The following is a 144,179-nucleotide window of genomic DNA, read 5'->3' as shown; positions in this document are numbered from 1 at the left end:
GCCAAGGCAAACAATAGTGCAGAGCTTGGAACAACACTGAGTGGATAAGAGCAGGAGAAAACGACTGGGAGGGCCTGGCGAACTCACTGTCTCGCATTCGTTTTTTTTTTTCTTCTCCTTTTCTTTTTTGCTCTCGACCTATCCCACCCACTCCTGGAACTATGGGACACGTGCTGCTGTTGCTGTTTGTTCACCCACTGAACCGACGAGTGCCACTCCCCTCCCCGTTCCCACTGTTTGCCTGCCACTAGCTAGCACGAGCTCTTAGCGGCCGGCCCCTAATTACAATGTGGAGAGGATCTAAGGAGGATGTGCCACATAGACAGGGAGGGGAGGAGGGCAACGCTTTCCCACCACAAGGTCCTGGAGCGACATTTCATCAGCCAAACAAGTCTTAGCCCTTTAGACGCACACGCAACACCCCACCCACCCATCAAGGGGAGCGAGGGCGGCGACGCCTTGAGAAAGGGCACAAAGTGACTCGCCTTCTGTCCCCTTTTCAAACCAACTCCAAGTTATTAGCAATAAAGCTCAACTCGGTAAGTAGTTGTCAGGTTTAACAACCTGCCATAATGAGGTGGCTGGATTTTTTTTAATGAACTAAAAAAAACAAAAAACAAGCAAAATTAGTTTTTGATTAAAACTTTTAGCACCTATCACAATTGCATCACCGCTTTAAAGGAAGAAGTTCCAAGTGTGGGAAAAAAAAGTTCACACCGAGTTCAACTCATTTACTAAACTGACCTATAATAAAGGCCTTTCCGTCTCCCTCTCTTTCTGCCTTCCTGTACTGGCCAGCATCTCCTCTCATGCCTCACTTAGTCACCAACACTTTCAACTCAGCACTCCCGTCCCAAATTATGTGTCACCTCCATCCAGTGTCGTCTTTCTCCCGAGAACTTCATCTGCTCTCCGGGCACTGGCCACCAGCGCCACCTCCTCCTAATGATTCTCCTCTTCTTCCTCTTCCTCCTCCCCACCTTCTCCTCCTCCACCTCGCTCTTGTCCCGTGTTGCAGCTGTATCATCATTATGCCTAGAGTAGAGTGGCTAACTTGTCCCCAAACCTGACCGCTCAGGCCACAAATCACCAGCTAATGTCCATCTCAAGCCTTGTGACGGGCAGACGCTCATTTGGCCTGTGCGCTCCAACACCCTGTGCCTAGTTTATTCCTGTCAGGCCCGTTCATCCACCTGACCCCCATGCTAAATCACCAGCAGCCAGAGTTTACCCCTGTCACCGACTGCCCATAGCAAACACCTGCGAAACAACTGTCACAGGTGGACAATTGCACAGCCAATAATTTACAGTATTGACAGCCAAAATTCACCCCCCTTATTAAGGGAAGACATTCATTTGACCTGCTGTGTAAACTAGTCCATTATCGCCAGTGAAACAGCAGTGCACCTCGAGGAGACACTTCTCCTTAGTGTTAGTTTTGAGCCTCTAGGCCGCATGAAGGGGGGGCTTATTTTTATATTTTATCTTAATTGCTGTCAATTAGAGAAGGTGAGGAAGGAGAACACAATGCCAGTTAAACTTCATGACTGGGGCTTTATTTTCTCTTTGCAGTAATGGTGAAATGTCAGGATCAAAATTTGAGTATTTAAACAGAAACCGCAGCTTATTTGGAACAGTCAGTGCTTTAGGAATTAGTGTGTGTGTTTTAACAAAAGCACAGAGGTTTTTTTTAAGTATTGTTAGCATTTAGGCTAAAAAAAAACCCAACTAAACAAATAAATTTTGAAGCTGTGCACTTCAAAGTAACTTCAAACTGCAGATTCACAGTCAAATGCATAAAGTGCCATTAAATACAGTGTTATACTGCATTGCTCACTTAATTAATTCAGAAAGTGCAGTTATTTGTACCTTTGGCTAGTGCTCAGCCTTGACTGATTAAAAATGAATGATTCATTTAAAGTTAACACTGGACCTGATCCAAGGTCAGTTCAAATGGCACGGCTCCTTAAAGCGCCTCTTTGCGCTAAATGTCATCTCTCGAGCCTTTCAGGGGGGCCCACAGTTACCCGCCTCTGTCTCAGTCACCCCAAAAGTTTACTTTATTGCCAATAAAACAAGAAAGATTTTTTTTTCAATCACACATATTTAGTTTGAAATAATGGACAGTTTCTAAATCTCATCTGATACTTTCTTCAGTTTGGCCTGAGGAAAGACCCCCAAAAATGAGCAGAGGAAGGTTATATCCAACACCACAAGCGAGGATGGTATACAGTATAAAATGATCATTACAGCATTTTTTTTTAAAAAGTTGTTTTCAGTTTTCCAGTTTGCATTTATTCACATTTATTTGTATTTTTCTGCAATGTAAAAAAAAAAAGTCAGGCTTTTTAAACTTTACATTTAAACAGGATATTATTGAGTGTCTTTACTAAGCTACACACTGGCAGGTAAAGCTTAAAAACTGATTGGATTAATTGAGATATGATTAATAAATCATTAAGCAGACTTTTAACATAGTGTGTAACTGCATGTAGTTTACCACCAACACGTCAGCATTACAGCATTACAGCTTTGCATCTCTAAATGCCGCTGAATAATGCTTTCTAAAATGTGCCACTCATAGTTGTAGGCAACTGTATTTACATTTTGTTCTGTTCAGTTGGCTCCAAGAAAGAATTTGATGTAGAATAAAAAAGAAGACCAGAAACTTTAAAAACAGCGGCGAGGTAAACAGTTACAACAGCACTACGGGTCACTGCTTTTGTAACTTTATGAGCTAAGAGGTCTTATAAGCTGACTTGCTGTAACAATCATTTACAGCTCAGCCTCAAATCCATAACATGTTTTTTTTTCTCTATTTTGTCTGTGCTCTAAAACATGCCCCCTCCCTGCTTTTTTAAAAAAATTACCTGAGTATTTTGGGATTTAACGGAGAGTGTCATATAGATACAGAAACTGTAACGTGTAATTACTTTTGGAGACAAAACACGCACTTAAGTCCACCGAAAACTACTATGTTTGGCATTTCCGAGATGTGTTGTGATGCTATAAATGCCCGCGCTATTTCCAGCATCTTTACGGCACAGTGTTTACACTGTGCAGCCCGAATAATGACACGAGTCGTTAAGTGGTTTTATTGACCTGTTTGCACCTTTTCGGGCCTTTATGGTCTAAAGCGCTCATTTGAACGCTTAAGTGATGCACACAACCCAAAAGTGCAAGCTGATTCACACGGGCGCGCACACACACACATCCTCTGTAATACTCAGAAATGATTACACACACACACACCCATGTGGATGTTCCACAAGTCTGACATCCAAATAAATTTGCACATGTCTTGATACGTTCCCCCAGCATTCCACAGATTTCAGCAGGCATCACCTACCGTACCTTCTCTTTCTCAATTCCTCTCACGTGTCTTTGTATTTCCAGACTACTAAGAAGCTCCGCTGCTCCTCACTTGACCTCTCAGCATAGCTCTCTTTAATTGAAACACAGCTGCCTCGCTCTTTGCCCGTCTGTCAGTCAGTCCATTCACAAGCTCCTCACACTAGATTCAGATACCCATTCACAAAAAAAAAAAAAAAAAAAAAAACACCCCAGGAAGGAAAAAATCCAATGAAGGGAAGCAAAGCAGCGCAGCAGAGGAGAGCAGAGAGCGATTCTTGGGTCTGTCTGTGTAGCCGAGTGGCTGGTGTGGAGTTTAGAGTCAGGCAGGCTCACTGTTGTGTGTGGCTCATGTAGGACGAGCGAGAGAGTGAGAGGAAGAAGGGAGGGAGGGCAGCAGCTCTGCGCTGTGGAGATGTCGCACCACTAGTTTTTATAGCAGGGTGGGTAGCTGGAAGATAATAATACCCCATCCTCCTCCACAACACAAGTTTAAGCGCAGTGTGTAATAAGCCCATGGCGCAGACACCCTCTGATTTAGGTCAGACAAAATGAATTTTTAGTTGTGTTAGAGTGGATTTTGGTAGAAAGGGACCGGGGCAAAAGAAACCCGAAGGGGTTGTTTGGGGAGACTGAGGGAGGGTAAAAATGGAAAGGAGAAAGAGAGGGAGTGAGAGACGGAGAGAAAAGTTGGGAAAGCGTTTTGTGCACCTCTGTTGGTGAGTCTCAGACTGAGATGAGGAGAAGCAGAAATGCAAGTGGAACTTAAATCAGGTTAGTTTTATTCCCACACCTGCTCTTTTCTATTCTATTAAAAATGAAACTTGAAATAAATCTAAAGCGATTTCCTCAGGAAGCCACACACTGACCCCACCTTAGAGAAATACTGATAGCAAGAACTGACTAGTTTCTGGAAAAAGAACCTAATAAATCAACCTATTTTGACCTGAGAGACTTCTGCGTAACCCCGTTAAACTAGCAGATTCAGTCAGTGGCGTTAATTTAAAAGGCTGTATTATTTAAAAGCTGTCTGTATCTGAGACATAATTAGACCACAAACGCGACAAAAGAAAAAAAATACCACAAGCGTCTGTTTACAGACCTTTTATTTTTTCTCTCTTTCTCTTTCTCGCTTTGTCGAACCGTTGTTTCAACTACGTTTCAGAAACCCGGCCGTGAAGAGCAGACGGCCAACGTTAGAGTCCTGTTTTGAGTCAGAAAGCGCCGAGGCAGGGTAACAGTTGGTGAGCACCACCACCTCAGTCTGTGGAGAGGAGGAGGAAGTTCATGCAGAAAAAGGTGTAGAAATAAGCCATTCTGTAAAAGCTCGAGCACAGAGGATGAAACTCGGTTCGGCAGAAGTTTTGAGGAGACGTTAAACTTCAAGACGAGATTGCCTGTTAAGCTCCTTTCTGTGTTGAGTCAGATGTTTGTGATGGCAAGACGGAGGGAAAGAAAAAAGGAGAACAAGTGTTTCCTTTGCCTTTGCTTTCACACACGCGCGCACAAGCCAAATGTTATGACAAAGCACATTCGCAGTGTCGAAAAAGCCATTGGGTTTTCTTGTGTGACATCATTAAACCACACCCTTTGTCATACTTCACTGTTTTTATTCGTATAAGTTTTACCGCCTAAGCAATATGAGAGAGAGCGGCAGTCTTGCTGTTTAAAGGCAGCAAGCGAGATCCGAGCAGATGTTCGTCCACGATGGTAGAGCACGCAGCGAGCCATTGTTTTCCTGGTGGCTGCTGGACCTTCAAATCTACTAAAATATTTCTGACCGATCGTATATCATAACCGACAATCAGACAGTGAAAGGAGTCAAATTGTGTTGAGGTAACCTCCACAAACAAGTACACATCAGAGCGTACATCAGACTATGCTATGCCCACTTCCACTTGGGGAAAAAATGGACCAAAGCAAACCGCAGCCCATGCCCACGGTGGTTTACACTGTTTTGTACAGGGTGAGAGCCCAGGCCAGTTCGCATTGGCATCTAGTATATATAAACAGGGTAAGCCACTAACTGCTAGCAGCCCAGCCAGACGGCCAGAAAAACAGCGTTTGTCTTCCTAAAAAGTCCGACTATCTGTTCTAAACACGCCTGCTGCCGTCACAGCAGCGCTCTGTAAGTGGTACCTGTGCGTATTGCTTTGTTCTAAACTCGGAAGAAAAAAAAGCACAAAAAAAGAAGTGCATGCTTTTGAACTGCAGATTGAAGACAGTCATCTCGTGGCGCTGACATGCAATTTGTTAAACACACAGATTTGCCATGCAGCTCTGTGTTTGGTGGCAAAACTTCACAAACGTCTACGACAAATTAATACGCAGCTTAATTTAAAGGCCTTTAAAACTGCTCGTACAATTTCAGCTCTGCTTTTTTTCTTTTCAGGACAACCTGAACATGTTATATGACTTAAATCAGAAAATCTGGTGAGAAATGTGCATTAAGGCCAAAAAAAGTGCATCTTCATCCCATATGCAGCGATGAGTTTAATTGGCTTAATCACAAAATAACATAAGCTATTTTTAACTGCTGTGCAAATAGCAATCAAAAGTTTTTTCTGTGTCTCTCAGTCTTTTGTGTTTCTCTAAGCTAACAACTCATTCCTCCTCCCCTTTCTCCAGGAAAAAGCGGTGGATCTTGCCGCCTGCTCTGTGCGCGCTCACAGTCATGAGGGCTGAGTAAGAGTCATCTGTTTTGTCTGTCTGTCTCTCTGACTGGTGTGTCAGTGTACCTGTTTACTGCCACCTGCTGCTCCCAGCAAGATACACATACAAGGGCACCAGATTGGCACTTTGGATGGGGGATGGGGTGTGAAGCATCATTACATAAAGTTGATATCATGAAAACTTTGGTGCTATACTCAGCTTGGCCTTCTGTGCAGACCATAAACACGGCAGTCCGATTCTTAACGACTAAAATTGGCTCTTTTTGGCACGTCTGAGAAGATCTCATCAGCATATCTCAGATGGCCTCGTAGCAGCACAGCAGCCACGTATCACAGAATGAATTTTTACATGTGCCACTGGTATGAAATAGTGTGATCCTAGACTGCTGCTTTTTAGTTCGCCTTGTTTGGCAAACAGGGCCCTGCCTCCGCCACCTGCCTCCAGACAATTATTGAAATTTATTAATTTTTATTTCCCCCCTGCCTTTTATAGAGTACTATTGCTTTCCATTTTCAAATATTTACACCATCAGAACCCAAACGGTGCATCTGTTACACTTGTACGAGAAGAAGAAGGAAGTAGAGCTAAAGGTCAGGATTTTCCTCGCCACAGCCACATGTTCCAGCTTATCCTGGGGGACACCAATCCAGCTGAGAGATGTAATTCTCTCCAGTGAGTTCTGGTTCTGCCCCAGGGCCTTTTCTTTGGTAGGACATACTGGAAAAAGCCTCACTTAGGAGGCATCCAGGAGGCACAGTCAGATCTCTCGAACAGCCTCAACTGGCTCCTTTCGATGTGGAGGAGCAACGGCTCTACTCTGAGTCCGTCTCAAATGGCTGAGCTCCTCACACTATTACTGAAGGAGAGCACAGCCAACCTTCAAAGAAAACTCATTTCTGGCACTTGTATCTGCACTGTCATTCTTTAGTCACTACCCAGGGCTTGTGAACATATTTTTCAAAGTTTCTTGGCCTGCTGATATGGATGTCAGATCAGAAAATGCGAACCCAGTTTTGCTGGGCAGACCAACTGAGGATTTAATGGATTGGGGCTCTGTTTAGGTAGACGCTTCTCAAACTAGCTGCAAAGAGGTATTACAAGGATGCCTGCAGAGTGTTGAGGCTGTCTTATGGACGCACTTTGGTTCTGAATATCTGCTGGAATCACTTTTTCTTAAGTGTTCCCAAAAGACATTCATATTGTTTCATCAAGTTGCGAATATCCCAAACTGACAAAAGTAGCTGCATAAATATAGATTTCACCTCCACAAAAGTGACCAACCACTTTCTGATGGGAGAAATGTGAACTCTGACCTGAAGGGGGTCTGTAAAGCAGTTCTGGATTCTGACTTTTCAAGAAGTACTTATAACTGCTAAGAATCAGTGTTAAAATGCAGCAGTATACACATAGCCCACGAGCATGCTAAAACAGTTTCAGGGACAAGCTCAGTTGACTTTCCCAGGATTAATAAAAACTGTAGAGGCAGACAAACACGACCGGCCCAAACTCATACTTTGACTCTGAAGCCAGGTGTGGCCTGGTGTGGGAGAGAAGCAGGAAAAGGAGGCATTCACTACCCCCACTCCTCTTCCATCCAGAGATAGGGCATCGCAGCAGCCTCCCAGGTCTAACATCCCTTGCCTCAAGCGCCAAGGACAGCCAGGCACTTGGAGATGCAATGTTGATTAAACACAAAGGGAGGGTTGAATGTGTTCAAACCCACTGCAAGCTCTGCCTCGCTCACTCGCAGACAAACATTCACAGAGATACACACCCATCTGTCATTGCACTGAGGTCATTAGAACTCACCTTGGAGCATGCCATTTGGGTGAGTGAGACGAGGGCGTTTCCTGTCTGCTGACCTGTCTGTTTTGGGCTTTAACTTTCTCCCATTGGGCCTTCTTTTCAAACAGCCTAATAAATATGGGAAGCTTTGCCAGAAGGGAGGTAAAGAACTGCAAGTACTCAGTGAAAGTCTCACACGGTTGGCTGCACTCCTTTGTATGAATCCACTGAGTGTTTTCTTAAAGGTAAATTTGATCATTCTTCATGTTTGAGGTCGCTTTTTTGAGAAGAATGTATTCAAGGTGTAATAATCCCCCGCTAGCGCAATGCGACTTCAGAATGGGTTGTGTTGTGTTCGCTGGATTGGTTTGGTGTCGGTATTTTTGTGTGAGCGTTGTGTACATGCGTGTTTCGCGAGGGTCGTCAGGTGAATGAAGACAACTCCTTATGGTGATAACGAGAAGGAGGCCAGCCTTGGTGGGACAGCCTCTGTCTGCCCTCAGGTATTGTGTGTACGCTGTACGCATGTTTGTGTGTGTGTGTGCGAGTGTGAGAGAGAGAGCATGTGTACGTGTGTGTGTCAGCAAGAGAGCCCTCGGGCACTCTGGCACCTCCTAATTAAAACCAGTCAGGCTGCAGGGCAGGGGAGACAGATGCCTGTCATGGAACACACACACATGCACACACACACACACATGCACGAGGTGGCGGACCGCTGTGAACCGCATGCACACTGGCAAAATACACAAGCCCAATGCGCAGGTCAGCTATTTTTGGAGGCGAACCCAATTTCATCCCACCCACTCAGGTATCACAGCAGGTAACTAATCTGTGACAAAACACAAGCAGAATTTATAAAACGATCCACACACGGAAAGCAAATATTCTGAGATAAAGAAAGTTGAAATCTGCATGGACGGGGTTAAAATTAATTTGACTAATCTGGTTACAAAACAAAAGACAGTGAGTGATGTCTCAGAGTTATTTCGACCTGAACCCTGCGTGTTTGTGTGTTTGGCAGCTTAAACTCAAACGCTCTCTCTTACGAAGTTGTGAACCACAGTGGCCTCTAGACTGACACATCTCTGTTTCTCCCAAGCACAGAGTGAGGCATAATTGTTCTGTGTGTGTGTGTTACCTGCAAACTCTGTCACATTTTATCTCCCAGTGAAGCACCTCGAGCTGCAGGCGACTACATATAGTACTTAGCAGGCTAACTGCTGTTTGTCTGGGGTAGGTGGGTGGATCAAGGCATGTTGCTCTCCTTTCTCTCCCAGTGATTAGATAGCATAAGCAGGCCAGCTAGCCTAACCCACACACTCATGTCTCTAAAACTGCCATCCAGCCCTGCTTTCTCTCTCACTGCCTCTCACACACAGGTGGGTGGACCCACTTATTCAACCCAGATCTTTCTTTTAGACATTATGAAATCATGCTCTCTTTTTTCCTTCTCCTCCCTTTCTTCTTTTCTTCATCTAACTCCCTGATGCTGAATGACACGCGGCTCTATGCTCTATATGTTTCCCCGCACTGTACGTGCGGCTGTTCTTCGTTTTCTAATTTACCAGCCAGTTTTTTACCCGATTGCCAAACTGCTGAGAGCCAATGCCTTTCTTTGTGCTTGTCACCAGGTTAAAGCTAGGTGGGTTGCTAGTGGTTACAGGGGCCCTATTTTGTATTATCGAGGTAACATTCAGGAAACACCCACAATTTGTATGTGAAATGCTTCACTGCGCAACCACATTACAAATTGCGGCTGCCACTGACATTTCAGATGTTGAAATGTATGACAAAAATATTTCTCTGATGACTATGACCCTGCTTAGGAATGCATAAAAAAACCACTACAAGACACTCTGTGATTTAGTAAATACAAAGCAACTGTTGCATTATTAATAGAAGTTCATAACATGAAACAAGTTTCTGTGTGATCGAGTTTGTTTTTGCAGTTTTGCGAGACCTTTCAGATAAAGCACAGACACACACAGCTCAAAAGTAAAGTGATATATTTATGTAAAGCAGTAATAACTTAAAAGAACCCAAATGCCTTGATTATGTTGTTTTTGAAGAGTTTAGTGTCAGGGTAGGTGGTGAGCAAGAAGTGTGAGGCAAGAGGTGTTCCCAGGAAGTCAAAGTGTGCGAGTATAATCGGTCGGTTCATTATTTTTAAGAAAAATACTGGATGTGGAGATGAAAAGGAGGAGCACTGTAAACGGAAAGATGGGATATAGCTTGAAAAGCAGAGGGTGTGATCGAGCCGACCCCTGGGAGAGAAAGGGCCTACCTCCCTCCCCCCGGCTGCTTCTGTCGTTGGAGCCAGGCGCTGTGTTTCGTGAGGAACGCAAAAGTACACAAATCCCACAGAAGGAGCTTTTTTGGCAGGGCTTGGGCCTCCCACCCACGGCAGCCTCTTCAAGCCTCCTCCCATCCTCTATTCATCTGTGAGGGGTGGCTTACTCACCCAGCCCAACTCCACACACGCACACACACACACACACACACACACACACACACACACACACACACAGAAAAACACACAACACACACAACAAAACCTGGACCTCGATCCTACGGAGGAGGGCGGACACGCACGCGTGCACACAAAAATGGCTCCTCTGCCATTGTAGACATGCAAACACACGCAGCACATTAACCTGAACACAAGTTTTTGCGGGTATGCGTCTAACAGATCAGGTTTTCTTGGAGGGCGTTTTTTTGTCCTCTCCACTTTCTGAGCAGTTTTCTTAAAGAAAAAAAAATCTGATTCAGGACAGCTGCCGTGATGACAGCTGTGTCACAGAAGGTTAGCATCAGATTGTGTATCCCTGTGTGGATGCTGTTACATGGGCATGCCCACATGCTGTCAGGTGGGAAGAAGGCGTGCGGACTCATTCACCGTCAGTCTCACAATGAACACATTGCATAATTCTTCAGATGTGAAGCCGCGTCTTCATTCATTTTGACAAATTGATTCAGGGCTGTTAAAATCTCTTAGTCAAGCACTTTTTGTGCCCTTACACGCCGGATCGCTAAGCTAACCGGCTTGTCATGATCTGCACGGCATACTGTAGGTGAGATTGTACAAACAACCGGCCGAAATCTGTCCTGGGTAATGTTTGTTAAACACAGCGACGTAAGTGAGGCCCTGCAACAAAAGACCAGCGAGGATCAGGTTCAAATCACTAATCCTAGAGAGAGAAAGAAGCAGACATGGAGCTGTAGTCAGACGAGAATAGGTTGTGGTAACGTCTACTTGATTTTATCCCCATCTAACCTCACAGCAACAGGAAAGAAAGCTCTGTAAGGTTTGTTGTTTTTTTAATTAACAATGATGGCTGATAAGCTTTCAAGCTGATATCTTCTGTACATGCTGCTTTATTGTATTTGAAGTTTTGTTTTGCTCACATTCCCTTTATCATCTCACACCGCATTTTGAGGAAGCGGCTCGTTTTCTAATTTTCCATTCATTTTCATACAATCCATCTTGTTCTCTGATAAACGGAAACACACTGCGTATCTAAATTGAGAACCTGGCGATAATAATGTGGTTCGTGAGCTGTGAAGCTGCTTTAGACCACAGCTGCCTGTTTTTAGGTCGGTACTGGAAACTGAGATCATTTGTCATAACCTGTTGATTAAACCACCGCGCGTTTGTACAGTATGAAGCATATAGTGCATAATTGCAAGTTTTTTTGAAATCAGCCGAAGGTTTTGCATTCGCCACTTCAGTTAGGACCATGCCAGCCTTACTAACACGGAAAGCAGGACAGTTGACATCTCGCACAATGATTCGGTCGTGTCGTCTCAAGAACACTTCAGTACCTTGTTACAGTATCGCGTATAACTGCCCTGTAATGATACTCTTGAAGTTATTCGTGGCATTTGATGAGGAGTCACAGGAAGAGTGAAAGAAATGTGAATGTCACACCTCTGCCCCCACATCTGTTGCACAGAAGCTAAGATTGCTCTAAAACGTGAGCGGTGATTAAACGGACTCCTGCCAGACAGATGTTAACCCATGTGTCCGATCGTCTTGTTATTACCTCGTCAGTTAGAGGCATTGTATGCTCAGGCTGCGCTCGGGCCGATCGTACAGTCGCAGATGCGAGATCAAAGTCACGTGCAATCAATCTTCGTGTAGTTCTACAAGCTGCGACTACAACAAAAACAAGTAACGGTAAAAAAAAAAAAATGATATCAGTCTTTCAATCTGTTCCAGCTCTGTCATGCTTTCACTTGCTTCCTCCCTTGGTGTGCGGTTGCTGTTTGAAAGGGGGAGTCTTTTCACTCACTGTGCGCACATCTGTTGCGAGATATGCACAGAGAAAAGTTTCTGCATAGCTGAGCAGTTTTTTTTAAAGATTTTTTTAAACATATATATTCCATCGTGAAAAGTTTGAAACATGGAGCAATTTGCAATTCAAAATGGGTCGCACAGAAGAGCCCGGTTCTGCAAAAGGGTCAGCCATCCGTTAGTTTGATTCTGGTGCGCAGGAGGTAGCCGGCAGCTTGTGTATGCTTTGAACTTTTTTTTTTTTTTTTTTTGCCAGAACAGAGAGAAAAAGCGAACCTCACTTTACGACTTTTTCGATGATGACAAACGATAGCGTGACGGAGAAAAGAGCAGAAAAGTGAACAGAGACAGCGAGATGTTACTGACCTTTTAAGAAGAGACGTTTTGATTTCAGTTCCTCTCTCACTCCCTGTCAGGAAACACAGCACTGTCTCAGCACTGGCAGACTTGTGAAAGTGAGAGCAGGCACGAAACACACTCAAATTTGCTCTGAAGGTGTGTCCGTGATTTGGGGGAGTGAAAAGGTACCGCTCCACGAAGCGGTTATCTAAGAAACACAACTAAACAAAACAAAACAAAAAAAACCCTGCTACACCCACCAGCCTCAGCCAACACCCCTCCCTCCGTCTAAACCAAAACTATTTGGCAATGTTCCCTACAAGTCCACCTGTGCTTAGGGGAGGGGAGTGACACACACTCTAACACTAAAACAAGCCAAGCCTAAAAACCTGCTTGCACATTTGACTGGGGGTGGTATGATTACGGCTGAGAAATGACGGAGCTTAGCTGTGGTGCTGACTAGAGCTGAGAGAGTGCTCTTGGGCCTATAGTCACAGTGAGGCTGATCTGCAGGGAGAAGGGAAAAAAGTGGGTGGGGCCTTTACCTGTGCCAACCAGGAGTTCCAGGGTTCATATCAGGTGTTGAACAAAAGACGTATCGGGGGAGAAATGAAAGGAGTTTGAGAAAGGTACGGGTGGTAAAGAGTTGCTGACAGCGTCTGAATGTACTTGGGCGGGTGCTCCACTGTAACAGCTCGTACCTGGCAAGATGTTGGAACCATTGTGTTGCTCTGAAGCCCGTAATGCAGCATAATGGCAATATAATAAGAGGGTGTAATCGGTGATGTAAATGTTGCTGGGCGATAGAGGGGCAAAAGGCTCTGTGTCTGTCAAACAAGCCCCAGAGAAAAGCTGCTGTTTGCCTTTTCGCTTTAACACGTGGAAATGCTACACTTGGAAAAGCAACCGCATCACTTGATTTAAGTGTCAATGATTCATATTTTTATAGTAAGGCATCAAATGACAAAGTGAAAACAGCGCGGAAATGTGAAAGGATTTCATCATTCTTACAGCGTGAGATAGAAAAAGGTTGTTCAGCCAAACCTGCAGCTCCCGCCTGCTTTATGGAGCCCTGTAGCGAGCTTAATCACGTTTAGCTGTCTGGTTCATAACATTACTGTTTTGGATCACTCTATAGCATTGACTGCCAGTCAGACATACCTGGGACTAGCTGTTGAACACTGTGGGGAATTTAGTTGCTAATGTGCCAGGTGCTTCCCTGAGTGACTGGTACAGACTAAAAGAAAAAAAAAACATCATAAAAGATGAGAATATTGCCTTGTAACATCAGAATGAGCAAATATTTGCTAACACGTTTCCTAAAGAAACCCCAACCTTTGACATCTAACTCCAACGGCCTTCTAAGGGGGAGAGCATAAAACGTGGTGATCTGTCAGTGATATGTTCACAGCTTGCTAGTGTTGTGGCAAAAACAATGATCTCAGTATCAATACATCTTCTGTGAGCCCTTAAAATACACAGTATGGAAGGAAGGAAGGTGGTAAAGGGCAGGTGGTCAGTCCATCATAGTTGCTAGACTCCATATCAAAGATGGACACTAACTCTGGGTGTGCAGATTCTTTATGCTCACCATTGTCTTCTTTTATTAGATTTTTTTTTTTTTGCTTTGTTTTTTGGAAGGGCTTTCCATATTTGGATGAGAAGGTGGTGCTGCAATAGACTGAACAGATGCTTTAGAGACAGCTGGTAGCCACTTGCCATTTAAAGTAGCTGCATCCTCCAAAATCCATGAGATCAAGTCTTAATTTAATATAAATGCATGAGTTATCAGAAAACACCACCTCCTGTGAGGTGTCACAAAAAGTGAAAGCAGCTAAACATGTTTATTACAGCTGGGAAGTTGCACATTTTAAATTGGGGGACTGTGGGAACGGGCTCACTTTGGAGTCAGCCCCAAGTGGCCATTCGAGGAAGTGCAGTTTTCAGCTCTTCTGTGTTTGCTTCATTTTGTTTAAGCCCAGAGGAGGAGCTGCGTGGACTGCTCTTACCTATTTAGCTCTGTCTTGAATAAATCTGTAGCAGGATTTGTTTTACATTAACGTACTATTTTATAATTAATCAGTGTGCAAACAAACAAACTGACAGGCAATTAAAACTGAAGATTCCCAGGCTAGGTTAGGGTTTGAACCAGTGACAATTAGACATAAGACATACCAACGTGATAGCTTCTGGCATCCTCTGGTTATTGTCTTTTGCAGGTTCTTGGTACACACCCAACATGTGTTTGATTATTTTATGTCCTGTCCCTTGCAGTGTGCTTTGGAACAAGGAATCCAGTATTTGCTTTCTCTTTTTTTTTTATTTGGCATAGAGACATCGTACAATAGGACAGAAAAGCAGGTGTAACACAAATAACACTGAGCTCATCTGTCTGTGCAGCGTTTTCTGTTTTTTTCTCTTTTTTTCTCTTTTTTTGGCACTGTTGTTGTTGATAAAACCTAAAAAGTCTAAAAATAATCATTCTTCAAAAGGCTATACTGAAATTTCAAACCCTACACACAAAAGCAAAAATAAAGCTCTCCAGTATCAATTCGTGAAAAGTACAGGTATACTCCGGATTTCAGATGTGGCGTAATTGCAATGCAAATTCAGTGGCGAGAGATAATTAGTGCTGAAATTTGCCTGCAGTGGTGCAAACAAAACTGACGCATTTACACGAGTTAAAAAAACAAAAAACATTTGAGCTTGAGCAAAAAAAAAAAAAAAATCTTGCCTTTCTCCAAACTGTCTCAGAGACAGAACAAAACCAGAAGGAGATGACAGAAAGTTGGAGTTACTGTGTGTGTGCGTTCTGAGATCACCCGCGAGATGTTGAGTTAAACAGAAACACACAGATCGTGATACCTAGCAACAGCTGTTGTCTGAACATGTGGGACATTGTAGGAAAGGTTTGGATTTTTTAATAAACTTCAATTATTAAATCAAAATAAAACAAATATGGGGTTAATGGGCCTATTTTGCCGTATTACATCTACCATCACCAGACCTGCCTAAAAGTGTACCTGGGTCCACTTTTGCCATCAGATCTGCCTCAATTCTTTGAGCTACTTATTCAGCAAAGTGCTGGAAACATTCAGAGATTTTTGGTCCATATTGCAGCATATAGCATCACACAGTTGCTGCAGATTTGCTAGCTGCATGTCCATGATGTAAACGTCCTGTTCCACCACATCCCAAAGGTGCTCTGTTGGGTTGAGATCTGGTGGTTGTGGAGTCCATTGGTGTAGAGTGAACGCCATGTTCAACAAACCAGCTGATCTGAGCTTTTTGGCATGGTGTGTTATCCTGCTGTGAGCAGCCCTCAGAAGATGGGTACACTGTGGTCGTAGAGGGATGGACATGGCCATCAACAGGTAGGCTATGGTATTTACACGATGCTTAATCAGTACTAAGGTGCTAAAAGTGTGCTAAAAAATATCCCCCACCATTATACCTCCACCAGTGGCCTGAACCATTGATATAAGGCAGCATGGATTCATGCTTTCATGTTTCTTAGTGCCTGATTTTGACCATACAATTCAAATGTTGCAGCAGAAATCAGGACTCATTAAACCAGTCAGCATTTTTCCAACCTTCTAATGTCCAGTTTTGGTGAGCCAGTGTGAATTTTAGCCTCCAGGGTCTTCTGCTGCTGCTTCATCTGCTTCAAGATTCAATATATGATGCCTTCAGAGATGCTCTTCTGCATGACTTGGTTGTAACAAGTTGTTATTATTGCCTTCTAGCCGGAAGCAGTATGTCCATTGTCCTCTAACCTCAACAAGGCATATGAGGAGTTTACATGGGTTGCTGTCAGCATTAAGGTGGTCCATATGACAGCTGATACAGGTATAAAGGCACATAACTACTCTGAAGTCCTTAGAGGTGTATGTAGATGATTTTGCTATGTTTGCACAGTGCCATGCTAGCTGTTCGCAAACTTTCTCATCTTTTTCTCCCCATGTTAAGCACATAGATATTAAGGCTGATATCAGTGAATACGTTTCATTCCAGGAAAGTTGAACTATTAAGATTTTGAGTCATATTTTTTTTTCTGTAAATGACAGCTGTACGGTTTCAAAATGATTTGTTCAGTACATCATTATCTCGTACTGTTAAATGCTATGATTGATGCACATAAATATAGCCGGCATTATTTAGCTATGAAAGTTCTATAAAGGCCCTCACACACACACACACACACACACATACATACACACGAATACATTCAAACAAACAAACAAACAAACAAAAATTCTCAACTTTTTTCATAGCTGCTTAAAACAAACATGATGGTTGGTTCACATTCATTAGCATAAATCCGTTGGCAAGGTTTACCACCCTGTTAATTACCGGGGTTTCTGAGAAACTTAAGCAGGACGAGACACATCAAGGGCAGTGCAGCCGAGCAAAAGAGGAGTTCTGAGAATTTTGATTCCTCGCAAGATAAAAGTTGAATAATCTTGTGCAAATGTTATTTTTCTTTTTTTTTTCTCTTTTTTTTTGTATAAACAAGTCTCCTCTACAGCATGCAATAAATATCACCTCCAACATTGATTAAAATCAGGATTTTTAATTATGTTTCCTGCATGCGTCTGCTACCTGCTGTTTTCACGTGCGAGAAGCCGGGGTCCAGGGTACAAAACTTCCCCCTTTGAATACGACAAAGAGAAAAAGGCGTTCGGTACACAGAACATCAACTCGAAGTTACACCCACATGCTGCTGTTGCTTTCATCCTGCCACCTGTGGAGTGGGTGTCACCATCTTATCCACCAAATCTGTCACATAGACCTTTTTCTGCTTACAGGCCATCTTTTGGGTGATGAAATCTGTTTCATGAATAGCATTTGTGTGCGTGTGTGTGTGTATTGTGAGGGTTTTAAAGTATAAGAGCAGTAAATTCAGTTATGTGGACAATCACCAGAGATGGTTAGGTGGAGTGCTCTGTTAGAGATCCATAGAGGAAATGATATATGCAATGTAATGTATGTATTGCTTAGAAATAAAATATACTATGATGCTCAAAATTTCACAGTTTTTTCTGGATAATTCATCAGCAATATGCGGCGATCACTCAGAAGCCAAATCAGTCATTATGAATACAGTGACAACACTGAGAAATGAGTTGTTTTATAAATGATTAAGTTAAATTACAATTAAAGATTATAATATATACAACCCATGACCAACAAAAATTTGAAAGGTTTCCTTAGTATACATATTCTGTCTGTTGTTCTCCGATCTGCCAAATATTTAGCCTCCCTTTTTTCCTCCTGTAAAAGTGAACTTGGTCCATCAAGCTAACAATGGGTTAGAGGTGTGTAGGTGTGTGTGGGAGGCGTCGGCTTGCAACAACATCAACATTTTTGTCAGGTCTGTTTGCTTCCAAAGGTTCAAACATATATGACCCGATGCCTGAGGTACAAACATCAACCACTTCTTTGTCCTCCTCCACTTTTCTGCATGAGCGAGGGGGTGGGGTGAAAAAAAAAACACCAAAAAAAGTCATGTTAAGTCCCTCTTCATGTTACAGCTTGGCAATGTTTTCAAAGCAGAAACTTCATGAGATGTGTCAGTAAAGACACTAGACTTAGGAAGCCATTGCCAGCTGCATGTTAAACGTGTTCTCATCCCACACAGAGTCCTTGGCGAGTTAACGCATTGGCTACGACAATACTTGACATCTTTAATGTTATAGCTTTCAGATTGGACGCCGAGAGGCAACAATCTTCTTTTTTAAGACTGATGAAAATGGACATTTGAAGGTTGGATGGACGGACAGATGGGGAATGTGAAGCTTGTTGTTTGTTGCTGATTTTCTTTTCGCTTCACAGTCATGATTCTGTTCGTAACGTTTATGGTCAGAATATTTAGGTGCAGACTTTCTGCTTTGTTGACCTCGGTACCAGCGCTAAGCTTTTAGCAGATGATGTGATTCTTCTGAGCTCATCGTGTGGCAACCTCCATCTCACTCTGGGGCAGTTTGCAAGCAACTTTGATTAGTTCCTCCAAGTCTAAGGCCCATTATGGGTAGAGAAGGAGTTCCTGCCTTGTGTGTGGAAGTCTAAGTATCTCTGGGTCTTCATGAGTTCATGAGTGAGAGGATAGTGGATCTACGTTCCCACCCTCACCTGTTGTCATAAACTCATGGTAGTGACCAGACAAAAAGGATCACCAATACAAACAGCTGGTCTGAGTTTCCTCTAAAGGGTGTCTGGGATGTTACTTAGAGCTAGGATGAGAAACATTCCAGAGAGACTTAAAGCAAAGATGCTACTCCTCCACATTTAAAAGCAGCCAGACGAGGCGGTTTGGCCATATGACCAAGATGCCTCCTGGAGATCTTCTAGGTGAAATATTCAGGCATGTCTTCCTGGAGGAGACATGTAGGAAACCCACCCAGCAGAAAGAGCTAGAGGACCTACCTGAGGTGATGGGAGGTCTGGACATCTGTGTTTTAGACTGGCATCCCAGCAACCCCAACCCAAAAAAAGCATCAGAAATCGGATGGATAGATGGATGGTCATGTTTGAGAAATGGCTTGCATATAAATATACTCTTTCACAACATTACCAGTTGTCACAGAAACACGATGCACACCAGTGCATTTACATGTGATGTCCTTTGGTCCTTTATAAGAGAGAACTGTTTCACTGTGAAAAATAAAGTAAAAGTGGTCTTTTTTATTTTTAGAGGAAAACACAACCTTTTATGTACATGTAAGTTTAATAAATCCAGAGCAAATATTTCCCCAGTACATCTCTAATCACCAGACATGTTGAGGTTTATCGGTGCTGATTGAAAGGCAAATTTTTACTCTCAGAAATTCCCTCAAATTATGTCAGCTGAGTCAACATCATTGGGTCTGAAGCTTTCAAATGAAAAAGTGTGGGGGTGATTTTGTAGACCTCTGTAATCTGCTACTTAATTCTGCTTAAGGCAAGAGGCTTGAGGGTACTAACAGAACACAACCGAATCTCTGCTGAGTTGCAGTTGCGTTGCATTGTGGGTAATGTGCTCACTGGGTTCTGATGAGGAAGAAGAACGCGTGAATAAAAAAATGTCTCTTGTTCTGTTGCATTGATTTTCTCCCTTTTGAAATTGTCCATTGTGGCGCTGACATGTTTTGTCAGTATCAGTAAATGTATCTTTTAAGGCTCTGATAAAAGCAAGGTAGCTTTTATTGCTCACTGTGTGCTGTCCCTGAAATGACAACAGACTGCATTCAAGACTAATCCGTCTGGATCTCTTTTACACGCTGAAGATAAAAGAAGAGTGTCTGAACATCTTTTCTGGTGTGATATTTGTATGTAGTGTTAAACCAGTGTAAACAGATGGCTTCCTGCTGTATGTCAGCTCAGTGTCAGGGCGGTGCTCCAATGTACTGACCAGCATTCGGAACTCGGGCTTGCAAGTCTGATCTGAGCTATTTTAACTTGAGCTGCTAGTGCTGTTTGAAAGCAACACCCCGACAGAGGCAAAAGTTTTAAAAACAAGGCAAAAGAAGGTTTTGCCTCTGTTAAATTTATTACCGTAGCAGCAGAGTTATGAGGAGTGTTGTTGATGTTAAATTAGAGAATCAGGGTGGCTCTAGGAACAGCCCGTACACATTGTTATTTATAAAATAAATACATGTAACTGGACTCCTGTGAGAAATAAGGCCCTACTCACTGTTAAGCACCTATAGAATAGGACCAGCATGATTAAATGTAACTAAATGAAGCATAACCAATCAAAGGACTTTGACTGGAGACTCTCATGTTTGTCATTTGATATTTATCTCAATTTGTAATCATTGTTGCATGGTAAATTGTGGTCTTTTTGATTACTTGCGTCAGCTGTCATGGTTGGCAGCCCCAGTAACCATGCTTAGCCAATCAAATACCCATTTTTGGTATGAGTGTGTCTGCTCATTGTAGACACAATAAGCAGACACACCCAAAGGTGTGAGTGTTCGTGACAAAGTGGGATCAGGCAAAACTTGGTTCAGGGGCTAAGACTAGTCATCATTCAAAACAAGACACCCTCATGTGGAAGTTGCATTATAACCCCCATAAAACCAGTCTGACGTGCCTAACTAAAGCAGAAATGGGGAGGGAGCCAAAATTACTTGCAGAAAGAGGTGAGGAAAGAAGAAGGGAAAGGCGAGGATGGGAGAGAGGTGGTTTGAGAATTAAGGGCTTAACTGTGTCAACTGTCTTAACAGAGATTGCAGCAGATCCATTTACTCTGACATGTGCAACAATGCAGGCCATTTTTACAGATTCTTCATCTTACTTATTTTTTTGGGAGGAAAAGATAAAAACAAGTATGAATGAAAACTGCATTAGTATGTTGCATGCAGGCTGTGTTTTCTATGTCAGTATTGGGTATTTTCACTCACACACTTCAAGTCTTTCAATCCGTGTTACCATTACACCAACCGTGGTTGGATTTTGTAGCAATCTGGAGTTTGATTTGCTAACCTGCACGCCCCATGGTTTCGGTGGAGAAGTCACAGCAGCTGTCATTTCCTTCTTCTCTGCTCTCCTGAGAGTTTTCTTGCATGGTATTGTGCGCACATAGCTGTCTGCCATTTTGGGCGTGATGCAACCACCAGTGACAAAGGAAAATGTGTATTCCCCTGACTGGTTTGCGAGTGGCTCCTGGAGGTTGTTGACTGCTGCGCTAAAAACCTGATTGCACTTGGTTTGCTTACCTGTACTTTGCATGAAAGCCTTGTGTTTCAAAAAATAAAGCTTTTACTTTAAAGTCAAACAGTGTCTGTTTCTGATTTATGTCATACTTTTTATAGGTTCTCTACTGCTCAGAGAGCAATTGCAAACAAATTGTGTGTTCTGTACAAACAAGAGGCTGTGGAGGGTTTTCAACCAGTAAGTTAGGTAAATGCAGTAACTATACAGTAAATAAGGTAATACAGCAATCTTCAGGAAAATGTGTATCTGTATAATTATATTCTTCTAATTTTGCAGACAGTAAGGAAGACTAAGAGCCAGGGGCGCCTCCAGACTGTGTTGGGAGCCACTAAAATATTGCGGGTGGCGCACCGAAAACAGAATTTCCAGTTTTATTATGTTGTTGTCAAATATAGGTTAAGTTCCTGTTATCAGAGTAGATATCACTGAAAATGGGTGCATATGAAAACAAATTAGATTTTAGAAGTTAAGGTTTCCAACTCATTGACTCATTATAGGGTGTCTTGTGCTCACATATATTAAAGTTATTAACAACATAGGGCAGCCATGCCAGTGGGGGCCACTGGGGGGAGTAGCAAATTTTGGGGGGTGGCCAGTGTCCCCCCCGGTGGTGCCCCTGCTAAGAGCCTATAGCCGTATTATTAACATCTGAATTTAGGAAATACCACCAGGTTTGCCATTTCAGTCTAGGGGGGTTTTTTTGCTAACATTTGTATGTTAGTCTAATGGGATATATTTGAGTTTGATCACTGGCTTGAAATGAGTCTAAATTTTGATCAGATAGTGATGCCAAATAAAACCTTAAGTATCAGAAAATTATTTACAGTTCATCCTGAACGGCAGCTAAATGTCCAAATTTTGTATCAAAAATAATAGCTGTTGCGATCTATCCTGTACCAAAGTGGTAGGCTACAACATGGACAAAAGTACCTAACAACTTACACCTACATGGAAACGTTAAAACCCATACTCTTGGTGCACAGATTGTGTGCTGATGTTAATGCCAGAGAACATTTGAAACTCTGCAGTTAATGAGTCAGCGCATCGTTATTGACTTTTACGCACTATGTACCTCAGCACAACTTGACGTGGTTTAGCAGAGTTGCTGAGGCTCTTAAAAACTTCCACTTTCCAGTAATATATACTGCATTTGAAGTTTCCCATGTTTTTTCTTTTGTTGTCAACTTTATCAAATTTTGCCACATTACCCAAAATACCTTCAACATAATGCAATCTGCCACAGTCTAAGAAATACTTGGTAAATGGTGTGTTTTTTCCACCTGTCAAAATTCTTAAACTTGTGACATACTTCCAAAAGTGTCTCCTTAGTTTAAAGCTTCAAGGAAGCAAAAGAACAACAAAAGAAGAAGACGGAAAAAAACAGGAGACGAGCTCATGTGAACCAGTCTTGCCACTTCAGGGGTGTAACGCTGGTGTACGCTTTAGTGAGAATTGTCGGCACTGCCCATCTCTCAACCCCCTCCACCCGTCTTTCACCAGATCCATTTCTACCTCTCCCTCTTTCTCTCCCTTCTCTTTCTCCCCATCCCTCCCCGTCTCCCAACGAGCCCCACCACAAAACCCCACCCACAGCCTGGGATGCCATGGAGAGAATATGATCTAACCACACACTCAGAGATATTAGCTCAGCGGCCACCCCCACCCCCTACACGCACATGCACACGCAAACATCAACTCTTCCATTCCCCTCTGTCATGCCCATGCCCACCCCCACACACCCTCCACACCCCCAGTGTTCCCTTCCCTCACTCCTCCCCCCCAAATCTCCTCCTCATCCTCCACTCCCTACAACATAGCTGCCAGGCCGTAATGTTTTTCTTAGCCTCTCCTACACAGTGTTCACACAGATTCCCTCTCCCTCTACATACAGCAACATCCCACACACCCTGGGCCCAGCTGACCCACTGAGAGAGGAGGTGGGAGAGCTTTGGTTGGGCAGTAACGCCATCACAGAGGGACACGCAGTGTGACTGTTTCACTAAAAAGACGACAGCAGAAAATGTGAACGTGATTCCTCTATCTGCTGCTTTGCTTTCGGTGAATTGAAAGAAGAAAAAAAAACTTGAGAAAGTATCTTTTCCAGGTTTCGATCCTTCAGCTGGCCCACATTTTTGCTCTCTTTGTTGCGTGCTGATGTTTGCAGCAGCCTTGTCGAGGCCATGATCATGTGGGGTTGACAGGATGTGGTGCAGGATCCACTCCTCTCCACAGAGACAGAGAGAGACACAGCTTTAAAGGTTACAGTGTCTGTTATCAGCAGGCCGATACCTGCGATCAGTCTGCTGTGGTTTTCTCAGCATGACCCTTGAACAGAAACAGCATCCATCTGTGGATCTCAGCAGATTCACTCCCCTGGTGTAGATGTGACAACAACTATTGAGAGTGAGACTAAGGGAAAGTTGATCTGCTCTCTTTCCATTGTCCCATACAAAATATTTGAGTTAGCAGTTACGCAAAAACAAAGAAAAAACAAAAAACACTGAGCCTGTCCCACATACATAATCACCCTAAATACAAGAAAAGTTATGCTAACCCGCAGCTTGCTGCATGCTCAGCAACTAATAGACAGACACAGTTAACAACTAGCTGGTGAATATTTGGAGTATTAAGCACCTGAAGAGCCAGTTGGGAGTTAATGGAAACGAAAACAGAGCTTAAAGACATCATTGGATTAACTTGAGAAGAAATATTTATAAAAGTAAAAAACAAACACAAAAAAAATCTATTTTTTTAAAATAAAATAAAAAATCAGCTATTAGGCCTCTGATTTAAGAGAAACAGTCAAATAAGCCTGTTAAGATGGTGGTAACATTTTGCTGGTGTAGTGTTATACTAACCCTGTTTCAGTTTTGATGCTTCTGTTAGTTCTTGTACTGAGGAGATGCAATCTCAACTGAGGAGTGTAGTTCAAAATCAGACAAGGCAAGTTGTGCACTGATTGGTAATGACGATTGAATCATTTGACTGCGTTTCTTATGCTCGCTGCTGGACTTTACAGTTACATTTTCAGTCCTGACGACACATCTAACTCATGGATGGTGGGTTTAATATGCACAAACTCTACACAACAGCACAATACTGGCAGCCATAATGCCTGATAATTGCTGGTGTTAGCCAGAGTAGCTAATATTTTCATTACCAATGGTGCTGATGACATAGTCTACTCACACTGGATGAAATTTTGTTAGTGGTCCAGGGGCATGTCCAAAGGGAGGGCATGGGGTAGCACTGGCCTTAAACATCACTGGCCCTCTCTGGAGCTCCAGAGGAGCCTCCCACGAATGCCACTGGACTAAGTCACTATTGATCTTACACTACCCAGCACCATATACTTGAATACTGAAGTACAGGTTTGATGCACTTGTGCTATGCTACTTTCTGTTTAAGGTCCATGCCATTTATTTTAAAGCTGTAGTTGCTTATTGCACATTAATTGTATTATTATAGGTCGAGCTAATCAGCAACATATAAGTACTGAAAGTTTTTACTTGAAATATAGTTTGATTGTAAAACTTTTGCACTGTGAAGCTACTTATGTAGGATTATAAATCTACTTACTTTCTGTGAAAGTACATTTGACTTAACAAACAGTTATCACATAAAAATATTAAGTTTAAACTCTTAATAAATTTGCAATAGGACACCAAACTGAACATGAACCTCATAACTGTGCCCAGTGTTTGACTTTATTTCTGATTACATATTTTCCCAGCAGTTCAGCTACATAGCCACAGTGTTGGGAAGGTTACTTTTAAAATGTATTCCATTACAGATTACAGAATACATGCCCCAAAATGTATTCTGTAACGTATTCCGTTACGTTACTCAATGAGAGTAACGTATTCTGAATACTTTGGATTACTTAATATATTATCATTCTGTTTACAACTACATGAATGTACTATTCCTGTGATTTATTACTGTTACTGAAGGTCCGCGGCTCCGAACTGTAGTAAAGGGACCTCTGGCTAATACGTTGGGTTCCGTGTCGGGCTCATAGCTGAAAACTAGCTTTACTTTGATGTCTGGGTCAACTTTGCTTGCGAGAGACAGAGAGAGGCGTTGAAAGGCTGCTCCAACGGAACTTATTGTTTCGGAGGAAAACACGAACACAGCGTACAGTCGAGTCTTAATAGCTTACTTACAACTGGGCTCGTCAGGCTCTCTTCTTGGCTGCAGTGGTTATTATTATATTTACATGCTTCCAGCTCCCGTTTTTGCTCGATGACAGCTCGCACTTTTCCTTTTTCTCCCTCCCTCGCTCACAGACACATAACGGGTATGGCAGTCCATTCTCCCTGCAGCACGGACTACACTGCCTATGATGCTACATTCTTTAGAGCTATACCTGTAGCATTCTGCCTATTAGCTTAGCACAACAACAACAAAAAGGCTTCTCTCACCCAGGAAACACGCAGAGAGAGAGAGTCACCCTGTAACCATGGCAACTGAAACGCTGCCGCCTGGAACAACAGAAAGTAGCTGTCAAACAAAACCCAAACAGTCCTGACCCGCCACAATATGAAACAGGGAAGTACCGCCATGTAATCCATTTATTTCAACAAAGTAACTGTATTCTAAATACCACCTTTTTAAACGGTAACTGTAACGGAATACAGTTACTCATATTTTGTATTTTAAATACGTAACAGCGGTACATGTATTCCGTTACTCCCCAACACTGATAGCCAGGATATCAAACATTGGAAAATATACATCAGTACATGCTTATCTTATTCACCATTATGACTATTATTAAAACGGACCAAAGTATAAAGTGGAAGAATGCATTTTGATAGCTTGTTTATCACAATAGTTTTATTCAGTCTTAAGCTAAAGTCTAAGAAAATACCATATTAAGCTTATAGTAGCAGTCTTGGCATTCATAAAGTCATGTGTGGCTAAAAATACAAGCAAAAATGTATTTTGTACTGACTGAAAAAAGACATAGGGGAGCTCAATGAAAATTATTTTCTTTATCATCTGTCTTTTTTTCCAAACAGTGAAATATGGTATAGTGTCCCATTTGAATAATGTACAAAAAAATGTAAGACATGCATTGATGAAGAATCACATTCTTATTTTTAATTTTACACTTTTACACATCTTACAATTTTTTGCATGCATTTTGGACATTTTCTTATAGGAAAAACATGCATCAATGTAAAAGTATAATAGAATTAAATTACATTTTACAATATTTTCATATTATGCAGCATACAGTGCTGGTTCACAGGAGGTCAGATTCCAACTCATAGCTGTCCAATTAACCCCCAACTACAGCCAAGTGTGCTTGTATTAAAATGGTTTTATTTATACTAAAAAAAATATGTGAATATTGCTCTCCAAACAAAAGTGCATGGTGTTGACCTCAGATCCACAGAGCAGCCAATTTGAGCAGATGATTTTATCAACTCAGATTAAATATTTTACAAAGTATGAGCACACCAAATGTTGTCTCCTGACTTTAGATAACATTTTCATGAATTTAGTGAATTTCAGAAAAAAACTATGTTTATATTTTATGGATTAGTTCAGTTTGCTTTGGACATTTTCTGTGTTTATGATTCTTGGTTATAATCACATATTCTTAAGGTAAAATATGCACGAATGTACGTATTATGGGGCAACCTCAGGTCACAGAGGAAAGAAGCAAAGAAAGAAAAAAAAAACAAAGGCAGAGTGAAAGAAGGATACATGATTGCTTGTTTTCTGCTTTCCAGATTGAGCCAGTCACATGTGGGACGAAATAAAAGCATATTCAGTGAACGATAATAATCCCCCTGGTCTATCAATATCCACATAGTCATTATACCTAGCAGAGAGGAGAGGATGCTGGTCAGTGGAGGATTGTGGGTTTTGCAGTTCGGAACAGCTAAAATAGCTACGCCGCTGGTTGGGCATGTGACTACAGGGTCCGGCAAAACTTGAGAGTGTCCTGGCAGAGTTGGCGAAACCACACGCTGACACAAATGACTGGCCTTTCATGCCTTTCATCTCAACACGGAATCAGAGGCTCTTGTCAGAAACAAGCATGCAGTTATAGGCCACAAAAGCACAAGTTACGGGTGTCAAGCCGCGCTAGTGAGAGGAGAAAAACACACAGTGCTGAAAGGACAGGAAATGTTTTATTTAAACATCTTCATGGTCATTTAATTGAGGAAGACACTGAACTTCTATTGGGTAGGAATGCCTTTATTTGAATGCTATTAGATGTTCTGGGACATCTGGGCCAAAATGTAGATGAGGGGACTGATGCACCGCTTGTGTCAAGCAAAAATATTTAAGCACAAAAATAGCTCTCTTGACTGCCATACACATAGAAGTATCCATAAATATAATACTTATAGTTATCATAGTTAACTAATCATGCAAGTCCCTGTTAAAACTATAACAATGGAGCTTGTTTTATAAGCTTACGTCAAATATAAAATCTCAGTCTTTAAGGTTACTAATACCTGTGGTTCTAAAACAACAAACAAACAAAAACAGATGACCTCATTTAAACCTCTCTTGGAATTATAACTTACACTCATACCTGTATCTGTGTATGAGCATGTGCTTTTGTATGCGCGTGCTGCCTTGCGCTGGAGCCCCCTCATTGGGCGGCAACAGGGCTGAGGTAACATCACACATTTTCTTTTTTTTCCCTTTCTTTTCTCTTTTTTTTTGATAATATATATAGCTGGAAATAAAAAGCTCTCATAACTACTGTGGTTTTAAGTGTTGCCAGGTCAACCTACCCACTCTACACTCAACAGCACTGGGATGGGATGGGTTGAGCAGGGGAAGAGGTAAGAGAGGAGAAGTGGGAATAATCTAAAGAATTTGGGGAGCGAAAGAGTGAGGACAGGCGCATGGTTTCGTGGTAGGGTGGGGGTACGACGAGGAAGGAAGGGGTTGAGCGGAAGAGGAAGGAATGAGGTGAGGGGTGGGGAGAAATGAAAAGCAAAAGCCAATCTGACAAAAGAGTAGAGCTAAAGAGGAGACAGTCGAAGCATTGAGGACATCACGATGATGAAGGGGGAACAGAGGATGATGAAGGCTAAGGTGAGGTGGGTGACGATCGGTGTTTTGGCTCCTTTTGCTCTTTAACCCCAGCACTCCACCCTGTGCTGCAACCATCAGACCCTCTATCCTCTTATTCTACATGAGAGATAAAGTGTGTGTCTGTGTGCAATCGTTCATGCGTATCACTGTGCGTGTGTCTGTGTGTGTTTGCGCTGGCCTGGCCTGCCAGCTGCCAGTGTGTAGCACTCAATCCAGCAAAGGCGAAGCCTAATTACAGACGCACGGCTACAGATTTAGCCGGCATGCTAACCATAACGGAGGAGGCAGCAGGGAGGGGATCACTTGGAAAAGTCACGGCTGGACGGGAGCTTCACAAGAGCGGACCACAGGGACAAGGGAGGGGGGGTACTCTATTTCAGGATCTGGTGCTCTCATTATTTATCATAGCAGAAGTCTCGGCAAGAAGAGGCAACCTACAATTGACTACACGCATGGGAACAAATTGGCACAAACCGAGCGACAACCCAAGCCCCCACCCCGCTCCAAATCCCTCCCACCCAGATCATTTATCCTTCCATCTACAAGCTGTGTCCAAACTGTCCTGCACACAGTTGTATTTCCCTCATCCATATGCACCAATATTGCCTCAACTGTTGCTATAACCAACTTGTCTCCAACAATGTAACATCCAGTGTGAGTGGGGTGGCACTGAAAGCACACGACTCATTACAGGGACAGATTCCTTTCGTGTCTGGCATATGCTAAACGACATAGAAAGTTTTCCAGGTTGTCAAGCTGAAACTCTGCGTGCTGGTGTGTATGCGTGTGCAAGCCAGTATGTATGTACGTGAATGACTGTGTGTGCGCAATGTGTGTGTGTGTGACGGACAGTTTGTGAGACCAGGGATGGTTGGCAGTTAAACTCTGAGCTCACCCACGACTCTACCACTTCCACCCACAGTGTCCTCTATACAGCTGCTCTCACTGAGCCAAACTCACACTTCATCCTCATCCCTCTCTCTTTTTCTCTCTGTGCTTCTATCGCTTTCTAGCTCCCTCCCTCATCCATCATCCATCCATCCATCCACCCATCCATCCAGCTCTTCCTTTTAATGCCTAATCTTCCCTCCCTCCAACATCCTTTCTCCGCACTTGTTACCCTCTACCCACCTCTTTCAGTGTGTTCATTTTTATGCAACCTCTTCACACTGTTAAGTTTTTGCTTACTATTTTAAACTTTTGGACCTTGACACAGCCTACAGATCCCGTATAAGGTCTCGGCATCAGAAAAATGAGTTCACATGTGGACGGATCTCCATTTGACGGTCTTCTTGGGCCTCCTTAAAGATGCCAGCCTTTACTGACATGAGCTGAAGGTTGAGAAGGGTCACGAAACACAGCTGAGTATAGTAAAGGTTTGGCAGTGTATAGAAAGAGGTGACTATACATCCAGAAATGTAAGGTTGCAGTTACATTCTCAAACTACTTGCATGTTACAGTACGTTGAGATAGAATTATCATAATTCATATTTAGCATCCTATTTTTTAAGCTCATATAATTACCGTATAAATAATCTATCAGCCATTAGTACAAAAAGATGACTCACTGATGAAAAGTCATCCACAAGAACAGAGGAGTTGACTCACACAACAACAGCACATACTCAAAACCAAGTCAGTGTTTGTGCTCTGTTTATCAGGGATTAGTTGTCATGCTCACTCTTTCATTGACAAAAAAACAAAAAAACTTGCTCTTACAGTCACATTTTTCAGAGACTCTCCATACTCACTCTGCTGACAAACCTTCAGCACTTCCCGTCAGCTTCATAATAAATGTCCGTGATGTAGCGGCTGTCCTCCTGAAGCTGCCAAACAGAATTGACAAAATTGGCTCTTTTTTGGATATGGCAAGAACAATTGCGCTGCTAGAGGTGGATGCCAATTTTGTTGTGTGCCCTTAAAGCAATTTTCATCATCTAAAAATAGGCTTCATTCCCCTTAAAACTGCACACACGCACACAAAAATAAAAATTCGAACACACAGAGGCAGAATTTCAGGTTTGCATGAGTCAGATGAAACATTTTGCCCAATTTTAAAAAGTGCTTATAGGTTCAATATCAATATCTAATGCAATGTTTGGTGCAATTTGAAACCTTGTTGCGTACACCTTTAAACAACAGTTCAGTCACCCCTAGGCAAATTAGCTTCTGCTGATTTTTGCAGAGAAGAGAGGAAAACACAATAAAAAATAAAATGCATTTGAAAAAAGCAAATTAGTCTTTGTTTGAATGTTAATGAACTGTCACATTTTGTTTCATAAACACATAAAACGGTTCTACTTTTTCTGAACTTTATCACCTGTATCTACTTTTTAAGGATTGTTGAACTGGCTTACCCAATGAGTCTTACAACCCTGTGATAAGCATACAGTTTCCATTGTCTAAAGCGTTTAAGGGGACATGCAGAAATCAAGCAAAGATCAGACAAGAAAACTTTCATATTGAAGCTTGTGCCTGCTAGACAGAAAGGAAACCCCCCCTCCCAACCACCACCACCACCACCTCCTCCTCTGCGCAGAATCAGCGGGATGGTTCAACCACCGCAGGGTGGTGGTGCACATTTCCACTGTGCAGCCCTGATGCACAAACAGGGTCTGAACAGAAGAGTAATACCTGCTAAGTCAGCACAAAAGTCATACCGCAAAAGGCTAAAGTGCACCTCTGGAAAGAGAAAGGACATGTATGGTTAGATCTTAGACATTGTGTGTATGCAAAAAGTCCTAAAAGTACATCTGAAAAGAGGGAATCACAAATAAATAAAAAATTTATATTGGATTGGTGCAAATGGTGATATCTGGAAGGAAAGCGGATTATTAATTACTGGTAAACGGTAAACAGGAGAAAGGTATCCGGTTATATATCTGCTTCTTTGCGACTGTGGATGATGGTTCTCTGGCTTTTTACAGTTTTTCTCCATTGGTTTGGCTCATTTCTTGAAACAGAAATTACATTCTCAAAACTCTAAGATCATTTGGCAAAACACTCTTACAGTTTAGCACAACACTATAGCTCACCTGCAAATGCTCATATCTCTTCCAAAACTGTTCACTCAGGCTTCAATCTAAATCTCTTTCTCATTTAAACAGTCAGTGTCTCCAAAATGGCAAAGATCCTTCTCAATAGCTTTGGCTCATTTCTCAACACAGATCGGACATTCTCATCATTCTTGGTGCTTTTGTCAAAATAAACCTGGATGGTTGATCACAACAACATGGTCCACCTGCAAAAGCTCATATCTCCCCTAAAACAGTTCACTCATGTGTCAAAACTACATTTCTTTCTAATCTGAATAGTCAGTGCCCCCAAAATGCATCATCCCTTTGGCATTGTGTGAGTACTGCCATACAAAATGTTTAGATGTTTTGTCACTATGGCAGAGGACCAACAATATACAACAGAAAAGAGTAGCCTCCAAGGTTTGACATCACAGATTGCACTCACACTACCAAGGAAATTATAACCATTTTTTATTCACACGCAAAGAAAGTTTCATACATATGTAAAAAGAAAATGTACATTACAGTAGTAAATTGTATGAACACAAAATCAAAAAACAAGGACTTATTCAGTGGTTGCTGTACTCATTCTCCCGCTGCACAGTGACTGGAATACTTCTCTAAACTGTATGAATTAGGTAATTCCATAGTTTACAGTAATTTGTTCAATATATTTCTTGTCATATTTAGTATCAAAACATTCCACTAGTCCTCTCCACCTGCTAGTATAGACCTACCACTCTAGGAAGGTGCACACAAAATCTCTACAGTAAGTTATACATTTTTTGCCTCACGCATAGTGCCCTGTCCTATATAACATATAATTCCATCATAGATTACATAGAGTACATACCTGTTTTCCCTGCGAAAGGTTTGGATAATGGAGGAGACTGTAGAGCGAGGCACATTAGGCTGCACTCGACGACCTGCCTCTGACATTGTGAGGCCATGGTTTATGACATGGTCTATAATTGTGGCCTGAATTTCATTCGGGACAGCACAGTGTCTTCGTGCTCCTCGGCCTCCTCTTCCCCCTATTCCTCCACCACGCATTCTTAGTCCTCCTCTTCTTCTTCTTCTTCCTCCTCTTCCTTGAGGAAGAACTTCCCCTTGTCCGTTTGCTTGGCCTTGTCTATCCATGTTCAGAGATCGGACTGGCTCTGGTCAAGCTCTATATATCTGTGTTTGGCAGCACACAATCATGGAACACACCTGTGTGTGACACCTAGTTTCACCTGACTGTCAATGACTGTCATCAGTTTATCAAATATTCAAAGAAATTCATATTTGGTATTCATGGTATTATGTTCTTGACCAATTTTGACAATTGAACAGACGGTTGTGCATGCGAGTACTTATACAATGAAATCATGCTGACATGTTTTGGAGAGAATGATCATTAGACTGAGAATCAACTAATCACTTTAGATCTACAAGATCTATTCATTTGGAAAATGTGCTAAATGTGGACTAACTGTATAACTGTAGGCTACTTGTACTTAATCATTTGCAAAGATGCACTGAGACAATTGAGACATGTACTAAGGCATTTGCCATTTGATAAAATGAATGAGAAATGCCATTCTGTTGTGAACATTTGCCAAGAGGTTTGGAGGTTTGTCCATGTTATTTTGAGAATGTAATTTCTGTTTCAAGAAATGAGCCAAACCAATGGAGAAAAACTGTAACAGTACACATAATGGTAGTGAGCAATCATTCATTTGATTAATTCTACAAGTGCCTCTCCTGACATTTGAAAATGTCTGTTGTGGAAAAAAAAAATAGGTCTGCGCATATATTTAAGTGTTGACACACTTTTAAGTCACACACCACAGTTCTTATAGTAAATGACTTGAGTTGCAAGTGGTGCTATGCAAAATACAAGGTGGGCAAAATTGTGCCCACAAGCACACACATAACCAGAAAAGCTGACAAACATAAAAACACAGAAATGTGTGTTTCGCACACACAAACACAGATAGATAGATAGATAGATAGATAGATAGATAGATCGATCTTAACCCCAAAACTCACCTTAAAAAGCACCGCCTACCATTTTGAGCTTTGCCATGTCAGCAGTGCGGTATGGGAAATGAGGAGTGGGTGGGTGGGTGACCTGACGACCTATCAACAACTTGCTCAGGGCCCACCACACACCATCAGCATCTCCCTGCACTCAGCTCCAGCTCAATCGATCGCCCTCATTTTTGCATGTGCAGAAGGAAAAGCAACTGTTTTACAGTTGTGTTGCAAGACGTCTGTGAACTGGGGGAGGTGGAAAGGAAACTGCATCGCAGATGGTTGTTGTGTTTCTTGAACACTCAGTTTACTCACCTTCTGGGCTTGTTATCAGTCTTATGTGGTAGTTTTAGGAGGGACATGACATGAGCTTATGGCTCAATTAATAGATTTAACCTTATGTCTAACATGATTGACAATTCAAACACAATTTGAATTGTGTTTTGTTTTGTATCCACTGGGCTTCAGATGTGATTTCACTTTGAACATGCACTTCACATGTGTGTGTTTGTCTTGCCAGCATGCTCTCCAAATTAAATGCTAAGAGTATCTCTTAGCTTCATCCACGGCTCCGCATCAGAGCAAACAAGTAGCCTTTGTGAGATTGGACATCTTTGTTGTGCACACTGAACATACATCAGCTATTGTCATCTTTACATTTAGCTCAATGTGTGTAGAGGAAATATAGTATAGTAAGTACAGCTTGTGCTTAACTGTAAGACTGCAACTAGTTATCAAGGTTATGAAACCCTCGAAGAGACGTAGCCAGAGGAGAATCTATCTCTCTTTCTTTCACTGTTCAAGGTCAAAATGAACTTTTTTTTTTACTTTTTTTTTTTTTGCGGTGGACAATGTAAAAGAACCTAGGCAGGTCACAAGTCCATTTTAGGGCTCGAACAGGCATGCAATTGAAATCAATCAAAGTAACCATCTGAGATTCCTGAAGATATCAGCCGGTGATCACAGACGTCATGCCCTGACAGTCAGGTAGCTTGGCAGTTCGACAGATGGTGCTGGTATTTCACTCTTGCTAATCACACAAGTCACACTCAGCGGGGCGGTTCAGTGTTTACAGAGATGATCTGTCAACCAGCGCACTGGAGTTTAGTCTCTTCGAGCCTTTTCTTTGACTGTAACAAGAGCAGAAAAGCATGGTAAGTAAAAAAAGAATAAGGTTCCCATAAGCTTAAATTATGTGCAGTATATTGCGCTGTTATCCCAAGTTTGACCAGTGAATAGGTAGGGCTGAGCAGATTTCTCAGTGTTGCGTGATAATGGAGCCAGATGTGGTTGGGTGCTTGGTCTTAACAAGATTCTTGGTGAGATTGAGCAGATGTGTTTCACCATCCTTAAAACTTAGGCTCGAAATAAACAAGCCTATTACAAACATTATCCCATTTACTTCCAAATAAAATTAAAATGATAAAAGACTACATCCTCAGAGCGAGCACAGGACCACTGCCTTGGCCCACCCAAATGCTATTAATTACACCTGTGTTTACTCAGCAGTGACAAGATATTCTGTTGGGGAACCTTAGTTCCTGGCAGTCATGTGGATGTTACTTTTTGTACCACCCACCTAAACATAAACCAAGCACCGCCTCAGTGGCAACGGTAATCCCCGATGGCAGCAGCCTTCCCCAGTAGAATAATACCCCCTTACACACTACAAAAACTGCTCAGGAACAGCTCAGGGAACACAATAAAGAGCCTAAGGCACTGATTATTCCTCTATGTTTTCCCCCCTTCCACACTGTCCATCTTATTTTGGGAACATGACATGATGAATATCACAGCAGTGCATATATCGTATAAGTGTTTCCTGGATTCTCTGAATGTTTTAGTGATATTATCTACCGCAGATGATGAAATCTGCATACTCTCTACTTTAAAAACAAAATAAAATCGTATTTGCCCCACAGTCCTTCTTAGAGTAGGGTGTCACTTTAATAGTTAGTTAAAAAATTAAAGAATTAGCCTTTAAGGGGCGCTCCTGTTATACCCGATCATATTAGCAGTAAGCCTAATTAGTTGTAATGCTTTCCGCCAAGTGCATTTTTAAAAAAGAAATGATTATTTTTATTATTTTGGCCTTATACAAGTTTTTCCTTCTTTATTATTGCATTCAGATTTAAATTAGGTTTTACAACACATCCAAACTTTTATGAAACTGGGTTTGTTCTTGTGAAATACTCCTACACATTTACTCAATGGGGCACTAAAATAAAGAAAAATGGTCTCCTTCTTATCTATTTGAGATAAACACACACTGAACAAGATTGCGAGAGCTACGCTTGGTAGAAGAAGTGTCAAAGTAAAATCAATACTTCCCCCCCCCACAGTAACTGAGGTCAGGGCTGGCTCGTATCAGGTATGAAAATCTTGAAAAACAACGTGAAAAGCGAGGTTCGTCTTTTTTTCATGACTGTGGCTTCGGACAATTCAGATAATGTTGTTATCTCAGCAAGGCAAACGGTGCTTGTGCACATTTAAGGGGACGAATGCGTGTGAAGTGTTCATTGGTTTTTTTGATTTTCTGATTTTCAGTGCTGAATCTGCAAGACAAAAGGAAGGGAGTATCACTTTTTTTTAGGGTGAACAAGAACCGTTTCTTTCAGAATTATTATTACAAATATTATTGCTATATAAAAAGCATGAAAATGTTTAAGTAAAATGATTTATTCTTGGTTTAGTAACATTTTTTAAAACCACGTGAATAACTTTAACCGCATTAATGACTGAAAATTAAGAGACAAAAGGATGTCCATCTGATGAAAACTGGTGTTGCTTCATTAGATCGGTGAAAATGACTGCACCCGAAAAAATGAGTAGTAGAGAGATATACTGGTTGAATCACGACGTGAGAAAAGCACTTGATCTTTTTATGTGCGTGCGTGTATGAGAAAGTGAAGAAAGCAGAGAACAGGAAGAGGCTGAGGACAAAGGAAGGAAGGAAGGGGCATCATGGGAAAGGGCTGTGGCTGCTGCGTGCAGCTGACTGCTGTACTTTGTCTTGGAGAGTCATGCCAGGGTTAAAAAACGAGGTGGTGATGAGATAATAAGTGATTGGGAAAGTTGAGACTGGGATGCATGACTGCGCCATGTTAAAGACTTTGTCATATATCTACCAGATCAACCAAAGCAGCTGTCTTTACTCTTGCTACCTATGAATTTTGGTGACACGTTATCATATAAACCACTGAACTGGATTATAGGCAAAGGAAGCCTGAAGAAAGTAGGCTTTCACAATTGACAAGTTACATAAACCACACGATACTTCAGCAGTGCAGTTATGTGCAAGATTCACTTTTATTTACTTTATGCAAACATTTGCATTTTTAAACTGCTTTATAGTTCAGGCAAGTACATTTATTTAAAACCATAGTATCAGTTATTGCACAGTTTATTTAGTGTTTTGGAGAGAAAAAAATCGCAATGATGTGTGTCTATCAAATATGATACATTAGGTTGTAGGGGTTAATCTTGGGGATAAAATTAAGAAAACTGTTACCAAATAATAATAATAAACATTATTATTATAGTCTATATAAATGCAATCCGTTTAATATAATATGTTTTTATATGTTCTCAATTAAAATGTCTTTTTTTTAATAATAATATAATAAAATCATAAGCCAACCTTTTTAAAATAAATTTTGCAGATGACATTCTGACAGTTTTATGTATATAATAGTTACTGTGTGGTTAATTGCCAACTCTAAAATGCCCGTAGGTGTAAATGGTTGTCGGCCGAGTCCCTGCTTGGCAATCTATCATGAGTGTACCCCACATTTTGCTCGTTTTCAGCAGGGAGCAGCACCTCTAAATGATAAAGGGGGAGTGATTTTATTGACCGTTAAATCACTGAAATAAACAACATTCATTGGTCATTGTTTTTACTAGTCTATTATTTATGGCTGCAGTATACATAACATACATGCAGGTACCTTGTGTGACATAGAAATTCTCATATCCTTGTCTCCCTCTTCTTATATCTTCACAGCCAGTACATGCCATAAGCGAAAGGGAGCTGCCTATAAGTGACCTTGAAATCAAACAACCTGTAAAGACTATGAGCATGTTGTAATGTAAATACACTTAATTCAAGCAGTTTAAAAAGTTGGCTGTGCAGTTTTGTCCATATGTTTCACTGTAACACACATTTCCTCTTTGCCTGCTGTGACCATTGGTGCTGTATTGTGTGGCGCCAACAAGCACTAATCAGCTTACCTCCTTGGGCATCAGTCTCTGGCCGACGGCACAAAAGGCCACGCTGGGACCACCAAAATCCTTCCTTGGGACTTTCACTACCTTATTAAATACCACAAACACACTCACACGCGTACACACATAAACACACACAAACATCCTGCTTTACCCACACACTCACATTTTGGGATTGCATCAATTGGATCTAAACTCTGGATTTGGGTCATTTTGGTGAATCCCATTTGTCCTCAGCTCACAAAAAAACACTCATAGAGAAAAGGCAATACAAGATCTTCAGATGACTCCAAAGGTTATGAGTGAATGACTTACTAAAAGTCACCTTTTCCCCTCTGCACAGGTGGAAGTGCAAGTATGCACATTGGTTTGCCAGTTTTAGAACATAAAGGAAATTGTCTGATGCACGAGAGACCTCCTTACCTCTTTACCAGACTCGCAGAGTCGTCAGTTTGGGTAATGAAACCACAACATGTTTCACTGCCTCTCCTAAACTTTAACAGTCTAACTGTAAATGTGACAAGATCATTGCACAAACGATAAAGTTAAATGGGCGTATACAAACACAAGCTCTGCTAGTTATGGAGCGATTTAACCTGCATAAAATGCCAAAGCATTCATCAGAAAGTAACCGCTGCAGATTTCTTCTTTGTCTATTTTTTTAAATAAAAAACTAAGATAGTGCTTCTTCCTCTTCCACGAAGATCAGTCTAATAATGTGATTTTTTTTGCAGTGTGTGGCATTTTTCTACATGAATGGAAAGGGCCCAAGTTTTCTGGGTCAGGCCTGTGAGTAGACCATATCAGACCATTATGAAGTGGGCCTTTAGACTTTGCGTCTGAGTCACAAACTGATGGCAAAGATGCATATGCAAATGATGACCCCTTTAGATTAGGAAATCTCTACTGTGCATTGTGTCTGTGAAGATATGTGCATTTCCCTTATTGTTTGATCCTTTAGTGGGGTGTAGTTTTTTAGGTAAACTGAAATTAAATATCAAAGGTATCCAAATGTGACCGTTTCTTTCTTCCTTTCATCAGTTCCACGATGCACAAACAAGACTTACAGCATTCAATTACTTAAAATCACATTACACTATAAATGCAAAAATACTATAAATACACATACTAGAAAAATATAGCGTACAAATAATAACATGAATTAAAATAATTTCTAAAAGTATAAATAATTGTGAAATTAGAGTAAAATTAATAAAAAAAAAATGACTGCACCTTATTTACCTTAAACTAGCTTCTAACCTTGACTGTTAACAACTGTAATTAATTTGATTTGTGTTTGATTTGTTTGATGATCACTGTGCATAATTCATTTTTATATCATTAATGTTGATTTAACCAGAAAGTGAAACTCATTAACCTAGCATGTTTTTTCAATGGGCTGTCTGATCATATTTTAATTTAGGCAGATAAAATACAGCTTTAAAAACACAGGGGATTTTATAGTAATCTACCATTCTTTGTTAACACTTACTGACCTTCTGATTAGTTAATGACCTGCTCTACCTCCTGAGCTAAAGCAACCCCATAGCGATCATTAGTTTACTGCAATAACTAATCAGTCTTCAAACCTATATTGAATTAATGAGTTAGTGAACTTGTAGCTCTATTCCAGTGATTTGGTCAAATTTGTCTGGCACAGAGCAACAAAATAAACACATAAAAAAGCTGCTGTGTTCTGGAGTAGTGGACAACATCATGGAGAATCCCCAGCAACAGCTTATTGCCACAGTTTATGTACACTGCACATCTACGGTAATCTCTTGAATCAGGGAGGCAATTAGCTCAAACCTGCACTGTTCACCTAATAGTTCGGTCAGATCGAGGTTGGATCGCATTCTCGGAACAAATGAACCGTTCTGGAGTTAATCTGGAACCTTTTGTTCTGCACCTGGGTGCGATTACCATGCTAACATCTGCAGAAACCAACTGCGCCAAAGGGGGAAATGAACAAGAGTTTGATTTAAATAAAATAAACAGCACAAGTGTGAAAACACTCTAGCTGCCAGTACCTAAGCGATAACAGGGACATTCAGACAGTGCAGAAGTTGTATCCACACATGTCCAGAAAACAGTTTTATGGAAAACTATTCATTTCACTATTCCTGCTGTTTACAGGGATTCTTATTTAACCATAACTTGGAGATATCGATTAAGATGGTCTTACATGTCTGATGACATTTCACTGGTTGCTATGGTGCACATGAAGCTACAGTGTGATCAGTGTTATTGCCATGGTGACAGCATTTCCCCTTTGTGTCCTGCAGGATCAGACTACATTGTAGGCTGCTGATAAGTGTGTGTGTGTGTGAGAGTCTTCCTGCAGGTGCAGTGCACATGCAGCAGCACACAATTTATCCAGTTTCGCTTTACTGTTTCCATGTTCTCATCCCTCCACCCTGCAGTTCAGCCCTCCCCTTCCAAAGTCTTTCCTGTCCGCCTGAGAAGCAGAGACATGCCCTGGTAGCGCTGACCTCACCCACAGACCCCAAGGAGTTGCTGTCCATTACTGTTTCACAGTCAAGCCAGTTATCCCTGCATGCACTAAAATAGCACTGGCTATTTGCCTTCACATCCACTCCCTATTAGTAGTCACATTAGCTCCCACCACTGTCATTGTTTTATAAGAGGCCTGGGTGTAGAGTGCTGTGCAAAAGGTAAAAAAACAAACAGGAAGATAAAGATTTGATGGCGCTGATCTTTTTGCAGGTTATGACTCTGATTTTTTTCTTTATTTGATATTAAACTAACCTTTAAAAACCACTGAATTATATTTATGTAAGTGAAACCATGTGAGAAGCCTCTGGGAGTCACAGCCCAAACACAGCTAGCTTTTTTTTCCCTGAGTGTATGTTACATTTAATAATCTTCTTTTACTTTTAATCTGAAATGGAAGCAGCAGCTGTCAGATAAATGGAACAAGTAAAATGTAACATAAAACGTTTCTCCGACTCAAAATACTCCGTTGCTGAGGAACAGAATCAACTTTTTGGTATTTCCTTGCCTGGACTATTGCGCACACATAAAGTCATAAACCCTCCAAGGTGATTTTATTACTAAATCCCCTTGGAGGGTTTAGGAGAGCGCAGGTATAGGTTAACTCACAGATTCACAAAAACAATCACTCAGAGCCTTCCAATTTAAAAATGTAATAAAATTGTAAGTAAATATTTCACATTAATTAACCTACTTCAGTAAAAAGACAAGTGTCACTTATATTCATTATCATTCATAAATCATTTAAACAGGTTGCTTAAACAGGTCATTTAAACAATGAACTTTTTCTTAAGAGTGTACAAAAACACATAAATTCTACATGTTCAGTAATGAAGAAACACATGTACGATTGTATAGTATAGGTAAGAGAATGTAGGTTCTTATTTTTTGGAGGGTTTTCCATTTTTGTTCAGCAAAGTGTAGATCGGTATGAGCAAGAGGTACAGCCTGTTTTTGTATAAACATGAAGATTTTCCTCTTAAATTTTCTTGACTGATATATATGAGTCTTATAAGTGAGACTAGATGGTGACTGTCTCGTAAACCCGGTCACTAAAATGTGTTCCCTGACCATTTGACAAGGGGTAGCAGAAGGTTGCTTTATGTTGCTACAGGAAATTGGTCAAAGACAGGTATACAGCACTAGTAGATTGCCAAAGTCACTTGTAGTTTGTATTTGCCAATTTGCCTGCAAATGCTTAGCTTGCTAAGCAGTGAAACTGCAAAGCGTTTGACACAAAATGGAAACAGAGACAATTTGGCTTTAAAGTAAAAGCTGCACATTTTGAAACATATCGGTTTCAGCGGTAAGGCACAACTTTCACTTAGAAGGTAAATGTCCTGCATTTCAGCTTTGCATCTTACTAACATGTTTAAAGACAAACTTCAGGCGACTGCAGCAACCTGCTGGCAACCAACAGGTTTTTGATCCATCTCACCCCTTTGTGACAGATTTCGCACAGGAACAGCCAGCAACTATTTGCCAACTGTTTGAAGAATACGCATGGACACTGTCAGGGCTAAAGGCTCATGTTGATTCTTTACTTGCACAAGTGCAGAGTTATGTACCTCAGTCCAAAATAATACTAGGTCTAAGCGTTTGCGTTGCTTATTGAAGAGTTGAAGCAGAAGGTGACTGGAGTCTGTGCATTTAAAGTAGTAAAGGATCTTAAAAATACCGGCATACAGATATGCAAATAAAGATCCTAGTTTAGTTAATTTGCAATTAGAATTTAAATGAAACCAGCGAGAAAGGTTAGAGGGAAGTGAGATAGGCTGCAATACATAGCATACACATACACATTTTTCTAAGTAGGTGAAAGACAAAAGGATTGAGCTCCAGTGGCTCAGTTTTTAACAGTGTACTGTATTTTAAGTTAATGTAGTGGAGTCAAAAGTTCATATTAAAATGTACTAGAGTGGAGTACCTTTAAATTGTTGCTAAAAGTACAGCAGCTGCTGTAAGTAGACATAACGTGGTTACTGTCACGGTCAAAAAAGAATTGGTTGATGGAAGAGAACAATAGCTGTGGTTCAACGTGTTTTAATGCCGCGAGAATAAAGTTCAGCTTTAGGATAATAACCCACACAGATTCACAAGATGTCTTACTAAATGTGGCATCACATTTTCAGTGCCATGTACACGGAAAGAGCAGGAAAAAAATCAACAGTTTATTTTAAGAGCAAACAAAGAAAGAGCGTAGCAGCGAGAAAGGTCAGGGGAATCAAACAACACAAAGGAGAAAACACCACCTACAGCAACTTCATAAGTGATTGTATTAAACTCTCCTTTCATACCTTTTCGACATGTTTAAAAGATCGTGTCAGGTTAGCAACAGATGTGTCCCATTCTGTTCTCATCATAACAGAGTGAGTCTGATTGATTTATCTGCTGTACTTTTAATACGATTTTTGTATTTTTTAACATAATCTGTTTGTAATAATCTCTGTTGCCACGACTTTTGTCTTCATTATCTTTTAACTTTACTTTTCTTGCTTTGAGCTGTTGTAACAAGTAAATTTCCCCAGCGTGGGATCAATAAAGTCTTATCTCATCTTATCTTAACATAATTTTTGCTACAGCTATGCCAGGCTTTGGATGGCACTTTTGAAACTCACTGATACCCACTTTGCAGTAACTCACTGATAACTGCGTCAACGCGCTGACTGTCTTACTCATGGCAGAAACGTGCCAAACACCTACTGAGACATATATAATGATTTGATACTGAACCATTAGAAGCTGAGTGGGCCTAATGACAAATGCAGGAGGGAAATTTTGCTGCAGTTGGTGGGCCTTCTAAATCATTCATTGTGAGCCCCGCTCCTCAAACCCTACTAAAATCAATTGAACCAAAACTGTTTATGCATTCACTCCTTATACTCAGTGGCACATTACGTTCTGCAATGCAAATAAGGGTGCTGGTAATGAAGCTTATACAGTGTGAAAAGGCCAATTATTCTAGTATGTGGTGGCTGGGACAAGAGTGTGCTTGGGCTCCCTCCAGGCTAAAGACAGAACCTAGTAAACACCTCATCACCTGATGAGACACACACACACACACATATATATATAGTGCAGAAGAGCCTCATGACTATTGTGAAACGTGCAAAGACACCCTGCAATAAAAGGCGCACATAAACGAGGGCAGAGGGATGCATTAAAAAGCATATGTAGATGATTGCATGTAAACATAAACAGAGAAGTACATCCAAGAGGTATAAGAAGGTGCACATGCATCAGCTCAGCATCGAAACACTGTATACAAAAAATAATAATAAGTATCTGCATATTTGCAAGCGCAACCTTGCCAGTGGATGAGATGGGAGGAGAGGACAGGGAGTGGAAAAACGTGAGGTGAAGATCACGGCTTTGTGGGTTTTTTAAAAAATTATTATTTCAAGCATTTGCTGCTCACTTGTTGTTTGTTTTATGCATATGCTTACAAAATGTGTGTTTGTGTGTGTGTGTGGAGCGTAAGAACAACATAGAACTGAGAAAAGTGAAGCATGGCAGAAATAAGATCAAATCGAGGAGACGGAGAAAAGGGGGCAGACGGCAGAGGAGAAAACAGGAGAGGCGTGCAGCAGGAGGCCACTTGTGTCACCAGTTGCAGAGGGTCATGGAGGGGGAGGTGAAAATTAAAACACGCAGGCGGCGTCTTGCACCTCAGCCCATGCCCTCGTTGGTGTCAGTGGCCTGTAGATGAATGTGTGTGTGCAGGATGGGTTCTTGGGGTGGGGGTGGGGGAGTGGGTTAATGGGTGAGGGATATCTCAGAGGTGCAGAAATGCGCAGGTGAGCCGCACGCTGCATATTTCAAGAGTCTCATCACAGTGCAGCAGGGGCACCTGAGCGTGGGGCGCGCCATGTGCCTCCCTGCTCGTCAGACAAATTATTCTGATGTCTCATTGTGTAGAGCAGGGAGTGTGGATTAGAAGAGGCGAGACCTGTTTGTTGGGTTGACAGAAAAGTGTGCGAAGTAAAGTAGTTAGTCATACTCGGAATGGTTTCGGAGAAGAAGCCGCATTCATCTGTTAATGTGCCAGTGCTGTTTTCTTAAAGCAGGGGATGGGATACATGTTTGGAGTTCAAATGACCTATAATATTCAATAGGATGTGCATAATAGTAAATGGTGAGCGGGTGTGTTACTAGATGGATTTGTATAAGCAAGATTGTCACTGTGCTGGTATAGTTTCTATTTTAGGTACATAAGTTCACAGCCAGTGTAGGTACACAGTACATGGTTGGTGTAGTCATGAAGGTAAATAATGTTAGTGCGTAATGCTCTATATTTTCTCACCCTCAGTGGTTACCAACTTGAGTAAGTAGCCAACCAGTTAGCGAAAAATTTTCAGCCCACAGGTGGAGGCTATTCCCTCAGCAGTGATGGCAATGTCTGTGCTATTTAGCTAGCTAACAGGTACACATTTATGCTTTCACGCACGGATGTTAAGTGCAGTGCTGGGGTCTTTAATTTAAAAAAGTAATATACTACATATTACTGGTTACTTTTCTTAAAAGTAATGTAGTACATTACTTAATTACTTGCTGGGTTAAGTTACATTACTTTCTCGTTACTCTATAAAATGACCTGAAACAACTGTCTTATAATTAGTAATAACTAGTTAGCAATACAAACCATCCATCCATCCATTCGCTTATCCTTTTCAGGGTTGCGGGGGAGCCTATCCCAACTATCTTAGGGCAAGAGGCAGGGTACACCCTGGACAGGTCACCAGTCTGTCGCAGGGCTAACACATAGACAAAGACAACCATTCGCACTCACATTTGTTCCCACATTCACACCTATGGGCAATTTAGAGTTTCCAATTAACCTGTCCCCACTACCTGCATGTCTTTGGACTTTGGGAGGAAGCCGGAGGACCCGGAGAGAACCCACGCAAACACGGGGAGAACATGCAAACTCCACACAGAAAGACCGTGCCACAGCGCAGCCCAGCAATACAAACCTTAGGCTATAATCCCAAACACCAACATAAGTCCCTATTTTGATGAGGACACATACATTTTTATATATGACCCGCTCATCACAGCTTTTGTTACCTGAAGAAGTTTGGGCTCTGGCTGCTATGATGAGGTCGGCATTCACTTAGCTTTAAAATCACAACGACATCTTGGCTAGCTTGGTGTTAGCATCCTGTCTATACCGATGCTTTGCAAAGAGTGATAGTTGTGTTAGCAGTACAATCCAGTTGTTGCTGTCCTGGACATTTGCGTTTCACCATCACGTTTGTCCTGCACACAGACTGAAATCAGCTGATTGCAGCGCAATTGCACAAAAACAAAAAAAGCACGTCTCTGTTTGATATTTTTCAGCGTGCAGACAACTGAAGAGGTTTTGTGACGCAAGTGACGACATAATTGTAATTTAAATGTAATTACATAATTTAGTACAGTAATACGTTACTTTATTGCGTTAATGAAAAATGGTTGTGGGGAAAGTTTTAGGAGTTTATTGGTACAAACTTTGTTTTTCTTTCTTTTTTTCACAGAAAGAAAGATCTTTATCATTATTGGTATTGTCATTTCCAAAAAAGTGCAAAACTTGCTGTGTTTGATTTAGGACGCTAACGCTAACCTATCAAAATTCCCACAATAGACAAGAAAGCACATGTGTATAATCTTCAAACGGAAGTATGCAAATTCAGACACAGCACTTCCCTGCACCAGATTAACTACCCACACGCTTTTTGACTCTCACTGGGTTGTGGTGGTGATTTAAATTTTACGTAGCATGTGGATTGTGTTTGTAGCACAGGTCTAGCGCTGCTGGAGTGTACCGGATTGTCTAGCATTCTCCACCACATTTTTTCTCCATGAAAGGAAATAATTTCTTTTTCTTTTGGCCTGTCAAAATGAAATTCACTGCTGAGTCAGAATAACACGCAAGAAAATGGTCCACCTTAAGTGAGTAGCAGTGATTTTTTTTTGTCAATAATTAACTAGAAAAAGAAAAGGCAGCAAAAAAAAGAAAGAAAGAAAGAAAAAAAACTTTATGTATTTGTTTGGGGTTTTCGTCCGGGGATGTGGGTAACACAATAAAAGTTAATTTAAGCTAATATCTTATATACAGTTATTTATGGCTTTGACATCTGGTTAATAATTTAGATTTTACTGAAGCTGGTGAGAAAACCAAATAACTTCATGATCTATTAATGAATCCAGTGTAAATTTTTATCATGCACTTAGTTAATGGAATTACCTCTTGAGTACCTCTAAATCTTGAGTAATAAAAGACAGTGCATTCAGTGCATTAGCTGGGCTAGTGATTGAGATATTTTTGGTCACCTTACCTGTTTTGTTATTAACATACACGACTGTTACACAGCCATTACCCCGGTACTCTTAATATGCAAAACCGACTTGATTGGGTTAAGGTACAAAAACAACAGGTTTATGAAAATGCGGGGTCTTTGTTGTTGTTGCAACAATAATAAACATGCAGCTGAGGTTATGGGAGAGTCATGGGTAAAAGACATGTTGATTACAGGGTTAAAATGGAAAACAAACAGCTGTCTGCATGTTCGCTGTTTTTGAGCCGCTTACCTAACTCAGTCTTCAGTGGCTGTGTGACCTCGTGTCAATATTTGCACAATGAAAGTTAACTATAATAAAATACTTTATAGTTTCAGAAATAAAAATAATAAGGTATTACTGACCAGTATGATCATGATCACAGTGATTTTAGTTAATGATTGTTCTGTTTTAAGAATTGTTTAGTTATTACATAGAATATCTTCATTTTCTACCTAAGACATCAGCAGGGTAAAAAGCTGCTACACATAGCATTTTAAGTTCTTGTTGCAGACAAATCTCAGTACAGCATAAAAATGAAATTTATTTTTGGCAGGTTACAATCTTCCCTTTTAGTGGCTTACATATTTTTGATCATGCATATTTTGTATGATAGTTAGGTATATCCTGTATTTTGGTATATGATGCACAAAAAAATTGCAATGCTGAAATCTGTATACCTGGAATAAGTATAAACAACATAATGGACAAAATGAGAAAATATAAATGAGTGATTTTCAAGTTAAACTCTGAAAGGTTTTATGCTCAAAAAAGCAAGAAAGTAAAACTGTGAAATTCACTTGCACATATAAGAACAATAGAAACCGATTTCTGCCTTCAGTTATGTAAATAATGCAAGAAACTAAAAACATTATGTTATGAAATTATTACTGAGGAAGTTCCTCCCTGTCTCTTTGACTGCGTGCCTGTTTTGTTTTTTTTTCTTTGTGTATCTGTTTCATTCACATCCTATGCTGACCCATGTGACTCAGCATGGGTTTTTGTGGTCGTATAATCGGGATGCCCTAGCACATAAACCATAATCATCTTCCTTTCCATTTCTCAACATTAAAGGCTGCTAGTTTTTTTCTACCATGTAATAATAGGGAGCCTTCAATTCATGCCTTACAACGGCTTGTAACTTTGTACAAATCACATGCCCATCAGAAAGCTGGCGCTTCCCCGCTGGTGTTTATTTCCCTCGGTTTCACAAAAAAATAAAAACGCTTAAACAAATTCTAAAAGATTTTTACCAATTGTTTTTTTTTTCAAAGTCAGTGATGTAAAATAGGCTTAAAAATCAGGTGAAACTGAAACTGCATTAACCTTGAGAACAGCATGAAAGAGAGAAACAAAGACTGTCAAGGTCAGCGTTACAGACAGGGGGAGTGACAGGAGACGAATCTCTGAGAAACTCTCCAAATAAAGCATCGAAATGGGAGGAGGGAGTAATCTCTCTGCCTCACCAGGCACTACACACACACACAGAAATACACACGCATGCACACAGACGCGTATCCATGCAAACAACTTGGCCATGCCGGGCGGTTAGGTGGGAGGATGTAAGGGAGAGGGCTACACCCTTATGCGAAGCTTTGTTGTGTGACACATAGACAGCCCACCCTAGCATTCCCACCCCTATATTTGGCTTTGAATACAATTGCAGGTTTGAGAGTGACAAATCGGATTGGGTCAGGCAGACTCAGCTGAGGAAAAGGACGAAATTACACGAGTAGAAGGGGAAACCACTATAGCGGAGTGGTTGTTTTGCCATAGCATTAAAGATACAAAAGGCACTATTAGTTCAATTTCAGTTTTAATAAATTCAGATTTCAATAAAAGAATTTAAGAAATAGGGATTTGACTCTTGCTCATTGTATGGATAGTTTTCATAAGGTGTAAAGAGGAGCGAGTTTTTCTGTCTTTATTGATCTATAGATTGGCTGTTTTTCCTGACCAGTCCACACACTGCATGCCAGGAACCACATTGCTCATCTGTGGAAAAGGGCAAAGTGTAAACATAAATAACAAGTATTAAAATAAAAGTTTCAGTTTTAACAGCTGTGGGCTTATGGTTGACTTTTCACACAATTTGTCTGAATCATCCCGAGTGCAATTTTCCTCACGTAGCAGTTGTGCAGGTGCTGTTTTTAAAAATGTATTTAATTTGATTTTTGATGCGTACCTTTGACTGTCTGGTTATGCAACCCACCCCCAGCATCACCTTCAAAAAAATTTCCAAATTTCACAACTCTGTTTCTGCCTAAGATTCAAATTATTATAGCCTTTTTCTTTCTCCCATCTTTGCTTCAATCCTTAATAATTTCTCTGATCCTACCTCATTTTTGTCAAGCAAAAATATGAAACTAAACTTCATGTTGTTGTGTGTGCATAAATAGCATCTTCCCATTTATACAAATCAGGGCTGCAAAGGAGGCTGAGGTATATGTGAGTATTAAATACTTAAATTAAACACCAGTAATTGAGGTAGCACGTGAGTTTAAAATAAAATAACTAAAATAACACAAGAGTCGAACACACTTTTGCCATGTACTCAAAAGATAGCAATAATCCTGTTAAAGGGAGTTTTTCCTTCCCACAGTCATCAAGCGCAAGGATTGCATTTATTGTAAGGTCTTTACCTTACAGTATCAAGTGACTTGAGGCAACTGTTGGTGTGATTTGGTGCTATATAAATAAAAATGAATTGATGGAAATGATAAAACACAAACGTAGACCAGAAGAAAATAAAAACCAGCCCTACGAGCTGAAAAGATCCATCAGTGTAACAGCCATGTTTGTCTTATCCATGTGCATATGTACTGTACAGTATGTGTGTGCTTGTGCTATGTGACTGTGTTTGTAATTATGAGTGTGTGTGTGTGTGTGTGTCTGTGTGTGTGTTGGTGTAATTACACAGTAGTGGACTGGTGGTGGGACAGTAAATCAACTGTAGAATGAGTTGGATTGGTCCGCTCTGCCGGCAGCACTCCTCACCCTAACCGGTCATCAGGGAGGGATACACTCTTAGAATAAATACTGTGTGCCTACAGAATGTGTGTGTGCGTGTGTGTGTGCATGTCTATATCCATCTGTGCACACAGCACATTTTCTACTTGTTCCTGTCCACATGTGTGCACATGTTTGCTAGGGATGAAACTGTGTGCACGATGCAGTGCGCGCACGTGCAGCATGGGCGTGTCTGTGTACGAGTGTAAATGCACGCGCACAATTTTTAGGTGGTGTGTCAGCAGAGTTCCTCACCCAAACAGGTCATGAAAAAAAAGGGACTCTTGACTGCTGCCTTTTCACCACAGCAGCCACTCGGCCAGCAGCCACACAGTTAGCTGCTATTAAAAACATTCCCCACAAACCCAGAGTGAAAGAAATATTTCAGTGCGTCACTCACAATCTAAAAACATTTCTCGAATTTTATTAGATGATCCTGCCAAAGGAAGTGGTATTAGTAACGGTGGTGTGTGTGTGTGTGTGTGTGTGTGTGTGTGTGTGTGTGTGTGTGTGTGTGTGTGTGTGTGTGTGTGTGTGTGTGTGTGAGTGTGTAATCTTTAAGTTGGGCAGTTTTAGCTTTTTTGCCCGGGTTCTGAGATGAACAACGTTTAGGTTTAAAGCAGCAACAATACAACACACAACTACTGTTGTGAAAACTCCCTATTCACTTTTGTAATTAAGTAAAAGTTCTTTGAAAGTATCATCAGAAACATGACCTGGAGCTAAAGGTAACAGAAATATTAGACATCCAGGGAAAGAGAAATTAAAAAAAAAAATCTATTAGAAATCATCACCGGTATTTAGTTTGCCAAAACAAACTTCTGGATATATATATGAAAGGCATGAAACTTCCTAGGTAAAGAAAAGAGAACATGGAAGATACAATATGATTACAGATGGCTTTGGATCAAAGACTTCTGGCAGTGTTGTGTAGAGGGGGGAACCATTAGATGATGCACTATTAACTCATTAAGATAACATGTAATGCACTTTATCACCTTTTTCAACTGCAATTATGTCCACAAAGTTAAACTTTGTCAATATCTGTTTTATCCAGTAAGATAAAGCTATCTCATATTGTTTTGCTGCAAAATGAAATTATCAAGTATATCAACACTGTCATTAAAACCTGCCACAAACTTTGTCAAGAGACAGAGTCAGTCTGCTCTCAGTCTGCAATTGATTGGAGTCAAGTTGGCAATTGCATGCAACCTGTTTCTGATAATACAGCAATTAAGTGTAATAAAGGGTCAAAAATCACAAATATGGTGCTGTCTACATCACCAGAAATATACATTTAACAGAAATTTACATTTACCTATTACATTCCTGTTTTATAGGATATAACCAGAATACAACCAGCTGGCAGCCAGTTGAGTTGAGTTCACTCAGGTTATGCACATTAACAGAGACTCATTCAGAAAGGTAGCAACATATTGGTAATCTGTCTGAATTTGTAAATTAGCAGTCCAAAAGTTGCACAAAGTCTCTGAGAGCAATTCCAGACAGGCCAAGTCAGACAATAGCTGTTGGTTGAAAGGCTGCTTCCTATCAGGCAACCTTGCAGCCCTCTAGTATTTTCTAATTGATTTAATAAAACATCGATATTTGGTTACATCGTGCAAAATATCACAATACTTTGGTGTATTGTTTTTTCCCGCCACTCCCAGTGTTTTGGCTGAATTTGGTTTCCACAAAACACATTTTTTTGCGGGATGGTCGAGTGATTGAGCCACACCAAACAGTTTTCTTAGGAACTCTGTCACTCTGAGGAAAACAGTGCTTGGTGACTGAAGTTTTTGCAACTGTTTACATTGAATGAACTTGTGATCTTGTTGCTTTTGAAATGATTACTTTGTGGTCTGAGACCACTCACAGTCAGTTGCTATCTTTAAAGCAACTTTGGCTCTTCAACACAGTGATAAAATGGCAACAAAAAAAACCCCCCAAACAAACAAAACCAAAACCATAATCAGTGAACTTTTGTTTTGCAATAGAAAATTGTCAAGTTAGCGATTACATGCAATCTGTTTGTGATGATACAGGGATTAACTGTGATGAATCAGCAAAAATCACAAATTTGTTGCCATCTGTTGCAAATCTGCTGCTGTCTACGTACATGGAAATTCACACAAATCAAAACTTGCATTCAGAGTCCCCCACAAATAATAACGTAGTCATTTCACTGCAAAATGGCATAGGCATTTAGCCAGAATATAACCAGTTTGCTACCAGTTGAATCAAGTTTCCTACTGTAGAGAGACAAGTTGAGCTTTCAGACAATCAGCATTTATAAATTAGATGGAAATTTACAAACCTTTAAAAACCTGTCTGAGAATGACTGCAGTCAATCTGAGTTGGACTGCAATTGTTTGGAGACAGGTTTCTTTTCCCCAGGTGACCTGTGCATTCACCTTCCAGCTGAAAGTGGTCGCCGAGATGTTGAGAGTGTTGCACCCTCAACCTCTGGGTAGCCACAACTATTTGCAGTTCATGCAATCACTGGGCAATGACTTGGCAACCACAGATTTTTCCCAGGTGCAAGGAGGTTGTCGTCCTATTTTTGCTCTTGTGTGAACGAGGCATCAAATGTATTTTAAATGCTCCATACAGTGAAAAGTCAATGTGGCCTCATTTAAACATGATGACTGAGTTTCTTTATCTATGTGTGCATTCGTGATGATGTTAAAACTGCCAATTCTGCCAGCACACAGAACGTGACTGACTAAAAAACTCAGAAATCTGAGATGCAGGCACGTTCCAACATGAGTCACAACCACACACACACAAACACAGACTGTCCAGATTATTGGAACTAGTGATTATTGGCAATAAACACCAATCAGCTTGCTTGCACGGTATGTCGGTGTATATGTAGATTTTCCTTTACGAAGCATGAATGTGAAACTTGGACACAGCATGCCATTTGTTCATGATGAAAAAAAACCCCCACACACCATTCTTCCTTCACATATGACCCATTAAGCACCATCCTTTGAAGCATGGGGGTGGTTTGCTGAAGATATTTCTACACACAACAAACGTTAGTAGTTCTGATCATATCACATCTTTAGCCATTGCTACAGTGCAAAGCCCCTAACCTCTCCCCACCATGAAGACCACAGGCCAACCACACGTAAAAATACAAACACACATACAGTATACACACACGTACAAAGAGACACCCATACTCTACGTTCTGCCTCTCTAGGCCAGTCATCCGCAAAATATGGCTTCGGTTCGAAAACTGGCTCACAGACCATCTCAGTCAGGCCCTTGGCTGCTATACAACTTACCATTCCACTTATGTGTGCTGACTAACCTTTGCTATCCAGAACTCTACATCACTGTGCGGATTCTGACTGACGGTCTGTCCTCTTTTCTGCATATTTCAACATCAGCGATGATGCCACACTTTGATGATATATATATATATATATATATATATATATATATATATATATATATATATATATGTTGGGTATATATATATGTTGGGTATCGAAGAATCCATAGGTCCCTCATCCTATTCATGTACATCGATTCACTGATCCACACTACCAGGCTATACAGCAATGACATTGGAATGTCGTTCGGGCTGGAGAAGTGTAGTCGGATGGTAACAAAGAGAGGGAAGGTAGTCAGAACTGAGGGGATTGAACTAGCAGAAGGCAACATTGCAGACATAGAGGACAGTTACAAGTACCTGGGGATCCCGCAGGCGAATGGGAACCATGAAGAGGCCGCTAGGAAAGCTGCAACCACCAAGTACCTGCAGAGGGTCAGGCAAGTCCTGAGGAGTCAGTTGAACGGTAAGAAAAAGATCCGGGCCATCAACACGTACGCCCTGCCCGTGATCAGGTACCCTGCTGGGGTAATAGGCTGGCCAAAGGAGGAGATAGAAGCCACTGACATAAAGACAAGAAAGCTCCTTACCATGCATGGAGGGTTTCACCCCAAGTCCAGCACCCTGAGGCTGTACGCTAAGCGGAAGGAAGGGGGCCGGGGACTGGTGAGTGTCAGCACCACAGTCCAGGATGAGACAACGAACATCCAAGAATACATCACGAAGATGGCCCCAACTGACAGCGTGCTCAGTGAATACCTCAGGCAGCAGAAACCCAAGAAAGAGGAGGGAGACGAGGAACCATCATGGAAGGACAGGCCCCTGCACGGTACAGTATGTACCACCGGCAGATAGAGGAGGTGGCTGATATCCAGAAATCCTACCAGTGGCTGGACACGGATGCTAGCAGGCAAGGCATACATGGAACGCCATAACCAAGTGGCCGGCATAGTGTACAGGAACATCTGTGCTGAGTATAACCTGGAAGTCCCGAGGTCAAAATGGGAAATGCCCCCAAGGGTGGTGGAGAATGACCGAGCTAAGATCCTGTGGGACTTCCAGATACAGACGGACAAAATGGTGGTGGCTAACCAACCGGACATAGTGGTGGTAGACAAACAGAAGAAGACGGCCGTAGTGATCGATGTAGCAGTTCCGAATGACAGCAATATCAGGAAGAAGGAACACGAGAAGCTGGAGAAATACCAAGGGCTCAGAGAAGAGCTCGAGAGGATGTGGAGGGTGAAGGTAACGGTGGTCCCCGTGGTAATCGGAGCACTAGGTGCGGTGACTCCCAAGCTAGGCGAGTGGCTCCAGCAGATCCCGGGACTAACATCGGAGATCTCTGTCCAGAAGAGCGCAGTCCTGGGAACAGCTAAGATACTGCGCAGGACCCTCAAGCTCCCAGGCCTCTGGTAGAGGACCCGAGCTTGAAGGATAAACCGCCCGCAGGGGCGTGCTGGGTGTTTATATATATATATATATATATATATATATATATATATATATATATATATATATATATATATATATATATATATAAAATACAAACATATATTAATATTCATAGCTTCTGCAATATTTAACTTATGTTATTAATACAGCCCTAAAACTGTGACTAAATCTTGCCCATGTTTTACAGATGGCTGCAAAACACTCACTGTTGTACCTCTCTCCTGACCTTCATCGTACACATTGATGATCATTTGAGCCAAAACTTTCAAATTTGGATTCATCATAAGACCTGTTGCCACTGGTTTTCAGTGCAGCTCTTCTGTACTTTGGCATACCTCGGCCTTTTCTTACTGCTTACTGCTAGATTTTTTTCTTATTGCCTAATTAATTCTAATTCTAATTCATTCTAATTTGATTCTCCACATTTCCAGTTTCCTCATTTTTTTTAAAAGCACACTGCACACCATGCAGTCAAATTGGAGCATCTAATTATACAGTTTAACACTGGTTCTTTGCTAAGTTGAGAGTTAATGTATAGATGGTCAAAGAAGAACTGGCAGATCTTCAGAAAACCTGGAGAACTACTTAAAAATATTACAAGAACGTGAGAAAATGAGGGGTAGCTCGAGACTTTTGCACATTACTATTTACAACTAAAAGGTCGTGTGTCTTTATTAACCAATCTTGCATATGCTAGCTCTCAGATTACGCTGTTCAAAGGGATTTTATTGCTAGCTGAAACAAAACACTAATCAGTGCACACACTGTAAAGAAAAGAAAATCCCTCAGTGTTAAACTCCTTGACTCATATCTGAATTGAATTGCCTTCTAAAGACACACGTAGGCTTGTATGTGTTGCACTGACGCAGGTAAGGTTTCAAAAATAACTCTCACTTTGGTAACTAATGGCATGCAAACGAATGGCATAGCAACTCTATGATTTAACAGCTCACCTGGCTGAGTTCAACCCGCAAGTGAACCATCTGATGGAAGTGCTTGATCTATAACTTTTATTTCTCTTGTAAATAGAAAATATTCAGCCCACTTCAAGTGTCAAGTGCTATAAAACGCTCCATTTCTGCCCATATAAAGCGAGTGTCAGAACAAATAAAACACAGGTACTGTGAAAGCATAATGTCATGTTTAAGGCAGCGACTGAGTGGGAATCACAGGATCCAACAGCTTTAAAGATGCAAAATTATTGAACAAACACTGATATTTCAATGCTTATATTTTAGCACTGGAATTAAATTTCCTGTCATTCATTTTGTCTGTTATTTGTTAATTATCATAACAGTAATGTTGTCTATACACTCTGGTGAATGGAGTATTAATCAGTATGTATTATGTATTATCTATATTTTATATAGTACTTGTGATCATACACACACACACACACACACACACACACACACACACACACACACACACACACACACACACACACACAGAGAGAGAAAAGTGAGGAGTTTTAATTAAAAAAAAAAAAAAAAAGTCCAGAGGAGCCAGCAGTCTCTAAGCCTTGTGTGGGATGTAGTTTGGCCGGGCATGAACGCAGTATAACCAGACACCCTCCTTTTATTTTCCCCCCTTCCAGACAAGACACACACAAACACACACACACATACACACACACATACACACAGATGTTGTGCTTCATAATTTTAACACCCCTCTCTGACCTGAAGGCATCTCTTGTTATCACTGTGTGTACTGTACAGTTCAGACAAGGTCAGTAAGTGGGCTGAGGTTTCTTTTTTAACACCCCTAGTTGGAGTCCTCCTGCTCAACACACACACACAAGAGGAAAAAGAGTGAATGTCAAACAATGTAGCTACATCATGCAGAGAAATATGCATGGGAAAGTAAGTTACTGTAAAGCTGCTGTTATAAAAGCTACTTTTTTATCAAAATCAGGAGACAGCGTAGCAGACCTCGCTCATATCTGCAAACAAGGGGGAAAGAGAGAGGGTGAGAGAGTCTCAACATTGGCAAAAAGCTCATCCTGATGAGTTTCTACATTTTGGGAAATCTCAAGGTTGAGATTAGGCCAAATCATTAAATACGTCTTGGTCTCAGGAAGTTGTCATGTGCACATTTAAACTGGAGTATTTCAAAACGTGGCTGTAATTGTAATTCGTCGCCTTTTTTTCTCTTTTTTTTAAACTTTCATTTTGTCTTCAAATGGATTCAATTACCCCAGCACTTACTCATGTCCAGACAGCTTAATGCCGCTACATAAACCATAAATGACAGAGACCAGAATAGAATAAAGTGACCTGCATTGACACGAGGGGAGATGGTATAATGAAAAATCCCCCGAAAAGTGACGCAAATGAAGAGAAACGCAGGAAACATGTCATCGGGATCTGTCACGAATGCTCAGCCTAAAAGTTGGATTTAATAGTTTTAAACAAACCCATTACACTGTGCCTGGTAGTGTCTGGTTTTTTTTTTAAGTGGGTACATGAGAATAGGTCTGGGATGTTTTTATGGCTGGAAGTGCTGATATTTTTCCTCTTGAAAGCTAGCACGGAGCAATTATGCTATTCCCCCCTCGCCTCAAGATTTTCTTATTACTTTGATGTTTGCACCTTACAGATTGAGCAACTTTGCACATGTATCTGCATTTATCTGCTCCTCTGAGACTACACAACAACCTTGAGTAAAGAGGATAATGCCCCACCCCACACACACATACATAAACACACACACACAACAAACAAGCTATTTTTGAAGGTCAAAAGTATGTTTCTTCCTCCCTGCCATCTTCTAAAAACAACCCATCCTCTGGTACCCTCCCACATCTCCTTAACACCCCCGTCTAAACTCCTATTCCCCCCCCCCCTTCTATGCAAACCTGTCACTCTCCCTCCAACCCCTGCTGCTTGTTGCATCTCTCACATCCCCTGTTCCCCTCTCCTCCCCATTTTCTCTGCCTGGCTCTTCCACTTTCTCCTTCCACCTGCTACCCTATCCGCCCCATCTCTGCATGCCTGTCCCCTACCTATCGCTGTCCCCGCGGCTCCCTCCGTTCCCCTCCCTCTCCGTCCTTCTCTGCTTTCTGACACTCTATGTGCCGTTGATGAACTTCCTTCTGTGTTCCATCTGCCCCTTTCCCACCTCTCCCACTCCCTTCCAGCAGACCCACCTACTCAACGGGTGCTCACCGTACATGCGGGCGTGTACACACACACACACACTCACGGCCTGTCAACGTGCTCCTCGGACACTCCGAGTTGTACAGCAGATTAACAGCAGGGGGAGTGCCAGGCTTCAGAGGACAGAATAGAGGGGAGTAGAGAGAGCAGAGCTGCCCCCTCTGCTGCTACACCTGCACGAGGCATGATGGAGGGATGATATATATTATATATATATTTGCAGCTTGAATAATCGCTGTTTATAGCTGATGGGTTAACATTTTTGTATTAAAAGCTGTTTTGATTGTTGTTTATATAAAATGCCAAAAAAGAATTCAGTGGTTTTCACCTTGTACTGTAACTAGTAGAAAACAGTGTATTTTGTATGATGCCATGGATTCTTCGGCTCCAGAATGAATTGCATTGTCAAGAAAATAACCAGCAGATAATTAAATCTTCTTCTTCTTTCAGTTGCTGCCTTTAGAAGTCGCCACAGTGGATCCAGATAAATAAAATCAATAATTGCTGATTGCAACTCAGTATTTATGAAATTGGTCTATTGGTCATTAGATCTCTAAAATAAGTATATAGTGAGGTATCAAACTCCTTCTAACCACATGTTTTTAAAGCGCTTTGGAAAAAAATTTAAATTATGTTTATATTATTTTGCCACATAGTTGAGTACATGCCTGCCTGACACAATCTGTGTGTGTGTGTGTGTGTGTGTGTGTGTGTGTGTGTGTGTGTGTGTGTGTGTGTGTGTGTGTGTGTGTGTGTGTGTATCAAAAATACCACAGGATTGTTTATTGCAGGAATCATTTGAGATTTCATTAATATTTTCCATCATTTACTTTCCGCCTCCCTGTATATGTAGGTTACAGTAAATCTGTGACTTACTGCACATTTTAATAGCACTGCTCACACCACGGTCCTATGATCTGTCTGCTGCCCCCACCTGCTGGTTATAACGCTATCGTGTTTTTGTTACTCAACAAATTGAACCCCAGCCAATCTCGTGTGTGTGTGTGTGTGTGTGTGTGTGTGTGTGTGTGTTTTATTTGTCCGAGTATTCATGTGATTTTGTGTTTGCGTGCCCGCGTGTGTGTGTTTTACACAAAGAGATGTTCAGTCACTTCCACCCACTCTCTCCATCTAGTTCACAGTGATCTTTCTCCCACACCTATCTCCTGCAGCCATTCAACCCAACAATAACAGAGCAGAGCTGCAGAAGACCACTGCATCAGGGCCGCTGGCCTGATGAACCTCACAGACTGACAGGCACAAATAATCAGCTGCCCTTTAAAGAAAAAAAAAACATATATACAGTACTAACAGTTTCCTGGCTGGTGTTGTTTATATCACACCGTTGCTCTCAGAAGCCGCAGGAGGGGAGCGTCTGTGACCTTAAGAGATGTGGGGCCTGTACTGTCTAATTCCATGTTTATGGTTTTGCCTTTTATAACACACACAGACGGAGCTGCCCAGGCCACAAGCACACGGAAATATCATCATGCGCCCTCTCTGCTGCTAATTGGTGCCTTGCTACCATCCCTCTGGGGAGGATTCAGCTTTGTGAAGGGCGACCTGAGGAGCAGCTCCAGCTGCAGATTTTGCTTCTCATTCTCCCACTTAGCTAAATGTTCTGCACGACTATCAAACCCGCTTCAAAATACATCTTACGAGAAACGTTCATCACAGTAGAAAGATTTAAAAGATAAACCCAAAATATACCTCCATGGATGGAACGTAACAAAGTAAATAATTAATTCATATTCATTCACTTTTACAGCTACTGATTAATTTAAACCCTTCCAATCTGCTATTTTCAGTGTTAAAGTGATGCAGACAAATTGATACGTGATCATTTTATTATTTTTAATTTAATCTAAATAATTAAATGCATGTGCTTTTGTGCATTGCCATATGTTAACAGGATTTTAAATTTTTATTCTGCACTTTGTAGCATTGCTAGGACTCACTCCACTAGTATGTAATTATACAGTGTTTGAACTGATCTGTACTCACACGCTGTTAGTGCTGCCTAAAAATAAATATAACATTACATGTGTTCAAAAATACATACAAATGATTTATCTCTTCTCTCCGTGTTCAATAAAAACAATGTTCGACTTTTTGTTCATATTGACTTCACTGACTGACTTTCTTTTAGAACTATTACATTATATACCAATTTGACACTATGGTTTCCTTGGGAACAGCGCAAATTACTTTGACCAGCATTAAAAAAAAAAGCCTCACAAAAGCCTTAAATGAAATGTTCAGTATATTCATTGATTTAACACAGACGCGGGGCTGAATTAGGTTAGATGCATAATTGAAAAAGTTTTCTCACATTCTCAGTTAGCAGACTACAGATTTCATGATGCCACTTCAAAGGTTTTGCTTTATTTTTTTCCTGAAGCACACATCTCAACGAGAAAGCTCTGGGTTTTAGCACACGTGAGAAGAAACCAGACAAAATGGTACATGTGCACGAGGGAAGCCTGCTCAATGGCATGGGTGGGAATGGAAGCCTGAATTGGCTGGAGTGCTGTGGCTGATGCTGAGAGGACAACAAAGTAATTATGGGACAGTTAAGGATATGCATAGCACTGAGAGAGTGAGTGAGAAGAAACCAGAGACTAAGAAAAGGAAGCAGCAGAAGAAGAAAGGGTCAGGAGGGGTGTAATGACCTGCTGCAATCTCCATCACGCCAATTAATTAGCCTCTGACTAGCAGCCATCTGGAAAAGAGAGGGCACTTTTTCACTCGGCTGTCTGTCTACCTATCCACACTCAGATTCATACATCCTCATTTTAACACTTTATCTATTTTTGTATTGCTTATTCTTCCATCTGTCTGTTTCCCGTGTGTCTAACTATATGCAGATCTAACTGACAGTCGGACTGTTTTGGCTCTTTCCTCCAACTGTGTACCATATTGACTAAAGACCCTGATGAATCCCTGTTGTACGGGTACATATTCATAAAATGTACACATCTAACGTCACACTCAAACACACACAAAACCCTGACAAAGGAGTAGCCGACTGCTCCAGCTGCACTTTCTTCTTTTTCCACAAGGGGTCAAGATTACACTAAAAAGACTCTTTCCAGTGTTTCTAGCCCTTCTCTGCAGTCATTTGTGTCTGTGTGCAGGTGCAACCAGACTGTGGGATTCTTTTGTATTTGGATGGTTTTTGCCTGGTGGTACAACAAAAGCAGATTCACATAAGATAATCAATTATGATTCTACATTCAAGCTGCATTCACGCCTAAGATCCCCATAAATCAATGCCGATTGCTCAACTAATAGCAACAAACATTCCACTGTAAAAGAGGAGCAAACATTTAGAAAGAGATGAGTAGTTCACTTTTGTTCACACACGTTTTACATCTGAGACTGGAATTTTGAAAAGGTTATGAGCACTGCAACAACAAATACAAGTAGCACAACCAACCCCCAAAAAGCTAAATAAAGACAACTTTTCTATGACAGTCTCTCTGTGTGTCTGTTATTAAATGTGTAAGCTAGAGAGAAGACATTCAAAACAGCTTTAGTTTTTGGGATACACCTTTCAGTGATAGAAGAAAGTACAGCAGTCATTTAAATTCTCTGAAGCCTCCCTTAAATGAAACGGATCCTTGTATAAAAAAAAAAAAACATTTGCACAATATGTGGTTAAATGGAAAGGCTGTAGAACTGCACTGTAGTTCTACAGCCAAGCAAAATAATGCCAAGCTGAGTGGGAAATGCTACATAAGGACTTTAGTGATTTTATAATGGAAGCTCTCATTGTACAATTCAACATTTTTTCTGGGATTATCCCAGAAACATCAACCATGTTTTGTTGGCAAGGTGTAACTGTGTTGAATCCAGAAATATACAACATGTGACTGTATCAAAGGTTTAGTAAAAATGCTACAATGTGTTTCCGAACAAAAAAAAGGTATTAAATGAGTAAATATCCACCTTCTACAATCTCCTTTACTTCTTTATTGAGTAAAATAAATAAAAAGGTGTCAGACACCCTGAAATTGGTACAGAATCTTTAACAGGTAAAGTCACTATATTGGCTATAAGAGATATTCAATAGTAGGGTATTATGATTAACCTCACGCCATCAAAACACATGAAGTTCTAATTTGATCCATTTCTATGAGCCACAATCAACACAACTTCATGAAATGGCCAAAATTATCTTTTGAATATTTTTATAGGATTTGAAAAACTCACAGTTAAGAGCCTGATCAGCTGCTAGCTGCAGTTCTTCGGTTCTGCTTTGGACTTAGGAGCTGATTTATTGACAACCAGAATAACTGCAGTGTTACACTATAATACCTTGCACGCACTGACAATAACTCTCAGGACTATCATACTACTCCTGTTCAGGTAATGAACAAATGATGCCACTCTCTTTTGTGACCCCATAATAATAAATTTCACCAGCTTTTAAAATCACTAACACTAATGCACTAGTTTGTTAAACTGTAATAGAAATGTATCTGCACTGAGTTTATTCAGTTTGTGGTTACATTAAATGTGTATTCTGCTCTCATTTAATTTATTTATGCGCTTCTAACAAGTTGAGAAACAAAAGGGGATTCTTTAGAGTATTATAATGCTTATTTACTCTTCCTGTTTTTTCCCTGTTTTTGTTGGAGGGCTGCAAAGTTTCAAAGTCCACTTCAAATTGAGTAATTCTCTCTGGCCGAAAACCGTGCCGCTCGACAGCCTGAAACACCTTTTTTTGCAGGGCTAGACTTTCTTCAGTGCTTATCTTCCTCACCGTGTGATACATTTGCATGATGCTTACCTAACAACCTAAAAGGAGAAAGCAGCAGCCTAACGGTCCCTTCTTTAACTAAAAGCTGTTCTGTTGCTCGCTGCAAGAGCAAATACAAGAGTCTTCACCCACTTCCTGCAACTGCAGAGCTAAAGTCCCTGTTTATTATATTCATTTAATGGCACCGTCCCCAAAGCAAAAGGAAAACCCTTAGTGAAGACACTATGACGAGCGAATAAGCCTAATGTCACCTTTAGCTTTGATCATTTGCCCCTGGGGCCATTTGGAACTTGTAAGGCTAAAAATCATGTGTTGGTTAAAATCACCCGGCCTTTTTTTAACATTCCCAGAAAATGCGATTATCAGTTTGGGTTTTTTTTGGAGGGCCGTAATTTTAGGTGTCCGCACTGGGCCACACGAACTAATTACAGAACAGAATTTCTTCTGGAACAAGCAAAACAACCCACCACAGAAGAATTCAGCATGCCCAGAACTCATTCAGTGGGTATCCCTTGCTCTTTGATTGAATCCAGCACACAACTATAAAGTACAATAGGTGACCGGGGGTGGGGGGTGGGGGGTTAGCCTAGAAGAGAGTGAAATTTAGTGTTATGTAAAAAAGTAACTGGAATTTATTTTGAACAGTGTGGCATGTAAACCTATTTTAGTGCTAAATAAATAATGATGTGCATAATATGGGCAATTTAAAAGATTTTTTTTGTATTAATAACTAAAAAAACAAATCTGAAAAAAAAACCAGAATGCTATTTGTATTTTTATTAACAGAATTAGGTAGTAGCAGTGATTTACCCCTCTAAGATGTGTGTATATTTTTGGATAATCAATTACCCTGGTTAAAATAATTCTGTAAAAGTAATTATATAATAATTAAAACATTTATAGGACATTTATAGGACATTTGGATTCAGGAGACAGACACTATCTCTACTTTTAAGATTAGGCTTAAAACCTTCCTTTTTGCTAAAGCATATAGTTAGGGCTGGACCAGGTGACCCTGAATCCTCCCTTAGTTATGCTGCAATAGATGTAGGCTGCCGGGGGATTCCCATGATGCATTGAGTTTTTCCTTTCCAGTCACCTTTCTCACTCACTATGTGTTAACAGACCTCTCTGTATTGAATCGTATCTGTTATTAATCTCTGTCTCTCTTCCACAGCATGTCTTTATCCTGTCTTCCTTCTCTCACCCCAACCGGTCGCAGCAGATGGCCGCCCCTCCCTGAGCCTGGTTCTGCCGGAGGTTTCTTCCTGTTAAAAGGGAGTTTTTCCTTCCCACTGTCGCCAAAGTGCTTGCTCATAGGGGGTCATATGATTGTTGGGCTTTTCTCTGTATCTATGAAGCGCCTTGAGGCGACATTTGTTGTGATTTGGCGCTATATAAATAAAATTGAATTGAAAATTGAATTAATGTATGCCACTGGGGGAAAATAAATAAATGAATAAATAAAAATTAAAAATTATACAAATTTGGTCTATTGAAAGTTCATGTTAGTTGTAAATAATTATCTGGAAATTCTGACTTAATGACTCAAAGATTCGAGATGTTATTTCCAGATTTAACATAAGATAACATGACATAACAATTTGAAACTTTGACGTAATAACCCACAATCGTAACTTAGTTGATCTTTAACTTACTTTTTTGCAGTGTTGGAACCAAGCTTCAATTGTTATATCTAAGGGCTGTAATAATTTAAGGTTTATGTTTTCGGTAAGTAGCACAGAGATTAACTGGGTATGAAAATTGTGGATAACGATTAATACGCTAGTAATAAGCCCGTAACAATCTGTTACTTAACTACACTCTATTTCCCACAGTGCTCCGCTCTCGACTGCACGTGTCAATGATGCCAGCAGACCGGACTGAACGTCACATTCCTGCATTCCCTTTTTCCTCTGTGTGGGACGTCGGAGTTACCACTGGATAGCTAACCCTCTCCCCCCCTCGCTTTCTTTTAGAGAAACACACCCATGACACGGCGGATTTAATCTCTGGAGGCGATCCAAGGTTCGCCAGGAGTTCGCATTTCACTTCGGGTGAGGATTTACTTCGTTTTAAGACAACTGAAGGTGTTTTTCGGTTGGAGCGTTTCAACCGTTGTAACGAGATAACAGTTTTAAGAGATGCGCTGGATTTGCTGCGAGTTGTCTCAGTGAGTGACCTGGTTATGCTGGGATTGGTTAAGCCTCCACCAGCAGACCTGTTGATACGACAGAGTTGACGGAGACTTGTTTGAATTTGTAATTTATAGCCTTTCGGTTACTGCTCCTAAGGGCTAACGCTAGCCGGTTGGTTAGCCGCAAAGCTTGCGTCACCATTGTTACCGGCGATACGCGGGCACACGCAGACACACAGACACACACAACAGGGCGTGGAAGTGCCCCCAGATGTGGCTTTGTTACCTTAACAAGATCAATGCTGTGCAGCTGTTTCAAAACCTCTGACATAAACGAACCGTCATGTATCGCTTCACTGACCCTGGTACACACGGTACTAGCATCACAGACAGCACGGGCGTGGTTATAAGTGCTAAATTAAAAAAAAAAAAAAAAAAAGCTTAAGCTATAGTGGCACAGGTTGTTAGTCTTTCTTCGGTTTCTGTAACGTTGCGTCATACTTACTTGACAGGAATTATGGGAACAGTCGCTTAAAGCGTTAAAGTCAATCAGCTGTGCTGAGCTAGCTGCAGCTAGCTGCACACTGTCTCAGCTGTTGACCCTCACAACAAAGAGTGGATCATCACAGCTGCGACTGTGGCAGGACAGAGGCAGATCAACTTTTCTGTCAGATTTGGAACTTCTGTCTAAATATATTTTAACATAAACTTTAGCTCATATTCCAATGATGAATGTGTTACATGTTATTCATTAATCATGCAGTCCTTAATGAGAAAACTTGGCAGACTTAATATTTTGATCACTAGCCGGCCTGACTGCTGCTCTTTAGCTCACACTTCGGTGAAGTTTGCGCATGGCATTCCTGGGATTCCAGCTGTTTAGGGACTGATTGGATCAGAGTGACTTTACTGATTTAAGGAATGTTTGCATGCTGCTACAAGTCAAAAAGCAGAGACCAAGGTAACCTTTTTAATGCAGACCTAGAAGCTAGACCTATTTTGCATGATTGCATTATACGGACTGCCTCGAAGAGATTCTGGCAAACCGTCAGGCGTCTCAGGAGGGGAAAGCGGTGCTCTACCTGCACTGTGTATAGTGCTGGCGGAGCGCTGCTGACGTCGACTGAGAAAATTGTCAGGCGGTGGAAGGAATACTTCGAGGACCTCCTTAATCCCACTGACGCGTCTTCCGAGGAGGAAGCAGAGTCTGGGGATGAGGGGAATGACCCGCCAATTTCTGGGGGCGAGGTCACTGAGGCAGTTAAACAACTCCTTGGTGGCAGAGCCCCTGGTGTTGATGAGGTCCGCCCCGAGTTCCTGAAGGCTCTGGACGTTGTAGGGCTGTCTTGGTTGACACGCCTCTGCAATGTTGCGTGGAGATCAGGGGCAGTACCCCTGGACTGGCAGACCGGGGTGGTGGTCCCCATCTTTAAGAAGGGGGACCGGAGGGTGTGTTCCAACTACAGGGGGATCACACTCCTCAGCCTCCCTGGGAAAGTCTATGCCAGGGTGCTGGAAAGGAGAGTTTGTCCGCTAGTCGAACCTCGGATACAGGAGGAACAATGCGGTTTTCGTCCTGGTCGCGGAACACTGGACCAGCTCTTCATCCTCTCGAGGATACTTGAGGGTGCATGGGAGTTTGCCCAACCAGTCTACATGTGTTTTGTGGACTTGGAGAAGGCATTCGACCGTGTCCCTCGGGGTGTCCTGTGGGAGGTGTTGCGGGAGTATGGGGTGTCTGGCCCATTGCTACGGGCCATTCGATCCCTATACAACCATTCCAAGAGCTTGGTTCGCATTGCCGGCAATAAGTCGGACTCGTTCCCGGTGGGTGATGGGCTCCGCCAGGGCTGCCCTTTGTCACCGGTTCTGTTCATAATTTTTATGGACAGGATTTCTAGGCGCAGCCAAGTGGCGGAGGGCTTTCGCTTTGGTGGCCTCAGAATCTCATCTCTGATTTTCACCTATGGCCACGAGCTGTGGGTAGTGACCGAAAGAACGAGATCGCGGATACAAGCGGCGGAAATGAGCTTCCTCCGAAGGGTGGTTGGCCTCTCCCTTAGAGATAGGGTGAGAAGTTTGGCCATCCGGGAGGGGCTCAGAGTAGAGCCGCTGCTGCTCCACATCGAAAGGAGCCAGCTGAGGTGGTTTGGGCATCTGACAAGGATGCCCCCTGGGCGCCTCCTGGGTGAGGTGTTCCAGGCATGTCCCACCGGGAGGAGGCCCCGGGGCAGACCCAGGACACGCTGGAGAGATTATATCTCTCGGCTGGCCTGGGAACGCCTTGGTGTTCCTCCGGATAAGCTGGAGGAGGTGGCTGGGGAGAGGGAGGTCTGGGCCTCTTTGCTTAGGCTGCTGCCCCCGCGACCCGGCCTCGGATAAAGCGGATGAAGATGGATGGATGCATTATACAGGTGGTATTATTAATAGATAATTAAAAAAAAAAGATTGTCTGCAGTGATGAAAGGATGTCTCTGCAGTGTATTTACCTTGTCACATTACTGTGATCACTCAGGAGACATATGCTATTTGTTGATATGTTTGTTTGTTTTTATTGATTAGCATTCAAATATCTCAGTGAAGACAGAACAAAGATTTACCACAAAGCAAGAAAGCATGAGACAAGGCTAATCAAAAGGTATTGGCTGAAGCATTTGCTTATTACGCCAACCCTTTTAACAAAAGATCTTTTAGCATGCAGCTCCTGTACACAGGGCTCGAAGCAAATAATAAAATTCAATTCAATTAAATTTTATTTATATAGCGCCAAATCACAACAAATGTCGCCTCAAGGCGCTTCATAGATACAGAGAAAAGCCCAACAATCATATGACCCCCTATGAGCAAGCACTTTGGCGACAGTGGGAAGGAAAAACTCCCTTTTAACAGGAAGAAACCTCCGGCAGAACCAGGCTCAGGGAGGGGCGGCCATCTGCTGCGACCGGTTGGGGTGAGAGAAGGCAAACAAAGCAAAAACAAAACAAACAAACAAGAAAAAAACAAAAAAACAGAAAACTTTCCACCTTAGTAAGTAACTACATCAAAGCAAAAGAATCAAGAGGTTTTTTTGTTTTTTGTTTTTGTTTTTTTTCTGCTCTTTTCATTCTTGATATATATATTTTTCTAATACTCTATTTTTAAACATATTTTTAAACAAGGAAAATGAACTACACCTTTTTAAATCACTGTCATAACTATTCCACAGGTTAACTCCTCTAACAGAAACACATCTCTGCTTTATATTTGTCCTTATCTTGTTTTTTTTAAAGAAATCTGTTCCCCTTAAGTCATATTGACTCTCTCTGACTTTGAACAGCTTCTGAGTACTGGGGCAAAGCAAGTTATTTTGTGCTTTATACATTATCTGTGCCATTTTATATTCAACTAAATCATAAAATTTCAGGGTATTCAGATTAATAAACAAAATGTTAGTTGGTTCTATATAGTTTGATTGGTTTATAATTCTTATAGCTCTTTTTTGCAACTTGAAAATAGGAAGAGTGTTCGTTTTATATGCATTACCCCATATCTCCAGACAGTAAGTCATATATGGAAGCAACAGAGTACAATAGAGTGTGTATAATGATTTTTTGTTCAGGACATGCTTTGTTTTATAGAGAATAGCAATGGTTTTTGACATTTTTGTTTTCACATGGTTTATATGAGACTTCCAACTCAGCTTATCATCAATTATCACTCCAAGAAATTTATTTTCGTACACTCTTTCAATTTCAATTCCATTAACCCTGATTTTAGATACATTTTTCATTTGTCTAGTGCCAAAAATAATCAATTTTTGGCACTAGACAAAAATTGGTTATTTCATTAGAATGCCACGTGGTCAGCCAGGTTCAGACACTTTCTCATTCTGTACATGTACATGTAAAGTCCACCCATTTGGTAACATTTAGCTGTTGTGAAGATAGTTCAGTCAGTAATGATTTGCCCGTGATCTGATAGTACATGAGCAAAGGCATACTTGGTTGAGATTTGCCTACAGTTGCAGGCAATTCAAGGATATGTATGAAATTGAACTTTGATAATATGCCTATATTACTATCATCAAATAGCTGATCAAGAAAAAGAAACATCTGATACACTATGTGCCCCACATATGCTCAATAAAGGATACTGTGGATTCTTAATACACATTGCTACAGTTAGGAAATATTAGAAATATCCATCCATTTGTTTTTTCACATTGTGATATGTTGTGTAGTTAGATTGCTCTCACATTAATATAAAACTGAGTTTTGCTGATGTGTAAATGTGGCCTGAAAAAAAGTTTCATTCATACTAATCTAAGAGTCAGTGCACCATCATCACCCCTGTGATCTGCCATCATGGCGCATGTGAATCCTGCATTAACGTGATGAACGATCGTTATTGTGAACTCTGTCCTGGGGGACCATACAGGGACAAAAAAAGAGAAAAGACAATAATGAAAGGCCGATCTCGCCAGTGATGCCAGGGTTAATTTTCATAGCAGCAGGTAACTCTTACCTCTGTGTTGTATGTCAACATAAGCATTAGAAAACGAGCTGGTGTTTAGGTCATGACGTAGACCCGGTTCCCTGTATGTGCGTGTAGCGCTTTGAAGAATGTGGAGGAGGCACAAATATAGCAGCAATCTTACGGAGAGAGTGGGAGCTGCCTGCACAAAACTGGATCATCCTGAGTCAGGCTGTAAAGCAGAAATCTAGCCTTGTTTCAGTGTGGGCTGCTCCTCATCACATTGCTTCTCTGGAACGGATGAGTGAGTGGGAAATGAGAAAGTGAGGATAGAGTGATTACACGGTTGATGAATCAGAGAAACATACAGCAGTTCTGTGAGAGATGACGGAGCTCCAACATGTTATATACGATGGTTTTTGCAGTAAGCCATTGTGTTGCTACTAGGTGTGTTGTTTGTGTGGTTGATCTCTTTCTCAGCAGCTTTGTCATCATCTCAGCCCTGACCAATAATAGCCACAGCTCTGTTGAACACTCACCTTTGTGCCTGTCTTTTGACTTTTGGTTGCTGTTCACCTTTAAGGTCTCAGGACTGTTATCTACCCTCCATACATGTTAGGAAGCCTGTGAGCAGGTCAGCATGCCCTCATTTGTTTGTCACACCTCCACGCTCGTGTGTCCGGACAGAAGAGCATAGCAATGTGGAGCTTCAATCCCAGCAGTTCTGCAGTACTGCACATGCCCAGTCCATTCCCATTTGGTCAGTACAGGGACAAAGAGGGACAAAAGAGGACAATGAGGCTATTGTTTTAAGTATACACACACACCATTGTACCTCCCCTCTCGTGTGACATGTGCACACACTGTTAGTCTCTTCCACTGGATTCAGGTCGTTCTAATCACACACTTTTACACATAAGAGGGAAAAAACTGAATATTTTTATATTTTGTTTTATGTAACTTATATTGCAGTGTCAAAGAATACGTAGTATTTTATGACTTGAATAGCTCTGCTAGGAGAGTTGATCTTTGTATAATGACTGTGTGATTTTGCAGTGGAGCGCATCTTTGTAGAAAGAAAATCTATATTTATAAAGTGCCAAAAAAGAATGACCTCTTAAGCTGATTTACATCAGTTGTTCTTGAGAGAACTTTCATGCGGTCGTTTTCAACACAACAATTTGTGGAGGAGAAACTCTTCCAGCGCTAGGGAGATGAATGAGGGCAGGAAGTCAGACAAATTAACGGCATTGAGCATCCAGTTAATTTTCAGAGTTAACTGTGGGGATTAATTGCTATCAGTGTGCTCTGAAGCCATCAGCAAAGATCATCATCATCAAGTATAACTGAAGCTGAATGTCTAACCTCGAGGCTCCCTATCGCACATAAATTTATGTTTTTATATTGTTATGACTGTAACTTTTAGCTATGTAAAGGGATATTCCCCTTGTTTAGCCCTGACAATTCCCTTGTATCCATGTCATCTTTAGTAGTAACAATAATAGATCTACAAAGGCAGTTTTCTCAATTGTTGCCACCTGTTGCTCTGGTAACAGGATTTCTGCCTCTGTTTTGGTGCTGTACTTCCCGATGCCATGAACGGTAGTAACCAGACCAAAAAGCAGCGCACATTTCAGTGCTTTATTTCGGTGCTTTTTTTCCCTGAGCTGTGATACACTTTAGATTCTAGCCAATCATTTTACGTTTCCGAGGATAGTAGGCGGGCCAAGGTACGTACGTTCTTTTAGAGCAGACTACAGATTAAAAATGCCCAAGGCGAAGCGGTCAAAAGTCTGGCTGTACTTCACAGAAAAATATGCAAACTCAGCAGCCTGCAACAAGTGCTTTAAGCTGATACTGTGATACTGTCAAAGGAGGTAACACCTCAAATCCGATGAAACACCTGGCGACGCATAGCGTTTTTTTTTTAAGCCGAGAAATGCGCCGTATTTGATAGCTTGCTGCGAGACCTCACATCGAGCACATCTACTGCGGGTGTGGTGCCTGTTATCGGACCCGGAGCCCTGCTAGTGTAGCAGAAATGATGATGATGATGGCAGCAGCAGCCGTTCTTCTCTGCGTGAGTAGCTTAGTGTTGTTTGTGTGTAATTTACGTTGAGTAGGCTAACCACGTTATTACATTAATGCATGTAAGGTGAACTAGCAAACATCATCATAGCTACATGCGGCTGTCTTCTTGTTTGATGGCAGATACTCCCTTCACCCTGGCCAAAAAGGCTAAAATGACCAAAGAAAAAGTGGAAAACAGTTAAACATGAGAGGTTTTTGGATAAAGTTTGTGTTTTTTCCATTGTTTAAGCACTGCTTCCAGCCAAGAGTGATACCATATATGCCCTATAGCTGCAGAAAAGGCTAACATTGTTATCTTTTTACAAAAAAAACAGCTGAACATGAGAGTTTTTTGGACAAAGTTTGTGTTCTCCATTCTTTGAGCACCGTTTAAGCACCGGCGCCGTTTCAAAAGTACCGGTTTGGCACCGGTATCGGATAAAACCTAAACGATACCCATCCCTAGTCAGGGGTATCCTGAGGTTGACTACTTACCTACGTTGCAAACTTGACCAACAAGCCACCCCTCTCAGGCTTACAGAGGTTTGAGAATGCCCCTTTTTTGGCTTTGTATGAAAACCATAAGATGGACAAATATAGGGGATGCACTCTCTAAAGTGTGACAAATGTCTGAAAAGAAAATGAAATAGAATTTCCAGTTCACTACCGAGACGCATTATGCAGAAAAAGTGTTACGGGAGAAATTGTGATTGATTAGTGCCAGCCACATAATGCTTATTATTATCCCTCGGCTTTGTCAGAGAGTGGCGCGCAATGTGAACAGTGACACTTTTTCATAGGGCTGGGCGATATGACCCAAAATTCATATCTCGATATTTTTTACCTGGACGGCGATATAAGATATATATCTCGATTTTTTTTTTTTTTTTTTAAAGCCATAAAGTAAGAACAAAAAGAGAGTTCTTAGTCAAAGCTGTGTCCCAGATGTCACACAGGCACTTTTATTAACATAGAGCATAGATGTACATACAATTTACTCAAAAATAAATTATGAGCATTTATTAAATAATCACGCTCCATAAATAAAAGAAAACAATGTTGTTTTTGTGCATAACAAAAAGCTCACAATTGTGCAGTCAAAAATGTAAACTAAAAGACGCAGAGCATAGTAACAAAGACAGATTTCGTAGCTGCTCTGTTCCCAACTTCTACTGTGTGACTCACAGCATTGAGTTTGAAATCCTCTTCGTAACCACGTCTCTTAACAGGTGCCATTTATGGTCCTTATACACAGTAGGGTAATGTTACGTTGAAGCACAGTACGTATCACTCCGCGAGGCTCCTCGGTAGCCGTAATGCTCTGACAATCCATCAACCGGTGCAGCACCGTAGCTTACCAAAGTCGTACTAAAACATTTTTTTGACAGATTGCTGAGCGCTGTGTGCCACATAAAATCTGTTCGCGGCCATCAAGCACAACCAGAATTCATACATAAGGCGCGCTGTCAACTTTTGAGAAAATGAAAGGATTTTAGGCTGTGCAGCGCCTCTGGGCTGCATGGCGTTAGCGTGGTTAGCTCGTTAGCGTGGTTAGCTAGCTAACACGTTGACGGCGTCCAGCCCCACGCACGGGGCGATGCGCAGTAACTCGTTAACGGAGATTTGCCGTGTCCATCTTGTCGCTTCCTGCAGGTGAAGCGATGGGGGAGGAGGGGGAGTTGTGTTCAGTGAAGGAGAGGCGAGGCCGAGTAATGTTGCGTAAAGATAAAAGTGGACGAAAGAGAGGCAAACTTGCGGCTCCACAAGTAACATAGACTATATCGATATAAAGGATATTGTCACGTCTTATATCTCGTATAAAAATATATCGATATTTTTTAAAAACTCGATATATCACCCAGCTCTACTTTTTCATCGGCATTTTGAAGGCGATATATTTAAAGTGTTCATGTTTGCTAGGTAAGAAGACGGGCTCATCCTGGTACTACCGGTTCCAGTGAATGCAAAATAAGATGCAGTATTAAAAGGATTTATTTGTCATTTACTTATAAAATAAATGAAGCACATTTGTCCAAATTGTCCATTTGTCATTACATACTGGCAGAGGTGTAAACAATCTTTGAATCTCTGTGTCTTCAGTGACTGTTAATGTTTCATATGCACACAGGTGTTATTACTACCCTTTGCGGACTGTAAAGTCCTTGATCCTAAGCAAAGAATGTGGTTGCTCCATTTAACCTATTTGCATACATCTATTACAGCAAGTATGTCTGCTGAATGATTAGAGTCAAAGAAGGCACGCAGCTCTTCTGCTCTCAAGAATAGACTACTCCAAATTATATTTAAGCTCAAGTGTAAGTTTCTTAAGCTGCCAGTCAGTAGTAGACCAGATTAGACGTATTACCAGCTCTCACTGCATGGGGTGAGGACATTGACTTGGATTCCCACTGGGTAGACGGGCTCTCATGTTCTGCTCTGTTTGGCTTGTGAGGATTATGGTTCTTACTGATTGGTTGTTGTGTAACCATATCAAAGGTTGCAAATCACCGAATGGTTTAGGCTTGTTTTTCTGTATTCACACAGTACAAGCTGTGTTCTTTCCATTACAGCTGATTTCTTTTTAGTGAGTAAAATCCACGAAGAGAGTGACGCACATCACGTGAAGGAGTCCAAAAAGTCTGTTCCGCACTCTGACGCTTAAATTGAGTTTATGCTTATGTGTTAAATTTTCATTGTAGGTACACTGAAAGCAAAACCCCCCCTCCCCCAGCCACAAAAGCCTACACCGAAACCTGGTGTGGTCCTCGACAGAAATGGAAGACTGGTTGGCCCGTTTAGTACTAATATTTCTTCCTTTTTGTGGATTTTCCATCTTCTTTTTCTGCTGCCAGTTTTAGAATTGACTGGAACAACTCGAAGATAAAAGCTCCATCATGGTGGTAAAGCATGGTACTGGTACAGCATGCACAGGTATAAATGTTGGGAAAGGCATCAGCCACTAGGCTATGTCATAGGCTCAGCATAGATCCACAAGTCATATTTAAGCTTTAGGAACAATAATTCAGTTTGTTCAATATCTCATTCAGTAGGCCTGGCAGTGTGTTAATTCAGCACATCAACAGGCTAACTTCTGCAGCGCATTCTCCAGAAGTTTAAGATAGTTACTAATTATATGTATGCTTTTCCAGAAAAGTTCCACTTTCCCTACAATTTGAAAAAAAAATACAAGCCTGTGCATGTTTTCATTTCATAAAATTAAATTTTTGGATATGCCCATGCTTCAACGTTCCTTTTGGACCACGATTAAGTTCTAAACTAGTTGTGACATTGCTCTTTCATTATTCAGACATTAATTAGACACATTGATTAGAGTGTCTACAGCAAAATCGATTTTTTGTGTGTGTTTATACACCACTCCTGTTGTAATTTTGCATATATTTGTCCATTAGTTGACATATATATGCACTCTGATTTTGGAGATACATCCAATCACGGACATGCATAGTGATGAAAGTATCTCTATCGGTCCTCAAACAAAGACACAGTGTGCAGTCCAGTGCCACGCTGTGTCTGTCTGGCCAGTTTAGTATCAGCCTGAACGCTGCTTCACTTTGGGCATCGATGTCTATGAGGTCAGCTGTGGTACAGTCTGCTTTGCATTTTATAGGGTTAATGTTTCTCTGCTTGCCTGGAGGGTCACTGCCTGAGGTAACCCAGCTTCTCACCGCACATTGTTACTCCACTATTAGTGCTGGAAAGGCTTTGTAATAAGTAATAATGTGTGTATTTTTTGGCTGATAACAAGCTGTGAGACTCTAAAACATTGAGCAGCTCAGGTAAATTGTCCCTAACCCTAACCGGAACCTGCCAGAACCACTCGGCTAATGACAATGGATAGTAATAAATTACGTGGCTTGTCTAGATTCAACTGAAAGGTTAGGAGGAGACTTTGATGTCTGCAATTGTTGTGTACTGATATGCAATTCGACCAAAACAGGTGCAGCTTGATGACATCAACATCAACATGCGCTATCGCGATAGAGCGATATAGTCAAAATCTCTATCGTTGGCCAAATTTATATCGTTTCTATCGTATATCGTTTATATTGCCCTCCCCTACTGGACAGGATGGCAGGCAGTTCTTTGTTGTAACAGCTGTTAGGATTGGGGAAAAAAAGCGAAAAGGTGGAGACAGGAAAGAGCAGAAGAGTTAGAGCATTGTGGGTCAGGGGACTGAAAAATGTAGTTTGAGAAGACAGAAAAGGAGAATAGAGAAAAGAGGAGAGAGTGTGTTATACTGTGATGATTCTACAAGCAAATTAATACTACATAAACAGGTAGTATAGAAAAACTCCACAGTGCAACAATCACTGCAAAAAATTGCTTGAAATCTGGAGACATGGGTCAGGATATTTTATACTTTCTTACATGGTGCACACAGCCGGAATAAGTGGATTCACATGTGTTTGCACTACTGGAGGTACGCTCTGAGGTGCCAGTGAGGGAGTTTGCAGGAGGCAGGACACATGAAGCCTGCTCGCTAGAGGTGAGTGTGCTGGACCGTTAACTGGCGCAATCCAACATTACACAAACTTGTAGTAAAAAGCTGGAAAGTTTTAGACTGGCTAATGCTAAGCTTGATTGTGTTGAACACTTATCTGCTTATATGCACCTCGAATGCTTATGCACGTTTGTCTGCCAACCATTTTATACTACTTATCTTGGTCCAGGTCATATGACCCTGCTAGTCGATGCACATGCTTTTTTGGAATGCAGTCTAAAATTTTCGCCACCCTGTAGTTCTTATCTATTTTAGAATAGCTATAGTAAGTAATTTCAACAAATAGTTGACAATAGGGCAGGGCAATATGGTCAAAAATATATATCACGATATATATTTGGAAAATTTGCGATAACGATTTAACTGACGATATAATTTCTGCAAGACAAAATACAACTCCACAACTTTACTAGCGCAAAAACCCCTGATCCATTCATTTTACTTAAACAAGTAGCTGTTTTTATGTGCATTAAAGCTATATAAACATTTAACAGTGGAAATGCAAATTCCTTGCTGAAAGTTTAACCAAAAGGCATTTCCAGTAGAAATGGGCTGACATATCCTGAGCATAACCATGTATAATATCCACTGAAGTTAAAAAGAGGCGCTTTGCAACATTATACTGCAGTGTGCCAAATAAAAAAGTCAAATACGTATTTCTCGGACCATAAGGTGCATGGGATTATAAGGCACATTAAGCGAAACAAAGCAGTCAGATAAATCAAACTTTATTCAACTCATAATTCTTGCTTCTTCCACTTCTGTACCATTGATTCATTAATGCTGTATTCTATCACAGCTGCTCTATTCACATGTTGTTGCAGTATATTAATGACTAACCTTCTATTGTGGATGGATTGTCTCAGTTGTTCTCCTGACTGAAGTTTGGTCCGTTTACAGCATCCTGCCATGCGATTGCATTTGTCTCTAACCATCAGGAACCTTCACATTAACTTTTATTGAGTGGAAAAATGTTAGCGTTCATCCTCGAGCTTTACTGTTTATGTTATGCTAACACAGCTGTGTCGCTAGCGATCACGTAGCACATCATTATATACCAGCTAGTCCAACTTCAGTAACCTTACAAATGTCACTGCTGTGTAGTTTCCTGTCTTCATTTATGTTGGAAGTGATAGCAGAGCTGTACATTCGAATTTTTTCAGAAATCTCTCACTCAGAACATGCTATATCATGTTTAGGTAACTAGCGAAACTAGCGAGCTAACTTCCGCTAACTTCCTGCTAACTTCTAACTCCGAATTCTGTTTTCATGGATGCCTGGATGTTAAACTTCATAGTTACACCTGGTAAAGCAGCAATGATGATCATTTCATTAAAGGTGAAAGAATTTAGACAGTTTTAAACTCTCAGTGACGTTTGTTTGACTTCGGGACTTTAAAGGACGGAGTTTAGGATCCAGATTACTTCCAGATTTACAAGCACCTTAGTCGACAAATACGGCGGCCTGCTTGCATGTTCTACAAAAAAAAAGTGGTTTGTTGTGTATCTGACGGACAAACACCAAACAGTTAAGCTGCACCATTTTTACAAAACAATTCTGGCCCATCCTTTTCACTCAACAATCTACTTTCCCCATTCACATTCTCCGTTACCGTGCATTCTCCGTGCTTTTTTGGCACTGCGCATGCGCGTTTTACCCATATTCTATCGCGATATGTCATTTTCTTATCGTTGCCTAGCTTTATACCGGTATTACCGTGAACGGTATAATATGGCCCAGCCCTAGTTGACAGTATTTCACAACAGCAAAGTTTTAAAGCTTCGCCTGGTGAACCCTGGGGTTGACGACAACTAGTGTGTTGAGTTTTTATCTAACCAAATTCCCTGCATCAGGAGGGGAAGACATTGTTGCAAATCAGTGACTCATGAGCTGTTTCTGTCTTGCTCTATACTTTTCTCTTCCCATCATTCTTTTACAGGTCAACCTTGGTTTCATCTATACAAAGAATTTCTTTTATCAGAAAGGTCATAGCTCTTTTAGATGTTTTCTGGCAAAATGTAATGTGTCCTTCCTGTTCTTGAGTGTAACCAGTGGTTTGCACCTTGTTGCAAATCCTCTGTTTTTACATTTTTGCATCTCTGACAGTGATACATCTATCTATTTTAGAGCATTCTTGACTTGGCAAGAAGCTGAGAAGTTGTTTTTCTTAGGCAAGGAAAGAATCCTTCAATCATCTGCTGTAATTACCCTCTGTAGCCTTTCAGGCCTATTGGTTTTGCTAAGCTGGCCTGTGTCTTCCCTTCCTCAGGCAATTTACCACATTGTTGATTTGGCTACGTTTTTGCAATCTCTCTGATGGGTTTAGTTAGCTTTTTTTCACTCACTTCAACATTTTTTTAGACGTTCATTGGGAGTTCTAGTGAAAAGGTATGAAACTACCATGGCCATGAAACTGCTTGTCAGTCAATTGTTCAATGGCTAAACAGTCAACACGCTATTTTTGTAAATCTCCTCGAATTAAAGCTAAAAGTCTGCACTTCAATCACATCTTGATTGTTTGGTCCAAAATCCCCTATGAAAAAAGTACAAAAATTATGTCATTGTCCAAAAATTCATACATTAAACAGGGCTCGCAAAATCGCTAGCCCGACGTCCCGGGGCTAGCGATTTTTCCAGTCGGGCTACCAAAATCTATCTCTGCCCTGCCCGTCGGGCTATCATAGGAAGGAAAAATATATGTCAATGCTTTTGCATTCTTTCGGAAATGTAGCTGGGTAATTATGTCATTGGCATCGGTGAGCCAGAATTTGCGCTTGTTTTTTGCTTTCACTTTGCAATCGCGCGAACTGTGTATAGAGAGCGACAGTACTGATTGGTGAGTGACGATAATTTGAGCACCAATTCCTCTGACATCGTCTTATCAATCGTTAGCTTACTATGCAAACATGACAAGTGAAATCTCCCGCAGCAAGCTTAAACATGTGAGAGGTTGATCGCGCAGAGAATCGCTGACCGTTATGTGAGTGCGTGTGTAAAAGCAGCAGGATATATATTTTAGTTCTGCTGAGCCAAATAAGACAGGTCAGGGTGAAGAAGTGACAGCCCAAGAAAAGCTTACCACAAAACGGAAAAGTTATGACAAATCAGACTATAAGGCAAAAAGAAAGAGCAGCTTTTTGGTTTCATGGACAAAATAATTTCTGTGGCTGCAATATGACGAGCTAAATAACCAGAGGTGCACATAAGTGGTCCGCAGGTGCGCATTCGCTGTCAAAATAAAAGACGCGCACCAGATAAGAAGTTGCAACGCGTGTTTGCGTACATAAGATTTTCTGGAGGAGGACAGACATTTGTTTAGAACTCTTAAAAATGTCGAAGAAGCAAGCTCCTTTAAGCAATTACTTTGGTGTTCCTCCACCTCCAAAGAAATGTCAGAAGGAGTCCGAACCACAAAAGAAGCGCGTATTCTCGGAAAAGTGGTTGCAGGAGGTGAGCTGGCTTCAAACAAATGATGAACGCACAGAGATGTGGTGCAGAATGCGCTGTGAAAATCCCACTCTAGCGGACAAAAAGAGTGCTTTTTATATGGACGCAAACGCGCGCTGCAACTTCTTATCTGGTGCGCGTCTTTTATTTTGACAGCGAATGCGCACCTGCGGACCACTTAAATTATGTAAATAACATAATGTTCTGCCGGGTGTGTTGTTGGTTTTCCCTCGATTTCTGAGTCGACAAGCGCCTTTGTTACTGGGACCAGTAATTATATGAAAGGCCCCCATTAGAACCCATGAGAAATGCAAGAAATGCATTATTGCTCAGTCTGTAATATCTTTCCCAGAACAAACACCAATTGCAAATAACATACTAAAAATAAACCTGAAAAATCTGTTTAGAACAGACTATGTTGCAAAGAGTGAACTACCACTGGCAAAATTTAGCAGTCTTTGCAAACTTTAAAAAGCAAATGGCCTCGATCTTGGTTCCACTTGCCTCTTACCCGTGACTTCAGTGGAAATTTCAAATTCAGGATCTGACACAGACTGATTCATGTTCTACACAGTTCTTACAAGTTCATAGAAATTTCTGTTCAATTAGAACCAAGTATTTGAGTTGATGATTGTAATTTTTATTCAATGTTGAAATTTGTGTTTCAACAATTTTTTGATTAATGTTTTGTTTCCGTTACAATATTATACTTACAATATTATACTGTATAATATTGTAAAGGAAACAAAACGGGAAACAAAACATCAATAAAAAAATTGCTCTTTTTTATTCGGGCTACTTAAATTTATTTTGGGCTACCAAAAACTGAAGAGTCCTTGCCCGAAGGGCTACCAGGGATTTTGATATTTTGCGAGCCCTGTTAAATATTTCAGACAAACATGTCAGGATACAAGGATGACGTAAGGAAAAAGTCACATTGGATGTTGTGTTAAAAATAGACATTAGTGCCCACCCTGTAGCTGTACGGATCTTCTCTACTGCCAAGTTGAAGATGTTTGTAAAGTATGCGTGTATCATAGGAGTCAGGATAGGCGTGGATGCAAAATGCAGCTTATTTAAATGTCAGAAATCTCCTCATTTCATGTGAGTGTAGATAGAAAGGCTGGACAATCATTACTAGTAAGTTAAAATGCAAGCAGGACTTCACAATGATTTCATCATTGTCTGCATCTTTTTGTTATTTGAGAGCTCATATCGCTGATTGATCTTAGCGTGTATGGGGAAGATGAGACCTGTGTTTGGTGAATCTGAGCTGCCTTGCAATGCTATTTGTGTCCCTGACCTTGCAGAGTCAGTTCCTCTGTTTAGTCAAAGCTCTAAGATGGGCCACCAGCCTGCAGAGCTTCTTTATTTGTTATTCCTCACATATACACCAAATACAGTAGTATCCTTTTCTTTGTGAAGAGCAGGTCCTTGCTTTAATCTCATATCCTTTTCCCTTTTCCTGCAGCCTATAAGTACAATAATAGTTTGGCTTTTTTTTTACTGTTATACGTGATTGTATTTTATGACTAAACACTTATTTTTCCCGCATGAGAAAAAATTGATTTTGAGTCAATGTAGCCATGAAACAAATCAGAACTGCAGATTTAGAGTGCTGTGTTACAAAACACTGCTGGGTAGACTTGCATCCAATTCCACAGATGCCTCACTCCTGTGATATGCAGAACAAGCTTTATATCCTGAAGTTAATGCCATTGAGATGGACCTGGTGATTCGCTCATCCCCTACAGAAAGCACATAAAGGCTGTAATAGCACTGAAATTGTCATAGATAGCAAGGCAAAAAAACCCCAGAAGCTACGTGTATTTTGCATCAATCAAAGGGTCAATAATTGCTGGCAGCTGTTTACCCTTAGGCAGTAATCCCACACTACATATCAAGGACAACAGTAGGACATCTGACTGGATTGTAGCCACTATCAATATGCATCTATCAACATACTGTTGCATTCACACTATTATTGATTGCGGCTCTACTTATTCAAACTGTGTTAAAAGTATTATAACTCAATATTTTTAACTTCAGAGCTCGAGTGAATAAACGCAGTGCTGTGAAAAAAAGTTTTGATTTCTTTTGTAATTTTTACATGTTTTAGATGATCAAATTTTAATATTAGACAAAGATAAGTGAAAATACTAAATGCAATTTTCCAATTATGATTTTTCTTAATCGAGAGAGAGAAGATATCCAAATCTTCCTCGCTTTGTGTGTGACATAAACCAGCGGTCCCCAACCTTTTTTGCGCCACAGACTTGTTTATGTCAGACAATCTTTACACGGTCCACTCTTCTTTGCAGAAGAGTTTTAATTCGCTCACACTGCTGTTTAAGGCCATGCCATTATCGGATTTAAGCCCAGACTTTGATTAGGCGTCTCTTATATAAGTTTATTATATATAAGTTAATTTACCATTAATTTTTAATGTCTGAAGTGAGTTTGCACTGTCCATGGTTCGTTTACAGTGGGTCCATGTAAAATAGTGGTTTACACATTCGATTAACACAAAATGATTAACCGAAATGAAACAAACACACGGAGCCAGAGACAAAAAATACAGGGAGCAAAAGCCCAAAACAGAACAAAACAACAGCACTGCGGCCCAGCAACAGTCCAAAAGAAAACAGACAAAAAGCCCATGAAAGGCGCAGAGGCCCAGGCAACAGTCTCGAAAAGGTTCAGGAGGCCGGCCCGGAGGCTGACGGCACAACAGTCCAAACCCGGGCAGGTCAGGAGGCCGGCCATGACGGCAATGACGTCCAGTCATCGGCCTGGAAAGTGGCCGGACAGGACGTGCAGGCCGGACAGGACGTGCAGGCCGGACAGGACGTGCAGGCCGGACAGGACCAGACGGCATGGGGACCTCAGGCGCAGACGAAGCTAGATGGAGCGAGGCAGGACCAGGCGACGCCGAAGGCGAAGACACTGAGGCCGGACCAGGCGACGCAGAGGCTGAAGCTGAAGCTGGACCAGGCGACGCAGAAGCTGCAGCTGAAGCTGAACCAGACGAGGGCGAAGACTCGGAGGCCGAACCAGGCGACGGCGAAGACTCGGAGGCCGGACCAGGCGACGCCGAAGACTCGGAGGCCGGACCAGGCGACGCCGAAGACTCGGAGGCCGGACCAGGCGACGCCGAAGACTCGGAGGCCGGACCAGGCGACGCCGAAGACTCGGAGGCCGGACCAGGCGACGCCGAAGACTCGGAGGCCGGACCAGGCGACGCCGAAGACTCGGAGGCCGGACCAGGCGACGCCGAAGACTCGGAGGCCGGACCAGGCGACGCCGAAGACTCGGAGGCCGGACCAGGCGACGCCGAAGACTCGGAGGCCAGACCAGGCGACGCCGAAGACTCGGAGGCCGGACCAGGCGAGGGCGGCGCTGCAGGGAACGGCGTGGGAGCCGCAGGTGGTGGCGCTGCAGGCAACGCAGGTCGCTGGACGGGCCCCTTGGACCCTCCAGCGGGAACAGGAGGCTGGACGGGAACAGGCGGCTGAAGCGGCCCCTCGGACCCTCCAGCGGAGGCAGGAGGCTGGACGGGCCCCTCGAACCCTCCAGCGGGAACAGGCGGCTGAAGCGGCCCCTCGGACCCTCCAGCGGGAACAGGCGGCTGAAGCGGTCCCTCGGACCCTCCAGCGGGAACAGGCGGCTGAAGCGGTCCCTCGGACCCTCCAGCGGAGACAGAAAGCTGAACGGGCCACTCAGCCCCTCCAGTGGAGACTGAAGACGGCTTGAGCGGTTCTCCAGAACCCCCAGTGGGACCAACAGATGAAGGCCGGACGGGCCCCTCGGACCCTCCAGCAGGACCAGGTTGCAGAACAGATGAAGTGGGTGTGATGTCAGAATGTCCAGAGTCAGAATGCTCAAATGGAGCATACAATAAACAGTCACCGTCTCCCCCGAGAGGAGTTTGTGCAACAGTCCTGGAGTGGCGGCGGCCTGAACGCCGTTTCCTTCGGGATGAGGAAACAGGAACCGGTGGAGAAAAGGAGACCTCCTCCTCATCCTCCGACCACATAGCCGCCAGGAAAAAGGCAGGCGAATGAGGATCCGGCTGGTGTGGGGAGGGAGAGGAAGTCCGTGGCAGTGTTGAGACAGGTGGAGAGTGTGTGTTGTCCTGGGGCAGCGGTGGGGAAGATGTAGTGAGTGAGAGAGCAAGCTCACCAGCCCTGACTTGCTCTCTCCAGGCAGTAATGGTGCCATCCAACTTAGTGTCCTTAGCAAACTGAGAGAGCTGAGGGTTATGACGAATGATGGCATCTACTGCACTTAGCCCGACTGCCATAGTCCGTAAATCCTGTGACTGGGCAATGCGGTCGAGCAGACTCACCATCCGCATCATCTCACCGTTGAACTCGGAGGAAAAAGAGTCTGCGGGGTCCATGTTCTGGTTGCGATCTTCTGTTATGTGAAGGCTGTGTGCACGCAGGGGTGGTGATACGAAAGACCCAAAATGCAGACTCACGGAAATCAAAGGTGAACTTAAATACAGCTTTAATGTTAAACTCAAAAAAGCAACAAAACTGAGTATCCAAAATAAACTTACATGAACAGACTGACAGAACACACAGCTAAATAAACAGTAGATCGCGACAATGACAGACTGAAACACAGGGCTTAAATACATAGAGGGAGCAATCAGGGAATGGACAACAGGAGGGAAACACAGCTGGGGCAAATCAGAACTCACGAGACAAGGAAGCGTAAACTGAACACACTGAGATAAGACAGAGACCTTCAAAGTAAAACAGGAAACACATAACACAGACTGAACAAAAGACACAGACTCACATGCCGGCACTACAACAGAGGGAACAGAGATGTGGGACCAGGGCAGACAGCAACTAAGGATTACACAGAGACAAACCATAAGACATGACTCTAATGAAAACCCAAAGACTAGAAATGATAAATAATATAATAAACTCAAAAACCATGGGTCAACGACCCAGGCATCCTAACAATCCCTTTGGGGTTGCATGAGTAAGGGCGTCTGGCATAAAAATCTGCCAGGTCAGATATGCAGAGATACCCGCTGTGGCAACCAACAGGGAGTATCCAAAAGTAGCAGGTTGTTACCGGTTTGGCTGAGGACATAGCGAGGGGCACAACTTGGATTGATTGGATTGTCAGATAAATTTTTCGCCTTTTTGGGCTGCATATGAGTATGAAAAGTGTTAGTTTCAGTCTTAAAATACACCAAATATCATGAAGATAACAAATGTCTCTTGAGTCAGCAATGGCAACAAAAAGGGACAACGCAGGGAAAACTTGTAAACCTCTGTAGAACGTTACTAAAGCCAACAGTGCACCCTTTTATGGTGTGCAAGTTTGCAAACAATCTCATCATAAATGTCACAATATATTTCCAAAGCTGGATTGAACTACTAGAAAAAAGCCCTCCATTGGTCAAAGCCACAGAATTGTTTGTCCTTCCTTAAAATGGGGTCTCAAGTCCATGTACCAAGCATGACTGCGATAGCTGTGACCCTACATCCTGTTAGGCAGCTTTCTCAGTGATTATGATTAGCAATAATTGCAGCAAGTGACATAAGATCCAGTATCGCTAAAAATTAATTAAGGAAGAACTATGCTTGATTAAAGCAAACTAATTTTCCTCAGACATACGGTTTAAAACTTAAAGGCACCAAAATGGACCCCTTTTTAAACCCTTTAGTTGTACTGCACTGCTGGCAAGGCAGACACCATTGTTTAAAAGGTTCTTGCTTTCCATATGCCCCACCTCTCTTCCTATACTCATAAAAAGCATCCTGTCAACTTGTGCATAATCCTGCTAACAGACAAAAAGACAAACCAGAAAGCAGTAGTGAAAACAGAGTTACCTTGGCAGAGGTAACAAGCAGTGAATCACTGCATCTATACGGAGATTGGAAAAAATGTGAAAGCATGCAAACATATATGTAGATATAAGCATTGGTGTGCCAGGGGATGCTTATACTTGTACATGTGTGCATGCATTCATAAACTTGCAGGTCCCGTGTTGCTGAGCGTGAGTGTGCATACTTCTGTAACCTACTAATTGCAAATCACCAGGCTAATCAAAGCCCTGGCATTAATGTATGCTGGATTATATTATTGAGACGTATGGATTACAGTGCTGACTGTGAGTCAGATGTATAACATGTTGACCTGCTAGTGTTTGTGGAGATTCAGGTTACTGTCTCTCAACAACAGTTCAGAACCTGAGGTCTGATCTTCTAGTGGAGGATGTTGATGTTATTTTCTGACTGTTCTAAATTTGTTTAGAGTTGTTGTTATGCTAGCTTAACTTAGAAATGATCCTGCCTTTGTTGTATGTCTGTTTGAAAAACATTGCCCTTCATGCAGTGCAGAAATTAGTAAGATCAAATTTGATCTTGGAAAAAGAGATTGCAGAATATGTTTAGGAAATACCACTCCCCATTACTCTGGCATTAGGCAGCGCTGTTGCATCATAGCCAAAACAAAGCCTTTAGACTTTCTGTAGCTGACTTGTTGGCTGCAAATGCACAGGACTCCCCAGCGAGTCCCAAGGGCTCAGCAGATACCATTCTGCTTGCTCCAGCCATAAATCCTCTTTGCATGGCTGGTGATCAAGCCGTGATGTAAAGGAGCTTAGTAGCAATAGACAGACAGCCAGGAAGCTGCTTCCCTGTTGGCCGGGGGTCAGGTGATCACACAAAAACACTGACAGGAGACAGAGGGAGAGAGACGGCGAGGTAAAGGTGGGAAAACAAACTGACATTGAGAGGTGTGTGAATGGTGACAGCCAACAGGGTTTGTGGAGCAACTTTTCAAAAGTTGGATTGATAAGCTGAGTGCCTGCCTGGGCTTGCTGTAGCTCCACCTGAACACAAGTTTTCTGTCTTGTGTGTTGGACAGTTTGTTGGAAGCAGGCAGTGCGTGTATGTGTGTTTGCTGACAGCAGGGAGGCTGTGTACCTTCTTCAAATGTCAGGGAGTTGAGGTGGAAAAGGTAAGAAAAATGTGTTTAGCTGTTCCTGAGCTGCAAGCAGTGATTATTTTAGGTAAATCTCCCAGGGATATATTTGATCAAGTGACTCAACAGTTTGTCTGTATTGGGTTGTTGGACTGATGTCCACGCACCTCTTTGACAGTCAGTGTCTCGATATTGAAACGTTTCTTATAATGACTATATAATGACTGCAAAAAGTTGAGCTTCACTTACTCTTGTCCATTTCTTAAACTTCCTTTCCCCACAGGTCACTTTCCTTTCTCCCTCCCTCCCCTTCCTCCCCCTCCACCCATCACTGCACCCGTTGCCATGGAGAGCTCTTCGGTGGCGTCTGCGTCGTCCGAGGCTGGGAGCACACGCTCGCAGGAGATAGAAGAGCTGGAGCGCTTTATCGACAGCTATGTGCTGGAATATCAAGTGCAAGGGCTTCTGGGAGACAAGGCAGATGGAGACTTGGACTTGGACAGTAGCTGCAAGGTACCCCAGGTCAGAGCTATATCACATTAACAGTACTGTATTTGATTATTCCAGGCCTTGGTGGTGTCTGTGGATTTTTTTTATCTTCCCAAAAAAGACTGGAAGGTTTCTCTCTGTGTCAGCTGCCATTAGTGTTGTAATGAATACTGTGTAAATAGAGAGAAAGTGGAAGGGCATTCATCAGAGATGTACCACGAAGATAGATTATTGGGTTAGGGTGGTATTTTGAGGTTAATGTCAGAGCGTTCATTGTTACGAAGGTAGCTGTCTTTTTACCTAGTTAGATTACCATGGTAACTAATGCCAAACACATAATATGGCCCGGAGCAGGTTATGTTCTGAGTTTCAGTTGACAAATGACTGTGTGAGAGCCACGTTCTCACAGGCTCTTACATTTTTGGTATGCTCTATGTGCCATATAGATTCTCTGATGAAGAAATATGTTTATTCACAGTTTTCTGCAGGATCACTCTCATTTTTATTTGTATGAACAGTGATTTGGCATTTAATGATTTAGGTTCTTTATAGATCGGTATCATCTAATACTGTCTCTGATTGGCCGGTTTTGCACTGAAGAAAAGTAAAATAACACATCTAATCTCAGACATTTGAAACAGAAATTTAGAAGTTCAACTTCAAATAGTGACTTGACTGATTCAGGACGGTGATTTAACTACAACATGCCATAGAAGCTCAGTAGTCTTGCTCTTATATACGAACACAACAGAATCAACCAGTTGGCATCCAGCTGAATAGAGTTCCCCATTGCAAAGAGACACATCTCAGATGATCTCATTGAAAGAGAAAGATCGATTCCAACATGTTGGCAATCCGTCTGCATTTATGAATTAGATATATTCAATTAGTCAATTATTTGCAAGCCTCGCTTTCCACCAGGGTGACCTGTGCATGTGCCATTTGATCAACCAATGTACGGCCAATCACTGGACAACCACAGATTATTGTTTAATTAGTAGCTGTCCCTATTTTTATTGTAGTGTGACAGAACCGTAATGCAAAGAAAGCATGGCAGTGTTGAACTTACATTGTAGTTCACCTTTAGCTGCTTCAGCTGCCTTGACCTAGTTTATTGGCTGCTACACAAACTATACACCAGGCTTTAAGATTTGGTCAGAAACATAATTTTGAGTCTCTTATAAAAGCAGAACTTCAAAGTAAATTTGAATATGCTTTAATAAGACTTTAAATATGCCGTAATTGTTAACCTACCTACTTTGTTTTCTCTCTTCTTCAGTGGACAGATGACTGCAATGATAAGAAAGATGGTAGCTGGACATCATCACAAGGACGAGGCACATCTAAGCCAGTGAGTGTTTGTCTGTTCACAGCTCTATCTTTGCTAAATAGAGGTGGGGATCACCAGATACCCTGTGATATGAAATTATCACAATATATGACTCACAATATTATTGCAATTTTTAACATTTTGCGAGATGCTGACCATTGCAATAACATATAGTGGGACTTGTCATGTTTTGTCCACCGCAAATGACATTACACTTTGTCAACATCTGTTTTATCCAGTAAGATGAGATAAGTTGCCTCACTTCAATTTTTTTGTTTGCTGGAAAATGAGCATATCGACACTGTCGCTAGCATGTGCTATAACTGTTGCTATAAGATGAAATCAGTTTGCTAACAGTCTGATACGAGTGATTGAATGGGGTCAAGTTGGCAATTACACGCAATCTGTTTCTGTTTACCTAGACACTTACCTATTACAATTGTATTCAGCAACCAGCTGGTTAACAGTTGAGTTGAGTATCCTTAAGTTGTGCTCATTGACAATGACTTATTCAGACTGATGGCAACACATCTGTCTGCATTTGAAAAACCAGATTATTTGCAGACCTTTGACAGTCTCTCTAAGTCTGATTGCACTCAGTCCAATTCAGACTGCAACTGCTTGCAGACAGGTAGCCTCCTATCAGTTGATTGCCTTACCATTATGCTGAACATAATGTAATGCTGCTGTTGTGTTAATATAAAGATGTTAAATCACTAACAACCAAAATAACTTGGATGCCTAAAACAATAATACAAAAGCTTTAGTCATTGTAACACATCTCCTAGGCAAGGTCAGATGTATACCGTTGCACATGGTAGTTGCTGATCTGAAAATAGTCCTAATTTTATCCAGTGCACCCTTTCAGTCTGCTCGAACTGCATATCGACTTACTCTCTGGTCACTGGATCACCACAATGATTAAATCACATGTTTTCCTTCTCTCTGTTCTGTACATGCTCGTCCGTTTTCTGGGCTCTGTCAGCTCTTCGGTGTATGATTGAAAGAGCTCTGTAACACCAACCTTTAGTCATTCATCTACACTTTCTACATTGAAAGCATGTTCATAGTGACTGTCATGGGACACTATGACGCTAGAGCCAGTAATTAAAAAAAAATACTAAGTGAGTTACCAGCTAGTTAGTCTGTTAAATCTGAGTCTGTGTGTGTCGCTCTGGTGCGTTCTCACAATGCAGATTTTGGTGATTTTTTATTGTTGTATTGTTGCTCTCCAGAGTTGACTTTTTAGCAGCATGGATTAGAATGATCTAACAAAATAAAGCAGGATAGAGCTGAAATGTGACTATTTATGGTAACAAAATGAGAAAGCAGCAGAGGTCAATCTTTTTCCATTTTCCATGTTCAGCAGGTTTTGACATTGACTATCTAGAGCAATGGTCTAATATATATACACACAAAGCATGAGCAAAAAGGAGGAAAAATGGAAAACCAAAAACAAAGACCATAATTTCTTTCGTTAACTCTCTCAACTCCACAGGATGAATGGGAACACAGCAGTAATGGCAGCACAGGTTCCAGGCCCAGTTCAGGGTCCAGACCTGGATCTGGCTCACGATCTGGCAGCAGGGGACACAACAACCAGTACAAAGGTTCTGCCAAGGTACAGAAACACATGGGTTTGTCTGCTTTTGAGTTGGATTAACTTTCTGAAAGTGCCTCCCTAACATGACTTTAATCAAGATGAAAGTGGAAAAAAACCCACTGATACCATGGTCATTTGTGCATTCAAGCTGTCAGAACAGATTTAGATGCTTCAGTGCTCCAATTTATCCTCTTTAAGGGCCCCTCCTGAGAAGCCAGGTTTGCTCTCATTTGTCAGCTGGTCTAGCAAAATGCCTTCATTTTGCTGGTCATTAGTTACATTAGCTACTTACAGAGTAGACACCACCTTCAGTGAGTTGTATGCCTACAAAACATTAGACCAGGGGAGCTTTGAACAGAGATCACTGCATTACACAGTACATGATAATGTAATGTCCATGACCATTTGTTTCTCTGCCACAGCAGTTAATTTTTCAGTTCCATCATGGTAGACTGAAAAGGTCCTGAGCCAAATTATGAAACCTTGTAGAGAGATAGAGCATTAAAAAGGCAGGGGCAAAGGAAGAGCCAGTAAAGCTTTGGTTTACCTCAGCAGAGGAAAAGTTTAGAGGCTTCCTCATGTCCTGTTGGTTAATATTAACATAAAATCCAGATAGGCTTAGTTTGTGCCACAGGACAAAGTCGTTTAATGAAAACACGTTAACATTAGGGGTGGGGGAAAAAATCGATACTGTGTAGTATCATGATATTTTGTTTGCTAATAATGTATCGATACAGAGACAGCAGAAATCGATATTTTGTTACAAAAAAGGTTTTTGTGGACTGGAACATGCTCTGACTTCAGAGCATGTTGATCCTTTTTCTGAGCAAGAATCCTGGCATTCCTTCACTGTCCAAATGTGTTTAACTTTTTTTTTTTGCAGCAATAAAAATGACAGTTTACTTATTTTAATTTAAGACATGTTTTATTTTAATTAAGTTTAAAACTTTTTTATTTAATGTAAAATTATATTTTGTTTTAATTTACTTTCAAATTCTTCAGTTGCTGAATGGGCTGCATAGTTTTCATAAATTGCATAATTCAGAATAACTATAATTGTACCAGATGGTTGCGTTCAGTTAAGTTGGACTAGACTGTAATACAAACCGTTCAGTTTGTCAACAATAAAACTGACTGAAATGAGAGAAAGACTGAGTGTGAGACTTTGATATTAGATAAAATAAATATTGATAAAGTTTACCTTTATGTACAGAATCTGAATATCGCAAAATATTTTTAAAAAATTGCAATAATATCGTATCGTGTGTTAAGTATTGTGATAATATCGTATCGTGGGATGTATGGTGATTCCCACCTCTAGTTAACATACATGGATTCCTTTCTTTTCTTTTCTTTTTTTTTACTGATTTCCAATCATTCACTCATTCAAATCACTGATTTCATGTTTCCACAGTTTCTGATTAAATTTTTCTGGCATATTGATATACAGTCACAGCTATTGGTCATGTTAGCCACATTAGCTGCTCAAAATCCTGAGAGAAACAATTTCCCTTTTGTTAGGGATATAACAGTAGTCAACTGGGTCTCAGTTTCAACAGCAGAATGCTTCAGAATCTTAGCCTCTAAACACTGCTAACAATGAGGGAATGTAAAGCAGGAAGCTGCTCATTCTCTACACAAGGCCTTGCTTGTTGAGTATTTTGCTTCTGGTTATGGTTGGTTATGGAGTTAAGTCACAGAAAAGTCTAGGCTACAAATGAAGTCTTTCTAGAATACCTTTGGAGGAACAAATGATTTGGAGGATGCTTGTGAAATGTTACATACAAGTTGAGTAATGTGGACATGGGATTGGTGAGAAGTATTTTGTAGTCATGCTGAAAATATTCTTTCTTCTTTTCCCTTGTGTGTTATCTAGAATGGCAACAGAGAGGGATCCTTTGACATCCTGGGGACAGACATATGGGCTGCTAACACAATGGACTCACATGGGTAGGTACCTTTCTGTTTCACACACCTGTCTGCTGGATATAGCTTTTGGATGGTGTTGTGACAGACAGTAGACAGCACAGTCTCGTAGCAATTGTTTGTTCCTCTCTTTGGTACATTTTGTAATTTTGTTTGGTTACTCTTTTCACTTCTTTAAAATTTCCTCTCCACTTGTGGTCAGCGGTTGCAGTTTAGCATTTGAGCTCCATTAGTGTCCTGTTTTTAATCTGTTTTATCTTTGTAGTCCAAGACAGTAGTTTCAACATTCAGCTTGACCTTTAGCAAATCTGTTCAGCTGTCGTTCCAAACTAAGTATCTCTTTACTAAACCTTAATCATGAGGGAGAAAAAAACCCACATTTAAACTACATCTGAGCTACCGGAGGCTCGACTGTTTAGCCCCAGTGCTCCACTTACTCTTTATAAATGACGTCTCTGTGTGAATCAGCTTCTGTGTGTCCAAGAGGTTTTTCAAACAAGAGCTAGACGTGAGACTTAAGAGCAGAGGGGCGAAAGTCAAAACGTTAGAGAAAGGAAATGAGCGAAACATAAATCAGTTAAAAGTGGAGGCAGTACTGGTTGCCATGGTAACATCTGCACAGCAGCGACTTCCGGCCACGCTGGCACAACGGAGCATGCAGTGAGTGATGCAGCCGGCACAGTGGGATGATGTAAGCAGTTTTTTCCTCACGCAGGTGGAGACGTCTTACAGGGTTAAATGTTTTACTAAAACACACTGATTCATTCAAGTATGCATTCCTGATAAAAGCTGATTGTGTGTGTGTGTGTGCGTGTGTGAAATATGGAAACATAGTATATTATATATTGTATATCAGATGATATAATAAGAAAAACTAAGGGTCTCATTAACAATGGTACCCTGCAAGTAGATTATAAATTATACAGTATAAAACATGCAGAAATGTGTAGATCATTTTATACACATATAGAGCCAGAGATATAGATGCATAAACAATTCACATGTTTATAATTCTGCATTCACACACCAGGCATTAAGAAATTACATACATTACGTTAATTAATGACAACTTGAAATATTAAGAAAAGCAAGCCATTCATTATATAAAATCTCACGTACCCCCCCAAGGGAACTGGTTCTTGAACACCAGTTGCTTTCGTAAGTATAAGCTTGTGAAGTTTTATCTGGATTTAGTGAAAACCTAAGTGTAATTAAGGCCTTTTGAAAAGCCAAAAATAATTTGAAGGATAACTTTAAAGGATGGTGATGTAACAAGAAATCAAGAAATATTACAATGTCTCTCTATATCTTCAAAATAAAAAGGCAAATAAATCATTTCTAAGGGATTTGATAAAAAAGAAAATGTCCCACATCATTTTTAAACTGAGTTTTTGCAACTTTGTAGCAGTTTTCATGCAAGTAATCCAAATAAAGTCCAGGTTATTCCACACAAGACCTGCTAAAGATCTGCATTTCCCCTCATATGCACTTATGCAGAGACTCTCCATGACTCTAAGTGTTACTTTGTCTCCTCCTTGTAGAGGTGCAGGCTGGGACGTGCAGCCAGAGAAGCTGGACTTTAGCCATTTTCACAGAAAACACTTCAGAGGAACACCAAAGCACCTGCCACACATTGACAGAGAAGGGTAAACTACACATTTATTTATGTTCAGTTATTTTGTCTCACTGGTGGAACTCAGAACAGTTTTGATTGCTCTATACCACCTTAATTTATAGCATCATACAACCTCCTGATCTCACCCGTTCCTCTCTTACAGGATAATCAAAAACAAGGTTGAAGAAGATGACGGTATAGACATGAACGACATAGAAAGGTTCCTACCCCATCTTCGCTCAGTAAGTCACTGATTTTTTTCTTGTGTGAAACTAAGCCATCCCAGTTTAGTACTGCAGTGAACAGGTGTGAGAAAGCCATTCACAGGTCACAACTTTAAGAAGCTTTAGCAATACTGTGTGATTTGCTGTTAGAGAGTGACCCCTGGTAGTTAGGTGAAGGAATAATGTGCACCAAATGGAGTTCAGAGTCAAGGGTGCTGGAGTCTGGTTTTTGATTAATTACTAGAATATTAAACATAATTACAGGAATGATCTTTCTTGTACTAAAAGAGCAATTTGTGTTGTTAATTTCTTTTTTTTAAAAGAAAAAAAAAGGAACATAAGAGTGCAAGATGAGTCTGTGTTATATGTACTGTATGTGACTTGTTGATTGAAAAACATTAGTGACACCCGCTGGTCAGATGCAGGAGTGAGCTGTAACTGTGAATAATGATGTTATATCTCCCTCTAGTGGGCAAATGTTTGCATAACATATATGCGTAGATGCCCAAATGATTCACACAGAAGAGATGTGGGTTGTTGGTTTCTGAGGCAGTCGCTGTTTTAGTCAGCGTCTGATTATCTCTAACAGCACTCGTGCAAAACTTAATGAGTAGGTTCACATTCTCTCCAAGTGTGTCTCAAAACAATACTTGTATCGTGATAGAAGTTATAATACTTTCTCATTTATATAGTCTGAAAATGCAAATCTATTAATAGTGACTTCAGTCCACAAAATACACAAATGTATGCCTCAGTATTTCTGTGTACGTGCATTCTTTAGTTTAGCTGAAGTCCCCATGCAGTGTTTTCCCGCTTTGTAATAAGACAAAAAGGCAAATGTTGTACAAACTATACTATCAGGTCAGTGTACAAACAACAACACAAGTTGACCCAGAGTCTTCAAGCAACTTAAAGAAGTCTATACACTTTTCTTTCCAAGCTCCTTAGACTACAATGACCTGGATGGCTGAGAACCTTCACAGACATATTGACCCAGAGTGTTTTCCAGATCACCAAGAACCCAATACTTTGAAAAACAAGAATGAAAAGAATGAAAACATAAATAAAATCTATGAGTGTTCAAAAGAGCCAATAGAATACAATAGAAAACATTTACAGTGAGCTGTAATAAAGCATATAATAGAGCACAAAAAGAGCGTCCTCTAGAGCTGATTTAAGAAATTGCCAGAACCTCCGTGACACAGAGGAAAAATGCAGAGATAAAAGATTTTTTAAAAGAACTTCTTCAATATATTACAGATATATTGTGGACTTTAAAAACAAATAGTAAAATTTTAAAATCTATTTGAAATATCACAGATAGTGATGTGCTATTTTCATTGTACTGGTTAAGCATTGATCAGCTGCATTTTAAATCATCTGCAACTGAGAGAGAGAGAGTGGTTTGAGGTAAAGTTGCAGCAGTCCAGCTGAAATCCTTTAGCTGCAAAACTGGCTTTAACTTGATGGTTCTCAGTTGGTAAAAGCTTTGTCTAACAGCATCCTTGATTTGATCGATAAAAGTCAAAGAACTCTCCATAAAAACACCATGATTTTCAACTGCAGTTTGGAAGATAAGTATCTTATCTGGATGTTTGTGGAGCTTGGGATGCCAAATCAAATAATCTAAGTAAAGTGAAGTCATTTTGTTGAAGTGTTTGTTTTTTTTGCCTGCATAACAGTGATAGTGAATTTTGTATCTATCAACAATAGAGCAAGAGAGGTAGTGTGTACAATTTAAGTAAAAAAGGACCTAAAACGGATCCTTGACGGATGCCGCAGTTAATGGAAGTTAGGAATGGCAAGCAGTTTGGAATCTAAAGGTGCCATCAAATAAGGAAATCCAGTTTAAAAATATTTCGTTTAGATCATTGTCTAAATGCAGTAAAGTCCAGAAGAGCCAAAATCAGCAGATAAAAAGATATCATTATAAACTCTTAACAGGGCAAAATCTGCATCTTTCTTAAATTAGACTGAAATCTCTTAAACATATTAAAATTCAAGTATGAAAAAACTATGAAAAAACTTGAGAAAGGCAACTTTTTCTAAAATCTTGACAGGGAAAGTAACCTTATATATATTATAGGGTTATTCTGAGTTCCTGAACTATTGAGGAGGTTTAGCATCTTCTCTAAATGGGATCTAAGTGCCTCTTACTTGCATTACTTGCAGACTAAAGGGCAACAGCCGTGTTTCTGAACGTGACGTGTCTCGCATCGACAGAATAAAAGTAATTTTACAGCTGGAATGCTTCTCTGTATAAGGTATTGAGCATTGTGTTTTCCAACATGATTTGCGATTCATTGAGGTGACGAGAGTTCACATTAGGTCACCCCTGTCACCGTCCTCGCTTCCTCCCCTGCTTTCTGAGCCAAAATATCCTCCGTCCTTCATGGTGTTTAAGCTACAGTGTCTTCCTCTTTCCTTCCCCTCTTGGCCTTTGAGCTGAGCTGCGCCGCTCACGCAGCTTGGGCTAAGATGGATCTAGGTGAGCGATCGAGATGGCTTCCTCGCTGTATCATTTCTGAGCCAAGATTGTCGTTTCCGTTCATTCATTAAGGGCCAAAAGATAGATGGGGTCATCAGCGTTTCTGTGCTGCAATCGGGATCAGAGACGCAGAGCTGGGAATTGAGTGCCACATTTTCTGTTTTGTTTTCCCTGACATTTCTCAGCTGTTTCTGGCAATTCTCATCTTCTCCCAGTTACTCTTTCACGTTCCGATTGTGTGAATATTGAGCCCTGGCAAGCTGATCGCAAAACCATGCCCTGTGGGGTCATGCAGCTATAAAGCAAGGCCACTGATGCCCAGTTGTTTCTCATACTAACAAGGCCATTCACTGACACTCTCTTTGGTCTTGAATAGCCCTCAAGATAACAGGAAGGGTACGTAAGTCTTCCACAAGAGACCACAGTGTAAAATAAAACAAAATCAATGTAAACCTTGGGTGGAATGATAAGCACAGGGGTTTGTGTTTGAAAGTATGTACATCTTTTTGTGGCTCGTTAGATGACTAGAATTTTCGTAGTTAACTGATAACCAGCATTATTACATTAAATTACAAACTGCATACCCCACTGCGCATGGTTTTGTTACTAATAGAAAGGGAGTCTTGTTTCTTCAGTATTGTCATCGCTTTTATTGTCATGAATCTCTATTAAATAAATATATATTCTCAGCATCCTGGCTCTGTATTTATGTTTACAGGGATCTCTCTTTTCTGCTGGTAACTTGCTGCACTTAAGCAGTGATCCTTGGTTGTAGACATGGACAGCTGAATATCCCATAGACTAGTAGTTATTCTGGTTGTACAGTACTTTTCCACTGGAAACCTCCCTGATGAGCACGTGCATGTTGTTGCAGACAAGTCTTCCTGATCACAATAAACTGGCAGACATGCAGACATCCTCATGGGGTATCTTGTTCACCTTCTGAGGAAAAAAGCATTTACGCTTATGCCTTGACATGCTCACAAATAATGAAACTCTAAAAAAAATCTGTATTAGATGCCCATTCTCCTTTACGTAATATTTAGTCATCAGGGGATTTTTATTTATTTCTTTTGTCTTTGAATAGTTTCAATTTGTGCCATTATACACCTACAAACTATGAAATTCTGTATTTTTTCCAACATAAATATTTTTGCACCCATGGCCTTGCAGCCTGCTGACAAACCAATTTCTGACAATTTGGATTTTCATTCTAAAAACCATAATTGGCAGCATATACATTTAAAGGGTTTTCTTCAAAGCAAAATTTTATTCTCATAATAAAATCATTTGAACTTCACACTTCCTGTACAATCTTTACCTGATATAAGCTTCTTTTCTACTTTTACTTACTCAGTTTTGCTCGACTTGACTTGGTTTTCCGTTTGGCAGTAGTATGGGCTACCAGGTACTTTTTCAGTACCTACTTGGGCGGGGTTCAAAGCCAGTTGAGTCATGCCAAAAATGTGATGTCAACAGACAGAAGGGCACCGAGTGACATCACTGCATGAGCCATGAGAGCGACTCCTACACTAGAATCAAACCCGCCATTTTTCAAACCCTGCCAATTTAGTTTGGCCAATTTTGTGTCTTCCTCAGTAAGAACTCGCTAACAGATCACAACCACACCGATCACAGTGTTGTTGATCACAGTGTTGTGTGTTTGCTAATGTCCAACTGACTATTTTCCTGTGCTACTATGCGCATGCATGAAAAGAATGGGCTCATAATCTGACATTCGTGATGCTGCCCAGCCAGTCACCAAGCGAGGATGCTGAAAAGTATCTGATTCCTGTTCCTGGTCGGTTGATCAGTGTGTCTTTATATATAATATCAAATATTGTGATTTGGAAGCACACTTTTAGAGGGCATCTTCAACCAAATCCCCAAAACAAGAGAAAACTGGACTAGGGTAATGCAATATTGGGTTCTTCCTTTGCCCACACTCTACCAAAGCTGTTCTCACATACAAAAACTGGACAATGTCATGAGAATCAGGTCTAAACATTGTCTGAAGTTGTTTTTTTCTCACATGCAGCACACACAAGGTTCCACCTCCTTTGTGGAAGAAACAATTAAACCACTGATTCATAACTATTTTGGCTTAACAGGCACTTAAGAAAAAGCTGTGAGTAGACATTGCTCCTTATTATTTGTCAGCTGTTGATAGTTGTGCCATAGAAACATTACTCCTCTCAACTTCTTAGATGGTAAAATTAGCAAAGATATATCAATTTTAATTAAGAGGCAGTAGAATTGCATCAAGATTAAAGGCGAAAATATAAATATGTATCACAACTTTGGTTCCCACATTCCGATCCGATTACTCCTATATATTTATCATGTGAACCCTTTGCTGCTAAACTGCCCTATTGTATATTAACAGCCCCCACAGATGGAAGGATAAATAGATAGAAAGAAATCATCAGGTATTTTTCCACTCATAATGTACTGGACTTTTCCAGAGTCATCACTTCCAGCTACTGCACGGCAGGACTACATCATCCAAAGTCCCCGTCTGCAATCCACACTTCCTTCCAACATTCACTTCCCCTTTTTCCAGGAGCCACAATGCGCTTACAAATAGCCCTCGGACGTGGAAAAGCTCTCATTTGTGCAAGGGCGTGTGAGCAACCCAGTGAGAAAGGGCTTCCTCCCTTTGCTTTAAGGTTCTGCTGCACCTCCACTGGCCTCTGTGGAATGTCATCCTGCAGTCACAATGACCTGCCTTCACGTGCAATTTCAGGTTGTAACGACAGAAGCATCCAGGGGTCAGGGAGCAAGTATTTGATTCATGCCACGTATCCAATGGATGCTGGGAAACATGAAAGGCTGTATACAAAGAATACTTGTAATCGCCCTCACGTACAAATTCCTTCACACAAAATCAAATAAATAAGACAGAGACAGTTAAAATAAAACAGGTATAGACAAAACATGGATGTGGCCACCGTGTCATGGACTATCATTTAATTGTTTGCCCTAAAGTATACCTTCCTTTTTCATCCTTATTGCTTCTAATGAGTACCATGTTTACCAATTGAAGATGCTGTATAAGGCTCGAAACCAGCAACTGAGACCATAAACTCATCAACAAAGTGTTTCCTGAGGTCACCAGTCAAGTGATCAGTAGGGTAATTTTCCCATTTAATGCTAACCATTCTGACTTATTCTTGCAACCACACGGCTTGCCCCCCTACTGGCCATTTGAAAGAATGCAAGCCACTTTCCATACCCTAATATAGAATTTATGCACTTGTTGTACTGTGTTGTCTTGTGACTTTTATTCTCTGTTGTTCCATATTTAATTGTGTGTAAGAAAGCAAAGTGTAAAAGTATTCCTTTGGCAAAGTTTAAACATTTTCTCAGGACATGTCTACTTTTGTATGTATAGTTGTTCAGCTGTTTGTTAATACAAACATTTAATCAACCAATTACATGGCAGCAACTCAGTGCATTTAGGCATGTAGACCCAATTGAGAGGTCCTGCTGAAGTTTAAACCGAGCCTCAGAACAGGGAAGACAAGTTATTTAAGTAAGTCTGAACATGGTGTGTTAGTTGGTCCCAGAGGGGCTGGTCTGAGTTTTTCAAAATTGCTGATTTGCTGGGATTTTCCCACGCAACCATCTCTAGTGTTTACAGAGAATAGTCTGACAAAGAGAAAATATCCAGTGACCAGCAGTTCTCTAGGCAAAAATGCCTTGTTAATGTCAGAGGTCTGAGAAGAATGGCCAGACTTTGTCGGCCTGATAGGAAGGCAACAGTAACTCAAATAAACACTTGTTAAAATCAAGACATGCAGAAGAGCATTGCTGAATGCACAAAATGTCAAACCTTGAAGCAAATGGGCAACAGCAGTAGAAGATCACCCCGGAGGAGACTCTTGTCAGCTAAGAACAGAAACTGAGGCTACAGTTCACATAGGCTCACCAAAATTGGACAATAAATGGATCCATATTCCCTCATATCAACCGTTGAGGCTGGTGGTGGCAATGTAATTGTTTGGGCAATGCTTTTTTCCCTTGTACCACTTGAGCACTGTTTTAATGACACAAACTGGCCAAGTATTATTACTGAACGTGTCCACGTCTTTATGACCACTGTGTGCCCATCTTCTGATGGCCGCTTCCACCAGTTTAATGCATCATGTTACAAAGCTCAGATACTCAAACTGGTTTCTTGACCATGTTGAGGAGTTCACACTACTTAAAAGGCCTCATGTCTATCCGGTCGTTAAGTGATGACGTGATGAATCCTACTTCCGGGCCTAAAGTAGTTTAATATGGCTTTTGTGGTGTTAACATGTTTAATGTTTTGTATTTTCTTCTATTTAATCTCAAAAAGCTCCTAAAACAGTCAGTGATCACTGTTGACCTCCCTCGGCTTTTATTACCGCTAATCATTTATTTAAGCTCAGTTTTTAATACCTTAGGATGTAACTACAGCCCAGCCCATGCAGCAGTATATGAATGACTAACCTCGTATTGTGGATGGATTATCTCAGTTGTTCTCCTGGCTGAAGTTTGGTCCTTTTACAGCATCCTGCCATGAGATTACATTTGTTCCTGACCACCGAGAACACTCACGTTAACTTTTATCGAGTGCAAAAAAAGTTAGCTTGTTTATATTATGCTAACATAGCTGTGTCGCTGGCGGTCACGTAGCACATCATTATATACCAGCTAGCTAAACTTCAGTAACCCTACAAACGTCACTGCTGTTTAGTTTTCTGTCTTCATTTATGTTGGAAGTGATAACAGAGCTGTACATTTTAATTTGTTTCCAAAACCCCGCAGTCAGGACATGCTATATTGTATTTAGATAGAAGCTAGCGAGCTAACTTCCTGCTAACTTCTAACTCCGTTAAATGTCATAAATTCCGTTTTCATGGATGCCTGGATGTTAAACTCAATTGTTACACCTGGTAGAGCAGAACGCTGATCATTTTATTAAAGATAAAAGACTTTAGACAGTTTTTTCAACTCTCAGTAATGCCATAGTGATCGTTTGATATATGGACCTGCAGCGGAGTTTAGGCCCAGACACGGCTAGTGACGTCAGACTTAACAACCGGATATTTACCAGCATCTCTGAGGAACCTTGTTGAACCTGTGCCATGAAGAATTAAGTTCTGAAGGCAAAAGCAGTTCAACCTGATACTAGCAAGTAGAATATCCAATGAGTATATACTGTACTGTATTGTACTGTACAGCAGTGGGTTCACATGATAAATATGTGGTGTCATGTTTTAATATTAAGGGTTTTTTTGTGTTTGGTTCAGTAAAAAAAGAAAAGAAAAAAGAAAGTATTTTGCTTCTCAAAGAAAGAAACAATAAAATAAAAATAAAGGGCACCAGATAATGAGGAGAGCACTTGGGTGCAACCCGGGAGAAAAGGAGAGTGCAGCTAGTCACTGAGAAGACATCCGGTCTCTGGTTTGTGAACAAAGCCGTCCAAACGGAGAACAAAGCAGGAATCTGGAGCTGAGATATTACAGACTGGTTGGCCCCTCAGTGTGGAAGTGTACGTGCCGCAGAGCAGGACTCCGGTTATAGAATGACACTGGGGGCGGGGTGGGTTTCTTTGGTGGTCTGTGTGTCAGCTGTCAATTTGTCTGAGACGTGCAGGTCGTACGCACTCATTTGCTGTTCTTTCCTGTAGTTTTAAGCTAACCTTAAACCTGTCTCCTTCATGGCATTTTTACTATCTGTTACCTCTTCTCGCTTTGCTTCCTCCAGTTTGCCTTTTCCTACTTATGACCACTACCCTTATGCTCTGCCCTCCACCCTCCTCATGGTGTCCTTCACTCCTCCCCTCCATCCTTCAAATCTTGGTAGGCAACAGAACAATATCCATAGGGTCATGGTGACCGGCAGCCCCCCTTCACGTGGTTACTTCCTGCTATTGTCTCTGGTCCTACTACTGATTGGCTCCTACACTCTATTAACCGCACACATACTGGATTAATCATCATTGTACTCTGTTCTGCTCTGGGCTCTGGCTTGGGAGAAAGACTGGAGCCATGCTTACATGCATGCATGAAAGCACAATACCATGGGAAATGTATGACCACTCACACAGAGGTATTCAATACGTCACCAGTGACTTGACCTGTTTTGTCACATATGAGTGGCAGAAAGAATATGGAGTAGTGTATGCAAAAGCATAAAATATATTGTAGTGGAACGCCAAAAATTAATTTGTTCATTGATTTTATTCCCTTTTAATCAAATGTTATGGTCTTTTTTTAAAGAAACAGTGTAGCACACTCTCCATGAATTTAGGTTTTTGTCACAGTAATTATTCCTACTCTTCATAGAGACCTTTCTCCGAGAAGTAATTTGACAGGAATTCCCAAAGCTTCACAAGTGTACTTAGTCTTCACTGAATATGTTTGCTTGTTGAACTTTAGAAGATGCATACTTTCTTGTAGACACTTAGTTAGGCTGATATGTCAGTCAATATTAGCTATTTGCCAATCTATTAGTATAAACATTTATAATTGCTAATAAATAAAACTTTAAAATTTCAAGTTTAGAAGGGGGAAATGCACTTTATCCATGTTTTGAATGTTGAGCTTGCATAGTTTATCCACCAGAGGGCAGTCTGCAAAGTATTTAGGTCATTAACACACCTGCGGACTAGCTGAGCCAATCAGAGTCAGGCAGAGTGTAAATAAATAATCCAGTCCAATAAGGACTCATGTAACAAATGGTAGAGAAATCTGTTTGTGTTTGAAAGAAAAAAATATACAACTTGATGTATCAGATTCTTAATTATTAACTATTGTTATCGGTATGGGCCGTAAAAATTAGTTGGGCTCTAGTATAAAGAGAACTGCCAATGTTTTAATGATTTTTGTGTGTGTGTGTGTGTGTGTGTGTGTGTGTGTGTGTTTGTCGAAGCAATACTATAATACTTACATCGCCACGCACCTTTAGTTTCTCGTGATTAACGCATTATGTCTTTTTTTGGATGCACCTACCCCCTCGGCAGCTGCTCACAATAGGCTCTGATGAATCAAGCGTGTCAGTATGTGTAGTAATCTTTGCAATTGAGCACACAATCATCAGAAAAGTGGCTCTTTTGACAGCTTGCTGTTTTACGTCAGAATTTTTTCTCCTGCTGTGGTAATCGTCCTCTGAGAAATAGGCTCAGCCAATTAGCGGTAACGTGGCCTTTAAAGGTTTCCTCGGGGTAAGTCTAGGGAGAGCTTTCATCTAATGCTTGTTACTTTCAGATCATCCTGGATAAACGCAGACACCAACCATATTCTTATACACAGCAGAAGTCCACTCATAAAGGCAGTGTTGTTGTAAGACAGACTTAAAAATGCCATACCTGCACTTTGATCATAATTAATTGCATTCCTGTGTGCTTATTCCTAAGGAATGAGGTAATCTTAAATTTGTGATTACGGATTGTAAAGTTTCACTGTAAGAAGCATCAAAATGTCCTCATAAAAATGTATATATGCTATTTGCAGGTCTTTATAAATATACTAAAAACCATCACACAGACACACACACAGAGTATTGGGATGTAGAGAGAACATATGATTGAAGCCTTTTTTCAGTATTCAGAGAGCTGCCAAGAGCACAGCTATATGCACTTAAAACCCGCTGCAGCAGCAGTTAATTTCTATAGGGTACTACAGTTTTTCTCCCTTTTTCAGTCTCCGACACTTTGATCCTGCAGTGTTCTCCATATCCTCTAGTAGCAAGACCCCTGAGTTCTTTGATGTACCTGTCTCAGCATCTGTGGCGCTGGCCTCTGATCACTTATTAAATGAGACATGAATGTCAGGACCTCACATCTTTGCCTCTTATCACAGATCATCCTGTATACACGACTGTGGCAGCTCTAAATCTCCTCTGTCTGTACTGTTAGCATGCATCAGCTACAGTTACACTGACTAAGTTACATGAAAGGCAATGCATATCATGAAACATGAAGGAAATCCTGTACTAGAGGGGTTTTATAGATTCTGAATACTAACGTGACAAAATGGTCCAATAAAAAAGATCCAGGATCAGCACGTTACTGCTAATTTATCTTTTCCTGCTACTTAAATCTAACGGTAGAAATGCCATCTTTCATCATATAAAGTTAGTAAGTTAAAGTAATAAGAGTGCTAATAGTTTGGTTTTCGTGAATAATTTATAAAATGAAATCACTTAGTACTGTAAAAGTCACACTGTGTGTAAAATTTCATATAGTACTGTGCAAAAGTCACCCTATATTTCTTTATACTTACATATGTTTCAGTAAATCCTAATTTTCCTATGAAAGGATACATGAAAATACAGTAAATAGGACAAAAACAGTTTGTACAATTGTAGCTAACTTGGTATGACCTCCTTTATTTTTCAAAGCTCTTCTTTGGATGTTGGCTGCCTTTAGTTCCTTTGATCAAGGTGATCCCACACTGCTTAATATTGTTGAGGTCTGGGCTCTGGCGAGGCCAATCCTGGTGTGCTTTTACCAAACACTGGAAATATGTTTTGGATCGTTGTCATAATACTTACCGTAATTTTCTTGGTTCATAACTCCATCTTTTGATGAGATCCCCAACATCACTGCCTGAAACACAACCCCAAGTTAGATACATGACTCCATCAGCGTAGCTGCTGATTCTCGGTCCAGTTCTTGTTTCTCTTTCTTAACAATGGCTTCTGGACAAACACCCTTCCACTGAGATCATTTTTGTTGAGGCTTTGGCAAACAGTAGATGGATGAACTGAAGAGCCAGATGCATCTCTCGGTTCTCCTATTTCTTAAGCATATGACTCAGATAATGTTCATCTGATGTAGTTTTTAAGCCTGCTAGTAACAAAGTTAAACAAAGAAACTGTTTAAAATCTATCCCCCACCCCACCCCCCAAAAAACAAAAGACAAAAACATCCAACTCTAATTTCCTTACAGACACAGAAAGGAGCGTTATTTGTTTGGTTTGGCCTGTGAATGAAACGTTGAGGAACGTTTTTGTATTTTGATTTTACGTGCCTGCTGTCTTGTATTGACAGTGGCTTTTGTTGTCATTCTTGCTCGCTCGCTCTCCTTTGCTCTCAACAACCTGTCCTGTAATGCCACCCTTGGGTCAGCTTTAAATTTATTGCTTTTGGCTGAAAGCCCTTGCAACATAAATAAACTAAGAGAAACAATGGAGCGACTCAATAAGCATCATACCAGAATTGTTACAAAGCAGAAGGGAAAGGAAGACATGCATTTCATTTTCTATGCTATAGCAGACAAAGTTCTATAATCTTTATTCTCCATTTCCATTCTCCACATTTCCACCCTGTTAACAGTTCTCATTTCCTTACTTTTCTTCCTTGCAACTTAGACAGTTTAAAAACAGACACTTTTCCGTCATTTAATTATTTATCTGTTACTTAATTACTTTTTTGTAGTATAAGGAGAGTCTTTATCAATAGGAAAAGATGTAAAACTCATGAAAATATTGTTCAAAGTTCAAAATTTATAATCACATTTTACAGTCGCGTTTTTGGAATTTTCAGTTCAATTCAATTCTGTTTTATCCATACAGCACCAAAACACAACAACAATTGCCTCAAGGTGTTTTATTTTGTAAGGTAGCCCCTAAACTCGTTTTTTAAAACATATTAACTGACTTTGCACTTTATTTCACCTACATGAAATGCTAGTAGTTGTTTAGCGTGTTATTAAGCACTAATTATCTGGACATCTGCGAGCTTTGACTTTAAACTTTGCAAGCTTGCTACCATTAGCTAATAACTAGCTAATAGCTAATAACACTCCACACTTTCATCCAAATATGGCAGCTTCTGGCTCCAAAATGACAAAATAATATGGTGGCAGCTAAAATGCTAACGTCAAAACTTCAGTATGTGTAGTTCAATTTTAGATAGGTTGATCTTTTTTTTGTTTTACCTCTATTACTAACATTGACAGGAATGTCGACAGGAAAGTATTAGCAAGGTGGAATGATGCAGGACATGAGAGCTATAATAGCATCCCATGTTTCACTGGTACCTAAATGAAATAGGTTTCTAAACAGGTGTTCCTTTTTTTTTTTTTTTTCCAATTTATAATTGAGCTGGATGGAAAAAAAACAAGCACTATCCACTAACTATAATTAATGACTACTGTGTGCCAAAGTCAGAACAAATGTGTGGCAGAGGTGCTGCTCATGTTTCAGACTGCTCCTGGTACAGATGAACACCTGAAGGTAACAGTCTGAAGGAATCTGCGTGGTTGTTTTAGGGAGTCCTGTAACCATGTCAGCCTGTGTCTAAAGAAAATTCCAAGATGCTAATGATGACAAAGAGTTCACAACCCAACTCCAGAGTGAATTATTTACTGTGATTTATGTGCTAACCTGTGAATGTCCTTGGCATGCTACAGGACCAGACTTCCCCTGAAGGCGGACGCGCAACACCCAACCACAAAACACAATACACGCATAAAAGAGACACCACAGTCAGGGCTGTAAAATTCAAGCTGATTTATTTTTCAGCTGTTGGCACGCTGTTTGACATCTGAGACTCGATGTTGTTTTAAACTTGGAAAAACTTGAGTTTGATGGTTTACATCACCATGCTGTTTACTTTTCTACAAAAGCGTACTACACATGCATATCCACAACTGAAGTCTAAAACTGAGGACTGCAGGAACGATCATTGTTAGCTATTAGAATGCGTGTGTTGTGCCAGCTCTGGCTTGTTAAGGCTTCGGTTAAAACAAGTGATGAATGTTTTAAAAGGAAGCTCTGCCTTCACATTAGCAGGACTCAAGCCCTCATCACTGCCAGCCCCATTATTACCGACTACTTCAAGCATATAAAATCCAAATTAAAAATATTCCTCAAATTTAGCTGTCATGAGTCTGAATCCTCATTATTATCCCTAATTGTTCAATGGACAATAAAATTAAGAGTCTGAATAAAAGACTATAGACAGTGGTGATGAAAGGGGTTAATCCTTCTTTCATCATTTTTTGTAGCACAGCTCGTCATTCATCTCCACCAGTGTATCGTAATCTTTGAAGAGCTACATTTGTTTTAAAAAACATACAGATGTGATCAGATCCACAGATAAAAATCAGTCTCCTTTTCTATCAGCTCTTGCGCAGGCAGTCCCTCCCCTCCACCCTTGTCACGTCCACAGGGCTAGCACGGCCTGCCTCGAGGTGAGAGGTCTTCTGGCTGGGGACCAGGACAGTATGGGTCCTCACTTTGATCTGCCTTAAACTGGCTGCTACCTGCAGATAGCATATTCACACATGCCGCTGCTTGAGAGGCAATTCTACATTTCTCGTTTCCTGTCTCTCGATCACGTCTCTCTTATCTGATAGAAACTACTCACATTTTTTTCTATTTTTATATTAATAGCGCTTTCTAATGAGATCTAACTAGCAATAGGAAATGCAGCAAGTAGAGTGTTTAAGAAATATGTGGTGGAAATTGTTTGCTCTTGTGTGTGTGTGTGTGTGTGTGTGTGTGTGTGTGCGCGCGCGCACGCGCACTGTCATCTGGTTACCATTTGAGGGCAGAATTATAGCTAATGATATCCTAGAGGAGAACTACAGTAGCTAAACATGCAACAGTTTCTCCGTTTTCCTCCCTCTCAGATCATTCCAGCGGTAAGAAGAGTTAAATTATGAGGGAACAAAGGCAGAGTCTATAATATGGGTTAGTTTGTTAGAGGCTAAAAGCATGTGTTTATTTACATTTCCAGACTCTTTGCATCTCAGATTTCCATCAGAATTCAACTATAATCATTTTGGGCTCTTCAGTTTTTCTTCGGAGTGTTTTTAGATGATGTCTGAGTTTGCAGTGCGATGCTGTACAGGTATGGTCTGTACTCTGTGTGTACTCACTGTCCTTGGAGGAAGTTTATGAAAGGCTGGCATAAGTCACTACAGGACTAAAGAACCGCTGACAAACATTTTTTGTAACACAGTTTTCTTTTCACTTTATCTCACTCTTCTGTAATATATGGAAACCAAAGCTTGCAGCTCTAAAAAGTTCTCTCTCGTGTTACTTCTAAACCAGAGCGGTCATACATATACCAAAACCAGAATTGGCTTGCCAGGGTATCCAGTCTAGTGCACTGACTGGATCACTTCGCAGTGTGCCAAAAAAAAAAACTACAGAGGAGGATGTTTTTTTTGTTTTGTGCACTAGAACGTATTGTGTTAGAAGTTGTTAAGAATGCATCATGTCACACGTGGTTGTCTGAACATTTAAATTTATCCAAACCGCAGGTATGAGTCATTATCAGTTTTACGGCAGACTTACCAAAGCAAGCCAAGGAGCCATGCTGATGCATGTCTTTATAATGACTGCAGACTGAATTAAAAAAAAAAACAACAACAACAACTGAGACCAATTCTTAAATTGTTCTAGCTTCTCGACGTCTCAGGCTGTTTATGATCTATTGTGTAAATAGATGATTCATTAAATGTATTCCTAACATTAAAATAACGGCAGAAATGTACTGATATTTTAGTTATTTTGCATTGAATTAAAAAGTCTAAGAGCCCTGTTTCATGCCAAGGTAAACTAAAAAAAAAAAAGGGAACAAAATATTAAAAGTGCTCATGTGATCATTATCAAAAGGCATTATTGTCATTATACGGTTGATATTATCAGGTCATGAGACAAAAAAATCTTTGAGATTTAATATCGACCGTATTTTTTTGTCATTCTTTTATGTAGAAGAAGAAAATGATGATACAGTATTATACAGTATTCGACCAAACACTGCACAGCGCTCTGCCTCATGCACTTTTTTTTAAATCCTGTCCTGTCTGGTAGCTTTTGCAATCAGAATTATGATCTGAATGCACTGTTGTGCCAAACGCATTATAGAGCCAGGTTCAGCTCTATAAATTCTGAATCGGCTCCCCTTGTTCAGGGTTTATCTGACTATTTCTTCATTTCTGGTCGTTGTATTTAAAGTTATTATATTATATGTGGTATACATTATGCCAATGTCTAAGGCAGGACAGGATAGAGTACAAATAGAAATGCATAACGTGTCGCCAACTGCTGCACCTGTAAGAAAAACCAAACATACAACACCTGGGACACAGAAATTCGAAAATACGTGTGTGTGTGTGTGTGTGTGTGTGTGTGTGTGTGTCACACAATGTACTTGAAAATGAGGGTGGGGGACCTGTAACCAGGAGTACCAAGCCTCCTGCACTCACTCTTATTGCACACTGCATGCGCTAGTCCTGCCTGTAACCATGGTAACAGCGCATAATGATGAAATGATGATGTTTGACTGACAGGGCTGATGTTTAATGGATGGCAGACAGTCTTACGTTTTTTTCACAAGAAGTGAACTGTATAAGTAAGACATCCAACACAGTGTGCATTGGAAATATCCATGTTAGAACTAACTGTAAAAACATGCTCATGTTTCTTATTTGTTTGATTATACTTTGTCGCTTCCAATGCAGGGCACCTTGTGCTATTTATTAAAACCCTGGGAAGTGTTAAGTCTTGATTTAAACTAAAAAAACATTAATAACTGTTCCCCGTCCCTCAATGAATTATTGTTTGTTTTCATATCTCTGCTGCATTCACCTGCACAAGTGTGAGGATATCCTGCTTTCCTCTTTCCTATTACATTTTAAACCGAATATATTTGAGTTCAGTTATTGGTACAATAAAAAAAGAGGCTTATAATTTGTCTCTCTCTTATCCATTTTTATGCAGTTTTAGACACTTGGCTTCATTTTAATATATTTGTATGATGATTGCTGGTGCTCAACTTCTAATGATTCCAGAGTGCATAAACACACACACACACACACACACACACACACACACACACACACACACACACACACACACACACTAAAAGCCACTGTACTGGTCATTATTGAGTAAATTACTGAGTGTGTCTGTTTGCAGTGAATGACATGAGGCAGTGGATTTTCACCATAGCCATCCTATTACTGTACAGTTTGTCAAAGTTATGCCTGCAAAAAACTAATCACAATCAATAACTCTCACTCAGCTATTACTGTGGTAATAGTTCAGTCATCCTTTGGAAATGAAAAGGATATTTGAAGCAGCCGATCAAAGAGATCTTCAAGGACAATTCTACATACTATAGGTGGATCAAACACTTCCAGGAACTCCCTGAGGATCACTGCCCAGCAGGGAGCTCCGAAGAGAGATGGCTTATGCCTTAAAGGGATTTTTTTTCCTGTTTTTATTTTCATGGCCAATGAGAACTCTACAGTGATGGAACAGCTATTCAATTCAGTTTTAGGTTACTCATATAGCACCAAATTATAACAACGGTCTCATCAGGACTCTTTACATTATAAGGTAAAGACCATACAGCACTAGAGAGAAAACCTCAACAATCAGACCTCCTCTAATGAGCAAGCACCAGTGGCGACAGTGGGAAGGAAAAAAAACATTTTAACAGGAAGAAATCGTCAACAGAACCAGGCTCGGGGAAGGGCAGTAATACACCACAGCTGGTTGGGGCGAGCTGGTGGTTGGCAAAGGAACAACAGCAGCAATGACAGGATAGAAGATATCGCCAACAGAGTGTGTATGTTATATACTCTTAACCTCTTAAGCCCCAAGCCTAACGGATCTCCTGCCTTTTGCCCCCGTATCAGGGGGCGTTGGGGCTTAAGAGGTTAATGTCCAACAGGATATTAGGATATTTTTTCTTTTCTTTTTTCTTTATATTCTTCTTCTTGGGGCAGCACAGTTGTACAGTGATATGCATTGTGGCCTTACAGTAAGTGGATTTGAATCAAATGGCGGACTGGTGCCTTTCTGAGTGCAGTTTGCATGTTCTCCCTGTGCCTGTGTGGGTTCTCTCAGGGTATTTCAGCTTCCTCCCACAGTCCAAAAACATGCAAACAAGGTTAACTGGTGATTGGCTGTAGGTGTAAATGTGAGCGTGAATGGTTGTCTGTGTTAGCCATCTGGCAGCCTGCCCTGGGTACCCTGCCTTCCTCCCCATGACAGCCGAGATGGGCTCCAGCCCCACTGTGACCCTGAATCAGCTAAGAGTGACAAGATCGGTGGATGTTCTCCTATTTGTTACACCTAAATAGAAAAGCTTTTAACAGAAAAATATTTATGCCAAAATGTGACACTTCATTTGAAATGTAGCATATTCTAATTTCTAAAATAGTCCCTATTTAGCACGTGGCTAAACAAAACCCAACCCTAAATTTAGATTGGTTGCTGATGAACAACTTTGCACAGCTGATGCGGTACTGAGATTTTTAAAAATGGGCGCTGGTTTTGTGAAAAAAATATGCTTGTGTCTTATCTTGTGCTAGTGAGTATGTACCTTGAAGGACAGTTTGAAAAAGATCCTGAAAACAGGTTTCTATGAACTTCGATACTTCCTCATTTCAGAAGTGTCACAAGCACAAATGTGTGTGTGTGTGTGTGGGGGGGGGGGGGGGGGGGGCTTCCTCCATGACTTACAAGTACTGTGGAAAAAGTTCCAGCAGTCACACAAGCCTGAATAAAAATTGCTGGTCAACTATTACTGTGAGAATTCTTGTAGCAGTACTTTAGTCATCCTGTGGAAAGGAACAAGATGTTCAACACTCTTAACTCTCTTCACTCTCTTAAAATCAAAATCATCATCAAGGACAGTTCTAACTGTAGATGTAGACATTTGTGCACATACAAGCAACTCAAGTGTGTTTTATTTGGATTATTGTTGAAGTCATGTGTATATTCTTTATGCTAGTTTTGAAAGCAGTGATGCTTACTCTTACTCTGTGATTTGTCTTGTTACAGGTCTTCCCACCCCTTCCTAACGAGGCTGAGATTGCACACACCAAAAAGCTCTTCCGGCGCAGGAGGAACGACCGACGGTAAGTCTACACACACACACACACACACACACACACACACACACACACACACACACACACACACACACACACACACACACCTACCTCAGTAAGAGGAAACATTTTTCTGTGTTGGTGTCAGTGCAGTCAGGCCCATAGCCCCGACATCTCTTCCCATCCAAAGAAAAGTTGAGACAGGAATACAGGTTCCACACTCCACTGCAGACGGGGAATAAAGAAAATGCACGGAGGAGACAAGTTTCTCCTCCATTTTCAAGTTGATTAGGTCTCTATAATAAAAAAAAGTGCCAGCTTTTTAGTCACTCATTTTTGTGCCTACAATGTTCAAGTAATCTCAAGTCCAAACTAGGTTTCACACTGGCACATCTACTTTAATTGTATACAATGAAATCTAATTTCACCCAAGTCTGACTTCATTGAAACCAGGTCCTTAAAAGAAAAAAAATCGCTCTCTCTCACTCTCTGCCCTGATGTCACTGGAAAACTGTTCTTCAGTTGCTAAGCGACCAGCAAAGAGAAAATATTGTGATTGTATTTGTGGTTTAAAAAGAGGAAATTGTCTCTAATACAAATGGGAAAAAAAGCACTTTTATCCTTGTTTTTAAGCTCAGAGGATAATTACTTTTGTCCAGAGCTTTTGTATTTATGTTTGATGGCCGCAGCAGCGAAGGCTTGGCAGAAAGAAAAGAACAAAAATATGGACCAACATCAGTTTGCTTGGGTTTTGGTCTATTTGTTTTTAAATGGGAAATATTAACACAAGACCATCCTGTTTTCTCGTGCACTCTGCTCCCAGGCACTCTTACAGCTTACACGTTAGGGTTTTACATAGAGAAACTGCTGGCCTGTGTCTGGTTTATGCACAATTGTCAGGAATTTACACAACTCTCGTCTCATAAATTTGAATCTGCCGCCAACATTTGCATTCAGCCATCTGCGCCTGAATCCAACTGAAAAGGAATAACATTAAACACGATGAGGCATCTTGACAAGAAAACCTTGTCACAAGCTTCTGTTAAATTTACATTCATTTACATTTAACCACAATGAATTACTAGGCAAACAGGTTTCTGCTGAATGACTTGTTGATGGTGGACTCTGAAAGTGTATTCACATTTTCAAACCTTAAATTTCTTTCAGTGATGAGTGCATGCTGTCAAAGGTGCCACCAGGCTACCACTAGTGCTGTGCAATGCTGTAAAATTTGGTATTGATCCGATACTATTATCAATACATGTCCAGTATTACCAATATTGATATTTTTTACCTGCAAAGGCAGCTTGTGTAAGGGAGACCAGTGTATCATACTGTATGAGATGAATTACCTTCAATTCTGAACACATTTTTGTGACCACTAAACCACTGTGATTTTCACTTTCCATACAAAGTATCGAACCTATCATGCAACTATGGGTCACTGATGCCAGTGATGCTAGCTACCACCCTAAGGCCGCACAGTCACACAGGCCTAGAGGCAGCCCTCTGGAAACATCTAGTTGCTAGGGAAAGAAGTACACTCCCCTTTTCAGTTTCCCTACCACTAGCTGAGTAAGTGGGGGGCGTTTGCAGACAAGTCAACATCTTCCATGCAGATTACAGGTGATTACGGGAATCTGCTAATAACCAAAGCAACCACAAAGAGCTTTTGAGGGCAGCACTGTATGCCTCTTTGCTATCAATTTTACCTAGTGACAGCTGGCAACCTCTGCATACTACTCACCAACCAGACACATTTTTCCCTAATGACCTATCATTGTCAGGGGTCTTTCCCCTAGTGACCGAGGGTTGCTGACCCGGTTGTGTTACTGGGAACTAAACTGTCTGTAAATCTTTTTTGGCCTGACCTACTTCAGAAGTTGATTAAAAATGAATGTGCCTTAATTTTTATCAATAGTTAACAGCAAAAAAAAAAGACCCAAGAGGAATTCTTTATACTACAGGTCGGCCCAGTAACATCAGAAAACTATGGTTTATTTTGCCCCTCATAAATCATCTTAATTCACTGTAGTTTAACTCCATATTTTCCCCCTGGTCCTCAGTAAACAACTGCTTTACACTAAAAAGAAACATCACACAGAAAGCAAAATGAAGCTAAGGATGAAACATGTCAAATGAGGGATGAGGCAGAGGATAAAAAGCTGGGCGGACATGAAATGGGGATCAGTAGAGCTGGAAAAGCAGGGAGCAAAAAGGAGAAAGCCGTGATTGTTCTCACAAGCCAAACATGAAAGCAATTTTTTTTTTTAACAATACAATTATTAATGAAAAAGAAAAGCTGGGAGTTGAGAGAAGAAGAGTGTGGAGTAGAGTTAAAGTGGAATGGCTAAAAGTAGGTGCAGATTTTATATGTAGAGGGTCAGGAGAAATGAAAAAAAGTGATATGATTGGGTCATGCCAACAGAGCAACCTCCTGCAAAGCTAAAAGCCTTTCTACCGACATGTGTTTAGTAAGCAAAGCCAGTTAACAAAGTGAAAGGTCTTTATAAAGCTTAACGTGTCTGCTCATCAAATGCATTTACCACATTTGTTTCTTTGTAAAACATGCTAATCTTTTCCTGTTATTGTGCAACTAAACACCAGCAGTCACTGTAAATGCAAACATTGTATTTAGTGATTTATTTTGTCTAATGTCTCAACACAGCTGAGGTAGGCGAAGGAGAAAAAAAACATGAGCAAACGTGCTAAAAGCAGAAGATGTTGAAATATGGAAATAACTATTGATCATTTGTCTATTTGTCCGAGGCATGCAGGCTGCGCTGAACAAAGCTCAAGAAAGAGAAACAGAGTGGGACTGTGAGATTGAGTAAAGGAAAAGTGTAGGCTGGCTGTGGCAGGAAGGAAAAGAAAGGGGAGGTAGTGCATGTGTTTCTACTTTAGTAGGCACGTCAAGCAGGGCTGAAATTAGTTGTGATTTACTGGAATGTGCTGCTTACCGCTTTCTGCTTCAAAACAGAAAAAGGGGGCAAAGAAAGAGCATAGCAGATCCTTTCTTCATCATACCTTAAAGTCTTTCTTAAAAAAAAAAATTCTATTAATTAACAAGAAGCTTTTTACACATATTGACTTAATTTTGTCTTTGTTGGAAGAAGTGCACTTTGTCCACAGCATCACTTTAACTGTACTCACGACTAAACAAACAACAAACACTAATCGAGGATGATAAACATCCCATTTACAACACATCATAGCTGAAACCTGTTAAGTGTCATTTGAGCTGCTGAACTGAGAGTTGAAACGATTTAAAAACAGTTTGTGTGGGACTAAATGTCACCGCAATGACTAACAGTTCCGCTATCTTTATAATTTGTATGTTCTCAAATATGAGTAAACATCTGGGGCCAGAGGCATGAAATTGTGTACCAACAAAAAAAATACAAAAAAGAAAAACAGAACGCACACTTTCTGTTAGATTTATGAAGCTGAAAGTAGGCCTGGTTCCATTTTTATACATCTCAGTTCTAGTACGAGCCTTATGTGCCCTGGTGAACTCACGATTTCATATCAGGGCTTATCCCCGCTCAGTGACTCATTAAGCCTGTGAAGTAAATGCATTGTGTGGCACTTGGCGATGTCTTTGAAAAGCTGTCATTACAAAACAACTGCGATTATTTATAGCACCTGTTTTATCGCGTGTATGCACACACTCACCGGCCACACGCTCGACATAAATATATAATCAGCCAATCACATGAAATCATCTCAAACTGGTTTCCTGAAAATGACAATGAGTTCACTGCACTCAGATGGCATGCACAAACTCCAGCAACTGTGTGATGCCGTCATGCCAATATGAGCCAAAGTCTCTGAGGAATGTTTCCAGCAACTTATTGAATCTGTGTCATAAAGAATTAAGGGAAAATGCAACAGGGGTTACACCCAATACTAGCAAGTTTTAAATAATAAAGTGACCTGTGAGTGTATATGACATGTCATTTTAAGCCAACATCAGGTAAATGAGCCATACTGAATAATTGATAACCATCCTATTAACCATAGCCGATATTTTGAAGGTTTTCCTTTTATTTTGTTAACTAAATAGTCAAAATTATTTAATGTGAGTGATTCTCACATTTAGAGTGATGGAAACTGCAAAATGATTTTAAAAAAATCATCAACAATGAATGCATTATACAGAAAATGGTGTGTGCATTGTAAACATGTGTGACAGACATCTGAAAGAGGTCTGCTGCTTCTTCTGCACCCACCATGAAATGCCTGCTTTACTGGGTGTAATCAATAAAAGCTCTGCATGCATGTATGCACACACGCTCAGTATGCTTTGGACTTTTAAATCTCAAGACTTAGCAATGCAAATATTCAGTCAAGCAGTCGAAACCCATCTCCCCACAGTCCATTAGGCCAGCGTGTTGTGTTCTTTATGAAGCTTTGGCCCCGTTATTGACTCGTCTGGCCTCCGGGCGTCTTTCCCCTGGGCCGATCAATTGTCCAGTCTGGGTCAGCCGGTGGTTCCATGAATTCTCCATCCACATAACCGTGCACAGCAACAGCCGTGATTGATCATCAGCATCCTGCCTCCTCCAATGATCATGTCTGGTCATTAAGTTCACCTTTTTAGTTACCTTAGCATTCTTTCTGTAGTTTTGTGCCTGTTAATTTTATGACCATTATCAACCTGTAGTTTTTGTTTGTTTCCCTCTTTGCCGCTTTGCTTTTCCTTCTCTTAAAACCTTCCGTTTCCTCCTTTTACGCTATCCATTAAATCCCCCCTGCTGTTTTCTACAAACGGTGCTGCCACTGTATTCAACTCTTCATCCATCCTTCCAATCACCTGCACTGTGGCATCCCCATCTCTCTTGTCTGTAGAGCATTTGATCAGTTCACCCGAGACCAGTTAACCGTACTTCTGCCTACTGGCCCAGGGGGAAAGCGTCAAGTCTGCGCCAGGTTAGTGACAACATAAGAAAGATGCTCAGAACAAGACCTGAGTACAAAACAGTGGAAAGTGCATTTGATTGATTCTACTCAAGACACCCAGAGGTCAATCAAACACACAAATGGCTCCATATAATGAGGAGGTGGAGCCCGCCAGGCAACATCAAACACTAATTTAAACCGGTTAATACCTTCATATTACCAAACTCATCATCCTCAGACAAAAAAAAAAGAAGTAATTTCTCATTTCATTAGAAGCTCGGTCACGCCAGAGTCAGGTCTGTTTCCAAGTAACAAGACAGATGAAATTTCATCAGTGGCCCCATCATTTATCCCTAATGCAAACATCTCTTTGGCATTAATATGACTGATGGGCGGTCAATCTGAGCAACGCTCTCTCTACCGCAGAGCTCACAGTCATTAAATATGATTTACATTTTATTTCATTCTCACTTTCACCCCTCATCACCAACACCAGTAGATCAGAATGGATTAGTGTTGAGCCTGAACTAACAGCTACTGTAAATATCTAATAAATCAAATCAGAGTATATGTGTGTGTGTGTGTGTGTGTGTGTGTGTGTGTGTGTGTGTGTGTGTGTCAAAGACAGACGTGTCATATTTCTCAGCTCTCTTGTCTTGCAGTGAGCAGTTTAGCAAATTAAACATGATTTCATCATTAGCACTGAAGTCCTAATCCGTAAGGCATCTGATTCTTTAGTCTTAAACCTACAGTAAATATCCCTCAGGTGTAAACTCTCTCAAAAATAGAACTGCAGGACCATCTGTTCACAGCTCAGCCTAATCAAAAATGTAAAAAATAACTTGGACACCAAAGCGGGGACTGTTAAATTGGTCGCTCACGATGACCATAAGCCAGATAATTTAGTGAGTAAAATAAAGCACTGGTTAAAAAAATAAATATTTTTTTTAATACAGGAAAAGTTACAGGGTAATTTTTTGATGTAGAAAATCATTCCTGTGAAAGAGGCGTTGTCTTTCTTTACAGAGGGAACCGCTTCAATTAGCAGTGCGATTACAAACACGTCAGGCCAACGCAGATCAGGCTGAGACGGAATATTTATGAAGTGATGAAGGTAGGCTCTTTGGCAGAGGAGACTCACAAGATGAACTGTCTTCCAACCTCCCAGAGAGAGTGGAGGAGGGGGGCCGGGCGAGACATAAACCACATGAACACACACACAAAAACGATAAATACGTTCACACAAACACTCCTTTACCGAGAGAGCTGCCAGACAGGAAAAAAAGCTAATTGTTTTTTTTATTACTGATGGAATCAATTATTTGTAGAAAAAAAAAATCCTTAAATATCATGCGCAAAACTCTCTCTCCAAACCATGAATATTTCAGTTTACATTGCTTTAAAACAGAGAAAGCCGATCCTCACAGGACAACCTTGATCCAGCAAATGTTGGACAACTAAGCCTTAAATCCAACATAAAGTCTGTTGTGCTTTGTAATTTATTTAGTAACTTAACAGGCTATGCCTATCAGCATGCCACTACCAGTTAATTGAACCATTTAAGCCAGGGGTGTCAAACACGACCCAGGGGCCAGAATTGGCCCAACAGAGACTCCAATCTGGCCCACTGGATGGTTCTGAAAAATTAGAAAGACGGTGTCAATTTAACTGTGTTTTCGTAGGTTTTACAGAGTTTGCTGCTGACAGACCTCCTCCACAGCCATTTATACGACTTTAAAGTATTTAAGTAATAGATAAAAAAAAATTTAGTGAGAGAAATATTTCTGGGGTTTATTGCTTTTTTTTAAACAATGGTTTCAAAGTTAAAAAAAGGACTTTTTCTGTGAATTAACAAAAACTTTCTGTTCTGTAACTTTGCACATTTATTAACTACATTTTAAGCCCAAAGAGTCACGCTGATAGATTTCTTTCAACTACAGAAGTGTAGAAAAACGAAATATAAATAAATAACATCATGAAATATCTGAGCGATTCAATGTGTAGTTAATCGTCTATACATGGACAGACAGGTGAGTGGCGTGACCCACCATGTACGCAAAATGAGTTTGACGTTCCAGATTTAAGCTATTATTTAAATTGTCTTTATGCAGCACTTTTATACTGTAACTGAACACTCTTAGTGCTTTATACAACTTGCCTCATTCACACGAGCATATTTTATATCCTTTTTTTTGTTTTTGTTTTGTTTTTTTAAACGCTAGTGCTTTCTATCTAACATTCATACTCCAAAGGATACATCTGAGTGCAGCTTGGTTTTAGTCTGTTGCCAAAGGATATTTGACGTGCAGACTGGAGCAGCCAGGGATCAAACCACCGACTTTCTGATTAGTAGATGACCCGCTATACCTCCTGAACTACAGCCGCCCCACCCCCCCACCATGACGTTTCATTGTATACGTTTTACTGGGTTCATGTACAATAAGCGCTTACCTCAAACAACCGTATAGATGCTATTTTATAATATTTGGCAACTAGCTACTTTTCATTTGCAAGTAAAGTTTGTAACCACCTGCACCAATATGCTAAACATACTGATTTCATTTCCTTCATTTACAGATCACATCAGTCAAAAATTAACATTAAATTGCCTACATGGATACAGTTAGGCATATCTGAACAAATGCTTGCTAGCTGCTGCTACCCTTTGAGCTAGTTCACTGGCTGAGGCAAATAATAGGTTGCCTTCTCAGTGCCAGGGTGACTAATCCCTTGGACCATATGTCAGCGGCTTGTCAAGCCCAGAGCCAGTGCAGCAAAAGGACACAGCAATGCAGGACAGGGAAACACAGACACACTGTGCGTCCACATGTAAGCAGGCACTGGGCTTTTGATTTTCTAGATGTAGTTCAGTAGTGGTGGGTTAGTGCTTTTGTGTAGAGGTTCTCACAAGAATAATGTTTGATCTTTGTGAGAAGGTGCATCACAGTGTCACAGAGCCGTTTAAGATATAAGGTGGCTGCCATTTCATTACACTGCACCTAAAACTTGCCCTCATTTCAGGAGACAGCAGCGGCCTCACGGCGGCGGAGGTGGCGGAGGAGGGAAGAACCAGCCTCACTCACCACAGCAGCAGAGGGATCAAAACCAGCAGCAGTCCCCAAACCAGCAACAGCAGAGTTCAGCAGAACAGGGAGATAACAGAAACATTTGCGCTGGTCGGCCCCCACGCCAGTATCAAGGAGGACATGGGCAGCGCCAAGGAGGGCCCTTACATCACGGATACAGCCAGAACCGGCGTTGGCACAACAATCAGAAAGGTCAGGGGCATGGACAGACAAACACTACGGGTGATAAAGGAGTACCCCCAAGAACAACCAAAGACAAAGAGACTGAGAATGTAAAACTGGGTGACGAGCACATGAGACCTCTTCTAGACTGCAGCAGCAAGAGTCTCAGTGAGTCACCCAAATCTGACTCGACGGCAAACACGACCGCTTTCGCCGATCTGACGGCTTACAAGGAACTTCCCAACACACCGCAAAGTGGAAAGGCAATCGAGGGCCAGTCGGAGCAGCCCAAAATCTGCCTTCTGCAGTCGTCAAAGGAGAGGCTGAGGAGGAGACTAAAGGACAAGGTACTGAAAAGCTGCTTAGTGACTGTCAGTCAGTATTAAAGCAACCAGAACCGATGTGTATATACACACACAAACACAGTCACACGACACCATTTGCTCTCATGATTACCTTAATTATGTTCAAAAACATGCGTGCACTGTCATAATGTACACACATGGAGAAACACTTTCCTCCCTGCCTTGCTTGTCTGTTCATTTTTACAGCATTCAGTTTGACACACACACCCAGACTGGCAGGGAGGGGAGCACATGTTCTCACTAAGGAGGTGAAGGAACTAAACCAGCATTAGCTTAACAGTTTATGATGTTTTCCACTGTGCCCCAAACTGATGAGTTGGCCAACTGTAGCTGCCCCCTCCCCCCTTTTTTTTTCTCCTTAATGCTAACTCATTACCACCAGGAGACCATTGATTTGACAACACGGGACTTCCCAAGATGCAGCAAGGCAGGAATTAGTAAATATACCCTCTGTGATGCCAGTGAATCAGTTTAACCAGTCTAGAAGGGAACTTTTGGTTGATGGGATGCACCGAGAAATACATCTAATGTTTGCATCATCGTTGTTTGCAATAACGTTTTTTCCTAACTGGTGACAAAACCTGGTGTATTCGCAACATTTTGCAAAACCTTGACTGGGTTACAAGTCATGCGCTTTCAGCAGGGCTACACAATCTGTTGCTTGGCAGTAGTCTGATTGCAGACGATTTTAAATCAAATATATTTTGCTACTACTACACAGCGAGATGAGCAGGGAACAGGTGGAAGGTGAATTTATTCATCTAATACGAGCAGCAGCAGGGCCTCCCGCTAGATCAGACTCAATTTTTTACTTTTTTTTTCCCCCCCAATACTCGAGCCACCTGAAATCGAGTGAAATGAAACGGCCACCTTGCTGCTCACGCTGGCCTCCTCGCATCAGTTTCTGCCAGGATTCCTCTGTGGCGGGAGGGATGGGGCAGGTGGGCCCATCCTATTTCTGGTCACCAGTTTAGGAGATGCATCTCTGCAACCCTTTCCCTGATTTGTTAGAATGGTAGCTGAGCAAGGGAAACACATTATAATTGTGCCATGAGTCACCACCTTTTAAATGATAACGAACCCACTGCCTGCTTTGTTACTCTCTCATACTCCTACACTTTTTTTCCCAGTGGCATTGACAGTTAACAATGGAAAACAATGTGTAACAATACAGTTAATAATACAGTTAACAGGTACAAAGGCTCAATGTAAGAAAAATGGATATACCTGTGATTTATCTCTCTTTGTCTAATCAGCTTAATTATAAACATAGTTATAAACTTACCTTTGAACCAGAACGTTATTGGAAAAGGATATAGGAAAACTGGAAATACAGTATCAGTCATACCTGCCTTGGCTCACTCTGTCTACTGAGCCAACATAGCAATAATCGGAGCCATGGTGGCTATCCACTTAAAATGACACCCCAGATAGTGCTCTATGTGAAAAACCTTGAGTGGTTATGAATGTAAATTAGGGTTTCTGTGACAGTTTCTGTGGGAGTGTCAAGGACATGATAGAAGAGGAATGTTTCAGCAAAAAAAAATAAAATCATCATATGACAGCTTATAAAGAAGAAAATGTTGAAAGCTGTGGCCCGTGTAATTCACTGAACTTAACTGCTGACCCTTTTTCCACTGACCAAGTCAGTCAACCCAGTACAAAAAGTGTCTGTACCCAAACATGGAACTGTCAGAGGTTATTGGGATGTGTTTCAACAAGAAATATAACAATGACTGTCACATGAAGCCAGGACTTTTTCTCCACTGTGAGAGACCTTGTAAAACAGAAAAAACCCAAAACAGAAAAGTTCCATTTCACATGAGAGATCATTACTAGTCAGAGTAATGCATCACTGTGAAACTGTACCATTTTTGAAGCATTTGCTATTTAAGCTACAAATGAGCTTTAATATGTCTGTCCACATATTCAGGACTTTAACTAGAGCAACTGTTCCCTAAGGAAAGAAACATGACGTATAAACTTCCTAAACATTCTCATTAACTCAACTTGCTTTGTCATTCATCGCAACTCATGTGTCAGATTAGCTGACATTTATTTCTCTGTAGGAACATTTGATTTGTGTTGAAATCTACTGTGCTCTGAATGGGAAGGAGGTTCTGTATGTAGGAAAAGAAACACTGTTGAACCATGTGTGAAATAAATAAAGAAATGAAATGAAATAAATCTAATATCATTATCCTCACCAACCACTTACATGTATTATCCCGTCTTTCCCCTCAGGAGGAAGCATGTGTGCAGCAGTCGGGCCCCGGATCACGGAATATGGACCGGCTAGTGGCGCTTCTCAACAGCATGAGGAGCAACAGCAGTGGAGTAGAGCAACAGCTGGCGTCCTTCATGGAGGAGGCGCAGTCCTCAGCCCGTTCAGAGGAAACCCTCGCTCAGGTGGTCGGCGCGATCTACTCCAAGGCCGTGTCGGACAGGAGCTTCGCGGCAACAGCTGCGAGGCTCTGCGACAAGATGGCGCTGTTCATGGTGGAGGGGACCAAGTTTAGATCGCTGCTGCTCAACATGCTGCAGGTGAGATGACAACAACGGCGTCCAAAGCTTATCCTGGCTCCTTAATGTTTTCTCTAAATACTGAAGCAGGTGTAATTTATTTATTTATTTATTTATTTATTTATTTTTTTTTTTTATTTATTTATTTTTTTTTGGGGGGGGGGGGGGGGGGGGGTTAAATAGTAACCGAAAAAACGTTGTGTGCTAAACTGTTCTTGAAAAAACAACAGTGTTTGCAACCATGTGCAATGAACTTGAGAGCCTGTTGCCTTTTCAAATAGCTGCTTTGAAGATGGGGATGAGGTCTGTGACCACTTGCATCAAAAAAGGCAGATGGAGTCAGTCAGTAAGTTTGCAAGTGAATGGGGTGGCATTGGCAATTGTATCCAATCTGTTTGTGAGAACATTAGTAACTATGATAAATTGGTCAAAATGATAAATCTGGTAAATCTGAATTTAGATATTTTAAATCCATGTGACACTGTTGAGCTTCCAACTAAACCATTTTTGCAGTTAATCATTAAAAATGAAGCAAAAAACAGTTTAATATTTAATTGTTTGTAGAGCAACAAATCCTCTACTCTGTATCATTTTTATATATTTTGGGAATAGACTAAACACTTTTAATTGATTAACCAAAACAGCATTTTCAGATGAAGTAATAATGACCCTGAAAATCTTTTGTCCAAAGTCTATTGCTTTAATGTTTGAATCCCCCTGACTGTACCTGCCATTTTATGCCTTGAAATGCATGAGCTATTGTAAACAAGGAGTTTAAATGAGCATTAAACATCATATTTTATACTCTATGTTTTAACATAATAATCTGTCATTTCAGCAGCTTCTTTCAAGCTTTGCTTTTTTGAGAACGTTCAGGTGGAAGCCCACTGTGTGTGTTTGTGTGTGAGACGCTGTAAATGTCAGTGGGCACAGCAGCTAATCTAAACACCCAGGGGGGAAGAAAGAAACCCGTTCCCCCTTTTTCCTCTCTGTGTCTTCACTTAACTGCACCATTCCAGTCTCTCACCCTCCGTGAAAACATCCCCTTCGCCGTTGCATACTTCACTCCCCCTTCCTCCTCATCCCTCATGAGCTCTGTATTCCAGAGCTGCCCCATCTTATCACCCTCCCCTCATCCAGAATGCCACTGCCTCACTACTTCATCCTGCATAGTTCCCAAGTGCATCTCTCGCCCGCCAAACTTTTCCTTTCGCCCTTCGCAGACTCCTGAGAGCAGCAGACAAACTAGAAGTAGACGTACAACACATCCTTGGTGCCGGCAAGGACTAAATGTTAGCCCATTCGCTTCTATGCTCCCCCTGTACTCCTACACTCTTCTTTTTCCTCCTCCCTTGAGCTTTAGTGTTTTTCCACCTCTTCCTTTAGATGTTAAACTTGTTTTTATCCCAAATCCAGCAGCAGTGAATCTTGCCTTGATCATTTTACACACACACACCTTTTTTTATTCACCCCCTCTTCATCTCAGCTCATCTCTTTTATTCCTCACTTTAAAATTCACTTCCTAGCTAGCCAGCCAACATGCCCCCCCTTCCCCCTTGTCTTTGACATTTTGACTTTTTTTTTTTTTTTTTTGCTTTAAAACATTGTAAATGTCATAAGTGGGCTCATGAAAGCTTTAATTAATGATGCTGCTTTCAGACCCCTGGATCTCAGTATGGGGTGGAATTACTGTGCGTCTGCTGTGGCTTTGCTTGAACATAGTCAGACTTTCTCATAATGAAATATTTAACACAGCTCAGAAGTCCCAGGGGCCCCTTTTTGTCTATTACTGTTGACACCTTTTGATATTATAATATGATATGATGATTTGCTGAATCATTTTAGTTTAATTTTGAGCACGTGTTGCGCTTGTTTTTAAGTGGGCGGAGCTTCGTGCCAAACCTCTTTACATCTCCGTTGTTTGTGCACAGGCAGACTTTTAGTGTAGCCGTTCAGCAGCCCAACAGGCAGCAGAGCGAGCGGCTCTGATTGCTGATAAAGTTTCACTTTAATCTGCTGAATAACATCTTTACATGTGCACATTAAGCATTAACACATATTGACCCCGGCACTTTAACAGCACCACACAGTTCACCACACTTCACTTTCAAACTAAATTAACACACTCGCCTCCACTTCTGGCAGTTAAAAGAAATTTGGGAATTTTTTTAGTGCATTTTCAAGCTGCTTTTTGGCTTCAAGTACGTTGAGGAACAAGGTTAATATATGTGCCACCTACCAAAAAATCCCATTAGAGAGATGGAAAAGTTGTTAATAATGATTAATGGTTCTGCCAGGAAGATGGTTAACCATCTTCACTTATGAATTTAACACCTACCTACCCACTGCCTACTTGTACTACACAGCTACTGAAGCTGGATAACCGGGAATGTTTCAGTGTGTTTTCTAAACTAACCAAGCATCCTTTTTCCACTCAGAGGGATTTTTCCCGTCGCGAGGAGCTCCAGCAGTCAGATGTGGAGCGGTGGTTGGGTTTCATCACCTTCTTGTGCGAAGTGTTTGGTACCATGAGGAGCTCCGGCGAGCCGTTCAGGGTGCTGGTGTGTCCCATCTACACTTGTCTACGAGAGGTTTGTATCCGTTTTCTTTTAGGTCACTAGCCAAAATTATCAACCCCTTTCACGCTTTTCGAATAAAAGAAAGTGCCCGGCTGCGTCTCTGTATCGTGCCTGCTCAGTTCAATACATGCACTGAATCAGAGTTTCCTGTTTTTGGCCAGACTCAGTCTAGACGCTTGAAACCACAGCTCTGTTTGGTTAGTGGTGCAAAAACAGCCAGGACACCATCAGTTCCAGTAAAATTTTGTGACCCCAGGTTCACTTCTCATCAGCTGGTCTTGCTCCCTTAGACACACTCTCTCGGTCTCCATGGAAACCATTAAGGGAAGCCGCAGTAGACGCACGGGTGATACAGAAGTGGTTAATGACAAATGAAATACTGAAAGGGGAAGCAAGCGAGGTGAGGGAGGTGAGGGGAAGTGGGGGAGACTGTGGCTCAGGTTGACTGTCAACTCATGGCCCACAGGTAAAAAAGAAACCAGCAGAGAGGAAGTTTGGTTTTAATACAAGGTCTGAACGAGAGAGGAAAAACAAGGTCAGGTGTAGGAACTAGTCTGAACACTGTCCAAAAATATATATCCACAAAATAGCATCACTGCTTGGTTAGGTAAACCTGTTCAACTGCTCCTTAATGCAAGTATTTAAATCAACGAATCACATGGCAACACTAAGTCAAATAACTGAATAAGGCTGTGAGGGTTAGTGTGTATTCCCTTCAATGATCGCAGTAGGCATTAACTCACAGAGGCAGACTCCACTTCTTTTGCTAGCGGCAATTTTTCTAATTCTTCATCCCACATTTAGCGGTGAGTTGAACAAACGTCCACTGCGGACATGCATTTCGGACCGCATAGAATAACATGGCATTCACAGAGGGATGATGAACATGAGAATCAAAACAATTGGGATTTATAAGAAATCCATTTTAAAAAGATGGAGATGTTAAAAATTGCTGTATGTGTGACAAAGTTTCATTCAGATAGGCCCACCCAATAAGGAGGAGATGGGGCAGAGACAGTCATATGTACACTAGAATCGTTATAGTAAGATTCTTTATGATATTTCTTTTGTTGTTTGTATCTTCTTAATGTGATTTTACATTAACAAATTCTATCATCTGCTGCACCACATGCAGCTGTGAGATGAAGTTCTATTTGTTGTCGGATCAGCAGAAGGAGAGTGAGGTTTGGTTGCATGGGTGAGAGGAGATAGAAGTGAACTCTATACGGAACAAAAGGATTCGTGTAATGACACTTCAAACCTCCCCGCATCTGATTTGAAAACATATTGTCCAGCCCTTAGGGAGACAAGTAATTTTTTGGCATCACTGGAGAACATCCTCATATTGAAATTCAAGTGGGGTAATTGGAGACCTCTGCACCCCCTTTTTTTGTTCTGTTTTTCCAGGCATTAGAAAATCTAGCCAGTGAGATCTTAGCCAAGCCCCAGATCAAGTGATGTAGTACAAAAGGAACAACAGCCCAACAGTCGGAACTGGTTAAACAGAGGACCTCCTCGCAGGCAAAGAGGCGTCAGCCTCCCAGCATCTATGCTGGATATTTGGTGACATTATTTTTAACTCCTACACAGTGCGTGCATTTTTCTGGTGAGGGTGGAGGGCTGGATTCTGAAATTCAGCTTTTGTTTCACTTCCATATTTCTAGCGTAGTTTGAACACACCTGGCGTCTCATTAACAAACAAAACAATCGCAAACAGTTTGAGCCATCCACACCCTGTCTGAGGGTATGCCCAGGGCTTTATCTCAGGCTTGTTAAAAGGCTCAACAGCATGACCAAGGGTGTGGACTAACCAGTCAGCAATACACACAAACACACCTCTATAATCTACATCAGCAGTAAGAAGGGAGCCCCGAGAAGACTAGAGGTCAGAAGGCGCCTGTGAACAACTTAAACACTAATAATGACGATATATGGTGCGTGTGCGTGTGTGTTTTCAAGCCCACATACTCGGTCTAATAATCAGTTTCCTAGAGACAGTCTTCGTGACTTTGATCTGGCCGCTGTTTTGATTGTCCTGTTGTAACATGCAGTTGTCAGATTCTTGGTACAAGCTATGTGCAATAGGTGTTTGCACATGCACACGCACACCCGCCTTATACATGCGGTCTAAGTGTTTGCATATGCATACATGTGTCCCTGCAGAGGAGACACTTCTCCAGTAAACTTAGCCTGCACAACAGGATCAGGTAACAGCAAAGGTGTGTTAGTGTTTGGGCTTAAATGCCAGCTCCTATAGCCAGAGCAAATTAATGAGTGCTGATCCCATCCATTAATAACTGACAGGCTGCTATAGCTCCAATCAAATGGAAGATTTGCCCCGCACAGAACAAACTAAAAGACATAATCCTCAAGTAAAATTAAATTTAAAGCACACCTTAAAACGAATGACTTTTTTCCAATTGACACATCCTGCCATTACAGAGCAATATTTGCATTTGTTTGAGTCCTACTTTTGACTCAAGCTCCAGGACCTGCTGTCCTTTTTAGCTCAGTTGATCTGTGACTGCTCACCAACTAGCTGCTTATTTTGCTAGATTAAGTGACCCGTTCTACAGCTGTGCATGCGTTGTAGCACAATTAAAATGACATGTTCATCTATCTTTTTGTCTCTTGGGCTTACTACTTTTTTAATATGTTGCCATGGTAACAAAGGTTGGCAAAAACCCTTCAGGTCAGAACTTAATAAAAATCATATCAAAGATTTTTGACTTGGACCTTTAGCCTTGAGTTAAAGCAGCTGGGTGTACCAGTAATCATACACACTACCAATTATTGAATCACTTGAGTTCAACTCTGTTATTTTCAAATGAAGGGGAAAAACTGTGATGCAGTGTGGCTCATGATTCTACCCCAAAAGATCATCATGTGATCATGTGACCCATAGAAGTCGTCATCAGGATATTGGTTTGCAGTCACTCCTGGTAGACAGCATGTACATACCCTCCGGTGGTGACATCAGGACCTATTTATATGGACCTTTGGCTTCCCTCTTAGAAAGCTACCAGTAGCTGTTTACTAACTTGTTCAGTGGATTTTAACTTTTTCCCCCATTAAGATTTGACAACCTCTGTACTCTTAACGACAAGTTGACACGTCAGTATGTATTAATAAAGACGTGGTTAGACAATCATTAGAATAGTTTCCGCTTACTTCTGATGCACACTCAGTCATTTTGTTCTATGACAGAAACCACTCAGTTCAGAAGACAACTTTCAGGGTTTTCAAGGGGGAAAAAGTTTAACAGTCTTACATTGTTAAACTCTGTATTATTGTAGGTGTTTACCTTACAGTATAAAGTGCCTTGAGGCAACTGTTGTTGGGATTTGGTGCTACATAAATAAAACTGAATTAAATTAAATTATAACAGATACCAGACACATATGGGGCCGGTCCTGAAGCGTGAATTCCAGTTTTGTCTAGTACGTCAGAACCCTTCAAGTTTGTGTGTTTTTAATAAAGCATGTTTCGCTCTGCTTCATCCCGTGCTGCAGTTATTGAAGATACAACCTTGAAGATATACTAATGTGCACGTGAAGTCCAAACTCATTTAAGTCACTCACAGAGCTGTGTTTGGATTTATTTCTTCTCTTCAGTGCTGTGAAACGATCAAAGGGAAACAAAATAAGACGGCTGCATTTTCTAATCCTGATGTCTTTTAAATAAAAATACTGTAAATGGAAGTCACACAGAATCCCGGGTTTTCCCATGTCAGTAAGATTAGTTTCTTGATGATATAACCAACCAGACATCCGAGTGTTTTCAGCTTCAGCCGGAGAGACTGAGTGTTAAGCTGTCTCTCAAAAACGTTTTTTTTTTTATGCTGATTTTTCACCTGGAACACACCATGTGTTACGGTGCAGCAGTGACAGGAGAGAGAAGAGAGGAAAAGCTTATTGCAACGGGTAGGAAAGCCGATGATAGATGAGTATAGATTAGATTGTTATAAGTGTATTGAACAAAACTTCCTCCCTCGGTTCCCCGGGGAACTCATTATGAGCTAATCCCGCTTGTCACATAGTTCTCCTGCTCTGGAAAAGGACGGGACTTGAGTTTCCACATCAAACAGCCACACTGTCACCACACCCGTCTGAGCATACTGAGGAGCTGATGTCTGAGCAACTGTTGGACCTAAATGATAGGTGGAATACCATTAAGCTTACAGTGTGGAAATAAGAGGCTTGCTCACAGTGAATGTGGTGCATAGCATCAAATGGTGGAGGATTACTTTTTTTAAAAAAATGTTTTCACTTCTGAAGAGTCAGACATTTGAATGACTGGTTTTGATCACAGCGTCTTTCCTAAAGCATGCATTTAAACAGGGTTTGGTTTGTCTGCTCAGTTTTAAAATGAAAACACAGTGATTGTGTTATTTAGCTCTGAAATACTGAAGTTGGGTTACTTGAGTGGGTTGGAGTCTCTATGGTGCATTCTATCTAGTACTCACATATTATATCATTGCCTTTTTTATAGTGAACTTATTCATACAAAATTGTTTGTTTTAATCATTGAATAGCTTCAGAGCAACATGAGCCTTTATGGAGAGTCAGTCTGCCATTTTTTTTAAACTCCCAATTTTAAGATGCACCAATTCCTGTGTGAAATATCGGGATTTGGCAATTTCATGCTGCTCTCTGCCCATCAGCTGGTTGCTAATTGTGTCTGTCTGCAGTCTGGTAGCATGCAGTGGGTTTAAAAAGCTTTTCTTTTCTGTTTTTTTGAGAGTGAGCCAACACTGCTAAGCTGTGGGACAGTATGTTAGGTAATACAGATTGAGGTGATAAACCATATAAGAGATTGAACATTTTTATATACAGTTAGCATTGAAAAACAAATTGGATTTATGGGTCGTTCTCCTGAACAAGGTGATGTCCTGTTTATTCCCTCCGTGATCTCACTTATTTTTTCCTTTACTCTGTCGCTGTACGGCGCATTGATGCGTGACAGTATTTTCCTCATTTTCAAAACACGCTCCCCCTTCCTCCATGGTACTTCCTTCCCTCCATCAGTTTAATCAAAGCAGAGCTTTGTAAACAGTGTTATGAAGACTAAGGCAGCATTAGAGTTGAGCATTTAGCCAAAGTCCCTTCTGCTGTAAACTGAACCTAGAAGCTCGTATTCTGGCATAATGTTATTCTACCTCTCTCTGCCTGCATTGTTTCAGGGGGGTATTTGTATGCCCATCTGTGCATGCGGGCCAACATCGGTGTGTGTGTGTGTGTGTGTGTGTGGTAGTGGGTGGGAGGGGGCTAGCATGTTTACCCAATCCACTGTTTGTTTTTGGCCACGCTGTGTGTTTACGTGTGTGTGCTACTGCGTGTGTATGTACATTGTGCGTAAAGGAAGGCATGATGTGTGATGTTTGCTGGCAGCCTGGAAGCTCAGTGTGTTGTCTTCCGGGATTTAAAATGTTAATGTCAAAAATATTTACAATCAGGATTAGGTCCCTCCCCGTTTCTTTGTGAACTCATGAACACATTTTCCTGTTCTCTTCATCAAGTGGTTTAAATCAGAGATTTTGTATGTATACAGTGCATCTTCCATCATTTCTACTGTGCTACTTCTGGACTTGTGTTGTGTTAGTTTGCGCAGCCCTTTACTTTGTAAGTCTTACAGTGTCTGTTCTTGTCCTTTGCAGCTGCTAGAGTCGACGGATGTTAAGGAAGACGCAGTCCTCTGCTGCTCCATGGAGGTATCAATGCATAATTACTTAAAGTCAAGTCTTCATACTCAAAAGTCAAACTGGCCCCTACAAACACATGCCTCTCACCTATACAGACACCACAGACTGTATAGAGATTGACAGACCACGTGACTTTTGCACATTGCATTGTAGGTACGACTGGCAGCAAAATCAAAACACTGCATCAAGCGTTAGCATTTCCAGCACCGGTAATCTTTAATTCTGCGGTTTTAATCCCTGCTTGCATTTTATTTGCCCCTAAAACAGTTATTACAAAACGACGGAGAACACGACAGGTCTGTACAAAGACAGACTTGACGAAAAGGCAAACCATCAGACCCATACGAGCATACAGAGTGGAGTAAGAACGTTAGCGTGCTGCCCAACTTTTATCATGCACATATTTATTATTATATGGTCCTAAGTGTGAGTGCATACACTCACTAAATGTTTGGTAACTTCAGATCCCTGCAACAAGCCCAGGTCCAGTTTACTTTGGTGATTTGGACTATTCCATTTCACAGCTGTTGTTAATTTTTTTTTCTCTTTATCTCCTGTACAGGCAAACACAATCTATTTGTCTTTTCAGGTTGTAGTATTACACAACATTTTCAGATCCAGTAGAAATAAAATAAGTGTTTCGTAATTCATTCAATTTATTGTCTTTATTTATAACTGGCATTATTGTTTCATTCTATTATAGAATCTTACAAGAAACAGGCAAAATTGTAAAAATCCACTATGCTTTATTAGCTGCTTCGGTGAAAAACAAATCAACAATGCAAAAAATAATAATAATAATAACCATTGCAAAACAACTTACTTGAAAACAGTTATTCATCACTTGATTGCTTCAATACAACACTTGGGCACATATATGCGGGACTTTTCGTGGCTGTTTTGATATCGCTCTCTCTCTCTCAACCGATCAAATCTCGCTGTGGTAGCAGCTTTAAACTCGGTATGACCCAGGTTGATAGAGGGTGCCCAGTCTGGATTGCCACAGTGAACAAAGCAGCATAGCGCAACGAATTCAATTCAAATCAATATAAGACTTATTTGTAACCCACATCAACAATTATGTTATGATAAATTACGTAATAACTACAACAGAAGCCATCAGTCGGCTCTTTGTTACTTTGGAAACATGGCTTGAACAATTTCTCTTCCACGACAGAATCCGATAAAAACCAATCTCTTTACCCGTCGGCTTCCCGAGGCTGTCATGCGACCGGCTATTGCAGTTAATAATGCCATTCTTTGTTTCTTTTTATCGTTGTGTGACTGTTTTCTTATGAAAGCCTGCGTGCGCTAGTACCGCTTGCCACTCGTACCTACAATCCTTTGCGGTTTTACCCCGGAAATTACATCACATTTTCGATCTCTATACAAAAGATAGATATAGTCAGTCATTGGTTTCTGGATTTGCATATTGAAGCCTTAATTTGAGCATTTTTGCTGCGTAAAATGGTAAATGGCCTGCATTTGTATAGCGCTTTACTCAGTCTCTAAGGACCCCAAAGCGCTTTACACTACATTCAGTCATTCACCCATTCACACACTGGCAATGGCAAGCTACATTGTAGCCACAGCTGCCCTGGGGCGCACTGACAGAGGCGAGGCTGCCGGACACTGGCGCCACCGGGCCCTCTGACCACCACCAGTAGGCAACCATGGGGTTAGTATCTTGCCTAAGGATATTTGGCATGCAGCCAGGAGGCAGCGTGGGATCAAACCACCGATCTTCTGATTAGCAGCTGACCTGCTCTGCCACCTGAGCTACAGCCACCCCATGCGTAGTGTTTCTAAGACTGGGAAGCAAAACTATATGCTTATCAGTAGCATTATCAGTCAAAGCATAGCTAAATTGTACTCTGCAGATGGATTTAACATCACGAAAGACTTGAAAGTAGCGACCACAATCATAAGTTTATTAGGAAAGAATTTACTTAGGTCATAAATGTGGTATGCAGATGGCCCGTTTTCCCATAGACTTCTATACATTTGAACTTCTTGATGCAGCAAGACTAGTCGCCCCCTGCTGGCCATAAAAGAACACAGTTAAAGTACCTAATCGGCTTTGCAGTGGGTTTTTTAGACCAGAGGCTGTGTGTTTTTAAACGAAGCTAGCAGGATGTAAACGTAAAAACACAGAAATTTAGCCCCCTGGAACAACTATCTTGCAAACTATATCAGGGGTCTTGTTATCAGGGGTCTTGTTATCAGGAGTGGGTGGGGTGGGGGCGAGTACAGTCTGCATCACCCATAGAGCCACAGCCTCCACATTTAATGGGAAATCTGCCAGGCAGCAATAAATCCTTTAAACGGCAGAAAGTAATACCTAGAACTAACAGGACAGAGAGGGCTAAGGCAGGTGAGCTCTGATTGGAAAAGAGTTCCCAGATGCTCGCAAACACAATGTTTGCAGTCTTGATTACATACTGGCAGCCTCAGCATGCACACATCTCCATGGCCAGAGGGTGTGTGAACCTCCGCTTGTCTGACTGTATCCACAATAACAAGGTGCCAGACATTGTGTCTTGTTCTCAGTTAAGGACGCACACACACACTCTTTTCTCTGACCTCCTACCTCTTTACTCCCCCACCCTCCCTTCCTTGTCTCTCCACCAGCTGCAGAGCACAGGCCGACTGCTGGAAGAGCAGCTCCCCGAGATGATGACAGAGCTCTTAGCAGCTGTCAGAGACAAGATGCTTTGTCCCGCCGAATCTCCGCTGACTCGCTCTCTGCTCATGGAGGTCATCGAACTGCATGCGCACCGTTGGAGCCCCCTGGAGGCTCTCACTACCCAGTACTACAACCGTACCATCCAAAAGCTCACCACCACTGCCTAGGTGCCAGCTCCCACAGGAGAAGAGGAGATGTGTCCTCCTCACCCCAACACAACAGATGTTTTCTGGTTATGCATTGTAATATTCTCTGTTGCCTAAAGAAGTAAATGTCGCTATTGAGCTTAACTGTAAATTCCATTATTAAAAAACAAAACAGATAAGAAAAGGTGACCGCTACCACAGACAAATCATGTAAGAGCCTCCTAACAGGTAACCCAAAAAGCCAACACTACATGTGCCACATTTGGCACACATTTGAGAAGATGGTAACTGATAGGTAGTCAGTGTGGGTGTGTTCGGCCACATGGAGCCTGAGAGCTTGGCTGGCTGCTGGATAAAGGAGGGGAGAGACAAGAGAGGGGTCACGTAGCAGAGAGGAGGAGAGGGCAGCGGTCTGTCCGTGGGGAATAGAGAGATCTGTGCCCAGAGATGAATAGAGGACGGAGAGCGAAGGGGCGGGTGGGGGCCGGGGTGGTCTGTGTCAGTCTCTTCATTGTGTTCGTTTGCCACACCTCCCCTCCCCTTCCCTCTTCTGTCTCTCCGTTAGCCCCCAGGGTCTGTGTGGCTGATAAAAGAGAGAAGGAGGCAGGGAGCAGACACAGTGTTGTCTGTCTGGGCTGTCTGCCCTGCCAGGCCAGGGACCAGGTCAAAGGGCCTCGCTGTGGAGCCCCCCCACAGCTCCTCCCTGCCTTTGTCTCCCCGACACCCCCCACCCAGCAGGAAGCCCTTTTGAGGAGATGAGACAGTGGGCCTGCTGGGCCAGGCTGGGTTGGGGATAAAGATCAGGCTGGCTAGAGTAGGGTGACAGATGGCTGCTTGAGCCCCTGTGAGACGACACACTCCGAGCACACCCCACTGGCACCCCAACTCCCCGTTCCCCAAGCTCAGGCCCACACAGCCAATAGAAGCAGTAGAAATATTGCAGAGGGTGGGGTGAGGGGGGAGCAGCATTAGGAAATTAAATCAGACACTGCTGTCTGATAATTCCTTTGTTTTTGTCTTGCTACGGAATGTCTCTTCTGCTGTTAAGCCGTGCACGTCTATGCTTTGTTAACCACATCATCATTATATTTTTTTTTTTATCATTTATTGTTTTTGGTTATCAATGTTTCATTTTGAAGTCCTGTTTCAATGGTAATATGTATGAAATATAGTCATAGGCCTTATTGCACAGGATCGATTTGTTTTGCACCGTTTTGAGGCGATTTGCTTTAAAAGCTCAGAAAAAAAACAGAAGTAGGAAGTTTGAATTGGAATCAGCGTTGCAGAGTAACGGTGAATTCAAGTAGAGAGAGAGATCTGAGTTGAGCATAGTGAGGGATTTGAGGATGTTTTAATGGACTAGTGGCCTTGTCAATTGCCCTTTTTTTCTCTCCGTTGTTTAGGGCACAGCAGCGAGCGTGCTGAGGACTTTATCGCATCGTTGTGTTGTTGAAGGAAATATATATAAATATAAAACAACTGAAAAAGTGATGTGACAACTAAAAGAAAAAAAAATAAGCATGGCACACAATGAAGCAGAAGTACAATGCTTTACAATTTCCTCCTACGCAAGCCATTCTTTGCAGTGGATGTTTTTGCAAGTGTTTAATATCGACTGTAGTTTGGTCTTGATTTTTTTTTCCTTTTGGAGAGAAATGACAACTATTAACCTGTGTATTTGAAGATGACAATAACGACAAGAAAAATCTTAACTGTTTGACCTCATATTAGCTAGTCATGTGTGACCCTTATTCCAGCTAACGTGTGTACTGCAATAGTCATACCAAGCCAATCACGTTTGTTTGGGGGGTTTTGTTTTTGTTTTTTTAAATGGGCTCTCTATATATAATCTGCATACGATATAATTACAAGTATTACAAAAAAAAACACTTAAATTTGGGGAATAATGCAGCAGTGATGTTACACATAGGAAGACTGTGGTTGTGTGGCTACAAGTTAGCTCATGCTTTTTCATCAGGAAGTAGCTGTTTGGGAGTAATCACACACACATATATGCTTAGTTCCCACTGATTCTCTGTGGGCTGTTTTTATATTATTATTATTTTCTGTGTCTTGCATCAAGAATTAAGATCCTGTGTGGTAGAAACACACCCCAGAAGATTAGTTAGATGAGATGGGTGACAATTTTTTTTTCTTTTTTAAGCTCAGATGTTTTTTGAAGACGCATCCCAATCATCTGTACGTGTGTGTCTGCTTAAGAAGTAATCTGTTTTATTGTTTTGTCTTTTGTTGTCGTCTTATTTTGTTTTTAGGTTTGTATTTAAATTATATTTAGCTCATTTATATATATATATATTAAAAAGAAACATTTTTTTTCTTCTGGTGGGTTTTTAACACATCTGAAGCAGTGATACCTAGCTTGCTGGCAAGTGTGTAAGTTTGGTATTTCTGGAGTTTCCTTTGTGAAAAAAGAAAGAAGGCCATCAGTCAGTATCCATTATGCAAAGAGCGGTTCCCTCTCTCAGCAGATTGGGGCAGGTGGGGATTGCCAACATCATCTGTGGCACCCCCTCCCCCCACCTCCAACCCCTTGTGCCCTTAGACCCCTGCGCTCGGGTCACGTGACTCACTCGACGACTGAATGAGATGCACCCTCATTTGGATTTTCTCGTGAATCTTGACAAAACGAGCGGCCCGGCCGACGCGCGGACGAGCTTTTGGGATTGATGACGGTGGATCATCTGTGATGAGCTTTTGTTTTTGTTTTTCTAAGCAGCTGAAAAAATAAACTAATAGGAAAGAAAAGATGTGCTGGAACAAACTCTGGTGTGTGTTGGGGTTTTTTTTTCCTTCTTTTCTGTCTCGTCAATTTCTCAGTGCAGTCACATGGAAGCTGGCGTGGTATCGCTAGACAAAAAAAAAAAAAGAAAAGTCATTCAGACACGACAAAAGAAACAATGGCACACACGTGGTTGGCTCCGCCGTCAGCAGACAGACTGCGTAACTAATCGTGGCGCCGCAGTGGGTCATTTTACTAACAATTCATACGTGTGCACGCTGCAGCTCATTTACATCGTCACACATTAAGCCGAACACACTTTAGAAATTAACAGCGCCGTCTGTGTTGGTGTGCACGACCTTCATCAGTACTCGCCTTTGCTGAGCCCCCCAACATATGCCTGGGGGCTACACGACTTTGGCGTCCCGATAGGCGCTCTTAATGCAGGGGTTACTTCCCCGCTGAGGGCCCCGTCCCTCAAACCTATTGGATGTCCTCCAGCCCTTATCCACAGCGATCAACATAATCCCACGTGATTATTCCGAACACTTAAACACATGTGACAGGCTGAAACGTTAGATTTCTTTGTTTTATTTCACGCAGAATCACAACACAAACAGGGCCAGTAAGGAAGTTATAGATGTGCTAATCTGGCAAACAGGGAAGTGAAAACACGCCAACAGCAGATGCAAGAGGGGATAGAAATGAAATACTAAAATGAGTGAATGCTCATATCATACAGGGGATGATTAATGAATAACTGACACTGATGGCCAGCACCGGTCACACTTAATTCAGCTTGGTACAGTAAGAACAGGCAGAAACACTGTAACTTTAAAGAATGAAGATTGTGTCTCTTCCTTTGTCTGTCACTGGGCCCAACACTGACTGATGAGTGAAAGAAAGGTTTGTAATCCAGAATTCGAGATGACATCTGCCCATTTTCCTATTGCTCCATAACTATTCCATAACTATTAACTCTGGGCTGGAGGTGGAGAGAAGGCTGGGTAATTACAATTTTGGTTTGCAAAGATTAAAACAACATAATTGGGGACAAAATTTGTACTGCTTTTTGGGGGCTGAAGCCTATCCCAGCTGTCATACGGCGAGAGGCGGGATACACCCTTGACAGGTTGCCAGTCTATCACAGAGCTAACACAGACACACACAGCTGACACCCACATCCACACCTAGAGTCAGTTTAGTTTCACCAATTAGCCTAACCACATGCATATCTGTGGGAGGAAGCCATATTACCTGGAGAGGACCCACTCAGAAAGGCCCCAGGCTGGAGTCAAATCCAAGACCTTCCTGTGCAGTGACAGTGCTAATCACCACACCATCCTAGATGCTAGATAAGCTATATGGAGCAAAAAAAAAAAAAAAACACCCACACTTTTCTACTTCTAAAAATGTGCATATAATTAACATAATTCTGCTTTTGTTATTCACTATTCTGTTTTCCATTGTCTCATTCCGATGTATTTTTGGTTGTCAAAATCAAACTGGTTAACAACGGATCATACGTTTTGGATCAAACCGAACCATTAATCACCTTGTTTGAGAAAATCATTGGCAGGTCCTTTTAGTGTCTAAACAACCATTAGTTAAAGCCCATAAATAGAGCACACAAATAAATATAATCAAGCCTCGGGGCAATGTATGATGACTCGAGCTTTGCCGACTTTGTGCTGGCACTGAAGAATGAATGGATCCGTGTGCGTGTGTGTGCGCAGGGTGACTCACACCAGCATCGTCTATTGTGTGAGCCAGACAAAAAGCTGGCTGCATCTCTGCTGGCCTCAATGACGAACCAAAGCCGAGGAGGGAGGACACTCACTTTAAGATGACGGTTTACGAGCGCAGACGCACTCCCACAAACTTCAACACACAAGTGCCAGCACAGCTCTTTGTGGCTGCGTCTTGTATTTTTATTTATTTATTTTAAGTTGTCTGGTGGCTCACACACTGTATTTTTTTAGACCCTTGGTGGGGTTTTTGTGTGTGTGTGCCCTCCCGTCTGCACAGCATGCGTGTTTTTGTGTTTGATCGGCACACAGGCAAAGCCGGAGGAGAGCACTCCAGATTGTTTTCTGTGTAGTCCGAGGGCTGCAGAGGCCAAACATTGTGTAAAACAAAGTAGATTTGAAACGCGCAGAAACATCCCCAGATGTTTTTTTTTCCTCTACTGTATGCTTTGCTGTGGGAGAAATCAATAACTGTGGGCTACCAAGTGGTTTTAGCTCGCTCTCTTGACCTTTTCCAACTCAGCAGCAGCTACTGCGCAGCAGTTTATTCCACTCTCCCAAAAAAAACTGACTCCATCTCAACTATAATTGGATTCAGACATTTTTAACTGTGTCAACATATTCTGGAGCTAAAGTAGATACCGAGACGTTTAATGATTAATCATATCATCACTTTGTGGCTGCTACCAAATTAAATCCTACAGTCACATCCACCTACAAATCTCTGCTGTGTGCTCTGTAAAAATACTACTCGTCCTTCACTATACACTCACCAGCCACTTCATTAGCTACACCTTTCTAGTACTTTCTAGGACACCTTTTACCTTCAGATCTGCTTTAATTCTTCTTGGCATAAATTCAACAAGGTGCTGGAAACATTCTTCAGAGATTTTGGTCCATATTGATTTGAAAGCATCACAACAGTTGCTACAAATTTGTCAGCTACACCTCCATGATGCGAACTGTCTGTTTCACCACAATTTGAAACAGAAAATTCTCTCTGTTACACTGAGATCTGGTGACTGTGGTGTCAATTTGAGTACAGCAGACTCAATGGACTCACTGCATTTGGATGCTGGAGACTGGTTGTGGTCCTAAGTTGATGCTCAAGAAAGTACTGATCACCAGCAGCCTGGCCTACTGAGGCAGTATGGAGCCATGCTTTCATGTTGTTTATGTTAAATTCTGATCCCACCAAGCGAATGTTGCAACAAAAATCATGATTCATCAGATCATCATCGCACCATCAACCATGCCACTTCAATCATTTTTTCTCATTCTGAGGCTCAGTTTGAACTTCAGCAGGTCATCGTTACTATGTCTACAGGCCTGCAATAAGAAGCTGCCATGTGTGACACACACACACACACACACACACACACACACACACACACACACACACACACACACACACACACACACACACACACACACACACACACACACAGAGAGACACACACACACACACACACACACGTTTAATAGTAAAATGGTGTTTTTTGAGAAAAAGTAAAAGGTGATCTCAGGCAGAGCGGAAACTGAAAAGCCATAATACTGTTTCCTGTACAGGCTGTGGAGGAAATGATGTCATGACCTGCTCACTTCCTGAATGAACTCTTTCAGTGGCTCTTCTGGTGAAGAACCTGCCGACTCAGCAAAATAAACAAAATATAGGTTTCTTTGGCTCTAAATGAAGTACATCCACAACTCACTGACTCATTTGCGCCAGGCTGAGATATTGGATCTATTCTGAGAAAAGAACTGGAAGTCTGCTCAAATCCACAAAGCTGCTTTGAGCTAAACACTAAAATCCTCATGCCAACATGCTTACAACACTAATAATATATCAGCCAGCCAGCACTGACCTTCCTGACTGCCTTTATATTTACATTTTTTTTGGCAAACAGCATTTATCACTGGCAGTGACTGATATTTATCCATTTTGTCACATCAACTAAATGGTAAATGGCCTGTATTTGTATAGTGCTTTACCCTGGGGCGCACTGACAGAGGTGAGGCTGCCGGACACTGGCGCCACCAGGCCCTCTGACCACCACCAGTCCAGTAATTGTTGAGCTATCACAGATCGGACCAGAGTGGTTAACCAAACACCCAACAGGCTTATGTCCCAACAGCCAGACTGCAAAATGACTAATAAACACAAGACTCTGCATCATGGAAAACCCACCATCACAATCATTCTACAGAAAGTATGAAAAATAAGAAAAACACAAAGAGGGACTTAGCAATTTTAGGGATGTGCTCTGCAATACAATGAACACACATCAGCAGCCTGAGTAAGTGTGGTATGGCAATTTGAGCTCAGTGAAAAGTATAACAATGTACACAGATTAACACTGTTTTTGTTGCAGACATGTGAATCGCACGCTGTAAAGTATTTCATTCACACAAGCTTAGAGCAGCTTGCTTTTAGGGGAAGTGTGACGTCTTTGTTGTTCAGGAGCATCTGTGCCCTCACAGTGGCCTGGCTGAAAACGGAGCTGCAGCCGGCTTCTCTCACTTGCTGCCAGAGAGAGCTGATGCGACCGGTGTCAACAGATGGACTTTCATACTGGGAGAGGAGCAGTGAAGAAACACGAGGTAGAGCGGATTTTTTATTTATTTATTTTATGGAATAAACTCACAGACTAGATAAAGATTTGCAGCAGAGCAGAGAAAATAAATGGTGGGGAATGATCAGATCATTCTCTCCTTCTCTCTCTTTATCTCGCTTACAATGGTCATCTCAGCTAAATCCTTCAATTTATAAGAAGTGGCATGTGTCTGCACACGAGTGTGTGCGTGTGTGTTCGCATGTCCGTGTGTGACATTTCCTAACCTGACCAGACCAGCCACCCAGAAGTGTCACAAGCCGGCGTGAGCAAAGCTTCCGCTGTGAGCTGCACTCAGTAACCGACCACTCAAGCAGAAATCAACACAAACACACACACACGTGCACACTATAATTAGAGATGGTGAAGGGACATGGATAGCGTCTGCAGAACCTCTCCTGCTCACCAGAGCAGAAGTGAACACACAAACCTTGTGCACACACGCACACACAAACACACACTACAGCCATTGGACATCGATGGAAGTGTCCACAGACAAGCAGTGGGAAGTAACACCTGATGTCTTTGTTGCCAGGCTCCCGCCTAGCGACTGTCAATGTGGGAACCTGCTGCGACAAGCACGACCCTGTTGCTAGGCAACCCGAACTTATGCGACAGATAGTGGCAAAGTCGTACGGCAAGAGCAAAACTGAACGATATGGGGGGGGGGGGGGGGGGGGGGGGAAGCGGTGTTGGATTCAGACCTCCATGAAAAGCATAAAAATGATTTTTTTTTTTTTTTTAAAAAGGTCTGTGGACAGCTTATCAAAGAAGGCACTGAAGCACAACAGCAAGAAGTTTCAACTTGAGTGTGTCTTCAAGAAAACCGGTGCAGCTGTCTGCCTTTTCCTACTTTTTACAGACCTGCTTCCCTGCGTGCCAGCAGTCCTTTGATTTGTGAGGTGGCATGCAGGGCGAGGCGTGTTCCTAGTATACTGTGTGTGTAAACACACACATGAAAGAGCTCTGCGCACAGCCAGGGGATCACATGAACTCTTGTACAAGGTACTGCTCTGTCCGTGGACATGCAGGCTCTACCTCAGCCTGCTCTGGCACCCCCCCCCCCCCTCCACCCTCAACACACACATACACACTCCCACACATTTCAAGTCAAGCCAAGTGTGTTTTATTGATATAACACAATTTCACAACTCACAAGTTTGCCTTTAGAGACTGCACAATACGTGTAACACCCACTGTTGTTAGACCCGCGAGTGATATAAGGAAAAATTCCCCACCAGAAACCCATTAACATGAAAAAATGAACTAACTACTAACATATTCCTAAAAAACAAACATAGCCCGAGTATACCTCTTCCACACAAATGCCCCAATGCACAACCCTACATGTTTGCTTTGCAGAAAGTGCATGCACTACCCCAGATTTCATCCTCTATAACACAATAATATCCCACAGTACTGGCAGCATTTTGAGTTTCTGCACGGCAAATGCAGAATCTTGTGCATGAATTCACTTATTTATGATACAGACGCACATGGGAAAAATAGTCAGTTGCTTTCCTTCTATATTGATTCAATCTCTTTGTGAGACTACAACAATACAATGTGATAAAATGGCGATAATCGCAAATATTCCCATCTATTTTATATCAGTTGCAGCTTAGCCTGGCAACCAGTGGTGTTGAGTCCAATTTTGAGAAGAGATGCATAGCTGACAGGTTGCACTCATCAGTGCAGACTGACTGACAATCTCTCTGTTTAGAAATAGATGTAATTATGTGCAAACCCCTCACCAATCTGTTTTAGTTTGACTCAGTCGGTCCTAGTCAGACCACGATTGTTTGGAGTCAGGTTGCCTCCGAACTGTGCAGTCATCTTGCAATCAAAACTACCAGTAAAGTTGGTTGCTGCAACTACTTGCAATTGGTCACCAACCTCAAAAGGATTCAGTACAATCACTGGGAAACTCAGTGACTGAGTAGTAAGACTTACTGAGTTATATTAAATTTTCAGAGATTATCTGAGAACGTGATTGTTCTATTATCGTAGTCCTTGAATAATTTTCTGTTGGCTTGTCCATTAGTAGTCTAATAATTAAATCATTTGCCAGTGATAGTTTAATAGTTAAATACTGCCAAATCAAATAGTTGCCTCGAGGTGCTTTATACTGAAAGGTAAACCTCGACAATAATACACAGAAAACTCAAACAAACCCCTATAAGCAAGCACTTGGCAAAAGTGGGAAGGAAAAACTCCCTTTTAACAGGAAGAAACCTCCAAAACAATAATAATAATAAACAATAATTTCGTTTAATTAAAAAAAAATCTATCTATCTATCTATCTATCTATCTATCTATATCTATATCTATATATATATATATATATATATATATATATATATATATATTTGGGGGGGGGGTTCTAACTGGTCAATGTGTAACATTTACATGTATTAAGACACAAAATTTTAATATTCAAAGTCAGAATTTTTCATAGTTATTCACATAGATGACATGATCTCAACCGCATGAGACTGTGAGGGTTTATCGGGGTTTGGCCAAGTGTAAAAGCCATTTCCAAATACAGAAAAAAAAAAGGTTGAGCTTCTATTGCCTAATTGAGATTGTTAGTCAGTCCTCCTCTGTGAGCCAGGTATGTCACAAAGCCCACTCCAATGAACTCACAGACCCTTGCAAACTGTTCATAAAACGTTACTAAAAATAACCGCCTTTATCTCCTTTTCCCTCCAGCAGACCTCCAGTCTCTTCCTGTTAAAAGGGAACTATCCTTTCCTGCTATTGCTAAGTGCTGTTCATAAAGAAATTCAATTCAATTCAATTTTATTTATATAGCGCCAAATCACAACAAATGTCGCCTCAAGGCGCTTCATAGATACAGAGAAAAGCCCAACAATCATATGACCCCCTATGAGCAAGCACTTTGGCGACAGTGGGAAGGAAAAACTCCCTTTTAACAGGAAGAAACCTCCGGCAGAACCAGGCTCAGGGAGGGGCGGCCATCTGCTGCGACCGGTTGGGGTGAGAGAAGGAAGACAGGATAAAAGACATGCTGTGGAAGAGAGACAGAGATTAATAACAGATACGATTCAATACAGAGAGGTCTGTTAACACATAAAGAAAGGTCTGACCACCGGGGTTCTGCCTAATACTGTAGGGTTTTTACCTGGCAACACAGCGCCTTGAGATTTCTGGTGCTGTGAATAGGCACTGTATAAATAAAACTGAAATTGAAAAGAAAATTCTTTTGCCAAGTTGCCAAAAGGAACTTCAGTATCTCAAGTACACTCAGAAGTTGTTTTCCACAGCACGTCCACATCAATGAGTTTCACATCTGCAGATGTCTTTCATTTGTGTTCGTTTCTCTTTCTACCACTCCCATTGCTGTCATCACAAAGACAACAACTACTGCCAACAGGTTAGCTTGGTTTTCAACTACAGTTAGGCACATTAGGCGCTCTGGTTTGCATACCAGCTCAGCTCAGACAACCTGTAGGCTGTCAATTTAATGCTGAAGCTTGGGTTCAAATTTGCTCCAAGGCCATTTATTGGATATCTTACTCCCAGCTTTCCTGTTGTCTCTCTCTAGCTACACAAAAACGGTAACTGTGAGGATAGTCACTAACATGTCAGGAGCTAAACAAGTTAGAAAACCTGACGTGCCCAATAATGGGCAAGGATGATTCACAGGGTTATGCATTGTCCCCCCCCCCCCCCCCCCCCCCCCCCCCCCCCCCCCTAAATATAACTGTTAGCATCCAAACTCCTTTAGTATTGGTGGTGTGTGAATATTTGTAATGTGTGAGTCAGAGTGAA

General features: G+C 41.3%; 3 protein-coding genes across 10 annotated transcripts in view; 1 reads left to right on the top strand and 2 right to left on the bottom strand.

Annotated features, from left to right (window-relative positions):
• The window catches only part of zbtb7c (zinc finger and BTB domain containing 7C), a 19,183-nt gene extending 6,362 nt beyond the window's left edge, over nucleotides 1-12,821 (bottom strand). For 2 of the 5 annotated variants that reach the window (XM_085167131.1, XM_085167132.1), the window contains exon 1: nucleotides 3,355-12,821. The gene's annotated coding sequence lies outside the window, so the exon portion shown is untranslated. Of the gene's footprint in view, nucleotides 1-3,349 lie in introns of all 5 variants that reach the window. The other 3 variants (XM_085167133.1, XM_085167134.1, XM_085167130.1) reach the window with 2 other exon arrangements.
• Nucleotides 12,822-63,890: 51,069 nt separating this feature from the next.
• ctif (CBP80/20-dependent translation initiation factor) lies at nucleotides 63,891-141,051 on the top strand. 4 transcript variants are annotated; one of them, XM_085165814.1, is made up of 14 exons: nucleotides 63,891-64,095; nucleotides 85,907-86,136; nucleotides 87,392-87,463; nucleotides 88,941-89,063; nucleotides 90,922-90,995; nucleotides 92,513-92,617; nucleotides 92,750-92,828; nucleotides 111,085-111,161; nucleotides 115,986-116,066; nucleotides 119,058-119,631; nucleotides 121,894-122,193; nucleotides 124,611-124,763; nucleotides 130,408-130,461; nucleotides 133,084-141,051. In XM_085165814.1, exons 2-14 carry the CDS (start codon nucleotides 85,969-85,971, stop codon nucleotides 133,303-133,305), a joined length of 2,082 nt encoding a protein of 693 aa, XP_085021940.1. In that variant the 5' UTR covers nucleotides 63,891-64,095; nucleotides 85,907-85,968; the 3' UTR covers nucleotides 133,306-141,051. The 4 variants fall into 4 exon arrangements, with proteins under 4 accessions (XP_085021940.1, XP_085021938.1, XP_085021941.1 ...); XM_085165812.1 differs by having other exon boundaries at nucleotides 63,892-64,095; nucleotides 85,907-86,145; XM_085165813.1 differs by lacking the exon at nucleotides 63,891-64,095 and adding an exon at nucleotides 85,422-85,659 and having other exon boundaries at nucleotides 85,907-86,145.
• Nucleotides 80,896-83,068, bottom strand: LOC146514166 (uncharacterized). The gene is made up of 2 exons (XM_085168798.1): nucleotides 82,849-83,068; nucleotides 80,896-82,637 (listed from the first exon to the last, which is right to left on the bottom strand). The coding sequence occupies exons 1-2, from the start codon at nucleotides 83,066-83,068 to the stop codon at nucleotides 81,568-81,570; spliced, it is 1,290 nt and encodes a 429-aa protein (XP_085024924.1). The 3' UTR covers nucleotides 80,896-81,567.
• Nucleotides 141,052-144,179: the final 3,128 nt, after the last annotated feature.

Source organism: Neolamprologus multifasciatus, chromosome 7 (assembly GCF_963576455.1).
Source record: "Neolamprologus multifasciatus chromosome 7, fNeoMul1.2, whole genome shotgun sequence".
Classification (NCBI taxonomy): domain Eukaryota; kingdom Metazoa; phylum Chordata; class Actinopteri; order Cichliformes; family Cichlidae; genus Neolamprologus; species Neolamprologus multifasciatus.
Note: the sequence above shows the minus strand (reverse complement) of the source record. Positions and strands in the feature narration are given on the sequence as shown.

Bases quoted from the DNA above. Each gene is read 5' to 3' on its own strand.
- ctif (XM_085165812.1), top strand. From the start codon at position 85,969: ATGGAGAGCTCTTCGGTGGCGTCTGCGTCGTCCGAGGCTGGGAGCACA. The intron at 86,146-87,391 runs GTCAGAGCTATA...TCTCTTCTTCAG, and splicing joins GTAGCTGCAAGGTACCCCAG to TGGACAGATGACTGCAATGA. The intron at 92,829-111,084 runs GTAAGTCACTGA...GTCTTGTTACAG, and splicing joins TCCTACCCCATCTTCGCTCA to GTCTTCCCACCCCTTCCTAA.
- LOC146514166 (XM_085168798.1), bottom strand. From the start codon at position 83,068: ATGGACCCCGCAGACTCTTTTTCCTCCGAGTTCAACGGTGAGATGATG. The intron at 82,638-82,848 runs GTGAGCTTGCTC...CTCATCCCGAAG, and splicing joins GAGAGAGCAAGTCAGGGCTG to GAAACGGCGTTCAGGCCGCC.